General features: G+C 47.7%; 3 pseudogenes; all 3 read left to right on the top strand.

Annotated features, from left to right (window-relative positions):
• The first annotated feature begins 14,237 nt into the window (after positions 1–14,237).
• On the top strand, positions 14,238–15,046 carry LOC148162940 (histo-blood group ABO system transferase pseudogene; annotated as a pseudogene).
• An 11,071-nt stretch (positions 15,047–26,117) lies between these two features.
• Positions 26,118–137,424, top strand: LOC148162938 (acrosin-like; annotated as a pseudogene).
• Positions 117,259–118,425, top strand: LOC148162939 (histo-blood group ABO system transferase 2 pseudogene; annotated as a pseudogene).
• Positions 137,425–144,179: the final 6,755 nt, after the last annotated feature.

The following is a 144,179-nucleotide window of genomic DNA, read 5'->3' as shown; positions in this document are numbered from 1 at the left end:
AGGGCTTCCTCTAATCAAGTCTGGGTCAACCTGGGCATCAAAATAAGTAATGACAGCAGTGGATTATGATTCATTAAGCAATAAAGGAATATATGAATTTACACTTTCTCCCCATCTGTTAACCATTATAATAATAATTGATCCAGGCAAAAAAACATTGATGATGCCAATTAATAAATGTAAAAGTAATGACAGAATCAAAAAACCCCATTTGTTAACCATAATAATAACATTACTATTATATTAATAATTATAATTAATATTAATATTAATATATGATAACATTATTAATTAATAATAATCAATAATAATTGATCCAGGCAAAAAAACATTGATGACTTCTAAGTTTCAGGTCTCATTAGTCTCTTGTGCTCTGTGATAGTTGCTCAGTGTTGCTTTGCATTTATATGGCCTTGACAGTTTTGAGGAATACTGGTTAGATGTTTTGCAGAATGTCCCTCAATTTGAATTGTCTTATGTTTTTCTCATGGTTATTGGGATTATGAGTTTTTCAAAGAATTCCGTGGAGATGAAGTACCCTTCTCCTCACTCCTATGGGGGAGTCCATGGTGTACACGTGACATCAGGGCTGAAACTAAACCTTGGTCCCTTGGGCAGGGTAGTGTTTTCCAGGTTTATTCACAGTTCCCTCTCCATCCTTTATGCTTTGAAATTGAGTTGCTCTGTCTAGAGCACACTTGGGGGTGGTGTTGATGAAGTGTCAGCTCCTGCGAAGTGTAGTATCTACATATACTACTTAGAATTCTTCTGGGGCGCCTGGGTGGTGCAGTTGGTTGGGCGTCCGACTCTTGTTTTGGGCTCAGTTCGTGATCTCAGGGTCGTGGATTCGAGCACCTTGTCAGGCTCTGTGCTCAGAGGTGAGTCTGCTTGAGGATTCTCTCCCTCTGCCCCTCACACTTGTGCTCTCTCTGTCTCTAAAATAAATAGATAAATCTTAAAAAAAATAGAATTCTTCTGTAGGGAGTATTTGCCTCTTTCCCCCATTTATTATTTTTGCAGTATAGACCCACATACATTTATTTTATACTTTGGATGATACTCCAATACTGTATTATTTAATTTGCTGTTTTTTTCTAGCTTTGGCCATTGGGAGTGCTTTCACATGGCTACTGTGTCTGTTTCATGTGACCCTACCTTTTTTTTTAAAATATATCTTTACTTTCATATTATAAAATGCTCCAGGCTTATCTTATATTTTCCCTAGCTCAGTCCTGCATTTCTCGAAGATGACCTGGTTCCTTTAATCGGAGAATGTTAATTGGAAACCAAGATCTAGACACAAGGCATGCTTGTTGCTCCTGAGATGTCATCGCTTTTAGGCCCCCTGAGGTAGGTAACACAAAACGAGGCAATGCAGGCATGTATCCTAACCCACGTGGACATGCATGCCTGTACTGATTCTGTATCTATCCATCTGCATATATATTAAACAGGAGTTCATACTGCTGTTTCCAACCCATATCCAGTACCACAGGGTTCATTTTATCCTTCACTTCTTGCTTATACTGAATAATTTTTGAATGTTTAACTCTTTTCTTAATTTTCAGATTTTATTGACTGATTTGAGAGAGAGAGCACAAGCAGGGGAAGGGGGAGAGGGAGAAGCAGGCTCCCCACTGAGCAGGGAGCCCCACGTGGGGCTCGATTCCAGGACCCTGGGCTCATGACTTGAGGCAGATGCTTAACTGACTGAGCCACCCAGGCGCCCCAATTCTTGAATGTTTAATAAACATTGCATTCCTGGAATAAACTCCACTACTATTATAGTGTATTACCCTTTCCCTATCTTACTGGATTTCATTTGCTAAAATTAAAAATAAACCGGTGCATTTATATTCATGAAGAATATTGGTCTGTAGTTTCCTTTTCATGCAACATCTCTGTGTTAATCTCACTATCAGGATAATGCTGGCTACATAAAATAAGTTGGGAAGTGTGTTCCATGTTTCAGCTTTTGGGAAGAGTTAGTGTAAAATTCCTATTATTTCTTCCTTGCATGGTAGGCTTTGCCAGTAAAGCTATCTGGACCTTGAGTTCACTTTGTGGAAGGGCATGGGATTGGGAATTCAGTTTCTTTCATAGGTATTTAGTAAGCAATTCGGGCCATCTGTCTTCTTGAATGAGCTTTGGTAGGTTTTATCTTTCAAAGAATTTATCCCTTTCATCTAGCTAGTCAGATTTATAGGCACAAGATTGTTCATAGTTTTCCCTTATTATCTTTCTAATGACTGCCTGTCTGCTGCATTTGTGCTGATGCCATCGTTCTAATCCCTAATATTGGTAATTTTTAATTTTTTCTCCTTTCCCCCCTTGGTTAGTCTGACTAAAGTCAGCTGTACTGGTTCTTAAGGAACCAGTTTTACTTTCATTAACTTTCTCTATTTGTTTTTGCTGTTTTCTATTTCATTGATTTCTTCTCTGTTATTTCTTCTACTTTGGGCTTAATTCATTCTTTTACCAGTTCCTTAAAGTGGGAGCTGAGGTCATTGATTTGAAATCTTCTTTTTCTTCTAATATATTGAACACTATAAATTTCTCCCCAAGTAGTGACATCCCACATTTTATGTTAGTTATACATTTTTTAGTTAGTTCAAAATAATTTCTAATTTCCGCTTTGATTTCATATTTGATGCATCAATTATTGAGAAGCATGTCATTTAGTTACCAAATAGTTGGGAATATTTCGGTTATTGAGTTATAATTTAATTGCATATTATGGTCAGAGTACATATTTTGAATAGCTTGATTCATTTTAAACTTTCTTAGACTTGTTTTATGGCCTAGGATGTATTCTATCTTCATCAATGTTCTGGGTATACCTGAAAAAGTTGTATGTTCTTCTGTTTGTGGTGGAATATTCTATAAATGCCAATTAGTTCAGGACAGTTGATAGTGTTCACATTTTCTATATCCTTACCGATCTTCTGTACATTTGTTCTATAAATTATTGAGAAAGGTTATTGAAATCTCTGAATATAATTGTAAATTTGTCTACTTCTTGTAGATTATATATATTTTATCAGTTATATTGATAAAATAATTCACATACCATACAGTTTACCTGTTTAAACTGTGTAATTCAATGGCTTTCAGTAGATGCAGAGAGTTCTGCAACCATTACCACAACCAGTTTTAGAACATTCTTATTCCCCAGGGCTCCTGGGTGGCTCAGTCATTAAGCGTCTGCCTTCGACTCAGGTCATGATCCCGGGGTCCTGGGATCCAGGCCGACATCGGGCTCCCTGCTTGTCAGGAAGCCTGCTTCTCCCTGTCTCACTCCCCCTGCTTGTGTTCCCTCTCTCGCTGTCTCTCTCTCTGTCAAATAAATAAATAAATTCTTTAAGAAAAAAAAAGAACAAATCATTGTACCACTGTCCATGTTGGTATAGATCTACATCAATTCTAAATAGTCTAGGTTCCCTCATTCTTCCAAGTTTTGTCCATATATATTTTTTTAAAGATTTTATTTATTTGCCAGAGAGAGACAAAGCAAGAGAAGGAACACAAGCTGGGGGAGTGGGAGAGGGAGAAGCAGGCTTCCCGCGGAGCAGGGAGCCAGATGTGGGGCTCAATCCCAGGACTCTGGGACCATGACCTGAGCTGGAGGCAGACGATTAACAACCAAGCCACCCAGGCAACCCTCCATTTTTTTAAGACAAAGTAAAATGACTTTTTCATTCCATAGTTCTCATTTTTGTGTTAATACTTCTCACTCCTTTGTCAGAGTACATATTCTTTAACATTTTCTTGACTTAGGTTCTTCTTTCCTTGAAATGACTGTCAGGGTCAGTCATTGTCCATTTAGATTATTTTGCAACCATAGTTATGAGAGATTGACTGTTTATACCATTTCATCCTTTCACTGTATTAATGATGATGATCATGTATATCTGTATTGATTAGAAAAAATAACTTTTGTCTTTAGGTTTCTTCAGGATTTAAATGAATAAATAGCAGTTCACTTATATATCCAACTCAAAGAACACAGAATGCTTGTTTTCCCCCTGGGAAAATTATTTAAGAGCCAATTAAATTATGAAATATTTAGAAGGTTATTTATTTTCATGTAATGATTTGCTCCTAAGCAAGTCTAAGCTGTTATAGGTGTGTATGCACTGTAATTTGATGTCATTTTAAAGAGAGCTTGTAGCTTGAAAGAAAGGCATAATAAAATTGTAGTTAAAAAATCTTCATACTGATACATTTTTCTTCAACTATGTGATTTTTATTTAAATATTTTATTTATTTATTTGAGAGAAAGAGAGAGCACAAGCAGGGGGAGCAGCAGAGGCAGAGGGAGAAGCAGGCTCCCCGCTGAGTGGGGAGACCGACATGGGGCTCTTGATCCCAGGACCCTGGGATCACGACCTGAGCCGAAGGCAGACGCTTAATGGATTAAGCCGCCCAGGTGCCACAACGATGTGATTTTTGATCACTTGAATCTTTTTGTTTACACTGGTAGAAGTTTGAGATCACTGCATATTTAGAAGCTAAGATTACTGATTGCTTTGGGCTCCTGAAACAGTTGATTGTATCATCGTTCACCTGAGCAACAGATCTGGTGGGCATCTTGGGGCAGGGGGAAGAAGTGTATAGAAGATACCTTTAAAGGTGATGATATTATAAATCAGTTTCCCTAATTTGCATAAATTAATGAGCTGTTTGCACTAAAGACATTTACAAAGTATATAGGAAAATATCTAAAACTGATGTTGAGGTGCCAGGACATGGATAAATGCAACTGGGTCGTGTTTTCCTTTTTGGTGTAGGAATTTGTGGCAAACAGAATAGCTTGTGGCTTTTTCATTTCTTCTTTAGTAAAATATTGGTTCATCTCCCCCTCCGATTTACTCCCCTTCATCCTTCCCCTCCTGCTATCTTCTTCTTTTTTTTTTTCTTAACATATATTGCATTATTTGTTTCAGAGGTACAGATCTGTGATTCAACAGTCTTGTACAATTCACAGCGCTCACCATAGCACATACCTTCCCCAATGTCTATCACCCAGCCACCCCATCCCTCCCACACCGCCACCACTCCAGCAACACTCAATTTGTTTCCTGAGATTAAGAATTCCTCATATCAGTGAGATCATATGACACATGTCTTTCTCTGATTGACTTATTTCACTCAGCATAACAGCATTCCCTTCCATCCACGTCATTGCAAATGGCAAGATCTCATCCCTTTTGATGGCTGTATAATATTCTATTGTGTATATATACCACATCTTCTTTATCCATTCATCTGTCGATGGACATCTTGGATCTTTCCACAGGTTGGCTATTGTGGACATTGCTGCACATACCCCTTCGGATTCCTACATTTGTATCTTTGGCGTAAATACCCAGTAGTGCAATTGCTGGATCGTATGGTAGCTGTATTTTCAATTGTTTGAGGAACCTCCATACAGTTTTCCAGACTGGTTGCACCAGCTTGCATCCCCACTGACAGTGTAGGAGGGTTCCCCTTTCTCCACATCCCTGCCAACATCTGTCGTTTCCTGACTTCTTAATTTTAGCCATTCTGATGGGTGTGAGGTGGTATCTCATGGAGGTTTTGATTTGGATTTCCCTGATGCCGGTGATGTTGAGCACTTTTTCATGTGTCTGTTGGCCATTTGGATGTCTTCTTTGGAAAAATGTCTGTTCATGTCTTCTGCCCATTTCTTGATTGGATTATTTGTTCTTTGGGTGTTGAGTTGGATAAGTTCTTTATAGATTTTGGATACTAGCCCTTTATCTGATATGTCATTTGCAAATATTTTCTCCCATTCTGTCGGTTTTCTTTTGGTTTTGTGGACTGTTTCTTTTGCTCTGCAAAAGCTTTTTATTTCGATGAAATCCCAATAGTTCATTTTTGCCCTGGCTTCCCTTGCCTTTGGCGATGTTTCTAGGAAGAAGTTGCTGTGGCTGAGTTCGAAGAGGTTGCTGTCTGTCTTCTCCATTAGGATTTTGAGGGACTCCTGTCTCATGCTTAGGTATTCCAACCATTTGGAGTCTATTTTTGTGTGTGGTGTAAGCAAAAGGTCCAGTTTCATTCTTCTGCATGTGGCTGTCCAATTTTCCCAACACCATTTGTTGAAGAGACTGTCTTTTTTCCATTGGACATTCTTTCCTGCTTTGTCAAAGATGAGTTGACCATAGAGTTGAGGGTCCATTTCTGGGCTCTCGATTCTGTTCCATTGATCTATGTGTCAGTTTTTGTGCCAGTACCATACTGTCTTGTTGATGACAGCTTTGTAATGGAGCTGGAAGTCCGGAATCATGATGCCGAGGGAGTGGGAATTTTTTACGTCACTGTAATAGTTGGTCCCTTGGGGGTGGGCAATTCCTGTTCTACTGTTGACGTTGTCTCTAGCAGTTTGAGTATGCATTACAATCCCATAGGGAAATGGCAGGGGGGTTACAGTGGTCGGCAGGCTATTGTTGTTGATGATATTTATGAGTGGGTTCCATATGATGAGATGTGAGTTCCTATGGATAGGGATCCTCATTAAGTGCCCATAAAGAGTGCTTTTTCTGAGTTTAATAGTAGATATAGTTTAATTACTTTTAATAGCCCTCCTTCTTCTTGGTCCCCCAATGACCAGTGCATTACAATGTTGCCTGCATTTTATCCGTGTGTGGATGAGTGTTTGAGAACGGAAAATGTTGGCAATGCCTCTACAAATTGCACACTGGAACATCGAAAGAATAAAATTGTATTTTTGAGAACAAAATAGGAAGTATCCTCCTGTGATTCTTAGTTTAAACCAGGGGAGGGGGCCTTTTTGTGGTATTGGTAATGAGTATCATAGTCCTTCTTAGGGAACATTATCAGACTGTATTGGGAACTTGGTCTTTGTTATTGTGGAAGAATCAGGAGTGGACAAATTATTTGTCTCCTGTTTCATTATCCATGAACATTTCCACAATATTTGATTTCACACCTCTGCCATTGTGAAATCATCCCAGATTTGGCACCAGCTCACCCTCCTGTGCAAAGGGTATGTTTCAACCAAGAAAAAAACAGCTTCTGGGTGACTGGGAGACTCTAGGATCAGAATGCTGTTGGTAAGCACTCTTACTGTGATCCTAAATTCTGAACAAGCTCCTGACACCCAGACTAAATAGAGTTCAGATTTAGAAACTTCAGATAGAAATTTTGTGTCCATGGTGACAACTAAAGAACACGTGTGATCCTTAAACCGAACTCTAACCCTTAACTTTAACCCTAAAAGCTAACGTGACCCTAAGCCCCAAACTGGAACCCTGAATCTCAAACCTGAAACTGAACCCCACACCCAAACTCTGGACCCAAGCCCTGAATCCAAGCCCTGAACCACGAACCCAAACCCTGAACCAGAACTCTGAGTCATGAGCCCTGAACCCAAACCCCAGCAAGAACCCAAACACAAATGTGACCTTAAACTTTATCCCCTAAGCCCTAAGTCTTAAACCCTAAATCATAAGCCTAAAGCCCTAAACTGTAACTCCAACCATTACCCTCACGCTCACCCAAAACCCTCACCCTCACCCTGATCCTAAACCCAAACCTTGATCTAGAACTCTGACCCAAACCTGAACCTGAACCCAGACCCAAGCCCTTGACCACACTTTGTTTATGCATTCACCATGGATGGACAGTTGCATGGTTTCTGCCTTGTGATTATCGTGAACATTGTTCGGGTTTGGGGGCTAGGGTTAGGGTCTTGGGCTTGGGTCAGGACCAGGCTTGAGATCAAGTTTGGGTCGGAATCATGTTCAGTCAGGACCAGGGCAATTTTTGAGTCAGGACTGTTGTCATTCCGTATTGTTTCCAATTAATTGTTTCTTAGCTATTTTTGGAGAAGTTGGGGGGATATTGGGCTCCATTCAGCTTGAATTTTCAGAATTTAATGGCTTCAGCTGGACCCAGGGAGCGAGCAGGTGCTTCCATTGAGCGGAGAGCTCACCTTGTCCTGCACTGCCTCCCCCGCCTGCAGAGGGCGCACGACCCCAGCTCCCGCCCGGAGCCCAGAGCCCGGCCTGCGCAGCCGCAGTGACAGGAGCCGGACCTCCTCAGAACCTGAGGTGGAGGCTTCTGGGGGCCGTGGGGCGCGTCCACGCTGACAGGAGCCCGTCCTCCTCAGGCCCCGCTCTGGAGGCTTCTAGAGGACACGGGGCGGTGTCCGCAAGGACAGGAGCCCGGCCTCCTCAGGACCCGCTCTGGAGGACGTGGGGCGCGTCCACGCTGACAGGAGCTCGTCCTCCTCAGGACCCGCTCTGGAGGACGTGGGGTCCCGTCCACGCTGACAGGAGCCCGGCCTCCTCAGGCCCCGCTCTGGAGGACGTGGGGCGCGTCCACGTTGACAGGAGCCCGGCCTCCTCAGGACTCGCTGTGGAGGCTTCTAGAGAACACGGGGCGGTGTCCGCAAGGACAGGAGCCCGGCCTCCTCAGGCCCCGCTCTGGAGGACGTGGGGTCGCGTCCACGCTGACAGGAGCCCGGCCTCCTCAGGACTCGCTGTGGAGGCTTCTAGAGAACACGGGGCGGCGTCCGCAAGGACAGGAGCCCGGCCTCCTCAGGCCCCGCTCTGGAGGACGTGGGTCCGCGTCCACACCGACAGGACCCGCTGAGGAGGACGTGGGTCCGCGTCCACACCGACAGCACCCGCTGTGGAGGACGTGGGTCCGGGTCCACACCGACAGGACCCGCTGAGGAGGACGTGGGTCCGCGTCCACACCGACAGGACCCGCTGAGGAGGACGTGGGTCCGCGTCCACACCGACAGGACCCGCTGCGGAGGATGTGGGGCCGTATCCACGCTGACAGGAGCCCGTCCTCCTCAGGCCCCGCTCTGGAGGCTTCTGGGGGCCGTGGGGTCCCGTCCACGCTGACAGGAGCCCGGCCTCCTCAGAACCTGAGGTGGAGGCTTCTGGGGGCCGTGGGGCGCGTCCACGCTGACAGGAGCCCGGCCTCCTCAGGCCCCGCCGCGGGAGGACAAGGTGAGGAGAAGCCGTCTGAGCGGGGACCGCGGAGGGGGCCCGAGCTCACGGGACGCAGCGGAGGAAGGGCGGGTGCGCAGACCGCGGGGTGTCCGTGGCTCTGTGTGCGGTGACGTGGGGTCCCCGCGGTGCCGTGCGCGGGGCTGTCGGGGCTCCGCTCTCCGGCCTCGGATCCGCTCGGCGGCCCCCGCGGCCGTGTCCACGCGCACCCGGAGTCGGTTCCTGGGCTGCTCCCGCGGTCTGCGGTCCGGGCCGGCCGCCCGCCGCTGTGCTCCGGCTCCCCCGCCTCGGCCCCGCGGCTCCTCCCCGCGTCCACACCCGCGTCAGGGCTGTGGGTTCCGTGTCTGCGAAGACCCCGCTGGAGGCCCGTAGCGGCGGCGCGGACTCGGCGGACGGCGGGGGGAGAGTAGACGTGTCCGCAGCGTGCGCTCTGCCCTGAGCGCGGGGCGTCTTCCCGGCGAGTCTCCCTCGACGTCCGCGGTCCGTGTCTCACGGGGTCGGAGGGCAGGTGTGTCGCTCCTGGGGACGTGTGCTCCTCGGTGTGTGGTTCTTCTCGATGCGGCTGTGAAGGAGCCTGTGCTCCGCGGGTCTCGTCCCGACGGTGTGTGAGGAGCGCCTGGAAATGCACCGGATTTTTGTCTCTCGGGTTTGCTCCTGGCCAACTTACCGAGTTTATCCGTCCTGTTGACCTTAAACTGAAAGTGCCGGTCGTTTTACCGGCAAAATGGGCTTCTTTGGGAGGAGCAGAGACTTGCCGTCCGGGACAAGCCAGCTCCGGCCACATCGCGGACGAGAAAGGACGGAGAGGAACAGCGTGTCGTGGGGAAGGAGGAGGCAGCGGGGGGCGCTGTTCCGACGGGAAGTCCGCCGGAGAGAAGCCGGCTTCGCGGTGACGGCGGCTCGCCCCCCTGAGCTGCGGGGAGCGTGGGCTTCCTGGAGGAGCGGACACCTGCGTCCTCCGCTCCGGGGCCTGCGACTGACGGGTGTCTCCCGTGGAGGCTTCCGACCCCGGGCCTGTGACTGACGGCCGTTCCCGTCCCTGACCCTGAGCGCCGGGCTCCCCGCTCCGGCCTCCCCGCTGGCGTCCCCAGTCCCCTCTCCTGAGGTGCCCGTCTTGCATTTTCACAGTTCTAACCAGGTTTTGGGGGAGGGTTGTGGAAAATGGGAATTCCAGATCCCACTGCTTCTGCTGCACCCGAGACACGGGGGCTGCTGATTGAATCCTCCCGCGAGTCTCTCGCTACCACGTGGCCTCCTTCAAGGGCCGGTGGGCTCTCCGCGGTGGGGGAACCGGGTCTGGGAGGGCGCGGCCTCCGTCACAGTCTGGTGTCGTCTCTGCTTCCGTGACCTGGTGCCGCCGTGGCGGTTTGAAGAGTCGTGGACTCTGCGGTGATTTCAGAGTGCGGTCAACCTGTCACCGCAGCACAAATACGCTTTATCTCCACACTCAGACCCCAGCTGTCGTCTCCTTACCACATTTACCACACGGGGTGCTTCAGGGCGTGTTACCCCAAAGAGGGACACTGTCCCGCGGAACCACCACATACCCGTAAATGAGGAAACCATTACACTCTCCACATTATAACCCAGACCACAGACCCACTTCCACTGCTACCACCTGCCCCACATCCGAAATGGCCTTTTCCATTCAGATCCAGTTTTCTTTTTCTGGAACTGCTCCGAGACTTTCCCTTATTTTCACAACCCTGATGGGTTTAAGGATTTAAGGATGAATTTTGAGCCATTTACAGACGGCGCTAATCTGAGTGGTATTTTCTCTCTGGCTTCTGTCACTTGGGCTGTTTTCAGTGTCCATCCACGTGGTGACATGCATCAGTCCTTCGTCCACTTTTCCACCGTGACTAAACATAAATAACCTTTACCACCTAAAACATTTCAGGTACACAATGCTCTGGCCTTAGCTGAGTTCCCACGGTTGTACCTCATTCTCCAGAACATGTTCATTCTCCCCGAGGGAGACTCTCTATGCATTAAACACCCAACTCCCCGTGATTTCTCTGGAGAAGGGTCATCCAAGTCCTTTGTCTATTTTAAAATTAGGTGGTCTTTTTGTTGAGGAGTTGTAAAAGCTCTTTACATCTTCTGGACAACAGACGCTTACTAGATACATAATGTACAAATATTTCCTTCTGGGGGCTGTCTTTTCACTTTCAGGATAGTCACTTCTGATGTACCAAGATTTTTAATTTTTTCCAACATTTGTTTTAATAGTGAGGGAGAGAGAGTGTGCGAGCGGTCGGGGGCAGAGGGAGAGGGAGAGAGACTTTCAAGCAGGCCCTACCCTGACATGGGGCTTGATATCATGACCCTGAGATCATGATCTGAGCCAGAATTAAGTTAGATACTTAACTGACTGAGCCACCCAGGCGTGCTGAAGAGATTTTTAATTTTGAGGATATTATTTTATCTATTTTTTCTTTCTTTTCTTATGCTTTGGTGTCAGAGCTAAAAGCATTGCTAAATCCAAGGTTATGAAGATTTATCCCCATTTATTTCTTCTAGAGTTTATAATTTTACCTCTTACATTTAAGCCTTTACTTATTTTGAGCTAACGTTTCTATGTGGAATGACGTAAGGGTCCAGTTTCATTCCTCTGCACATGGATAACCAATTGTCCCCCAATGTAATGTTGTCCACCCTTGTCAAAATTCAGTGGACCATAGAAGAAGGGGTTTATTTCTGGTCTCACTTAAATCCCACTGATCTGTATGCATACCTTTTTAAAAGGGTATGCAGAACAATAAAAATTGTTATTTTATTTATTTATTTAAAACATTTAATTCAATTAATTAACATATAATGTATTATTTGCTTCAGGGTGAATGCATACCTTTACAACAGTATCACAACGTTTTCTTGACTATTGCTTTTTTATTAGATTTGAACTTTGGAAGTATGACCTTTCACCTTTGATTATCTTTTTCAAGATTGTTCTGGCTAACTTGTGGTCCCTTGAAATTCCATATGACTGTTAGGATTAGCTTGTGCATTTCTTCCCAAAGGCCTTTGTGAATTTTGTTGGGAACACATTGAATTTCCACATCGCCTTGTGTTCTACTGCCATCTTATCAATAGCATGTTTTTTCCTCACCATGGGGTGTCTTCAGAATTATTTAGGTTTCCCTTACTTTCTTTCAGCAATTTTTGTAACATTCAGTGTACAAGATGTGCACCTTGATTACTTCTATACCTAAAAATTTGTTAATGTTGATGTTCCCTAAAATGGAATTGTTTTCTTAAATTCCTTTTTGGATGATTCATTGCTAGTGTATAAAATAAGAGAGATTTTTGTGTATTGATATTTTGTCCTGTAACTGTGCTGAATTAGGTAACTGGCTGTAATCATTTTTGTTGATTATTTAGGAAGCTCTATGCAAGATGATGTTATCCCTGGTCTCTGATTAGACAGAGTTCTAGTGTTTCCTTTCACATGTGGATGCCTTCTTTCTTGGCTTATCCTTCTGGGTAGAATTTTCAGTACAACATTGAGCAACAGGTGAAAACCAACAACCTGTCATTGTTCCTGATTTCAGAGTAGAGCTGTCCATCTTCAGACTTAAGCATGGTGTTTGCTAGAGATTTAATGAGAAAATTACTCCTTACTCCTGCTTTCGTGAGTATTTATATCAGCAACAGACTTTGGACTTTGGTTAGAACATTTTCTGCATCAATTAATATGACCACATGATTTATTAAAAATTCATTGTGCTGTATAACATTGCTTGTTTCACTCTATTGAATAACCTTTGAGGTGTTTGTGCAGAGCCACTTGCTTAGGGTGCACAGTCTATGAGCTCTTGGTTTTGCAATTCTTCTGATCTAGCTTCTTACATCTCTTTTAAGAAAGGTACAGGAATGTATTTTGCTGATTTTGTGGGGTTGGTAATAGTGGTTAGGGTTAGGAGTTAGGGATTAGGTTTAGGGTTAGGTTCTCCCTCTCCTCTGCTGCACAGAACCCATTCTCCTCTGTAACTAGAGTGATATTTTCGGAACATAACCTTTGGGCCTTTCTGTGGTCTGCTCCCCTCCTGCCCATCCTCTCCAGCCTCACCTCTTCCACCACAGCCACCCTTCTGTGGGCCACCCAAGTGTGTGGTCGTCCCACATGTGCCCTGGGCCTGACTACAAGCCTTTGCTTTTGCTCTGCCCTCTGCCGGGATCCCTCTTCTATCCCCCTGCTTCATATCTGGCTTGTTCCCCCATTGGCTGGGTCTGGGCTTGCCCTCTGGTGACCTGACTCATGTCTGCTGGTTGAGTGTGCTTATCCCCTATTTAAATGTAGTGCCCGCCTTCCCTGTGTGAGTGATTTACTAACCTGCTGGGTGTGGGGCATGCACAGGGAAGTAGCCTTAGCACCTATGCAAAAACATCAGTCTCAGAGGGGCTCACAACGCTTGCCTATAATGGGGGACCTGCTGTCCTCACAGGGGGGAGCAGGTAGTACCCTTAAAGGGTGACCAGCCATGGAACGTGGTTGGACAAGACTTCCAACCTTTTGGGGCCGGGGAGATGTAGCCTGGACCTGGAAACTTACACCCTTGGATTCAAGCCTGGGACCAAAGCAAGCCCCCTCTTCTTCCTGGTGTCGTCTTTTGCCTTCCCTGTCCACGGGCTGGACCTGATTCCTGATGTGGCAGAGTTTGAGGGTGACCCCTCCTAGGAATACCAGTGGCTTACTGAGCACCTTGTCAGCAGGATGCCCAGTAGCCTTCCAGGGAGGACCCTACAGGAAGTGGAGACATGTCTGCGGGGGCCAGCGGCAGCCCACTCAAAGCAAAGTGGGACTGGTGTCCGGCCCTGCTGATCCTAGCTGCTCTGTAAGACATAGAAATGAGGGCTGTGCCCAAAGGTGTTTCCTTCCTGGAAGGTGGGGATGGGATTTGCAGGGGGGTGGCCAGTGGAGGGCACCTGCAGGGTTTGCCCAGGAGCTCAGCACAGGCGGAGTGTTCCTGGCTCCAGCATGCTGACTGTGGGGCTGCATGGGTTTCCAGCCTCCAAAGCCTCAGGCTCCCCTTTGGAAGACAGGCTGCTGATGACCCCCATCTCGGGGAACAGATATTAGGGAGGTACTGCTGGCAGATTCCATCAGGAAGGTCAGGAGTTGGCTGTTGCTTAAAGCAGCCCAGGGCCCACCCCCTTGAAGAAGGTGCACATGTCCATGGCCCCCAACTCTGGTGTCCTGCTGCCAGCCTCTTGCAGTGACCCTCTTCCTGCCCTGTCCACTGCCCCTGTGGATACGTGGTCTTCCTGGAGCTGTTCCTGCAGACACCAGAGAAGGACCTCATGGTAGGGCACGGGGTCAACTACTAGGTTTTCACCAATCAGCCGGCTGCCGGGCCCCGTGTGCCCCTCCAGGTAGGCCGAAGGGTGGTGTTCCTCATGGTGGACACAGGGTCACTTACTACGTCTTCACCGACCAGCTGGTTGCTGTGCCCCGTGGGCCACTCTGGGAGGGCCGGAGAGTAGTGGTCCTCGAGGTACACGGCATCCTGCTCTGGCAGGATGTGTCCATGCAGCACAGAGCAATGATCAGCCGCTTCCACGAGCAGCGCTTCTTCTGTGACGTGGAAGACCAGGTGTGCGTGGACGTGGATGCGGGAATGAAGTTCTGGGACCATGTGGGCATGGAGATCCTATCCCCCCTCTTTGGCACCCCACACCCCGTTTTCTACTGGGCAGCCCATGAGGACTTGAGCTACGAGCGCTGGACACAGTCCCAGAGCCACATCCCCAGGGACCAGGGCAACTTTTACTACATGGGGGCCTTTTTTGGGATTTGGTGGTGGAGGTTCCCCGACTGACCTCAGCCTGTCACCAGGTGATGGGGGTCAACTGGCCCAATGGCATTGAGGCCGTGTGGTCCGATAAGTGCCACCTCAAGAGGTACCTGCCAGGCCACAGGCCCACCAAGGTGCTGTCCCTGGAGGACCTGTGAGACCCACGGCTGTTGGGCTGGCCGCCCCATCATTCCCCGGGTCATGAAGAAGCTGAGATCCATGGCTGTGCCCAAGAATCACCAGGACACCCAGAACTCATGAGGAGCTGTCCCCAGAGGAGCTGTGGGACCTGCGGTATTGGGCTGTCCCCTGAAGGACCTGTGGGACCTGCGGCTGATAGGCTGGCCCCTGTCATGAAGAAGCTGAGATTCAGGCCAAGCCCAAGAATCACCAGGACAAACAGAACTCATGAGGGGCTGCCCCCAGAGACCATGCAGGACCCATGGCTGCTGGGCTGGCCCCAGAGGACCTGCGGGACCCGAGCCTGCTGGGCTGGCCCCCCATCATTCCCTGGGTCATGAAGAAGCTGAGATTTGGGCCATGCCCAAGAATCACTAAGATACCCGGAACTCATGAGGGGCTGCCCCCGTCTCCATCAGGAGGTGCTGCCTTGAGCGGAGCCATCAGAGCAGATTCCTACTTCTGTCCCCTTGAGGGAAACAGTGGAACCCAGCACTGCTTGCACGGGCACGCCAGCGCCCCAACCACTCCTGCGCACAGGAGGCCTGCTTGGGGGCATAAGTTCCTCTCTTTGTGGTCACTACATTTTGATCATTTCTGTGTCCTTTACAGCTGTGAACGGCTCCAGTTTTATATCAGATGTTTTTCTGTGTCAATGCTGAGCAACCATCTTAAAAAGAACAATTGAGGGAAAAGGTTTTCTCCGTGGTTCTAAACAGAAATCTCCTGTTGGGGCTGGGAGCAGTCCTGTAGCAGCCATGGACCAGAACAGGTGCTGGCCGGGTCTTCCCTCCCAGTCCTTACACCTCACCGCGGCCATGGGGCTTCAGGGTCAGGGTGCGCCGAGCCACCTCTCAGACCCCCCAGTGCCCTCGCCACCAGAGTCCTTGGCCGTGGCCACTAGCACGGCTTCCAAGAGCGTGGAGTCCCCTGGGCAATATAAGGTTCCCGCCTTGGTTTAAATGGCTATTTCTGTGCTGGTGTTTGTGAAATGTGGGCACTCGCTCCGTCTGGATGTGCGTCCCCTTGGGATTCCTCAGTGCCCACCAGTGGGTTTGCACTTGTGCACTTTCTCTGGACCAGCTGCCTGCACTGTGTCTTAGCAAGCATTTACTGAGCTCAGTCACCCAACAAGGGGCAGAGCGTGAGAGCGAGAACTAAGATACAGGCTCCCTGCTCCTGGGCCCTCCAGGGACTCGCGATGGCCTCGACTTCCTGACTCCTTTTGTATTGTGGTATAATGGACATACAGCTGATACCATGAAGCATGTTTCAGTGGCAATAAGTATATTCCCTGTTCTGCACTGGCTACCTCTGTCCATCGCCACAATGTTTTCATCATCCCAAACTGAACCTCTACCCACGAAAGCCTAAACCCCATTCTCCTTCCCCAGCCCCAGCACCCAGCAGCTCCTTCCACCTCTGTGAATGGGAGTGCTCTCCATCCCTCCCAAGTGGGGTCCTCCGGTGTCGGTCCTTTAGGGACTGGCTTATTTCACGTAGCATAATGGCCTCAAGGTCTGTCTCTCTGAGCCTGAACCTGACCCACTTTCCCCCAAAAATTGTGGCTCAGCCCTCTCCTGTCTGAGCCGAACCTCCTCAGTCCCCTCTGCTCCCCTCACTTTCCTCCTCAGCCTGAAGATGATCCCAGCCAGTCTGCAGCTCTGAAGACCTGTTCAGTCCAGATGCCAGGCACATAACCCGGGGGCCCCGGTCCTCACCTATACCCCATCTGTCTATGTCAGGTGCCTGCCCCCCTCCCCCAGCTGACCACCTGCACCTCCCACAGGTGTCCCCATCTCAGGAGAGGGAAACACCAAGTCCAGACCCTTGGAGTCCTCTGGGACTTCTTGCTTGCTACCAACTCTCCCAGTAGTGAAGTGGCTACTGGAGGACATTCAATGTCAAAAAGATTTAAAGGCATACGTGAGTCTCTGCTGCCTAAGGCAATGGATAACAGTTGGGGCAAATAGAAACCAAGCATAATCACAGGAAGAAAGGCTGAGGAATGAGGAGCTTTAGGGAAGAAGGGTCTGGAAGCTCTGACGGCCCCTACCTGAACTTCAGATGCTCTTCAGTTACTCCGGTGCCTCTGGTATCTTCCTGGAAACCTGACATGCCTGTTTTCAGACAGCTCGTCCAGCAGTACCCTCAGTTTCTGGGAGGTGAATTTGCTGGAATCCGCAGGGTGTCCTGCTGCCCCACCGGGATCGCGTTTTGAAGGTGCTTTGTCCGGGCATCTGAGGATGCTACAATGCCCAGAGGCAGGTTTCCAGAAAGCGCACTGGGGTCCGTGGCATCCTACTGTTTTCGAATCAAAGCCCTGAGATCTTTAAAATGCCAGCAATGTTACAGCATGGGCCAGAAAAGCAAATGTCCCTGTGCACCCAACACCACCTAAACTATTGGGCATTTCTTGTCACTTGAGCTGAGCACAAAGGATTGGGAGTCGGGGCTTGAGGAGGGTCCTGGGCCAGACTTTGTATTTGGGAGACAAAGACCATCCAGACAAGCTTATGCTGAGCCTGAGGAGGGGGGTCTGTTTGGAGACCCCAGTTGCAGGCACTGCTGTCCACGGATTATCCCTCAGCCTGCCCCAGTGCACCTGCTGCTGGGGGAGAGCCTGCCCCCTCCTCTCTGCCTGAGGGCTCTCTCCTGTACCAGGTGCCTCTTTCCCTGCGAGCCACTGCCATCCTGCAGCCTGGGAGGGTGGACACCCTGAGTTCCTCCAGCTACTGGGGGAGCACCTGCCCCCTCCTCTCTGCTTGAGGGCTCTCTCCTGCATCAGATGCACCTCCTCTCCTGCCAGTCACTGTCAGCCTACAGCCTCGGTGGGTGGATACCCTGACAACCCCCAGCCCGGTGGCCAGAGCCAGTGTGACATTGTTTCCCAGCAGGCTTTTATGCCATGTCGCCACAGTGCTCACTCTCCTCCTGCAGGCTCACTGTGCCACATCCTCCCTCGGTCTCCCTGGGCCCAAGTCTTCTGCTCGCGGACCATCCTTGACCCAGGCTCCACACGCTGGGACTGGGAGCAGGTTTCTGGACCTTCTGGAATCTCGCTTCCGTGCCCGTGACATGGGCACAGTCCATCCTCACAGACTGCGCAGAGGAGACCCAGCACAGGAAAAGGCAGGCCACTACAAGGGAGATGGCAAGTGACCCCAGAGGGAGCACACAGTCCTTGCAAAAAGCACCAGGCTCACAGGACCCAGCATAGGATGTGGGCGTCAGGCCAGGGGGCACAGGGAATCCTGGAGGGGGTGACCCTGTTGGGGAGGCCATGGAAGGGTCCCAGAAGAAGCAGGAGACAAGGAAGACGACAGGACACAGCTTCCCAAGGAGTTTGATGGAAGGATCAGAGAATTGCAGAGACCCTTGGGAAAACTCAGACCCTGGAGATGTTGGCTGAAATGCTGGCATTTGGTCCGAAATGTTGGGTCACAACACCGCAGTCGACACTGGATGATTTAGTCTTTGTTGGTTCTAGGAATCAGTAGGTATCTGCCAGTGGAACTCACATTGCATGAAGTCTAAGATATACTTACCTTTCATTACTTTTCAGGACTAGATTTTTCTAGAGGAAGTGCTAAGTTTGGGTCTTCCATTCTTTTCTTTGTGCAACTGGCCTGTGTTTTCAGGAGCACATTCCTTGTGCTCATCACCACTCCTAGCCCTGAGAATTGCCCCTGTCTCCATCTCAATGTTCCCAGGGGCAGGGTGGCAGGAGGGGTGGGTCTCAGGAGGGGCTTCCCAGATCCTGTGTCCCGGATGACACCGGGACAGTAGCTGCAGGGCATTCTATCATGAGGACTGGGACCATGCATCCCATCCATCTCCTTGGGCATTAGTGTTGGTCCATTCCCTGCTCTCTCCACCACCGCTGTGATGAACACTCCTGACAATACGTGTGTGAAAAACCGAACCAGAGTTTCCGAGGTTGAGTCCGAGGCTGAGGATGGGTGCACCTGTGGCCTGGGATGGGTGCTGCTCACTGTTCTCCCAGACAGGGGTGCCTGTCACCGTTCTCTCTGGGGGACCTCTACTTCCTCACGTTCTCCCCAGGGCTGCTGGTCCCCAGACCAGACACCTGCCAGTCTGAGGGTGACCAGCGCTGCCTCCATAGGGTTTCCTTTGCCGGAGTCCTTCCGCAGGAGCTCCCGCATCTCTGACACATATTCCCTGCGTGCCTATCCTTCCGCCTTGGACTTGCATGTGTTTGGTCTCCGTCCCTGTGGAACCTAGTGACTGGGAGCGTGGTTTGGGTCAGAGTCAGGTGAAACCTTTCTCTGGCCTTGGGTTGTGAGCAATACTTTTGCCCTTTGTGGTGTGCTGTCCAGCTTTCTGCATTTCCCTGGTTTCTGTGTGGGTCTCAGGAGGAACCAGCACTGTCCTGTCTGGGGTCAGGCTGTGGTGTCCCAGCAGCACCAGGGGTCTCGGCCCTGAGATTGTTCCCACCATTCCCTTTAGGAATTGTAATCAATGTAATCTATGATTACATCTGATATGTAATCCATCGGAGATGTCAATATCAAATGAGGGAAATTTTATGACAAATAAACACAGAAGAAAATGAGTCCCGTTTGAAAATAGGGGGGCAGACACAAAGGCCACTATTGTGTGATTCCACTTACAGAAACATCAGGAATAGGTAAAAGAACAGAGAGAGAAAGCAGCTTAGGGGTTGCCATGGTCTGGGCTGTAGGAGAAATGGGCAAGGAGGGCTTCTGGTTCGGGGACTCCTTTGGGGAATGAGATATTCTGCGGCAATATTCTGGGGTGTGGTGGCACAGCGTTGGGCATGTACTTAATGCTTATGACGTGTTCAATTGAAAACAAGTAATTTTAGGGGCGCCTGGGTGGCTCAGATGGTTAAGCGTCTGCCTTCGGCTCAGGTCATGATCCCAGGGTCCTGGGATCGAGTCCCGCATCGGGCTCCCTGCTCCTTGGGAGCCTGCTTCTCCCTCTGCTTCTCTCTCTCTCCCTCTGTCTCTCATGAATAGATAAATAAAATCTTAAAAAAAAATAAGAAAACAAGTAATTTTATTTAAAACAAATAATACACAGTATATAGGACATGGAAGGATAAAATAACAGTTAATATGTACCAGAGAGAAAGAACATAGGGGGAGGGGATGAGACAATCGGGCGGGGTCTCGTGTTCCAGCGATGGAAATAAGGGTAATTGTACAAGGAGCTCTCCCTGCAGGGCTGTGGGCTCTGGATGTGGCCGTGTGAGCCCTGCAGGAGCAGGAGTAGGGGCAGGGGTTAGTATAGGGGCAGGAGCAGGGGCAGGATCTGGGTCCGAGGCAGGAGCAGTGGCTAGGGTGGGGGAAGGGGGAGTGGCAGGAACTGTAGCAGGGGCAGGGGCAGGGGCAGGGGCTGGGGCAGGATCAGGTGCCAGTTCTTCCGGGACAGCGCCAGGCTCTCCGTGGGCAGGTGCCGGGTCACCTGCCGGCTCCTGGTCTCCTACTGAAGTCACTGCAGGCACCAGCCCTCCCCCCAGATCCGGCTCTAGCTCCTCAGGTGGTGGAGCAGCTGTGAGAGGAGAAAAGCTCACCCCTGTGCCTGCTCTCCGTGGGCCTTTGCAGAGACAGAGCCTAGCCCAGGGTCTCCCAGAGAAGCCACAGCCGTGAAGGACCCCTCACGGGGACGTCTCCCCAACTGCAGTCCACCCGTTGTGTGCTCTGTGCCCAGTCGTTGCTCCTGGCCCCACACCAGCCTCTGGGGGCTCCTCCCTGTGGGGCCAGCACCAACCCGTCCCCACACACCACAAACACCCAGCCCCAGGCTTCTCACCCTCGGCCTCGGCCTCCGTGGGCTCCTGCTCCTGGACCACTGTCCGGTGAACAACCACCTGGGACAGTGGTCCATGTGGTGTCGGAAGTCTTGCCTGGCAATTCCCCAGCACCATTCTCGGGATGCCTGTGGGGTCAACCCCTCTGTCACTCTGTCAGGGAGGAGGGCATGTCTGCCAGCTGCCTCTCCATGTCCTCCGTGGCCTTCTGCAAAGACAGGGACCGGTAGCCGGCCCCGAGGCGTCACAGCCCTGCCCGGCCATCCGCACTGTCCTCCTGCCCAGTCCCCTGCTGCTCCCAGATCAGACACACACCTGTGCACGCACAGCCCTGCACCCGGGATGCAGTGACCCATCCCTGCAGGGCTATCGGGATAAACCTCGGGCAGAAGGGTCAGCGCCCACACACCCCATCCCACACAGCCAGCCTTGACCTTGAACATGAAGTGCCCACCGGGTATCTGACCCCTCATCAGCCTGCTCCTGCTCGGGGTAGCCCCACACCCATGACCCCCCTTTACACACAAACTCACACACAGGCGCACACACTCACACACAGACACACAAACACGCACACACACCCCCATCCACATACGTGCACACACACACACACACACACACACACTCACACACACACACACACACAGGGAGGGCACCTGGGTCTACACAGGTCATCAGAGCGAGTGGGGCTGAGTGGCTGGCCTTGGGCCTCCTGGTGTCACCTCTGTCCTTCTGGCCAAATGGCCAGAGGTGGTGGGGAGCCCTGACATGAAATCCCCAGCGGAGGACAGTGTATGCAGGGCGCGCTTTCTTCTGCCTACAGCCTCTGGACCTCAGAAAGCAGCATGTGAGCGTCTTGGTTTGAGGATTTCCAACGAAATGAGCTGGGCAGGGGGCTGCCTGTGGAATGTGGGTGCCTGGTTACTGGGGTTCCAAATTCTGTTGGGCTCTGTTGTCAGGGAAGTGAGGTCACCACTGCCTGGGGTCCCCTTACCCAAATTTCTCCTCACACAGGAGCCCCCCGAGGGCCCCCCTCCCCCGCTGCGGAATGCTCACCCTCCCCCCATGCCCCATCCATACAGTGACACCCTCACAGCCCACCCACAGCCCCTGGAGGCCTGGGTGCAGCCAGTGTCCCAGCTGTGAGGGCACAGAGCTGGATTCAGACCTGGCTCCTGCGTGTGCCCACGGTTATGACCTTGGACAGACCCTGTGCCTCTCAGGGCCTCCCCAGGCTCCCCATCTGCACATCGGGGTATTCTGGCTTCTACTTCTAGGTTCGCCATCAGGGGTAGGACCTCTACACATGTTCCATACCTACTATCACAGGAGGCTGGTGCACATGTGGCAATGCAAGGATGATCCAGGAGCTGGGCTTGGCATGGAACACAGCTCATAGGGGCCTGGCTCTGCTCTGGGGTCCAGGCAAAGCCACCCCCCTCCTGCCTATGTCACAGCCCCCGTGTGAAGGTAGTAATGTACTGATTCTGACCTTGTCCCCTGGTGACGCAGATTTCCAGGGGCTCCCATTAAGGTTAGGCTCAGGTCCCAGGGCCTCGTCTGTGCCCGTGTGCTGGGCAGTCCCCACAGTGGCTCCTGGCACCCCTGAATCCTGGTCACACATCCCTGTGGAATCCCCTCCCGTCCAGGGTGGATGGCCTGTGTGACGCGCTCTCAGGAATGGAATGGCACAAAATGCCTGGATGTCATTTCCAAGCTGGTGGAGGAAAGTCTATGACTTCTCCTGGTTACCTCTGTCCTGTGTTCATTCTCTGTCTCCTTCTCTGTCTCTGTGTCTGTGTCTCTCACAGGAGCAGGATCTGTGGGTTCCATGGGCGATGTGAGAAACCTCAGAAGCCTCCCTTGTCGCTGTTTGCCTCTCCGGTCCTGGTGCTCCATTCCTTCCCAAGGCCTCCTCCCCCTGACCAGAGCAGTGATCCTGGATCCTCTTCCACATGGGGACCCTGAGGCTGCAACAAGGAGGGCCCTGACCTTGGTCTTCAGACTGGTGGCCCTGTGCTCTTCCACCTTCTGCGTAGCCAGGTCCTAAGGCCCCCAAGCCCCGAGTCTGTCCTCTGCTGAGAAGGACCTCGAGGGGTTAGAAAACATTTTCCCCAGACTGGGATCACAGGGGGTCGGGGATGGAGATCCAAGGCCAACAGGCTCTTCGACAAGCCTGTGGGACCCTTGGGACACTGCATCTCTGCAGCCCAAGTGACAGAAGAGTAAGCTGAGGCCTTTTGTGCTATAGCCCTCCGGACTTGGGGGTGGGTATCTCTTCCTACTCCCAAGTGCCCAGGGTGGTGGTGGACACCGGAACCCAGACCCTGTCTTCTCCCAGTTCCCTGGCAACCCCCTGGGTCCCTTGGGGACCCCTGACCATCAGCCTGGCCTGTCTCCCCTCCCCATGCTCTGGATCTGGGTCCTTGCCAGGAGTCCTGATGCCCTGCCCCATGGCCCAGCTGTCTCCAACCTCTTTCTTCTTTCCCCCTTGTCCCCCACCTCGTTCCCAGGGTGCCCTCCCCTTCTGACCCCAGCTGGGCAGTCAGAGTGGTATGTGTGTGTGGGTGGGTTTGCAGGTGCACATGCCTCTACATGCCTGGGGATGCCAAGGTCATGTCCCCACATGGGACGGGGTGGGTAGCTATCCCCAAGGATCTGAGGGGCTCTCACCCCCAAAGCGAACCTCATGGGAGGGTTGGGTCTGGCCTAGGACTGGAGAGCAGCCTTGCTTCTTGGGCTCTGCATCCCTCAGTTGTCCTGGGTCAGTCCCTGCCTCTCTTGACCCAGGTTCCCAACTGTCCCTGAGGGTTGGACATGGAAACGCTTGAACGTGGCCACTCCTCCAGGGGTAGGTGGGGGACAGGTGCACCAGGCACCCAGGCCTCCCCACCGAGAGGGCCAGCCAGGTGTGTCATGTCCAGGTATGCAAAGGAGACCTGCACACAGCACCTGTACGGTGAACCAGCCCTGCAGCGGATGTACATGAGCCCCATGGCTCTGCACCTGACCGTTCCCCCACATCCCCTCACCACAGCCGACTGCTCTGTGGCCCCAAAGTCCACTGGGCCCCGCAATCACACCCACCCTGGGCGGCAGGCCTTAGGGTGCAAGGCCAGGTGGGTAGGACATCTGGGGACGCACAGGTCATTGAATACCCCCCACCCAGCTGGCCTGGAATGCAGACTCCCTCTCAGGGTCCAGCTAAGTGCAGGGCTGGGCCAGAGGACCTGGAGGCATCAGTGGAGGCCGGCTCAGGACACGAGAAGATCAGTCCGCCCCTTCCCCTTCTCCTCTCCTCCTTCTGCCTTGTCTTCCTGGCAGGAGCCGGGACAGAGGTCCAGCCTGTCCCTGGCGGCAGCCCCAGCTGGAGTCAGAGGGGCGGGAAGGAGGCCGGGGAGGAGGGGCCCCCCAGCAGGATGCCCGAGTGTGAAGGGGGTCGTTACTGTAATGAGGGACCCCATGGGCATTTAGGGATTTCAGCCCTTTGTAGACATGAGCAGTGGCCCCAGGACTCGGCCCCTGCCCCATCCTTCACTCTCCAGAAGGCCCTGCATCCTCCCCAGCCCAGTCCTTGTCCACAGCCAGTCCTCCCTCCAGCCCCAGGGGCTCCACGGGCTGCGAAATCATTACAAGCTGGAACCGAGCCGTCCCTATGGGGCCTGGTTCCGGGTCCTGCAGCCCCAAAGTGAGGAGAGGTGAGGCCAGGCAGGAGTGGGGAGAGGGCAGAATGGAGTCTCCCTGGGTGCCATGGATCCCTGGTCAGTGCAGACCCTGTTGTGTGCTGGCCCCTAGGGCACCGAGATTCCAGCTCCTGGTCTGACTCCGGGAGGGATACCAGAGTGTGGCTCCTGCTAGCTCAGATGTGTCACTCTGTCCTGTAGCTACAGCCTGTCCCACCAGCTGACCTCCACCTCCTAGTCGGCCAGCTCACCTTCACGGTCAAGAACAGGCCATCATGAAGCTCAGGGGCAGGTGCTTGGCTGGGCAGGCAGGGGAGGGCTCGCTCTGGGCTCATGGAGTCTCTGGCTGGTCTAGCAGGGGCTCTGGAGGGCTGGCCTTCCAGATTCTCTGCTGACTAGCCCTGGGTTAGGGTGAGGGTTAGGGTTAGGTTGAGGGTGAGGGTGAGTTTTAGGTTTAGGTTTAGGGTTTATGGTGAGGGTGAGGGTGAGGGGTGAGGGTTAGGGTTAGGGCTAGGGTTAGGGGTAGGGGTTAGGGGTAGGGGTTAGGGTTAGCGTTAGGAGATGATGGCTCCTGATACTCAGGTAAAGATATATAAGACCTACTGGATATTCAGTTGAAGGGCATGTGACCTCCTGAAAGTTATGTGAGCTGAGAAAGTGCGACATTCAGTTAGAAAGTTAGTAGGAGAATAAAGCTCATTTGACAATCTGAAAACTCATAACACTCAGGAAGAAGCTATGAGGTGTCCTGACACACAGGTAGGCGAGGGACAACCTGTTGATGCTCAGATGGTCTGGTGGAGAACTTACACTCAGGGAGAGGAGGGCACACTGCCCTTCATGCAGGTGGAGGTGTGACCTCCTCACACTCCTACGGGAAGGTGAAACTTCTTAACATGCAGGTATGTGAGGTGAGAATTTGTCATGCTCCCGTCGGTGAGATGCCGTCCCCTGACAATCAGAAAATTGAAACCTCAGGATATTCAGGTTATTGTGGTGAGAATTCCTGACCCTCAGGTATAGGAGACACATCTTCCTGCATGTAGGTCCCAGAGAGGAGACCTGGAGACACTCAGGTAGGAAACCCCAGACCCTGTGATACTCAGCAGTGAATAGAAAGGTGGACTTTGTAGTCCTAAATTAGAGAAATTCAAAGTGGCTCTTTGAAAAATGTGCTGATAGTATGTACTTGGAAGAGGGAAAGACAATTTGCCCTACACAGGGTCAAGGATCGATTAATCTGGTGATCCCGACACCCTGTGACCTTGACATGCTGCATCATCTTGACACAGATGTACAGAACTGCCCCTCAACCCATGATTTGGAACAGGAACTCTGGTTGCAGCTTGCATGAGGGGCAGACCCTGACACTGCACAAAACTGGATCCTAAGATGATACGGAGCCTTCAAAGGGTAACTGGGAATGAAGATCCTGGCCTTGGGACAGAGGGAGGGGGCTGCACATGAGCCCCCATCACCCGAGGGTTGCAGAGGAGCCTGTACAGAAAGCTGGCATCTTGTTTCAGCCTGGACCGGTTAAGCTAAACGGCTCCTGCCTGGCCTGACTATTGGGGTGGGGGAGGGTGGTAGCCATGCTGACTGGTCAGGAGGCCACAGAGGTTTGTGAGGTCACTGGGCTTCCAGGCCAGGCTGGGGCAGGAGTATGGTAGAGATGCTGCCAACTGCCGTTCTGCTGGCCTTGGCAGTGTCTGTGGTTGCCAAAGATAACGCCACGTGTGAGTATGTGTCAGGGACACGTCCGGGGGTGGAAAGGGTGTTTTCTGAATAGCAAGCCCCACCCAGACTCCCTCTGTCCAGGACTAGGAAGGAGGCCAAGCTTGGGACTTAGTAGTCCCCTGGGTCTCACGGGTGTGACCCACATCCCCAACTCAGACCATTCGTGCTCCCAGCTTCATCAGCCGAGAGACCCCAGGGCTGTCCTCGGGCTCCTATGCCTCCCGTAGCACAGACGCTGGGGTCCTTCCCTCACCTAGAGACTGACCTCACTGCCTCTTGCACATCAAGTCCCAATTTTTAGAAACCCCTTTCTTCCCACGGATAGTGAGGTGCTCCTCCTGTGGCTGACCCCAAAGACCCCAGGGTGTTGTCATGGCATTCTTCTAGGGTTGGGCCTCCACCTTAGACTCTGACAGACCCCAAGTTACACCCAAACTCTTGTGGCCTCTCCCCAGTTCCCAGAACTTCCACCCCAGGACGCCGCTGCTCCCCACACCTGGGATCACTGGACCTGCCGTGGCTACTCTCCCTCCTCCTGCCACCATCCAACCCCACATCGCAGCCCCAACACCCCTGTGGCTGTTTCCTGAGTTTCCCGCCCAGAATTGGCTCTAAAGACCTCAAGCCATTACACCTCTCTCTCACCTCCTCTAGCCTCCCCCCTGCCTCGGGATCTCTCATATTTCTAGGGCCCTTATCATCCATCTTGCTTCCTACGGCGCCTTCTTTCCTTGCCTTGGGGCTTCACCCACAAGACCCCAGAACTCATACTCCTCAAAACCAGTTCCGAAGTCTGCAGCTTCTGGCTTCCCTACCACCCTGACAGCACCTCTCCTCAGCAGCTCCCCCTCGGACCCTCCACACTCCCGGTTGCCCCATTTTGCCCAGCCCCCTAGCCCTGATTCCCCCATCGTGCAGCTGCGAGTACAGGCTGTGCCTATTCTTGGTTTGAACTGTGCCCCTGGTCTCTCCCCAGTGCCCCCTGTGGGTTATGGTTCAGGCAGAACCCACCGGGAAGTGGCCGTATCATCAGGGGGCAGGATGCAACAATCGGGGCCTGGCCCTGGATGGTCAGCCTCCAGGTAATCATGTCCCATAATAACCGAATGTACCATGCGTGCGGAGGCACCTTGCTGAACTCCCATTGGCTGCTTACGGCTGCCCACTGCTTCCTCTCCAAAAAGTACGTGTGGGAGCATGTGGAGGGGGGTCTTCAGAAAGGCTCTTCCCAGAAAGGGACATTCTCCAGGGCTCTCTGTGCGCAGTCTCCCCGGGGCTCTGGGCTTTGTGGCAACCAGACCATGAGTGGGTGGTCCCAGGCCCTTGCTGAGGAGGGCTCTGAGGATCATGATCACCAGAGGTTTCTGTCAAGTCCGTCCTTTCTGAGGATGACCTGGCTTGCCTCTGTGCCCACAGAAAAGTATATGACTGGAGACTGATTTTTGGAACAAGGGAAATTGTGTATGGGAATGAAAAGCCAGTGAAGCTGCCTCAACAGGAGAGAGATGTCGAGAAAATCATCATTCATGAGAAATACATCCCCAGTTTAGAGCACAATGACATCGCTCTCATGAAGATCACCCCTCCCGTTCCCTGTGGGCAATTCATCGGAAGGGGCTGCCTGCCCCAATTTAGCGCAGGCCCACCTCGAGTTCCCTAGGCCTGCTGGGTGGCTGGCTGGGGATTCTTGAAAGAGAAAGGTGAGTATGGGACGGGCTCTCACAGTGGTAGGGACACTGCAGGTCATTTCCTCAGTGGTCTCTGAAGTGCAGGGCACATATGTGGTGCCTAGTGGTAATGTCCACCAGAATGCGGGACACTGTCCCCTTTTAGAGCGGGAGAAACTGGCAGCCGAGTCCCCTGTCCACAACCTCACCACTGATGGCTCGTGTGGTCGCTGGGTGGAAGGGTGCATGCAGCCCCAGGAGAACCTGGACGTTTTTTGAATGGGGTATGGGCTGTGGCTCTATCTGGGGCCTGGAACCCCAGTTGCTACCTTCTGGAAATGGGGGATTGTCCCCTGAAACGGCACTTGGAGAAGAGCTCGAGATGGGGTTTTGAGGTTGCGGGCCAACTCCTCCCCTCTCTGGACATCCATTTCCCCATCTGTGAGTGGAAGGGACATGTCACGTGCTCTCTGAGCTCTGAGACCCCAGAACCCAGCCCTCTAGACCTCAGTGAACCTCAGCTTCACACCCTCGCTCGTCACAATGCGAGAATCCCCCCCCCCAATCCGAGTGACTTCGTTTTCTCTGGAGAGAGGGGACAGGGTTCTTGGCAGGACAGCAGTGGTCAGCAAGGGTTTGACGAGTAGGTTAGGGCTTTCAGCTTTCCACAGGTGACCACATGGACTTTTTACCCAGTCACATTGGGGATGAGAAACCTGAAAATTATTATAAATACATATTAATGGGCCCACACATACAAAAATCTCATCTATGATATCAGTAACGTAATGTATTGTAGAAATCATTTTTTTGTAATCCACATGTGTTGTGGACCGAATTGGGTCCCCTCTTAATTCATATGTTGAAATCCTAACCTCCATTATTTTATAGTGTCTGTATTTGGAAATAGTACTTCCAATAGGCAATTAAGTCAACATGGATCATATGGGTCACCTTCATCCAATATACGTGATTTCATATAAGTGGAGTTTAAGATACAGACACTTTTAGACTTACAGCCGTGTAAAGACAGACAGAGAAGATGGATGTCTACAAGCCAAGGAAAGGGTTCCCAACAAAATTCAACTCTGCCAACCCCTTGACGTCCATCTTGTAGCCTCCAGAAAAGTGAGAAAATTACCTATTATTAATTACAACCCAGGTTGCGATACTTTGATATGGCAGCCCCAGCAAACAAATACACTATGGTAATGACAAATAAAGTATCAATAAACTACAGACAAAAGGAAATAGGAGGTAAATAAAAGCATCCCATTATTAAAAAAATCAACAAAATGAAGGCATTAAAAAAGGTAATGAGGGACAGCAATAGCTATAACAAGAAAACACTTAACAAAAAGGCATTGAGTTATTTTCCCACCAGTAATCCTATTAAATGTCCCATTCAAAAGATACAGATTGACAGAATGGAATGGATTTAAAAAGAGAAAATAACTATGCTGCCTACAGGATACTCTCCTTAGTTCTAAGGACAGACGTTGATAGATTGTTAATGAAACAATAAAAAAAAAAAAGACTGTGCTGAAGTAGTAACCGATTGAGATCAGTGGCATTTATACTAAATTCACACAAACATGAAACTGTAAGAAAGGAAAAGGACACATAACAATAATAATGACACTTCACAATTATAAATATATGTATACCAAAACCCAGAGATATTAAATATATATAGAAATTTTGGCATGATTTCTAGGGGAACATGGAACGTTTTCCAAGATAGACCTTATATAAGACCAATAAACATTTATTAACATTTTAAGAAGTGTAAAGTCATACAAACTAGCTTTCCTTATCATAATGAGATAGAATTAAAAATTGGGGCAAGGGCAGCCATAGCAGGTATGACTGCTATTACTGCCCACTTTGGGAGCCTCAAGGCACACGGCAAGGATATCATCCTTCAAGTAGCCCCTGCACATGAGCTTAAGGCAGGCATTTTCCTGACTGCTGTCACCTTCCAACTTCTAGCACATGTTGGAGCAGGCTGGTCCCTTCACAGCACAGGGTCAAAAACCTTCTTGGTGTAACAAGCACAGTTGTCAATTGCAGCCAAATGGACTGAAGGAAACTCTAGTCAGTCATGATAGTAAAGTGCACACAATCCACATAGAGACCTCCTTAGAGTACCTGGTTCTGGTGAACCGGGGCATTGTGCTGCTGGACAACACAGGACCTCTTCTTCAAAAAGCCATGACTGTTAAGGTCAAGAAATGTAGCTTATTTTCCAAATACATAGGAAACAAGCACAGAGGGTTACACATAATAATGAGATGGAGGAATATATCCCAAAAGAACAAGGGCAAAACTGCATCAAATTGCTAAATGAAGAGAAATAATCGATATGACTGTTATAAATTCAAAGTAATGGCTGTAAGATATTCATGGGATTTGAGAAAAGACTGTAGGCTCTCAGTCATACAAAGACAGAACATATTGAAAAGAGACCCAGACTTAGATAAAGAACTCAGGAACTGAAATAAAATACAGTAGAGGGAAGCAATAGCATATAAGATGAGGCAGAGGAATGGATCAGGGAGCTAAAGGAGGATTAATGGAAAACAACAAAGATGAACAGCAAAAAAGAAAGAAAATAAGAATAATAAAGTATGTGACAAGGTGAAGGGAACTCAGCGTATCATCAAGATTGATAACATTCACTTTATAAAGAATCCTGAAGGAGAGAGAGAAAGAGGGGCAGAAAATTTATTTGAAGAAATAATAGCTGAGAATTTCATTAATTTGGGGAAGGAAAGAGGTATCCAGATCCAGGAGGCACAAAGAAACCCTCCCCCCAAAAAATCAAAGCAAGGAGGTGCAAACAAAGACACCTCATGGCAAAATAGTATTGATAAAGTGAGAATTATCTTAAAAAGCACTAGAAAAGAAAACTTACATATAAGGGAAATGACATAAAACTATCAATAAATTTCTTAGAAACTTTGCAGGCCAGAGAGGTGTGGCATGTTACATTAAAAGTGCTGAAAGATACAAGAAAACGTAAAACAATATATTGATGCACACAATATAGGAGCACTGAAATACACAAAGCAACTCTTAAGAGCCATAAAGGAAGGTAATCACAGTAATACAATAGAGGACTTCAAGACCTCACTCACATCAATGGATAGATTATCTAGCCAGAAAATCAACAAGGAAACAATGACTTTGAATAACACGATGTACCAGATGGACCTACCGGATATATTCAGAACATTTCATTTAAAAAATATTGGAATACACAATCTTTTCCAGTACATGAGGCATTCTCCAAAATGGATCCTATGTTAGGCCACAAAAAAGTCTCAAATGCAAAAAGATTGAAATTGTATCATGCATTTTTCTCACCACAATGGTATGAAACTAGGAAGCAATTGCAAGAAAAAAAGATGGAAAGAGCACAAATACATGGAGGCTAAATAACATTCTACCAAATATTGAATAGATGAAACAAGAAGTAAAAAAGGAAATCAAAAAATATATGGAGAAAAATGAAAATAAACTACAATGATCCAAAATCTTTGGAATGCAGCAAAACTATTCTAAGAGGAGACATTATAACTGTACAGGAATACATCACAGAGCAAGACAAATATCAAATAAAAAACATAACATTACACTTAAAGGAACTAGGAAAACAAAATAAAAACCAAGCCAGTAGAAACAAAAAAAAATAAAGATTAATCAAAAACAAATGAAATTTAAACTATAAAACAAAACCCAAGAAGACCAAATTAATGAATCCAGGAGCTGTTTTTGTTTTGTTTTTTAAAATTTTTTTATTGTTATGTGAATCACCATACATTATATCATTAGTTTTTAATGCAGTGTTCCATGATTCACTGTTTGTGCATAACACCCAGTGCTCCACGCAGAACGTGCCCTCTTTAATAGCCATCACCAGGCTACCCATCCCCCCACCCCGGTCCCCTCCAGAACCCTCAGTTTTTTTTCGGAGTACACCCTCTCTCATGCTTGGTCTCCCCCTCCGATATCCCCCCTTTCATTCTTCCCCTCCTGCTATCTTCTTTTTATTTTTTCTTAACTTAAATTGCATTATTTGTTTCAGAAGTACCGATCTGTGATTCAACAGTCTTACACAATTCACAGTGCTCACCATAGCACATACCCTCCCCAATGTCTATCACCCAGCCACCCCATCCCTCCCACCCCACCCCCACTCCAATAACCCTCAGTATCCTGAGATTAAGAATTCCTCATATCAGTGAGGTCATATGATACATGTCTTTCTCTGATTGACTTATTTCACTCAGCATAACACCCTCCAGTTCCATCCACGTCGTTGCAAAAGGCAAGATCGCATTCCTTTTGATGGCTGCATAATATTCCATTGTGTATATATACCACATCTTCTTTATCCATTCATCTGTCGATGGTCATCTTCGCTCTTTCCACAGTTTGGCTATTGTGGACATTGCTGCTATAAACATTGGGGTGCACACCCCTTCAGATCCCTACATTTCTATCTTTGTGGTAAATACCCAGTAGTGTAATTGCTGGTTCTCCCTTGGGTGGGCAGAGGGGCGAGCCCTGGTCCTGCTGGGCTTTACGCTGAGGATGCAGAGGGAGGACTGAGGGACTTTGGACCCCCGCCCAGCCTCAGTCTGGGAAGGTCCGTGGCGGGGTGGGGGTGATGGGAACACGTGGTGAGTCCTGACTTCCGCTTCCGGGTCTCAAAGATGCTGGATGCCTTGGCAGAAGGAGAAGGGCCTCCCTCGTTGGGCAGAGAGGAGGCCTCAGGTCCTGCTGGGCTTTACGGTGAGTATGCAGAGGGAGGATTGAGGGACCCTGGACCCCAGCACAGCGTCAGTCAGGGAAGGTCCATTGGGGGGAGGGGGGCTGATTGGAACAAGTGGTGAGTTTGGACTTCTGAGTCCGGGTCTCAGAGAGAATGAGGTGAGGCCCTGATGAAAGGAGCAGATGCTCAGGTGGGCAGAGGGGAGGGCCTTAGTCACCCCATGGCGGGGGGTGGCTTGCGGAGGCCAGGGTTAAACCCTGAGGGAGGACAGAGGGGAGCCCCGCAGAAGCCCACCCATGATGTCAGTCTAGGGAGCCCCCTCTGGGCGGGATGGGGACACGTGGCCAGTTCGGCGGACTTCTGCATCTGGGTCTCCCGAGAACCTGGGGTCCTTGGTGGATCGAAGGAGCAGGGCCTCCCTCAGGGGGGCAGAGGGGCAAGCCCAGGTCCTGTTGGGCTTTACACTGAAGTTGCAGAGGGAGGACTGAGAGACCCTGGACCCCAGCCCAGAGTCAGTCCCTAGAGGCCTGAGTGGAGGACGGGGACACCCCGATTGTGTTCATGCGTGCGCTTGTGTGTCCCCCACTCACCCATCCGGGTGTCCCAGACACGGGATGCCCCGGCGCCCAGGAGCCGATCCACAGGCAGTAGGGACAGGCGGAGGCATAGGCACCCAGGGAGTCCTGGTGGAGATCAGAAGAAGGCCCGAGAGACCTGGATGCCCCATCTCAGCCTTGGGAAGCCCTGGGCTTCGTGGCCACACGTGTTAGCCACAGACTTACCCTGGTGGGGTCAGGGCAGGGAGGGCCTTGGTGATGGCAGACCAGCTTCGGGACAGCAGCCGGAGGGGCCTAGGACCTGCCAGGGCTCGAAGCGAGGACCCCCAAGGGACTCCCCAGGGAGCCCGCAGGACCGCGGCCCTGATTCAGCCACGGGAGACTCCTGGGATGGAAGAGCCCACACAGTGCGTGGCCACTTTGGCCTCAGGGCCTCCGAGAACCCCTGGCCCTTTGGATGGAGCACTGCCTCGAGTATGCTGGTGGGGGGCCGTGGCCCACGTGTTGCTGGGTGGAAAGGTGAGGACCGGAAGGAGGACTGCGGGATTGGGGACAGTGAACAGATTCGGTCCCGGGAGACCCCGGGGCCAGATGGTCACCTAGGGTGTGCCCTGACTTCCCAGCCACGTCTCCTAGAGCCTGGGGTCTGGGTGGAAGGAGCAGGCTTCAGGGCCCCCCAGGCTGAGCCCGGTCCTGCCAGGATGGAAGGGGAGGACCAGAGGGAGGACTGACTGGGCCGCAGTACGGACAGGCCATGGAGGAGGCCCCTTGTGGAGGAGGAGCCCATGCCTCCTGTCCGGGGGTCCACATCTGGCTGTTAGAGCCTGAGGGCCTGTGGTGAGAAGGAGCGGGCCTGGGGTGGGGCGGGCCTGTGTGCGTGTGAGGGTGGAGTGCGGGGTCGGGGGGCGGGGCACGGGTCCGGTTGGGACTCAGGGTGAGGACCCTGGGGGAGGACTGGCCATACCCCCTCCACCCCATCTCAGCAAAGAAGCCAGGGCACAGGAGTCTGGCCGTGCCCGATCCAGGGAGGATCGTTCAGCGGGGGCCCAACCTGGCACGCATGCTTACTTGTCTCATGGGCCAGAAGGCGGGAGTCCTCGGGGAGCTGAGGTCTTGGTCTGAGGGGCACATGCCTTCTGTCTCACGTTGGGGACCTGGAAGAAGCGCAGGCCCTGGCAGGAAGAAAGAAGATTAGCGTCCTGAGGGCCTGAGGGCATCCCCACCCCAGGACAGAGTGGCCCGTCCCTACTACCAGCCCTTTGGGATCTTGCCAGGGCCTGAGGGGGTGGATGGAGACGTGGCCGTGGACGAGGACGTGCTGGCTCCTCACCCTCTTCTCGGAGCTCTCAGGGAGGTGAGGACCATGCTGGGAGAGGTCGGGGTCAGGTCATCTGGGGAAGCGCACCTGGGAGACACACAGGAGTCCCTGCTCCTGCCAAGAATCAGTGTGGGGACACCCGAGGGAGGAGTGAGTGACTCCCCACCAACCCCTCGGGACCAGGAAGGGATGGCCCAGAAGTGTGTGCAGCCCCTACCTGGAGGCCCTGGGAACCCTGGGTGGGGCCTGTCAGGCTGAGTCCCTCCTCCTCTCCAGATCCTTCCTCTCAGGATGGAGAGGGCCCGGGCCTGAGGTTCTGGACTCGGGTAGCAGAGGAGGCAGGTGCCCTGGCTCTGGGTCTGGCCCTGATGGTGGGGGGCAGATGAGAAATGAGGGGATGCCTCCCACAGCAAGATCCATAGGGCCCAGGCCTACCCTGACGCTGCTGCCAGCCATGGGGAGACGGGTGATCGGTGGGCCAAGTTATTTCTCCTGACTTTTCCTTCTGGCGTCTCCCAGAGATGAGGCCTTGGCACCAGGAGGGTGGCCTCCGGTCAACACAGGGAGTTTTCCCAGGCCTTCCGTGGGGTCAAGGTATAGACGGAGAGGTGCGCCCATCCCAGCAAAGACGGCAGCCGAGCTTGGCCGTCCCTGGGATCCCGAGACGAGCCCTTAGACCTCTGGCAGGCGTGGGCAGAGGTGGGCCCCCTCGCTTACCTTCTGTGGGGTCCCAGGGCTCCGTGGTCTTCTGTGACCCTGTGGCCTCAGGCTGCGGGGGTGCGGCCCAGGCCCTGCCAGGGGAAATAGCAGTCCCCTGAGGGGCCGAGGGGACCATCCAGCTTGGACAGATGGGGACCTCACAGAGTCCGCCCCAGCCCTCCTGCCCCACTGGGGGCCGTGGGCCGTGCTCTGTGTCTGCACCCTGAAGTGACTCCTCCTTTTCTCCTCCAGGGGCTTCCAGAATTCAGAGTCGAGGCCTAGGTCTGAGGCAGGAGCCTCTAAGGTCCCAGAGCAGGGGAGGTGCTGGTGAGTGCCAGTGGTCAAGGTGAGGTACTTGCTCTGAGCATGGAGCTAGGGGCTCGCCCGTCCCACCGCAGAGGGGACCCCTCAGCACCCAAGTCCGATGCAGTGCACTGTCAGCTCCAGGACTTCAGGCCTCTGCTGCCGGGGCTGCACCCTGAGGAGCCATCCCACCTCTTTCTTCAGGTTCAGCCCGACACAAACACCATGCCCCTGGGTCAGAGGAGTGAGCTCTGGAAGCTGGAGGAAGACCCAGGCCCGGCCCAGGGCCTGGTGGAGGCACAGCTATCGGGGGCTGGGGAAGAGGAGGTCCCAGCAGCTTAGATGAGGAGGGTTTGAGCACCTGGGAGGAGCCGGAAGTCACGCAACCCTCTCTCCAGGACAAACTCCACGTGAAAGTGGCTGCCCTGGTGGAGTTCCTGCTCCTCAAATACCGCAACAAGCAGCCGACCCGCCAGGCAGAGATGCTCGAAATCGTCAGCAAAGATTACCAGGATGACTTCCCAGTGATCTTGGGCCAAGCCTCTGAGTGCATGTGGCTGGTCTTTGGCGTGGACGTGAAGGAATTGGAGCACAGTGACCACTCCTACATCCTGGTCAATGTCCTGGGTCTCACCTGTGATGGGATGCTGAGCGGTGAGCATGGCATGCCCAAGACCGGCCTCCTCGTTTTGGTCCTGGGGGTGAGCCCCCTGCATGGCGACCGTGCCCCCGAGGAGGAGGTGTGGGAAATGCTGGGGGTCATGGGGGTGTATGCCGGCCAGGAGCACATCATCTATGGGGAGCCCAGGGAGCTCTTCACCAAAGTCTGGGTGCTGGAAGGGTACCTGGAGTACCGGCAGGTGCCTGGCAGCGACCCTGACCGCTACGAGTTCCCGTGGGGTCGCAGGGCCCATGCTGAACCAGCAAGTTTCAAGTGCTGGAGTATTTGCTCCGGGTCAGGTGTGGGCAGCTGGCTTCCTCCCTGGCCCTGTCTGAAGGAGCTGTGAGAGATGAGGGAGAGGAGGCCTGAGTCCCAGTGGCGGCCAGGCCCTTTCCAGGCTTTGGTGGGGTCGGCAGCTTCTCCTGCGGGGTGCTGGGCATGAAGTGAGGCCACATTTTGGTTCTTCCGTGTGTGTGTGTGAAAAGAGAGAGCCCCGGGAGTTCTAAGTAAGGCAGGGCCAGGGAGGGTTGGGGGAAGAAAGCAGGGTGAAGAGCCAGCATCTCTGGGGGCCTGTTCTCTGCGATGACTCTGACATCCAGAGCTTGGGTTTCTTGAGGAAGCTCTCAAATGTTGTTCCTTGGAGTACAAGTTTTAACCAGCTTTGGCAGGTAAATGTGTGCATGACATCCACCCCAGAGCATTTGGACTTACCCAGTTCAAGAGTTTTAAGAGTTTTGTCATATTCTGGAAATAAGGTGGGAGATCTTCCCTCCTTGTTTGGGTTCTGGAATGAAATAATGGGGCATTGGCATAGGAATTTGTTGGAAAGGTGGAAAAATGGAGCAGTCAAGTGACGGGGTCAGGAAATACGGAAATAAAAGATTATTCATTTTTGCTTCTTACTCCTTCTCCTCTGTCATTCTGCAAAAGTAACATAGATGCGTGCGCCTTCACTCACTTAGTTCTTCAAGAAAGGAGGAGAAATGACATCTCAGCACAGAGGGAGCCCTGCTCACTGGCTCCTTGATTCCCAGACATGGGCTGAGCTCTGCTCTCTGGAAGGCCCTGTGTGTGAGCAGTGGGGACATTAGGAGAAGCAGGACACGTCCCACCCTTAGGGGACTGTCTAGCAGCTGCACTCATGGCAGGAAAGTGGGGAGAGTTGCCCTGAGACCTGCAGAAGAAGTGGAAGAAGGGTGAGGGAGTGCATCTCCCGGGGCAAGCACTGCAGTGGAAGTGCCCCTGGCCTGGGTGGCTCAGGGTGTCAGGTCACCGTGCTTCCTTCTGTGCAGCTGATCACCGTGAACCTGGGGGGTGACAGTGGCCCTACTTGGAGACAGCGTACCTTAGAGGTGGGAGCAAAGTCTGAAATGGATAATTGCTCTGAGAAGTTCCTTCTGGATTATGGACAAACCAGGGAGAAATCTCCTCCTGGGGCAGGAAAAGAAGGTATCCTGCACTCTCATCCCAAGGCCGTTGAACACAGTGCACAGACTAGGTGTTTTATATCCGTCATCTGCAAGTATTTCTGGAGAAATACAGTGATATTCCTTTGGAGTGGAGCCCAGAAGACTCTAGACTGGCACTCTTGTCCTGACCATGCAAAGCCAGAACCCACTGCTTAAAAAGTCATTTTAGTTTGATTATCTGGAGTGTAATTTGGACAGCTATAAGTAAGCAAGGTCTAGGTTTTGGTCAGGGGAGAAATGAGTGAAAGGAGTGGTTTGGTGGAAGAGCAGCTGGGAGGGAGGGAAGGAGCTGGTCTTTGACTCACATTCCAGGAGCTCTGTATTGTGTCCAGCTGGGACAATTCCCTCACACCTGAATGCCACACATATTCCCATATATCTCACATATATCCTCTGATTTAGAAAATGGATTGAGTTTTACTTATGAAGCACCCTCTTTGGCTGATTAGCTATTCCATGTCCTATTGAGCTGCACATTCTCTAACATGACCTCGGTAACAAAAAAAATAAATAAATAAAATAATACCCCAGAGGAGAGAGTGGAAGGCCCTGGGATCAAAACAACACTTGAAATCACTGCCATTCATCAAAGTTCCAATATGTGCCAGGCACTGTGCAAGGTGCTTTCCATATATCACATGCATTCCTGCAGTCCTGCAAGACGGGGCTTATCAAACTCACTCACGTAACTCACTCACTTCCGAAAGAACCTGAGGCTCCTGGGACTTAGTCATTTTCCCAGGATCACGTGGCTAGTGAGTGACAGGGCAGCGACTAGAACCCGGGTCTGAATTCGTGTAGAGTCCACGCTGTTCCCACCCACTGCAGCTTGTGTTCAACCTTCCGAGTCCTACATCATTCCTGAGGAGAGCATGGGGTCTTCCAGGTGACAAAAAGAAGGATGCTGTGGCTCAGGCACTAAAAAACCTGTTGCTAAGGAAGGAAGGTGACAATGAGAATCAAACAGGTTTTGAGTACTGTCTGTGGGCTTTATTAACCTAGAGTTCTTCTGCCTGAACCTCAGAGTTCTTTGAAAACTGACTGCCCAGGCGCTGGCATTGTTTCCAGACCTGGCACTTTCCCAAATTACAGCAGCCTTTCCCTGGTATTCCCCTGTGTGCTCTTCTGTCTCACTCTTGAACCTGGCCTGCTAACGAGCTCAGCACTGGTCCCCATGGAACAGCTAGGAATCACCTTCTCTCCCCCAACATAGAACCTTACTCTCTGTAGTAATCCTCTGGTCACTAAATGAAGAAGTGAATCCTCCCTGCTGGGATCACAGAATCGTTTGAAAATTAGATGTCATCCTGTACTTGAAAGTATCTGTCACACAGGAGGTGCTTGAAAAGTTCAAAGAATTCCAAGGCAAACTGACCTCAAAAACTCCTCCCCTGGGATGCCTGGGTGGCTCAGTCGGTTAAGCATCTGCCTTTGGCTCAGGTCATGATCCCAGGGTCCTGGGCTCGAGTCCCACATCAGGCTCCCTGCTCAATGGGGAGCCTGCTTCTCCCTCTGCCCGCTGCTCCCCCTGCTTGTGCAATCTCTTTCTCTCTCTCTCTCACTGACAAATAAAAAAAACTTAAAAAAAGAAACTCCTCCCAGCAATAAAGTCAGTCATAACAAATTATAATAGTTGCATTTGGTTAAGCCCCTACTGTGTAACAATACATGGGAGAAACTTTAATGTTCATCCATAGTGTGTCTTGCTTTCCTTCCAGGATACAGGGGACACCACCTTGCCAGTCCCCTTGTAGTTAGGGAGGGTTGTGTGATGACCCTTGGCCATGGAGATGTGAGCAGAAGCATTGTTTCTCACGTCCAGGCGTTTGCGAGCCAGTGTGTCCACTCCATGCTGTCTCCCTTGATTCACCAGCAAGCATGGTGACCCCGTGTTGAGATAGGGGAACCACAAGATGAAAGCAACCTGGACCCAGGGTCTAGGAAAAGCAGAGGGCCCCTGCCAAACTGTATCAGAATTTGTGTGCACAAAGATGCACTTCTGTTGTGTTAGCCCTTCAAATGTCACAGTTTGTTGCATCAGTTAGCAGTTACTTTCATGCAGCCGCTTTTTTTGTTAGGCTTCTCTAGCAATTTTACTTAAGAAGGTAGTAGTGCATATCTTCCTATTGCAAAAAAACTTCTAAAAATACAGATGAGTCACAATATTCCCTTTTCAAAGTTCCTCCACAATTCAGCCTCCTCCTCAGAAGTCACCATGAATAACAATCTAGTGTGTGTTATTTTTATTTTTTTAATTTAAAACATTTTCTTTTCTTTGAGAGAGAGAAAGAGTGTGTGATGGAGGGAGGGTCAAATAGAGAGAGAGAGAGAGAGAGACCCTCAAGCCGGCTCCATGCAGAGCCTGATTCGGAGCTCGGTCTCAGGACCCTGAGATCGTGACTTGAACCGAAATCAAGAGTCGGATGCTTAACCAGCTGAGCCACCCAGGCGCCCCTAGTGTGTGTTATTCTAAAGGTCACTATTGCTTTTTCATAGATATGCTCTACACATATATTGTTTTTATTCAACCTAACCCGTAATACTGTGCATATTGATCTGCCACTAGCTTTTGTCAATAAAATGGATGCAGGATCTTCCCATAACAGCACATATAGACGTATCTCACTTTTGAAAGTATTCCCTGGAATGTTAAATTTGTATATACCATAATTAATCACATAAACAATTTTTTTCCTGGTGGAAACAAGTTGTTTTCCCTTTATCGTATGACTAATAAAATGAAAACAACATCTTTGACTATGAATCCTTGGGTAGATATGAATGTTTTCTAATAAGATATACATACTAACACAGACATTGGGTTAGAGTGGAGAGGGTGTGAATTGTTTAACATTTCATAAATGCGTCTGAAATTTTATTCCACAAGTGCTATACCAGTTTGCATTCTCATAAAAATTGGAAATGATTTAAGATTCTGCAGTATCAACAAGACATTTCCCCCTCTACTTTGAGAAAGAGGGATTTGGCCAGAATGACCAGCAGCCAGGGGAGGAGACCAGCCAGGACACCCTCAGCTAGTGAGGGGCACTGAGAGCATCCTGGGGAAAGTGATGGCCAGAGTCCATGAGAGAAAACGAGTATGAAACCAAGTCCAGAGAGCCCCAGGCAGGCTGGCAGTCAGGGCTCTGAATCTAGAGTTCAACTTATGGGGAAAGGGGCCAAAAGGAGAGACGGTGGAGAGGCGGAGGGATTCAGGAGAAGGAACGTGGATGGGCTGGATGGGCTGGATGGGCTGGGGAAGCCTCTGAATCCTTATCACCAGCTGGAAGTTGTGGGGTGGTCTGACAGGGCAGGTCTGTTGGATGAATGGATCGGCAGCATGCCAGACACCCCACTCCTGTAGAGTCCCCCTAACTCTGTCAGGAAGAGTACACTTGTCTCCCTGCCCCTGAATTCAGGTGAGCGACATCTCTTGACTACTCTAGTGTTCCAGGGCATCCTTGCCGGGGTCCCAGGGCTGGGAGCTGTCATGATGCCTCCTGGAGGAAGGGGGCTTTCCCCCTGGGTGGAGTGCAACCCCACATAGAGGGTGGGGCTATGTGAGTGAGGGGTGGGTGACCGAGGAAGGGCAGCTGAGATAGGCCAGGAATACCCAGGAGCAGTGGAAGGGAGCGTGCTGCTAGCTGCAGGGAGGGTGAAATTGGAAGGAGAAAGCCCTGGGGCCAATCACCTCAGACTCTGCAGATAAAGGCCGGGGCATGGACATGCTTCAAAGCTGTCCAAATGGTATCCATGGCTCAGACTCCCTTCCCGGGCTCCTGAGGTCGTGGCATAGCAGGGCTGGGGGTCCTGTCCTGTGGCTAGGACGGCTGGCCTGTGTTGCCAACAGTCTGCAGGGTGGGCGGAAAACCTGTGGAGATGGCTTTTTCTTATCCAACTGATAAGAAAGTGTGGGCGCCAGTGCAGGGCAAGGAGCATAAATGGGCTGGGGAAATCTGATAGACCATGTTTCCTAGGAAGGGAGCACCACGGACCATCCTGTTGAGAGCAACCCCACCTCCAAGATGGTGTTTGGACCTGGGGAGGAGACGTCCATGGTGACACCCTCAATAATAGTTTCCATAGGAATTCTGAAGTTCCGTGAGCAGTTGGAGAACTGTGGGTTTCATCCATGGAGGTGGAAGGCCCAGGCAGGGGGCAGGCTCCACATTTTGAATCAGCGAATGGCACCCTCCAGCAACTTGATTCATCCAGCAAACATTTATTGAATGTATGCTGAGAAAGAATATCAAGTAAACAAAACAAAATAACATGACAAAGCACTTAATTCAGCCTGAATGGGAGGATGGTGAGAGATGTGATGTACAAGAGTTTTAGGAAGTTAGGAACTTTGAGATGGCAGGTAAAGTCTATAATGACCCTGAATTCCGAGATTTCTCCATTGGCAGAAGCTTTTCCTCTCATCTGAGATTGAGTATCAGGGAGGAAGAAGTGGTAGTAAGTTAATGAGCAAAGGTGTGGAGGATGCAGTCAGTGTGAGCCATGTAAGCAGTGAGCTTCTGCCAGCTGTCCAGGTGGGGCTGTCCAGTGGGTAGGAGGAAACATGGGTCTAACAGGAGGGGAGCTTGGGCTGGGCATTTTTAGGTTGCATCAGTAGGGGTAATTTGAGACCTTAGGTTTAGGTTTAAAAAAGCGTTGCATGGATAGTGGCCTACATGCTATAGTAGGCCATCTTCTCTCCAGCAAAAACAGTTGGAAACTAAAGGCACATATTAAATTTAGGAAAGACTTTAATGGGAGAAAATATTCAACCAGAAAATCAATTACAGGAAATTTTTATAAAATATATATTCTGTGTATTTGTGGCTCCTATGTATAGTTTTACAATAATGACCTTTCAGTTTCACAACTGCTGTGTCAGATCACTTTTAAGGAATTTACTCTTGACAGCCTTTGGCAAAACTGAGCTTACTCTTTGCCTCCCCCAATATCCAGACACTACCTTTTCAAGTCTGGTGTGTGAGTTTTAGGCAGTTGGCAGCTCTTCAGTAACAAAAGTTGCTCATAAAAATCAGATCAGGGGTCTGGAAGTACCCTTCGACTCAGATATCTAGAGGCTGGGATTCCATGATGTGTCATTTATCTAGTGGACAGTCGTCATCAAAATTTTAGGTGTAGGACCTCTTATTTCCTTCCACAGAAGAATCGCTTCCACAGAAATCCACTTCATGAACATGAGCAAGGTAGAGCACTCTTGAATGGTTGAAATGAGGGCGATAATCCTAAAGTCCTTTCTAAACCCTCAAAGAAGTGGACCCTGCCACCCAGACACAGAATGCTGGGGTCCTCCTGATCACAGATGGGAAAGCTGTGTGCCAGAAGACGCTTCTTCAGACATGGACTCCCTCATGCTCCTGCAAAGACACCTATCTGTGTGGACTCCAATTAGCCCAATGCACCAACGGTACTTTTGCTGTCTCGGTTTCCAGCGCTGCCAACAGTAAATGGTGCCCTAACCACTATGCTCTCAGCATAACTTATCATCCCATTTTCCAAACTCCTCATTGGCCACTGCTCCCCTACTCCCACTCCAATCCAGACGCACACTGGCACACATTATCTTTCTACCCACTTGACTATTCTTTATTCTCAGCACGGAATTAGCTGCCCTCCCTCTAACTCATCAAACCTTCTTTCCAAACCTGCCTTAAATTCTCATTTGAAAAGAGGCCCTTACTAGTGTTTTACCTGGTAGCTCTCCACTCCAAGAAACACAGTGGGCCTTCTTTACCTTCTTTTTCATGCTTCCTTCTTTTAAACGTATCCTCAGATCACATTCATGCACCCTCAACAAGAGTATGGAACTTGGCTCATTTTATTTACACCTATTCCTTCTGCTTCCCCAGAACACTGCAAAGATGTTTTGTTTATTTCTGTCATTTATCCAGAGAGGACCATTGAGTCTCCAAATGTAATTGTTGATGAAACTATTTCTTCTTTCAGCTCAATCAGATTCTATTTCTTGTATTTTGAAGCTCTGTTTTTATGTGTACACACTTAAGATTGTTGTATTTTCTTGGTGAATTGACTTTTTTTTAAGATTTATTTATTTTGAGAGAGTGAGAATGATATATAGAGAGAGTACACGAGAGCGGGGAAGGTTAGAGGGAGAAGCAGACTCCCCGCTGCGCAGGGACGCAGGGAGCCCGATGCGGGACTCGATCCCGGGACTCCAGGACCATGACCTGAGCTGAAGGCAGTCGCTCAACCAACTGAGCCACCCAGGCGCCCCGAATTGACTCTTTTATCATTATGTGATGTTCCTTTCTATCCATGGTAAATTTCCTTCTTATAAAGTCAACTTTTTCTGATATTTCATTTATAGTCCTACTTTCCCCTGATACCTAACCTTGACAACCACTCATGTGTTTTCTATCACTGTAGTTTTGTCTTTTTCAAAAATGCTATAGAAATAGAAGAACAGAGCATGTAATTTATCGAGACTCGTTTCTTTCACTCAGGAAATTGCATTTGAAGCTCATCCAAGTTGTATGTATCAATAGTTTATTACTTTTCTGTTGCTGAGTAGTAACCCATTGTACAGGTGTACCACAGTTTATCCATTCATCCATAGAAGGACATTTGGGCCAAAACAAACAGATTTTAGCAAATATGAATAGCTGCTATAAACATTCACAAGTATGTTTTTGTGTGAACATAGGTTCTTATTTCTTCCAGGAATGGCATTGGTGAATCATATAGTGTCTATATGTTTAGAAGAAATGACCAAATTATTTTCCAGAGAGGCTGTACCATTTTACATTCTGACCAGTAATATATGAGAGTTCAAGTTGCTCTTTATCCTTGTTAACATTTAGTAATGTCAGTAATTTTTAAAATTTCAGTCACTCTCAAGTGTGTGTTGTGTTACCTCATCTTATTTTTAATTTGCATTTCTCTTCATTGATGTAGAACAATTTCCATGTGCATATTTGTCATCCATATGCCCACTTTGGTGATGTGTCTATCAAGATCATTTACCCATTTTTAAAAGCCAAATGTCCATTGACAAATGAATAAATAAAGAAGATGTGGTATATAAATATACAATGGAATATTACTCAGTCATCAGAAAGGATGAATACCTACCATTTACATCAGTGTGGATGGAACTGGAGGGTATTATGCTAAGTGGAATAAGTCAATCAGAGAAAGATAATTATATTATGGTTTCACTCATATGCGGAATATAAGAAACAGTGCAGAGGATCATAGGGGAAGGGAGGGAAAAACAGAATGGAAAGAAATCAGAGAGAGAGACAAACCATGAGAGACTCTTAACTATAGGAAACAAACTAAGGGTTGCTGGAGGGGAGGTGGGGGGCATGGGGTAATTGGGTGATGGGCATTAAGGAGGGCACATGATGTGATGAGCACTGGGTGTTATATGCAACTGATGAATTATTGAACTCTACATCTGAAACTAATGATGTACTGTATGTTGGTTAATTGAATTTTTTTAAAAAAGACAATTAAAAAGCCATGAAAAAAATTTAAAAATGCGTCATTTGTTTGCTAATTTTTGTGTTTTGAAAAACTTTGATGTATTCTGGATACAAGTCTCTTGTTGGATATATGATTTGCAAATACTTTCTAACAGTCCGTAGCTTGACTTTTTATTCTGTTTTTCTCAGAGCAAATTTTTTAATTTTGAGGAAGTCTAACTGCAGGTCATGAGATTTTCTCTTAGGTTTTCTTTAAAAATTTTATAGTTTTCACTTAGCATTTGGATCGATGATACATTTTAACTTGATTTTGTACTATAAAGTGTTAGGTTTAAGTAGAGGTTCTTTTTTGTTTCTTTTTTTGTTGTTTCTTTTTTTAAAAATATGGGTGTCTAATTGTTCTATTACCATTTATTGAAAAGACCAACATTTCTCAATTGAATTGTCTTACTCCTTCATAAAAAACTCTACCGGTCCTCTTTGTGTGGGTCTATTTCTGGACTCTAATCAATTCTACCGATCTATGTGTATATCCTTTAGCTAATACCACACCATCTTGATTATTATAGCTTTATCTTAAAATCAAGTAGTGTGATTCTTCTGACTTTATTCTACTTTTTCATAGTTGTTTTAGCTATTCTATTTCCTTTGCCTTTCCATATTCTTGTTGAATCAGCTAGTTTATATCCAAAAACATCCTGCTGGAATTTTGATTGGATTGTTTTGAATGTATAGATTAATGTAATGAGAACTGACATCTTCACTATGTGAGTCTACCAGTCCATGAACACAGTATATCTTTGTACTTACTATTTAAGTCTTGATTTCTTTTATCAGCATTCTGTGTTTTCAGCATACAGATCCTGTGCATATCTTATTAGATTTATACCTAAGTATTGCATTTTTGGAGCTATTGGAAGTAAGATTTTAATTTTGGGTCTCCAGTTTTTTAATTTTAGTTTTATGTAAATACAATTAATTTTTGTGTATTATCTTGTATCCTGCAACCTTGCTGAACTTATCGTTTCCTTGTGATATTCCCTAAGTGCCTCCCAGGCTAACTGATATGAAAAGATCCACTGAGTGCCAATTCAGCAAATGTGCTCCATGCCTTCCTAAGCTGACTAGAGGTTCTTACTACTCACTACTAGCAGTTCTTCCAGGTGCCACAATGCCAAGTGCCTCACCCTCTGAAAAGACCATGGACTGGGACGTCTGGGTGGCTCAGTTGGTTAAGCATCTGCCTTTGGCTTAGGTCATGATTCCAGGGTCCTGGTATCGAGTCCCACATCGGACTCCCTGCTCCATGGCGATCCTGCTTCTCCCTCTGCCTGCTGCTCCGCCTGCTTGTGCACTCACTCATGCTCTCTCTCTCTCTCTCTGATAAATAAATAATAATAATAAAAAGACCATGGACTGGCCAGAGACCTACCTGCCCACTCAGCCTAAGCCCTTGGACCCCAGGAGGTAGAGGTGAGAGTCATGATACATTGTTTGCACCAGAGAGGTGACTTAGTGCAGCTGTGTCCAGTACCCACTGTGTGCTAAACTCTGGTGCCCAAGAAGGCTGCTAGAAGTTGGGGGAAGGCAGAGTCAGGCCTGCCCTTTCACTAAGGCAAAGTCCTGGGGTATTCCATTCCCACCCATTCTGGACCCACTGCAGCCACAGCCTCCACTTTAGTCAGCTTCCATGCAAAATAGTGGGAAGAGAAAAGTGGCAAAAGAAAAGAGGAAGGAAGAGTAGACCTGATCTCTAGGCTGCAGAAATAGACCAAACATACAGAAGCATTAGGGAAGGAAATGAAAAGCAATCCCTTTGTATGTAAGAGGGGAGCTGATAGTCTCTGCTGTGGTTGTATTTCAAATACAGAAAACTGATTTAATAGCATTCTGAAGGTGCTGCAAAGGTGAAAGTAAGGATCTCTGAAAATCAGAGAGACAGCAGGAAAGCCAGACCTGGACAGTTAGCCCAGACCTGGTTCTCTAAAAAGATCACATGCCCCCAAGTTGGGGAAAACATTACTGTTGGGGCAATATCATCCTTCAGGGCACCCACTTGCCTAAGGCCCCGTTTGCCTTCTTAGGACTATCTGCAATGCAGCAAGACTTCAGGCATTAATGGATGATTTTCTCCACACCCCCTACCCACATCACGTGCTCCTGAAGTTTTCTTCTCTCCCTTCATCCAACAGCTAGACACGAGTCACCCTCTAAATAATCAGAAACAAAGACTGCAAATACAAGATAGACTATTAAGGAGAAAAAAACAAACACACAAGCAGTGGTCTTTGATCCAAGCACCAGACAGAATGATTTAAATGCATTCTTCCCACTTTGAATGTAAAGACACTCAACTCTGAGGAGAGGAGGAAATAAGATTTAGAAACCAAGACACTCAGTTAGAAGGTGCAGAGCCTCAGACCTGTGTGGAATAGCAATTGCCTAACCCTCTCCTATTCCCATTCTTGCCTTTCTCCTATCTCCTGCCAAGTCTGCAATCCTCACTGCCTATGATGCTTGTAAAGCAAACCCCAGAGGATGAACTTGAGACTTTAAGGAATGATGAGGATTAAAGGGAGAGTCAGGCCTTGATTACAGTAGACTATAAAGAACTGGTTGAAATCACTCCCTGAGAAAAACCTTGTTTTTTTAAACAGGAAGGAAGGGGAGGGAGGAAAGAAGAAAGGGAGGTAAGGAGGAAGAAGAAAAGGGAGGAAAGAAGGGAGGGAAGGAAAGTGCAACGCAGTAAATTGGCTCAGTAGGACAATGTAGATAACAGAGGAAAGAGTCAGTACCTTGAAGGTAGAACAACAGAAAGTATCTCATATGAACAATGGAGAGAAAAAAATAATCTACAAAAACGAAAATCTATTCATGTCACAAGAATCCCAGAATGAGAAAAAAAGAAAAGTAGGGATTAAAACGTATTTGAAAGAAACGTAAAGGAAAAAAAGAATATTTTGAGAAAACATGGCTGATCATCTCCCAAAGTTGACAAAAGACATGAGCCTAAAATTTTAAAAAATGAAGAAAACCCAAACAGAGGGAACCCAAGACAGTCATCAAGACACACGGTATAGACTAAATTCGGTCCCCCATCCCATTCACATGTTTCAGTTCTAACCCCTATGAAACTGGACCTGGCACCTTGGGAGGAACATAGGTTGAGTTAGGTCACAAGGTTAGGACTCTCATGATGGGGTTAGCATGCTTATGAGAAGAGACACAGAGAGCTTGCACTCTCCATGCACACCTACAAAGAAAGGTTATGTGAGCACAAAGCCAGAAGGTGGTTATCAACAAACCTCCAGGAGGATGGGCTTCCTCAGAACCTGACCACATTGGCGCCTTATGTTGGACTTCTACCCAGCAGAATTGTGAGAAAATACATTATGGATGTTTAGCCATTTTCTAAACTTAGCATTTGGTGCATTTTTACACAAGACAAGAAAGGAGGATTCATAAGGTATAATACTGGACTTTATCAAGATTAAAACCTTCTGTTGTTGTAAAGATCTTGTTAGGAGGATGAAAAGACAAGCTATAGACTAGGTGAATATATTTTCAAACCACTTATCTACAAAGAAATTCTATCTATAATATATAAAAAAATTAAAACACAACCGGGGGAGAGAGAAAAAAAAAAAACTATCCAAATAGCAAATGGGCAAGTCATGAACAGACATTTCAGCAAAGAAAACATGCAGATGGCAAATAAGCACAAGAAAAACTATACATTATTTGCCATGAGGGAAATGTAAAGCAAAACCTGATTGAGTAATCACTACTACCTACACTGTTAGGAAAGCTCGTTAATATAAAACAGAGTAAAAACATCAAATGTTGGAAAGAGCCAGATCTCCTACATTGCTGGTGGGAATGTAAATGGAACACTCTGGTAAGACAGTTTGACTGGTTATGCAAAAGCAAAATATAAATGCAACAACCCAGGAATCACTGTCCTGGACCTTTATCCTCGAGAATGAAAATTTAAGATCCCACAAAACAATATGCCAAATATTCACTGTGGGATTATTTGTAGTCTCTAAATCCTGGAAACAAAAATATCCCTCAAAAGGGGAGCAGATGAACAAACTGTGGCATTTCCAAACTAGGGAGCCCAACTCAGTGATAAAAAGTCATAAAGTTAGGATAACACAAAACGTAAATGGATTCCAGGCGTATTATCCCGAATGAAACCAAACAACATCACCAGTCACAGCTGTAGGAGTTCCCTCATGTAACAAAATGCCAATATATCCAAAATGTAAAACACAGGGGTGAATGCCATGGGCAGGGATGGGTAGCATGAAGGAGATCTTTGGGCTGACAGAGTAGTTCCATACCTGGATTATGCTGTTGAATCTATAAATGTCCATGACAAAGTGACAGACCTAGACATGTCCATCATACCACACTGTCAGTTTCCTGGTGCGAATAGTGTTCTGCAGTGATGTAGGATGTTACCTTGGGGCAAAACGAGCCAAGAGTGCCTCTGCGATGGGACATTTCTGTACTATCTGAATCTCTAAATGGACCTAAATCCCTCCCTACCTATCGGATCGCTCTACCTGTCAACACACCTCAGCATAGTTCCCTAAAGCTATCAGTCCCACCCTGGCTCCTGGAAGCTCCAAGCTTCCCCAGGACCCCAATGTGTGGGTGTCAAGCAGCAGTGTAGGAGGCAGGAGGAACCTGGTGCTGGTCTGTGACTGGGCAGGTGCTGGGCTGTGATGTGCTGTACCTAAGGGGCCGAGAAGGCCAGGTGTGGGACAGGACAGAGGCAGGACACAGACTGCTCTCCTGAATCTGCTGTTCTGAGTTTGGGAAGGAACTGGCGGGGCAAGGACTTGGCTCACAGCCTGCCCTCCCTCCTCTGGACAGCATCCGTCCCCTGGCCTTAGAGATCCCCTCCCCAACCCTGCCGTCTCCTGCATCCTGCTCACACAGCCACCCCCCCAAAGTTGCCGGCATTTTACAGGTGAAGGAATGGTGGCTCAAGGAGTGAATTGCTCTGCTACACACCCCCAAAGTGGGGTCCCAGCACCTCCAAGATCCTGCTGTGTCCAGAAACATGTGTCTGGTAAGTGGGGTCTGAGCAGGTGGCCACTAGAGGTTAGCAGCTCTGGGATCACACTGTGATCCACTTCCCCGTCAAATCCAAGTGACCCAGACTGCACCAGCCTCCCCACTGGCTCCTGAAAGCAGCAGCCCTCCTATAATTTCAGACACCATCCATCTTAGAGATACTAACCTCTCTCATCCCAAGTCCCCCTTGTTTTGACCTTCCCTAAGAGACAGCTTTTTCATGGCTCTAATCAGCTTTCGCCCTGGTGCTATGAGCAGAGTGCCTTGAGCTCCCCCAAGGAACCATGGCTCTAGGCTCTCTTCCACCTCCACTACAGCCACAGGCAGACCCCAGCTCATTGATATCCACAAGGCACTTGAGCTCCCACATCCTACCTTGAGGTAAGGGGACAAACTCTAGGGAGAAGACAAACCTGGAACCTTACTCTCCTCCTTCCTTCTGTCCAATGCATGGCAGAATCTCAGCTCTGCATATTAGAGGTAGACACCTTCCTCCATATCCACAGACACCCGAGTATTCCATATGCACCTGTTCCTGTCTCCTTCTCTTCTTTACTCTGTCCATCCACCCCTCCACATGGAGCAGCAAGTAGTAATCTGTGTCTCCCCCAACTTCTGCAGTGCTTCTGTGGCTCAGAGCAGAGAGCCCACACTCCAAGCTCCTTACTCCAGTCTATACCTACCTCACCCACAGGAGGAAATCATCCAGAGGCAGGGAATGGTCCCCTGCTTCTGGTCGCCCTCCAGCCTGGTTCCCTCATCTTGTCACATTACTCTGCAGAGGTCTGCATCACACAGGGACACGCAGTCAAGAAATAGTAGTTCTGGTGACCAGAGTTTGGAACCTTTATGCCAGGGTCCAAACACAAATTTGCCACATCATGTGTGATGGGGCTAGGGACAAAAATCATTTTTGCAGAAATACCTACATATGGACATTACAGCTTATTTTTTCCTTCCTTCAGAATGTGGATGACCTCAGCAGCTGATCTTGATTTCCAGAAACCAGGATGTCTAAAAGTGTTGATGGGGATAGGAAGGATGCGTTCAGGGTCAGCTCTGCATAATTCACTGACACTTTCTCAGAGCTGTGGAGGCTACTGCCCACCAACTGGAGAATGTGATGTCTTATAAGGCACAGTAGTGAGAGTAACCCCAGCTATACATCACAGTCACCCAGGGGTTGTTCCCTGTACTTGTTCTGAAATAATATTTTTAAGTTATTTAAGCCTCTGAAAAATATTAAAACTCTCACTCCTGGAGATGACCAAACTTTTCCAAGCTCTGCATTTATGGCATCTTTGATGGGAGTGTGCAGGGACATCACCACTTGGATGCCGTTGCCTGGGAGGCAAAAGCTTCCAGCAAGTCCTTGATGTACCCAAACAATGTCTCTACCTCATAGACCTGAGCCTGCTTCTCACCCCACGACTTGATTTGTTTTTCTATGGTCTCCACCACTCATTCCAGAATGGAGCACCTCTCCTTCATCTGGAGGACCTTTGCCAATGAGTCCTCTGTATTCAGGGCCTGGGGTCTCTTCTAGAATTCCCTCCAGTCCCCATCTCATCTCCTGATATGAGTTATGTTTCAACCCCCCACCTCATCTCCTGCTATGAGATCTATTTCAAACTCTCCAAACTTTTGGTTTGACTCCGCTTTTTGGCTTGGTATCCTTTCCTCTTGAGGGGAATTCCCAAAAAGACGGGGGCTACCCAGGTGACAAGCCACAATGACCTTAAGCTGAAGTCTATCCCAGGGCACTGGTGACTCACTTGTCCTGGGGTCGCCTTAGTTAAAGGGCTTCCAGTCAGTTTAGTGTTCTAGGGACTTCTTGGCCCAGTGCAGAGCTGAGATGGAGGAGTCGTGACCAGAGGGCTCCCAGGCAACCTGTGTTCTGGGGACCCAATTGTCCTGTGCTCTATGGGGTGGAGGGTTTGGGTCAGAGGTCTGCTGCTCAGCCTGATGTCTGAGAGACTTGGCCCAGTGTCAAGCTGAATCAGAAGGCTTGGTGACCCAGATCTCCCAGTTGGCCTGGTGTTCTAGCGACTCAGTTGCCAGCTGTCTCCTCAGTTGAAGGGCCCCCACTTGGAGGGAGTCCAGTCATCCTGTTGTCCAAGTGAGTCCTTTGCCCACTGCCAACCTGAGTTGGAGTGTCTGAAGTTTCCTGTTTGGCCCAGTGTTGTGAGGACTCAATTGCCCTGTGCTTTGTTGGGCTGAAGAGCTCCCAGAGAGAGGACTCCCACTCAGCCCAGTGTCCAGGGCACTCCTTTGCCCAGTGTGCTACTAGCTTGGTGGTGTCATAGTCTCAGGGCATCTATTGGGCCTGGTGTTCTGGGGAATTTGTTGCCATTTTCTCAACAGCAGTAGAAGACTCCCCTTCTTTGTCCTAGGTTCTAGGTGGCTCCTTTCTCTGGTGCTGAGTTGGGTAGGGGGGCTTTTGGACTTAAGGCTCCTGCCGGGTCCACTGTCCAGATAACATATTTGTCCGCCTCCGGGTCTGGTTGGAGGGGTTTTGGTCAGAGGGCTCCACAAAATCCTGTGTTTGAGAACCTGATTGCCTTATGCTTTTCTGGGTTGGAGAGCTTTTCTTCTGAGGGCTCCTTTGCAGTCTAGAGTCCAGGTGATTCATTTGCCTGTGCCAGACTGTGTTGGAGATCTCCTAGCCTAAGTGCTCCTGGTGTTCTGGGGACCTGATTACCCTGTGCTTGGCAGGGATGGTGTCCTCATGATCTCAGGGTGCTTGTGTTCAGCCTGGTGTCCAAGCGATTCTTGTGCCCAGTGCTTGGCTATGTTGTAGGGCTCCTCTTCAGAGGACTCTCCCTCAGCCTGGTTTCAAGGGTCCTCATTTGGGCAGTGCAGAGCTCGGTTGGAGGTTTCATATTCTCGAGACTCCCAGGAGGCCTGATTTTCTGAAGGATTCAGTTGTGCTGTTCTTTGTTGCATTGGTGGGCATGCACTTGGCCCAGGGTCTTGGTGATTCCTTTGCCTTGTACAAAGCTGAGATGGAGGGCCCATGGTCCTAAGGCTCCTGGTCACCCTTCTGTGCAGATGACTTGATTGCCTTGCGCCAAGCTTGGTCGGAGGGGCTTTGGTCAAAAGGCACTTGCAAGTCTGGTTTTCTGGGGACATGACTGCCCTATGTCTCTCCCACAAGTAGACAACAAAAAGAAATAAAAGGCATCCAAACAAGGAAGAAGTAAAATTTTCACTGTTTGCAGATGACATGGTACTCTATACAGAAAACACTGATGATCCCAGCAAATGACTACTAGAACTGATCAAGGAATTCAGGAAAGTCCCAGGGTACAATATCAAGGTGCAGAAATCTGTTGCATTTGTATACACTACAAATGATGCAAGAGAAAGAAAAAATAAGAAAACAATGCTATTTGCAATTGCACTCACAATAATAAGATACCTAAGAATAAACCTAACCGAAGAAGTGAAAGACTTGTACTCTGAGATTTGATGAGCACCCACATCCACCCTCTATTAGCTGTTGCACTTTGGCTTTGTAGTTCAGCCTCTCTGAGCTTCAATCTGCTCATTAACAGGAATAATGCATGGCCCACCTACCTCAGAGCACAATATGGGTTCATGTTAAAGACGCATGTGTAAATGCTTCCTGAAAGGTAACCCAGCTTATCATTCAGTTCAAGGCTCCTACACTGAAGGCTTCTTCTGTCCTGAGAGCTGGTATATCTTTCCAGGTGTTTCTGGGCACCTCAGTTCACACCTGGGCCCAAGTTCTCAGCTTTCAGATACCATCTGACCTTACAAAATTTTCCCCAACATTGAGAAAATCAGATTGTGCAAAAGCTACTTTGTGGTAAATTTCTTTTATATGACTTTAAAACATCTTATGTTTCTAAGACCTGAGACAGGGATTAAATCTAATACCTACAGCAGTTTGGGACACGAATTAAGTTTAAATTTGGAAGTAGAGTTGTTCAGGTCAGCAGGTATGTGCACTTCCTCCAAAGAAAGATCACCTGTGTGTGGCTCCCAGACCCACAGACCCCCAACGCTGGCAGGCATTACCCTCAGAAAGCTCCCCTGGTCATCCTGCCTACACCCCGCCACAGCCACACACCCCCAGCCCCTTTCCTGCTTGGCTTTGCCATAGGAGGGCCTCCATGGGAGAGTCTGAGCTAACATCCTCTTGTGCCTGATCTTTGTTGACTGCCTGTCTCCCCAGGCAGCGCCCGCTTTGCGTTATTTCCCTGTTTTCCCATGCATCATAATGCGTGGCATAAAGTAGGTGCTCAACAAATATTTGTCACATGGTGGTCACCCTCCCCTCTCATAAAGCACATTTTTATTCCCCTGCCCAGCCCAGCCTTCTGTGGGCCACACAGATGCAGTACATGCCCTGTGGGATGCCTGTCTATGGCTTCCCACCTGCCCAAGCTAAGAGCACTGCCTGTGACTTTCAAGAATAAAAACAACATCCTCAGAAGGGAGCAGCTGGATTACAGCTGAGTCTGGGAAACCTTGTTTGTCTCAGTGTGAAATAGTCCAAGCAGGTCCAAGACAGCTCTAGAGAAAGACTTGAGAAGACCCTGTGTGAAGTAATGGATGTGCTCTGTGTATGTGTTTTGGGGTGGGGACAATGGTGCGCAGAGCAGAAGAGAAGAAATGCCTGAATTCTAAATGAATGGGAAGGACAGTCAGAAGGGTGACCCGTCTCTTTACTGTCAAGTAGAGGAATCGTGGTTTGGTAGGCAGCTTTGACCCAGGCCATGCATGGCTGCAGGCCATAAGGTGCGTTCGTCTGCAGAGTGAAGAGTCTCTTTGGCTCTGTCCCTTGCTAGGATGAGACACAGGGCAGGGTGGCACCGTGTGGTTGGGGATGCATGCTGTGCACCCAGAGTTCTAACCCTGGTTTCCCCACTGAGTGAGTGGGCAGAGAAGCCCGTCAAGCTTACCATCTTTAGAATGGGGGTGATCATAGCATTATAATGTGCTTAAACAGTGTCTGGTAGGGGCACATGGGTGGCTCCGTTGGTTAAGTGTCTGCCTTTGGCCCAGGTCATAATCCCAGGATTCTGGGATCGAGTCCCACATCAGGCTCCCTGCTCTGCAGGGAGTCTGCTTCTCCCTCTGCCTCTGCCCCTCCCCCCACCCCCGCTCATGCACTTGTGCACTCTCTCTCTCAAGTAAATGAAGTCTTAAAAAAAATGCATCTGGTGTATAGTAAGTGCTCAATAAATGTTAGCTATTATTCTGTGATTCTGTGACAGAGAGAGAGGGATTTTCCTATAAGTAAGAGATAGAAAGGATTAAGTTTTAATTTTTTCGAAATCATTTAAGGAAAACTATCCAATGAAGTTATCTTCAGGGTACTTTGGCACTCAAAAGATATCACCAGAAAGAAGAATTACAATTATAATTCTGTACTATTTTAACAGTATAATTGTGTACTTTTTTTTGAAGAAATGTTTTGTGGAAGTGCCAAGTCAATAGGCCATGAACTCAACTTGAGTTCAAGGGTCCCCTAGATTTCCTTATGGGTTCCTCAGAAAAACTACAGAAAACGTCATTGGGGTTCAGTCCCCTAGGGCACCACGCTGGGTAATAGAGTGAGCATTTAGTTCTCAAACTGGTATTCGTGTGTCCAGAGACTGTGATCTCCTGAGACCCTGGCCCAGAGGGTCTTGGTGGCCAGAGATGTGGGCAGAATACAACCTCTCCCCAAAGCACAATGTTTAAGTAAGCGTTGGTGGGGTGGGGTGACGGCAACGAACAAAGGAAACAGATACTATCAGAGTTTCTGAAAAGCTCTGGAAATTTTTTTTTGAGTTATTCTTTTGAGAGAGAGAGAGAGTGTAAGAGCTCAAGCAGAGGGAGGGACGGAGAGAGAATCTCCAGCAGACCCTCCCTGGGGCACGGAGCTCCACGCGGGGCTTGGCTCCATCCCACAGCCCCAAGAACGTGACCTAAGCCAAAACCAAGAGTTGGACGCTCAGCCAACTGAGCCACCCAGGAGCCCCTGGAACTAATTTTTTAAAATAATATTTTGAGGCGAAATTCACATACAATCAACAGTTTCAGAGCAAACAATTCAGTGGCATTTAGTACAATTCCCAGTGTTGTGCAACCAGCAGCTCTGCGTAGTTCCAGAACCTCTCTGTGCCCCACAGTAAAATCCCACACCCATGTAACAGCTTCTCCCCATCCCACCCCCTCTCAGCCCCTGGAACCACCAGTCTGTTGTCTTTATGGATTTGTGTGCTCTGAATATTCCACGTACGTGGAACCACACGGTGTGTGACTGTTTTATTGTGCTGAAATACATACAACACACAGTATACGTTCAAAGCATCCATCCTTACAGCCCCTTCCATCCTGTGACTCTGAAACTCTGTCGCTATTACACAGTGACTCCGACTCTCCCCCAGCCCCTGACTGCCAACACTTTACGTCCTGTCCTCATGTTTGTGACTACACCAAGGGCCTCATATAGTTAGAATCACACAGTATTTGTCTTTTTGGGATTGGCTTATTTAACTTACCGTAAAGTCCTCAAGACTTTATCTATGTTGTAGTATGTGTCAAAAATTTCTTCCTTTTTAAGGCCAAATATTATTCCATTGCATGGATATACCACCATTTGTGTATCCATTTTAAGTTGATGGACATTTGTACTGTTTCCATCTTTTGCCTTTTGCAAATAGTGCTGCTATGAGCATGTGTTTACACGTTTTTGTGTGTGCAATATTTTCATTTCTTTGAGTATATACCTAAGAGTAGAATTTCAGGTTCATATGGTAATTCTATGTTTAACTGTTTAATGAGCCACCAAACTGTTTTCCACAGAAGCTGAACCATTTTACATTCCCACCGGTAATGTATGAGGGTTCCAATTTTTCCACACCCTTACCAACAGTTGTTATTTTCTTTTTTTAAATTATTATCGTCATTCTAATGAGTATGAAGTGATATTTCATTGTAGTTTTGATGTGCATTTCCCTAATGACTACTGATGTTGAGAATCTTTTTGCATATTTGTTGAAAAAAAAAGTCTATTCAAGTTCTTTGCCCAATTTTAAATTGGGCTGTTTATATTTTTGTTGTTGTGTCCTAAGAGTTCTTTATATATTCTGGATATTAGACTCCTCAGATATATGATTTGCAAATATTTTGTTCCTTTTGCTTTCTTGATAGTGTCCTTTGATGCACAAAATTTTTATTTTTAATGAAGTTAAATTTATATATTTTTTGTTGTTCATGCTTTTGGTATCATATCTAAGAAATTGTTGCCATCTGCAAGATCGTGAAGGTTTACCTTTATGTTTTCTTCTAAGAGTTTTATTATTTTAGTACTTATATTCAGATCATTGATCCATTGTAGTTAATTTTTGTGTATGATGTGAGATAGGGAGCCAACTTTCTTCTTTTGTATGGGGATATCCACTTTTCCCAGCACCATTTGTTGAAGAAATCATTTTTTCCTTATTGAATAGTCTTGGAACCCAGGTTGAAAGCCAATTGGCTGTAGTTGTATAGGTTTATTTCCGGATCTTCAATCCTTTTCTGTTGGTCTGTATGTCTGTCTTTGTGCTAGAATCACACGGTTTTAATTACTGTAGTTTTTTTTTAAGATTTTATTTATTTATTTGAGAGAGAATGAGAGATAGAGAGCACGAGAGGGAAGAGGGTCAGAGGGAGAAGCAGACTCCCTGCTGAGCAGGGAGCCCGTTACTGTAGTTTTGTAGTGGGTTTTGAAATCAGGACGTGTGAGTCCTCCAACTTTGTTCTTCTTCTTTAAATTTTTTTGTTATCTTAGTCACCACACATTACATCATTAGCTTTTTTTACTTTAAATTTTTTGTTATGTTAATCACCATACATTATTAGTTGGATGTAGTGTTCCATGATTCATTGTTTGTGCATAACACCCAGTGCTCCACGCAGAGCATGCCCTCTTTAATACCCATCACCAGGCTAACCCATCCCCCTACCCCCTCCCCTCTAGAACCCTCAGTTTGTTTTTCAGAGTCCATCGTCTCTCATGGTTCATCTCCCCCTCCAATTTACTGCCCTTCATCCTTCCCTCCTGCTATCTTCTTTTTTTTCCTTAACATATATTGCATTATTTGTTTCAGAGGTACAGATCTGTTGATTGCTTTGGGAATTATGGGCATTTTCACAGTATTAATTATTCCAGTCCATGAACATAGTATGTCTTTCCATTTGCTTGTGTCATCTTTAGTTTGTTTGTTTGTTTGTTTGTTTGTTTTTAATCAAGGTCTGATAGTTTTCAGAGTACAAGTCTTTCATTTCCTTGGTTAAATTTATCCCTAAGGTATTTTATTATTTTTGGTACATTCGTAAATGGGATTTTTTTTTTTCCTAAATTTCTCTTGCTGCCACTTTGTTATGGGTGTTCATATTCTTTAACTACTTCTTGCTTCAGTTTTGGAATGTTGGGTGTTTTGAGTATTTTGTCTATTTCATATAAGTTGTCCCATTTATTGGTGTAAAGTTGGGTATGATATCCCCTAGAAGGCTTTCCAGGGCTAAAAGGATCTATGGTGATGCCTCCCTTTTTATTCCTGATCTTGGTAATGTGCATTTTCTTTGTTTTATTCTTTTTTTTTTTAAGATTTTATTTATTTATTTGACAGAGAGCGAGAGAACACAAGCAGGGGGAGCAGCAGAGGGAGAGGGAGAAGCAGCCTCCCCACAGAGCAGGGAGCCTGATGCGGGGGATCCCAGGACCGTGGGATCATGACCTGAGCCAAAGGCAGACGCTTAACCGACTGAACCACCCAGGCACCCTTCTTTGTTTTATTCTTGTTCATGTCTTGTAAGGGTTTAGTATTTAACAATTACTTCAAAGAACCAACTTTTGGCTTTGTTAATATTTTCTTTTTTTTTTTCTGTTTTCAGTTTCATTGATTTCTGCTTTTCCGTTCTTCTACTCTGGGTTTAATTTATAACTTTTCACAACAGAAGCTTAAATCACTGATTATAAACCTTTCTGAGAAGTTTTCAGATACATGCGTTGAGAACTATAAATTTTCCTCGTGACTGCTCTATTTGCATCCTGCCATTTCCTGCATATTGTTTTGTTTCATTCACTTCAGATATTGTCCAATTCCCTTTATTTAGAATTGTTATTTAGAATTGTGCTTAATCTCCAAATATTTCAGGACTTTCTATTAGTCTTTTGTCATTAATTTCAGATTTCATTTCTTTGGGGACAGATGGTATACTTGAAATTTATTCAGATGTGTTATACTCTTTTCTTAAAGTTCTAAATATACTTTAAAAGAGTGTGCATTCAGTGGTTGGATGATGTTTCCATAAATATCAGTCAGGTTGAGTGGATTAAATAGTGTTTATATTCTTACTCATCATTTTTGTCTTCTTGCTGTGTTAATTATGGAGAGAAATTTGTTGAAATCTACAACTGTGATTGTCTATTTCTCCTTTTAGTTTTGTTAATTTTTGCTTAATGAATTTTGAAATTGTGTTAGATATACATGTTTAGTATTAAGTCTTTTTGTCAAACTGACTCTCTTATTATTATGTATTGTCTGTCTTTATCCCTGGTAACACCCCCTGTCTTAGAGTTTATTTTCGGCACAATATGTCTTTTTTCCAGTCCCTTTCCTTTTGATGTTTCTGTGTCCTTATATTTCAGTGTCTCTTATAAATAAGACATAGCTTTGTCTTGGTGGTTTTTTCTTTAATCCAGGCTGACAGTCTGCCTTTATTTTTTTTATTTATTTATTTTTAAAGATTTTATTTATTTGAGAGAGAGAGAATGAGAGACAGAGAGCACCAGAGGGAAGAGTGTCAGAGGGAGAAGCAGACCCCCTGCTGAGCAGGGAGCCCGATGCGGGACTCGATCCCGGGACGCCAGGATCATGACCTGAGCCGAAGGCAGTCGCTTAACCAACTGAGCCACCCAGGCGCCCGACAGTCTGCCTTTAAATTAGAGGATTTAGTCTATTTACATTTAGTATAATTACTAATATGGTTGAGTCTAACTCCACCATCTTGATATTTATTTTCTTTTTTAAAAGATTTTATTTATTTATTAGAGAGAGAGAATGAGGGATAGAAAGCACGAGAGGGAAGCTGGTCAGAGGGAGAAGCAGACTCCCTGCTGAGCAGGAAGCCCGATGTGGAATTCGATCCCGGGACTCCAGGATCATGACCTGAGCCGAAGGCAGTTGCTTAACCAACTGAGCTACCCAGGTGCCCTTGATATTTATTTTCTGTTGATACCATTTGATCTTTGTTCCTTTGCTTTTCTTTTCCTGCTTTTTTTTTTTTTTTTTTTTTTTTGCTACAAAGTAGATCTCTTTGTATCCGTGGGTATTTTACAGTGGTGCCATCCACTGTGGTAGCCACTAGACACATGTACTAAAGTTGAAAATTGAGTCCCTCGTTATATCAGCCACACTCTGGATGCCCAGTAGCCACACATGCTTGTTACCACATTGGAAAGGAGAGATTACTGCAGAAAGTTCCAGATTGAGGTCAGGATTTATTTTGAGTCAGAATTACCCAGGGTCCAATGTGAAAAGGGCAACGTTCTAGTCAGAAGACGTGTGTTCATGTTTTGTGTTTACTACTGATGGGCTTTGTGTCCGTAGGCCTACGAGATCCTGCTCTTAGCCTCCGTTTTCAGCACCAGGGCTGATTCTCCCAACTCTCCTGGAACCTAGTCTTTGTTACTCATGTATTCTAAGACGGTTGCCGCCGATGGTAAGTGTCTCCAGGTGTGTGTGTGCGTGTGTCTGTGTGTGTGTGCGCAGCAGTACTGCCCATGTTAAATTCCTGACTCCTCAGGATAAAGAGCAACTGTGCTGATACCATTTATGATTGTGGGGCTAAAAAGGGAAGATCAAACTGAACATACCTGACCTTGCTCCAAAACTTCTTTAAAATGACTAAAATGCTATAGATGACACTTTATACTCTTCAATAGACTTGCCTTTAGAAAACTATACATAGGGTGCCCTGAGCACTTACGCCTACCTAAGTGACTTGTTGAGGGATGGCAGTGACTTAATTCTACATGAAGTACTTACCTCAGTCAAAATTAGTTAATGATGAGGACTGTTGTGGGATCACTGGGTGAGGCCTTTAAGTTAGGGGCCATTTGGGAATTTCCCCCACTCGAAGAAAGGTAACAGTCATCCCAAAGAGAAACACCTGGTAGGAAGGTACACGTTAATACAAGGGTTTAAATTATTTTGCTCTTATACTCCCTAAAAGAATTCTGGAAACATGTGACGTACCTTTTCCCTCATTTTTAGATAGACCATACCTAAAAAATTTGATCTGATTTAAATAGTTGCAAAAGATGCAAATTGTTCGATAGTTAATTGACAGTTTTAAAATAAAACTGCTACATAACCCTTCTAAATGTAGCCAGTGTGAACCTAAATACCAGGCAATTTGATATCCTTCATCAATTTTTATAACTACATGAATAAGCTTTTCTTTAATACAAAATTTTGCATCCTTCCTTTTCTTCCTGAACCTGTATTTCCATAGTTCTTCATGAAAACTTATCCCAATATAATATTTCTTTATTCTGGAAAGCCTTTTCTTGATCACCTATCGAACTTCTTTGCATCATAGGTACATAAATTTAAATCTAATTTTAAAATTTTGCAGTAGCCATAAAAGTTAAAGTGTTTAAAAACTTGAAATTTCTAAATACAAGGTCATTATATATAGAAAACCGTAGAATTTACTACAAAGCTACTAAGTACATCAAAGTTGCAGGATAAAGGATCAACATACAAAAACCGATAGTATTTCTAAACACTAGCAATGAACGCTCCAAAAATGAAATTAAGAATTTCATGAGAATACTATCAAGAACAAAACACTTGGGAATAAATTTAACAAAATAAGTGCAAGACTTGCTGACAGTGTTTATAGAAGACCTAATGAACGGAAAGATATTCCATACTCGCAGACAGATTTAATATTGTTATAATGGCAATATTCCCCCAAATTGATCTACAGATGGAGCATAATCCCTAAGAAAATCCCAGACAACTATTTTGCAGAAATCGGCAAGCTAATCCTAAACTCATATGGAAATGCAAGGGAGCCAGAATAGCCAAAACAATCTTGAAAAAGAACAAAGGGGAAGGACATTTTGTTTGTTTGTTTTGTTTCTTTTGTGTTTTGAGTTTTTATTTGAATACAATATGTCTTTAGGTCTAAAATGAGTCTTACAGGCAGCATATAGGTGGGTCTTGTTTTTTTCCATTCTGACACCCTATGTCTTTTGATTGGAGCATTTAGCCATTTACATTTAGAGTAATTATTGATTGATATATATTTAGTGCCATTTTATTATTTGTTTTGTCATGGTTTTTGGAGATTTTCTCTGTTCCTTTCTAGTCTTTGTCACTTTTGGTCTCTCCTTCCCACTCAAAGTGTCCCTTTTAATATTTTTTTGCAGGGCTGGTTTAGTGGTCACGAACTGCTTCAGTTTTTGTTTGTCTGGGAGACTCTTTATTTCTTCTTCTGTTCTGAAGGATAGCCTTGCTGGATAGAGTATTTCTGGCTGCATATTTTTCCCATTCAGCAGGTTGAATATATCATGTCACTCCCTCTGGCTTGCCGGGTTTCTGTTGAGAGATCTGCCAGTAGATTATGGGTTTTCCCTTGCAAGTTAGGGAAATGTCTTGCTGCTTTTAGGATTTCTTTTCTTTATCAGTATATTTTGCAAATTTAACTGCAGTGTCTTAATGTTGGCCTGCTTTTCTTGATTCTGATGGGAGTTCTCTGTGCCTTGTGGTTTTGGATCTCTATTTCCTTCCCCTGATTAAGGTGAGTTTTTGGCTATTACTTCCTCAAATAAACCTTCAGCTCCCTTTTGTCTCTCTTATTCTTCTGGGACTACTATGATACAAATGTTACTACATTTGATATGGTCACTGAGTTCTCTAAGTCTGCTCTTGTGATCCTTAGCTTTTCTTTCTGTCTTTTGTTCAGCTTCATTATTTTCCATAATTCTATCTTCTATTTCACTTTTGTGTTCCTCTGCTTCGTCCATCCTTTAGGTCATTATATCCAGTTGGTTTCAAATTTCAGTTATTGCATTTTTAATTTCTGTCTAATTTTTTTAGCTCCTTTATCTCTGTGGTAAGGGTCTTTCCAGCTTTTCTCAAGTCCAGTGAATGTCTTTATGATTGTTGCTTTAAGTTCTCCATCAGGCTTATTACTTATATCTGTTTCCATTAGATCTCTGGCTGTGATCTTATTCTTTCTTTTGAAATGAATTCCTCTGTCTTGGCATTTTGTCTAGGTCTCTGTCTTCGTCTGTGCTTTAGAAAAGCCTGTTATGTCTCCTGTTCCTGAGAGTAACGGCTTTAAAAAGGGGAGGCCATATAGTGTTCAGGGCCTGGTGCTCCAAGGAGCGTGTCTGGTATGTGCTGTTTATACTCTGCTGCTATGTTTTGGCTTTGGAGCAAAGCAGGCTAAAGCTCCAGTATTTGGGTTGGCCACCCTCCGCAGGTATCTCTGTGCCTATGCTGAGGGGTGGGGGAGGGAGATGCTGTCCACTGGATCTTTCGTCACCTGAGAGGCAACTCTGCAAATGTCACTTCTCACAGATGGACTCTAAGAAGAGTGAACGGTCTCTCACCATGAGCCTTTGGTGATGCTCAGATTGTGCCATGCACCCCAGGATTGCTTGCATGCCTTCTCTCCTGGAGTAGGGGAGTGCTGTCAGGACTCAATCTTAGGCAGGCCTGTGGACCTCTAAAACTCCAGTTTTTGAGCCCCACTAGTTGCGAAAATTCATGAAAATCAGCCCCTCTTGTTTCCCCAGCCAATGGCTTTGAGGAAGTGTTCCACTTGTGCATATCCCTGTGTGCTCCACTCTGCCTTGCCTGTTTCCGCAACCATGGCCCCCTCCCCTCTGCAGCACCCATGATCCATTTCTCCCCTAAAGCCCATCTCCACACTTCCTACCTTCCTGTATGTGGCCTCTTCTTTCCCTCTAGTTGTGCAGTTTGTCAGGCCACAGGTCAATTTCTTGGCTATTCAGAAGAATAGATTTTTAACTATCAAATAGATTTGATAGTTATCTAGCTGTGTTTGAGGGGCGAGGTAAGCCTAGGGTCTTCCCACTATGCCACCATCTTAGCTCCCCCCACACTTTATGATATCAAAATTTACTACAGAGCTTCAGTAATCAATTCAGTTTGGTACTAGCACAGGACAAACCTACGTAGGATAGAATTGAAAAATGGAACAGAATTAAGAACCCATAAATAAGCCCATTTACAGTGAACTGGTTTTCAACAAAAGTGCCAAGAAAATCTGATGGGAAAGAAATATTCTTTTCAACAAATAGAACAATTGCAAATTCATCCAAAAAAGGTGAATTTGGACCCTTATCTCATACCATACTAAAAATTTAACACAAAATGGATCAAAGACTTAACTGTAAGAACTAAAAGTACAAAACCCTTAGAAGAAAACATGAGTAAATCTTCATAAACTTGGGTGAAGCAATGATTTCTTAGTTACCACCCTAAGAATTTAGGCAATAAAAGAAAAATTGTTAAATTGTACATCATCAAAATTAAAACCTTTTGCTCTTCAAAAGACACCATCAAAAAATTGAAAATAAGGGACGCCTGTGTGGCTCAGTCATTAAGCGTCTGCCTTCAGCTCAGGTCATGATCCCAGAGTCCTGGGATCGAGCCCCACATCGGGCTCCCTGCTCGGCGGGAAACCTGCTGCTCCCTCTCCGACTCCCCCTGCTTGTGTTCCTGCTCTCATTCTCTCTCTCTCTGTCAAATAAATAAATAAAATCTTAAAAGAAAAGAAATTGAAAATAAAACCCACAGACTATGATAAGTTATTTGCAAATTATTATATCTGAGTTGTATTTAGAATATATAAAGAACTATTATAACTTAATAACTAAAAAGTATGTGATATAATTTAAAAATGGGCCAAGGATTTGAATAGACATTTGTCCAAAGATATACAAATGGCCAGAAAGCATATGAAAATATGTTCAATGTAATTGGTCTTTAGAAAAATGGAAATAAGGAACACAATATGTCATTATTTACCCACTAGAATATCTGTAATAAAAAAAGATAGATACTAACAAGTGTGGACAAGGATGTGGAGAAATTCAAACCATCATGTATTACTGGTACAATGTTAAATGACGCAGCCATATTTTGGTAATCAGTTTGTTTCTTAAAAAGTTATATGTAGACTTACTTCATGACCTGCAATTCCCATTAGAGGTGAAGTTGTGTACATGTTTTCATCTCTTGGTTCAAAAAAAACAAGTGATGCTGCTGTTATAAAATTCCTTCCACTTTTCTTTATTTAGTTTAGGTGAATACTGTTTCTCAGCTTTCTCATCGATAAATGTTAAAATTGAGATAGAATTGGTGCTGAATCCTGTCTTATTCTGGAAATAGAACACCTATAATACATACAATACAAACAATACAAATACTGGTACACATATACAAAGTATCCAGGTATACTTGACAGAAATGTTCATAGCATTTTAAAAGGCCAAAAAGTAAAAATAACCCAAACAAGTATCAATCAACTGATGAATGGATTTTTGAAATTGTAATAAATCCATATAGTTGGTATTATTTGGTCCCAAAAATACTGCAACATGGATAGAACTCAGTGAAAGAATCCAGACATGAACATATATTATATGGTTCTATTTTTGTAAATTTTTTAATGGCAAATAGAAAGTAGAGTAGTAGTTGCCTATGGCTGTGGTTGGTAATTGGAATTGACTGTAAATGGACATGGATTTTTTTTTTTTTAGGTTGATAGAAATGTTCTAACATTAGGTTGTGATGATGGTTTTATAATTCTGTAAACATAAAATTCATTGAATTGTACATTAAAATGAGTGAACTTTATGGTATATGTATTATATTTAAAGCAGTTTGAAAAATATCTCCTGGGTAGAGGGATTATTATAATTATTTGTATTTATATGTATTTTATGTTTGGATAAATATTTATTGAACAAGAAGTATATATTTATTGGAAATATATCTTGAAGAGGTGACAAGGACTTTTTTCCAATGCATATATATCTAGATGATTATCATTTATTTCTAGAATGGGACAGAATTCAGCTTCAATTCTATTCTAATTTTAATATTTATAAATGTAAAGGCAGAGAAATTCTGTCCACATAAAATGAACTGATTTAGGTTATCACTGGTGATATTACCTTTGCTCCCAGCTCATGTTAAACTCAATAGAATGACTCGGTGTAAAATAAAACTCCTGGTAAGTACAATATGTTGAAGACTAATGTGATGATAATATTCTAAGAGTTCCACATGAGGCTAGGTCTTCAATGTATGGAAAATAGGGAGTTGTTGTTTAACGGATGTAGTTTCAGTTTTGCAAGATGAAAAAGTTCTAACAACCGGTTGCACACAACGATGTAAATATAATTAACACTAATTGTACACTTAAAAATGGTTGAGATGGTAAATTTTACTTGTGTATTTTCCTACAATTAAAAAATAATCTGAGAATCAGCTTTACACTGATTCTTTGAAGCAATAATGTAACATTAGTCTGTCTTGTGGCAAAATGCAAGCTCCTTAAGAGCAGAAATACTGTTTCATCTATTTTATTTATCTTTGCATCCCCTACAGCTTCACTGCTCAAAGTGTGGTCCATGGGTCACAACATCAGGCATTGTCTGGGTGCTTGTTAGAAATGTACCAGCACCCCACATTTTGTGAGTCTACACATACTTTTAATAACACACCTGGGTGATTCACATGCACTTTATAAAGTTTGAGAAGCACTGTTCTACAGCACCTAACTCAGAAATATCAGAGAATATTAAAGTTTGGCTGTTGTTCATGGATTAGAATCTTCTATTGATAGCTGCATTTAACTTCTTTGCTCTAGGACTGCTGTGAACTTTAGATTTCACCAATACACATATGCTAGAAATAAACAGTGAGCCAAGATTTACATAAATTTAAAGTGGGATTTTTAATCACCTTCTATCTGAATCTCCGTCCTGCACTTGGAACAAAACATAACTTGAAGATGGAACCATCTCTGCCACCCTCCCATTTTCTGTGACCACGTAATGACCTCTATGTGGCAGTATAACTCTGAGAAAGGTGCAGAAAAGTCCGCATTTAGACTCCAGTTACCATTTCTCAGCTCTGATGTGTCTGTCCCACACCCACCTCGGGGGAAAAGACCATGGGTGAGACCTTTGATTACAGTTGGCAGAGACCCTCAAAGCTTTTCAGTCCTCCTCCCTTCTTCTTCTCTCATCATTCAACTTCACAGGCCAAGCTTTTGCCAGATCTGTCCATATCACAGTCCTATGTACCCAACCAACTCCTCTACCTCAACCTAGGATGCTTAACTAGAAAGGAACCAAGTTCACATCCAGGACTCTTAGCTCCTCCTCCTAGGATAGCACCTGGCTCGGGTCTGAGGGAGATGGTGGATGAATAGCCCTCACATGGAATCCTTCAGCAAGACTTCTCTTGAGCAGCCCCCTCGTGGTGTTTCCTGAGACTCATATACGCTCCAGATATCACAATATTGAGAGTGGAGGATCTAGGCAGGAATGGTGTGTATCCATGGATACGTGTCCCATGGTTGGAGAAGTCAACAATTAGTACATCCTCTGCATGTTAAACATGCTCTACTATCACACAGAGCTTTTGTAGCTCTGGGCTGGGGAAAATAGTCATTGCATGTGCTGACAGGACAACAGGACATGGTAATTCAATGCCACAGTGGCTGGAAAAAGAATCAGTATCTTGTATGTTATTGGACCTACACTTGTCAAAGCATTTTACATTATCTCATTTGATCCTCAAAAGACTTTGCAACATCAAATAAGACAGGCGTGATTAGCCCCATTTTAAAGAAAACTAACCCAAGTCTTGACAAGGTTAGAGTTTGTAGCAGTAGTTGACAGCTGTGGCTTAAATTCACTCACTTCACTCATTCCTTGACCATGAGCAAGTAACCTAATGTCTCTGGGATGCAGTTTCCTCATCTGCAAATGGGAAGGAAAATAATTGTGTCTCGCCCACGAGGTAGATGGTGCATGTGAAGACTAGAGCATAGTGGCTTCCTGAACACAATAAGAGGTGACACCTTCTAGTTACTATGATTACTGACAGATCACACAGCTAATGGGTGATCACAATAGACCTAAGACTCAAACCATCTTCTTCAGGTTCTAAGTCCAATGGTCTTTTCACTTTGCAGCAGTGTGTGTGATTTTAGACACATTTCCAGCATCATCTCCTTCAGGAAGCATTTTCTGATCCCATCCTATTCCTGGCCGAGTGCCCCAACACTCTTCCTAGTTGCATTCCGTACATCATTAGCTCTCCACACTGTGTATGAATCCACTGATTATAAGCTCCCTCAGAGCTGGGATCATGCCTCCTTATTGGTCTTGGTATCACCAGAGCTAGATCATCGCCAGCACAGAGTAAGCACAGTGTTTGTTAACCTGGACTCCAGTATGGCTTAGTGATGTGGATTTTGACCGGAAGCCGTCTTGCATTCAATCTTTGCAGGCGAGATCACACTGTATCCCACTCTGCTTGTGTTTCTTTGCCCTTTTGTCTTTTTTAGCTCTTCTGCTAGAGGCCTATTTATTATCTCTGTCTATAATTCTCCAATTCTCATGCAGAGTTTGAATAAAATCACAGTTTAGCACCAGCTGTGTAGATTTCTACAACACAATATGAAGCTTCCACTTGCTGCTGAGAAAACACACAGATGCAATTTATAATCAGATTTCAAAGGAATGTGGCATGTTGTTAAGGTTTCATTTCTGGCCACATAGGAGGGAGGAACTAAAAATGGGACTGCTAGAACAAAATGAAAATGTCAGGTGCTTAAAAGGAATCGTGAAACTCAGACTTCAAACAACTAGATGATGCCACAATGGCCTTTTATTTATTTTTGCTTTGTCTGTCTAATTTGGGGGAAGTGAATTATGTTTGAGCAAATCAAATTCACTACAGATTATATGTATATGAATACACAAAGATATACACACACATATGGCTATGGATGTACATATGCCTTTGTTTTCTGGAATTAGAAATGTTCATCCTATGTAGCAAAGCCTCGACATACAAGCCCGTCGTGTCATTCAATCAGTGTTATTACTACAAATAAATTACTCAAATTTCTTACTGTGATATAGTAAAGGTCATAATCACAGCCCATCGTCAAGCATTAGCTACTGCTGTTGTGTACAACACATTGAAGGATGTGACCATTAGTCATTTATGAAATGGATCTCCATTCTAATAAATTAAGCAGTTTTAAGGAGGAATTTTGTAAGTTTAGGGCAGTATTTCAGGGCAACAATTCATTAAACAGGTATCAGCAATCTTTATCTTCCATACTAGAAATCTTGTTGCTTTGGACAATATATTGAAAAAATAGCTTCTACTATTTTTGCAAGTCATCCATGAGAAGAAAAAACAAACAAACAAACAAACAGTGATTGCTCAATTTGAAACTTCTAAAAGGATGGAATATAATATTTAGAGCTAAATTAATATATGAAATACAAATAAAGGCTTTCTGGATTGGTACAACTGTTTTTAAGTTCTTCTATCCTTATGAGAATGATAATCCTGCTTAATTTAAAACATCACACCCCCTGCATTTCCTTAGTTTGAGAAAAGATAAGCAGTTTGACTTCACATTATTTGGCAAAAGCATGGTTAGCTGATGAAAGGTGGGATGTGACATGTTAGTCAATGACAGCCCAAGATAACCATGAGATCATCAGAGTAGTTTTAAAATCAATGGGTAACACAGTCCCATGGTGAAGTCAAGGGATAATTTTCTCAGACACCTAATGTTTCAAAAAATGTTACGCTATTAATTTTGATTATGGTCGTAATTTAAACTGGCCTCCAATTTAAAAATGATTACATAAAAGCATTGATTTGGTGTCTGAGACACATTTCCTCAGAAAGCACACTGAGGTGAAATGAGCAGTTTTTAAATGTACAGTGTACATTGTCTTCACTTTAGAAAACAAGTAGGTAATACATTCTTCTCTTATGGATGCTAGCAACCCAAAGCTTTATTACGTTTGTCTTTACATTACTATTATTATCACCTAATTTCTGATACTGGATTACTGCAGTATGATAAAAAAGAAAAGAAAGTTGTCTATTTTCTGTGAGTGACCCCAACAACCCTCAGTCTCAAGAAGAGAAATGCTGAAAACTTTAACACCCGAGTTCTGCCATCGGGCCTTGAACATGCCCTTCTTTGACTGTGTCGTTAGACAAATTTTCAATGAGAACAAGAACTGCTTGACATCCTTCTGGTGGTCTTTTACCTAATGTTTGCCCAGAGGCCAGATTTAATTTGAGTGATAGCTTCTGGGGTCTCAGTTTATGTAATTTTGATTGAGGTAAGAGCAAGATGGAGGAAGCACTCCAGGTTTAAGAGATGTCCAAGCTTTTAAGTCACGTGGGAGACTATCAAAAGAGTTCCATGTTTCAGGGGTTCTGGAAGGCAGGGTTCTAGTCCAATTTGGAGAAAGGAGAACAAAGAATGAAAAAAAAAATTCCAAATGAAAATAATCGAAGCTAAAACTCTGTTGGGAATTCAACAGTACAGTTCAGGAAATCTGCTTGAAGTATGAATAATAGGTTGTTGTTATGCGTAGTCTGAAAGACTCTCAGCGGAGCCCCGATCCAAGCTTCATTTTAGACTCGACTTGTCCCTGGACTCCTAACTTGTTGTCACTGTAGATTACCAGACTGATAATTGCTGGGATTTTCCCACTATTTCTTAGGAGAGGTAAGAATGTGAGGAGGTGATAAAAGGACCTTAGTCAGTGATGTACTACTAAGTGTTTAACAACTGGCTCCGTGAGGTGGGGTTAGGGGGTGGGGGAGTATGCCTCTATTTACAGACATAAGTTTATTATAAACCATACTGGTGTAAAGGATATGTAGCACACAATTTATTAATAATAATAAAATACATAATATTCTTTGTTGTAAATCAATTGATTCTTACAGAATGTTTTTGTTAATTTGTGCCAAACTCTTATACCTATAGCCAATCTACAGTTGCCACTGAGAACCAGATGTGGTTCTTACATGAATGTTAGTGAATGTTTTCCTTTAAGTCAGTGAGTAAGACTAAGTAAAACAAGAAAGACATATATCTCGGAACTTACTTGTCAATGATTTGAGTACTGGAGGAAAACTGGAAGAATATCTCCTCAATTTTTTATTCACAATGCAATAACCAGACACGACATGTTTAAAAAATTTAATCTGTATTAGTTAAATTTCCTCTACCACTTTCTGAAGTCCAAACCAGGGACTGGCCAACGTTTTCTGCAAAGGGCCAGATAGTAACATTTTCGGTTTTTTCGTTCATAAGGTCTCTATCTTAACTATCTCTATTTGTACAACCCGGCCATCACAGTATGAAAGCAGCCAGAAGCTGCATGTAAGCAGATAAGCGTGGCTGTATTCCAGCCAAACTTTATTTGTGGATGCTAAACTTTGAATTCAATGTAATTTTTATATATCCGGAAATATTTTTCTTCTTTTGTTTTTTTTCAACAATCAAAAATATAAAAAACATTTTTAGCTCATAAGCCATACAAAAACAGGCAGTGGGCTAGATTTGGTTTATGAGCTGTAGTTTGTCATTCCCTTAATTTTGTCTGGCCACAGAATAGTAAATTAAGCTCTGATTTGCAGCATTTGCCAATCCTGTGGTATAAAGATTACCACTATGGCTGATTTCAAGCTACCAATGTGACACCACTGAATGTTGGGAAGAGATGAGGAGTAGCACAACATTATATTGTATTTCCACCCCATAGATACAACAGGTAAGAATAACCTCAGAGCATACATAATAGTAAAATAATTTGAAATGCTGAGTTTTAAGTATTTATTACCTTACTTTTATATTATTCACTTTGTATGATTATATGATTTCATTTTTAATAATGGCAACAACCAACTTGCAAAATTCTCAAAAACTTAGCAATCGGCTTCTGCAAGTTGGTACAAGCTGGTTTCCCAAGCACTTATTCTAGCGATACTGCAACTCTTGACTCTGATATTCCCCCACCAACACTGATTCTTCTTCTTCTTTTTTAAAAGATTTTATTTGAGAGGGATGGACAGACAGAGAGAGACAACAAGCAGGGAGAGGAGCAGAGGGACAAGCAGACTCCCTCCTGAGCAGGGAGCCTGATGTGGGACTCAATCCCAGGACCCTGAGATCAGGACCTGAGCCGGGGGCAGACGCTTAACCAACTGAGCCACTCAGGCGCCTCAACACTGATTCCTCTTCCATAGAAGCAGAATTACCTCTTAGAAGTGTCCACAAACTAGAGAGAGTGCAAGGAATCCTAGGCCGTGAGTCCATCTAAGAAGCTCTTGCTGATTCTGCCTTCCACTGAGAAATGAAATGATGGAAACCTTCACCGCCACAGGTGCAGTGGGTCTTGACTTATCTCCCAAATGGAAGAATTGTTATAATAGTCATAATAGTTGACATTTCTTGAGTATTTACTGTGGACCACGCACTGTTCTCAACTTTTACCTGTCCCAACTCATTGTGTTGTCACTCAAACCCAAGACGGAGTTTCCATCATCATCTTTTACATTCGAGGATAATGAGACACACAAACGTGAGGCTCCTTGCGGAGGTTACAGATGTGGAAAATTAAAAGTTCCAACTTCCCTAAACGCTAGCTCATTTCCTCTCTAAGTTGTGCTTGCAGAGATCAAGTATCTGTTTTTTATTATTTACTTATTTATCAATCCAATAAAAGGTTATCAGTAAAATTCAGTAGGTCCCAGCCTGGACCATCATCTTTCCTCCCCAAATCTGTTTTCTCTGTTCTCTTTTCCACGTGCTTGCTGTTCCTGGTACTGACACGACACTAGGCACCCTGGCATCTTGGACTCTTTCCTCCTCATTCTACACAGCTGCCAATCCAGTCCATGGAAACTCCAATATTACTTATTGGGCCTTCTCCTTTTTATTTCCATTCTCCTTCTCATTGAGGACTTCGGGACCTCTCACTCAGATGACTACAGAAGGCCCCTCACCATCTCCAAGTATTTGTTCCAAATGGCATACCGTGCTGCCAGAACATGGAACCAGTCTCTTGCTCATAAGCGATAATGATTGCCCACCGCCTACTCCTCAAAGCTCTCCCCTTCCTCCTCCTCTTGACTCCTTTTAAGCTGCAAGCTTACAGAACTTTTCACCATTTTTCGCAGACACTCCATGCTTGACCCACCTCCACGCCTTTGCTCAAGCTGCTGCTTTTGCTTGCAGTGCCCTTCTCCAGAACTCTGTCTGCCTGCTCTCTAGTCTTTTTTTTTCATTTTAAATGACCCAGAATTTCCTTGGTCTCCCAGCCAGAAGCAGCCTCTCCCTCTGCTGAAGTCCCATAGCATTTTTTCTACCTGTGCTTGTCTTGGGGCACTTTTTGCCCTCCCCACCCTAATTATTCTTTTTGTTTAAGATTGTATTTATTTATGTATTTTAGAGGGGGTGGAGGGAGGAGTGGATGGAGAAGGTTAAGCAGACTCCACACTGAGCTCGGAGCCCAACACAGGACTCAATCCCACGACCCCGAGATCATGACCCGAGTTGAAATCAAACCGACTAAGCCACCCAGGCGCCCCCATTTATTCTTCTTTGTTGTTTCTCTTCTCTCTCCTGCTTGACTCTGAATCCCCTGAAAGCATGATTAGTTTTCCACGTATCCCCTACGGTTGCTTGTGCACTGCGTGCTTAGCCAAGATCAGATGGGTGAATGAATAAAATCCAGCAAAGGCAACCTCTCCCACCTACTATTAATGTTGTTTAATATTCCTTTTGTGAAACATACCGTGCACGATATAGAGCTGCCTTGTCCAACATGGTAACCACCAACCGCATGTGTCTGTGGAGCACTTGAAATGTGGTCTAAGTCCAAAATGTACACTGGTCCAAATTGAAATGTGCAATCAGTATAAAATATATACTGTACTTTGAAGTCTTAGGATGAAAAAAAATCTCAGTAGTTGTTTTACATGTGCAAATTATCATGCCTGCAATACACTGGGTTAAATAAAATATAAAAATTACCACCCATTTATGTTTGCTTTTAAAAATGTGACTACTGGAAAGTTTACAATTACATACATGGCTTGCATTATATCTCCACTGGAAGCTCTGTTATAGAGTGTACTCATGATCCCCTTGAAATGTCTCTGTTTTCTAGACTGACAGTGTGTTGTCATGGAAAGGGTTCTCAGAACTTGTCCCAGTTCCTTAAACTTTTGGAAGCTTTGTTTCCTTGATTTTAATTTAGGGGTAACTGTACCTTCCTGACAGGTGGTTTAATAAGGTAATATACATTAAGGTGCCTGACACCTTGTAGGTACTGGGTAAGTATGGGTTTTTTCAACTTTCTGGGCCAGCACAAACATACCACATGCATCATTCACACCCATCATTGCCAGTATATTAGTATCACTGCACTGACCAGTACTCACCATTTTTGTAGGCCAGCTCTATATAATCTTTCTATTATCTCTTACTGTTGCTTTAAGTCTCATACCCCTAGCAAGAATACATGGGAAATGCAATTGTTAACCTGAAACCAAGGAGAATTTGGAGACCTTATCCTGCTTACATTTTCAGGGTCTGGTTCCAAATTACAATGTAAGCAGCCTGAGGCTCACCTCTCTGGAGGAAAGAGATGTCCACATCTGACACGTTGCTCAATTTGAGGGGGTCGATTCACATCATACAGTATCCTGTGTTTTACACAAACAGTACAGTGTGAAGGGTCCTTTGAATGACTTGCTGTTCTCATTGATATTATATGACTGATGGTGGGGGGAGTAGGGACATATGTACAAATTGTTCTTCATTTTAGGCAAGACCACGAACCTAGGTTTTGAGGTCCTTAAAGATTACAGGGTAATTATCAAAAAAAATGAAAGAATTATCAGTGCTATATATGTGTCAACATTATTTTCAGAACAGATATTACCATCATAATATACTTATATTAACACTAACCAAGGATTTCTGGGAAAATTTTCCTTCATCATTAAAGGTTAGAGTTGTCGGGGGTGGGGCGGAGCAAGATGGCAGAGGAGTAGGAGACCTAGATTTCGTCTGGTCTCAGGAATTCAGCTGAATAGGGATCAAACCATTCTAAACACCTACGAACTCAACAGGAGATCAAAGAGGAGAGTAGCAACAACTATCTGAACAGAGAAGCGACCACTCTGTGGAAGGTAGGATGTGCGGAGAAGTGAATCCAAGGCGATATTCGGGAGGATAGACGGCGGGGAGGGGGCCTCCGCCGGCCGCTTCTGGCAAGTGATAGAGCCGCAGAGCACAAAATCGGAACTGTTAGAAGTCGGCTCCGCTGAGGGACGTCGCTGCAGTGGCTAAGCAGGGGGTGGAATCCTCCCGGGACAGTGTGGTCTCAGGACCCTCGGGGTCACAGAAAGACTGGGGGAGCCTGAGTGCGCCAGAGCTCCCAGGTATCAGAGCGGGGAAGCCGGCTGCAGAGACGGAGCTGAGGCGCAGGCTCTCAGCTTGGGGTTGCCCTAAACTGTGATCCACGGCCCAGTCGGGCCACTGCTCCTCCAGCAGGGACCCAACAAGCGGCAGAGCCGGGGAGACTCCCCTTCCTTCCTGGGGAGGAGCGGCGCGGGAACGCACCACAGGGATCTGCTGGGTTTGGAGACTCCACACAAGGTCGGGTGCCAGAGATAGCAACGCTCGGTCACAGGCCGGGTGAGCGCGGAGAGCGGCTGGAGTCCGGGGACAAGGGAGTGATTGCTACTCTTTGGGGGCACACTGAGGAGCGGGGCCCCGAGTTCTCGGCTCCTCCGGGTGGAGAATGGGAGACCACCATTTTTGCCCTGGTCCTCCAAGGCTGTACGGAGAGCTTGCAGGGAACAAAAGCTCCTGAGATCAAACCCGAGCAGCTTGCTTAGCCCGGACCGACAAGGGCGGGGCAATTCATCCTCCGGCAAAGACATTTGGAAACCACAGCAACAGGCCCCTCCCCCAGAAGATCAGCACGAACAGCCAGCAAGCCAAGACCAAGTTTACCGATCAAGGAGAACGGGAGAATTCCAGCGATAGGGGAATACTGCACATAGAATTCATGGCTTTTTTTTTACCATGATTCATTAGTTCATCAAAGTTAATTTTTGTTAACTGTTTTTTTTTCTTTTTCCCTTTTTCAACCAACATCTTATCAATCTCTTTTTAAAAAAAAAAACATTTTTTATTTTTCATTTTTAGAGTCATATTTTATCCCTTCATAGTAGTTACCCTTATTTTTGGCATATATATATATATAAGTTGTTCTCTCTTTAAAATTTTGAGATACAGTTTCTTCTAACAGATAAAAATATACCCTAAATCACTAGTGTATAGCTCTGTTCTAGTCTCCTGCCTGATCACATTCTCTCCCTTTTTTCTTTTTTTTAAACTTTCTTTTTTCAAACAACTTCTTATCTTATCAAGTCCTTTTATAAAATCTTTTATAATTTTCATCTTTACAGTCATCTTCTATCCCTTCATTGTATCAACCCTTATTTTGTACATATATGTCTTTCTTCCCTTAAAATTTTAGGAGGCACTTTTTTCTAACAGACCAAAATACGCCCAAAATCTATTATGTGGCACTGATCTATGCACTAGCCTGATCATATTTGATCACATTCTCCTTTTTTTGTATTGTTCTGATTTTGTTTTTATCTTTTTTCTTTTTTTTTCTCTTTCTTTTTTCTTTCTTTCCCTTCCCTTTCCCCTGGTTTCAGGTCTTTTCTTATTTGTATACAGTATATTTGCTGGGGACGTTGTAAACCTGTTAGCATTTTGTTCTCACATTCATCTATTCTCCTCTGGACAAAATGACAAGACGAAAAAAATCACCTCAGCAAAAAGAACAAGAGGTAGTGCCGTCAGCCAGGGACCTACTCAATACAGACATTAGTACGATGTCGGACCTAGAGTTCAGAATCATGACTTTAAAGATACTAGCTGGGCCTGAAAAAAGCGTGGAAGTTATTAGAGAAACCCTTTCTGTAGAAATAAAAGAACTAAAATCTAACCAAGTCGAAATCAAAAAGGCTATTGATGAGGTGCAATCAAAAATGGGGGCACTAACTGCTAGGATAAATGAGGCAGAAGAGAGAATCAGTGATATAGAAGACCAAATGATGGAAAATAAAGAGGTTGAGAAAAAGAGAGAGAAACAACTGCAGGATCATGAGGGCAGAATTCGAGAGATAAGTGATACGATAAGATGAAACAACATTAGAATAATTGGGATCCCAGAAGAAGAAGAAAGAAAGAGAGGGGCAGAAGGTATATTGGAGCAAATAATAGTAGAGAAATTCCCTAATGTGAGGAAGAAAACAGGCATCAAAATCCAGGAGGCCCAGAGAACCCCTCTCAAAATCAATAATAGGTCAACACCCCGACACCTAATAGTACAACTTACGAGTCTCAGAGACAAAGAGAAAATCCTGAAAGCAGCTCGGGAGAAGAGATATGTAACCTACAATGGTAAAAATATTAGATTGGCAACAGACCTATCCACAGAGACCTGGCAGGCCAGAAAGGACTGGCAAGATATCCTCAGAGCACTAAACAAGAAAAATATGCAGCCAAGAATACTATATCCAGCTAGGCTATTATTGAAAATAGAAGGAGAGATAAAAAGCTTCCAGAACAAACAAAAACTAAAGGAATTTGCAAACACGAAACCAGCCCTCCAAGAAATATTGAAAGGTGTCCTCTAAGCAAAGAGAGAGCCTAAAAGCAGCAAAGATCAGAAAGGAACACAGACAACATACAGTAACAGTCACCTTACAGGCAATACAATGGCACTAAATTCATACCTTTCAATAGTTATCCTGAATGTAAATGGGCTCAATGCCCCAATCAAAAGACACAGGCGATCAGATTGGATTAAAAAACAAGACCCATCAATATGCTGTCTGCAAGAGACTCATTTTAGACCCAAAGACACCCCCACATTGAAAGTGAGGGGGGTGGGAAACCATTTACCATGCTAATGGACACCAAAAGAAAGCTGGGGTGGCAATCCTTATATCAGACAAACTAGATTTTAAAACAAAGACTGAAATGAGGAAGGACACAATATCCTACTTAAAGGGTCTATCCAACAAGAAGATCTAACAATTGTAAATATCTGTGCCCCGAACATGGGAGCAGGAAATTATATAAGGCAATTAATAACAAAAGCAAAGAAACACATTGACAAAAATACAATAATAGTGGGGGACTTTAACACCCCCCTTACTGAAATGGACAGTTCATCTAAACAAAAGATCAACAAGGAAATAAAGACTTTAAATGACACACTGGACCAAATGGACTTCACCGACATATTCAGAACATTCCATCCCAAAGCAACGGAATACACATTCTTCTCTAGTGCCCATGGAACATTCTCCAGAATTGATCACATCCTAGGTCACAAATCAGGTCTCAACCGGTACCAAAAGATTGGGATCATTCCGTGCATATTTTCAGACCATAATGATTTGAAACTAGAACTCAATCACAAGAGGAAAGTCGTAAAGAACTCAAATACATGGAGGCTAAAGAGCATCCTACTAAAGAATGAATGGGTCAACCAGGAAATTAAAGAAGAATTAAAAAAATTCATGGAAACCAATGAAAATGAAAACACAACTGTCCAAAATCTTTGGGATACAGCAAAGGTAGTCCTGAGAGGAAAGTATATAGCAATACAAGCCTTTCTCAAGAAACAAGAAAGGTCTCAAATACACAACCTAACCCTACACCTAAAGGAGCTGGAGAAAGAACAGCAAAGAAAGCCTAAACCCAGCAGGAGAAGAGAAATCATAAAGATCAGAGCAGAAATCAATGAACTAGAAACCAAAAGAACAGTAGAACAGATTAACAAAACTAGGAGCTGGTTCTTTGAAAGAATTAACAAGATTGATAAACCCCTGGCCAGACTGATCAAAAAGAAAAAGAGAAATGACCCAAATCAACAAAATCATGAATGAGAGAGGAGAGATCACAACCAACACCAAAGAAATACAAACAATTATAAGAACATATTATGAGCAACTCTATGCCAGCAGATTAGATAACCTGGAAGAAATGGGTGCATTCCTAGAGATGTATCAACTACCAAAACTGAACCAGGAAGAAATAGAAAACCTGAACAGACCTATAACCACTAAGGAAATTGAAGCAGTCATAAAAAATCTCCCAAGAAACAAAAGCCCAGGGCCAGATGGCTTCCCAGGGGAATTCTATCAGACATTTGAAGAAGAATTAATATATATTCTTCTGAAACTGTTCCAAAAAATAGAAATGGAAGGAAAACTTCCAAATTCATTTTATGAGGCCACCATTACCTTGATCCCAAAACCAGTCAAAGACCCCATCAAAAAGGAGAATTACAGACCAATATCCTTGATGAACATGGATGCAAAAATTCTCACCAAAATACTAGCCAATAGGATCCAACAGTACATTAAAAAGATTATTCACCATGACCAAGTGGGATTTATCCCTGGGCTGCAGGGCTGGTTCAACATCCGCAAATCAATCAACGTGATACAATACATTAACAAAAGAAAGAACAAGAATCATATGATCCTCTCAATAGTTGCAGAAAAAGCATTTGACAAAGTACAGCATCCTTTCTTGATCAAAACTCTTCAGAGTATAGGGATAGAGGGTACATACCTCAATATCATAAAAGCCATCTACGAAAAACCTACAGCGAATATCATTCTCAATGGGGAAAAGCTGAGAGCTTTTCCCATAAGGTCAGGAACGCGGCAGGGATGTCCACTCTCACCACTGCTATTCAACATAGTATTAGAAGTCCTAGCCACAGCAATCAGACAACAAAAAGAAATCAAAGGCATCCAAATTGGCAAAGAGGAAGTCAAACTCTCACTCTTTGCAGATGATATGATACTTTATGTGGAAAACCCAAAAGACTCCACCCCAAAACTGCTAGAACTCATACAGGAATTCAGTCAAGTAGGAGGCTATAAAATCAATGCACAGAAATCAGTGGCATTCCTATACACCAACAACAGGAGAGAAGAGAGACAAATCAAGGAGTCGATCCCATTTACAATTGCACCCAAAACCATTAGACACCTAGGAATAAATTTAACCAAAGAGGCAAAGGATCTGTATTCAGAAAACTATGAAATACTCATGAAAGAAATTGAAGAAGACACAAAGAAATGGAAAAATGTTCCATGCTCATGGATTGGGAGAACCAAAATTGTGAAGATGTCAATGCTACCTAGAGCAATCTACACATTCAATGCAATCCCCATCAAACTACCATCCACTTTTTTCAAAGAAATGGAACAAATAATCCTAAAATTTGTATGGAACCAGAAGAGACCCCGAATAGCCAGAGGAATATTGAAAAAGAAAAGCAAAGCTGGCGGCATCACAATTCCGGACGTCCAGCTCTATTACAAACCTGTCATCATCAAGACAGTATGGTACTGGCACAAAAACAGACACATAGATCAATGGAACAGAATCGAGAGCCCAGAAATGGACCCTCAACTCTATGGTCAACTTATCTTTGACAAAGCAGGAAAGAATGTTCAATGGCAAAAAGACAGTCTCTTCAACAAATGGTGTTGGGAAAATTGAACAGCCACATGCAGAAGAATGAAACTGGACCATTTCCTTATACCACACGCAAAAATAGACTCCAAATGGTTGAAAGACCTAAACGTGAGACAGGAGTCCATCCAAATCCTAAAGGAGAACACAGGTAGCAACCTCTTCGACCTCAGCCGCAGCAACTTCTTCCTAGAAACATCACCAAAGGCACGGGAAGCCAGGGCAAAAATGAACTATTGGGATTTCATCAAGATAAAAAGCTTTTGCACAGCAAAAGAAACAGTCCACAAAACCAAAAGACAACCGACAGAATGGGAGAAAATATTTGCAAATGACATATCAGATAAAGGGCTAGTATCCAAAATCTATAAATAACTTATCAAACTCAACACCCAAAGAACAAATAATCCAATCAAGAAATGGGCAGAAGACATGAACAGACATTTTTCCAAAGAAGACATCCAAATGGCCAACAGGCACATGAAAATTGCTCAACATCGCTTGGCATCATGGAAATCCAAATCAAAACCTCAGTGAGATACCACCTCACACCCGTCAGAATGGCTAAAATGAACAAGTCAGGGAACGCCAGATTTTGGCGGGGATGTGGAGAAAGGGGTACCCTCCTACACTGTTGGTGGGAATGCAAGCTGGTGCAACCCCTCTGGAAAACAGTATGGAGGTTCCTCAAACAGTTGAAATTAGAGCTACCATTCGAACCAGCAATTGCACTACTGGGTATTTACCCCAAAGATACAAATGTAGGGATCCGAAGGGGTACGTGCACCCCAATGTTTTTAGCAGCAATGTCCACAATAGCCAAACTGTGGAAAGAGCCAAGATGTCCATCGACAGACGAATGGATAAAGAAGAAGTGGTATATATACACAATGGAATATTATGCAGCCATCAAAAGGAATGAGATCTTGCCATTTGCAACGACGTGGTTGGAACTGGAGGATGTTATGCTTATTGAAATAAGTCAATCAGAGAAAGACATGTATCATATGACCTCACTCGTATGAGGAATTCTTAATCTCAGGAACAAACTCAGTGTTACTGGAGTGGTTGGGGGTGGGAGGGATGGGGTGGCTGGTTGATAGACATTGGGGAGGGTATGTGCTACGGTGAGCGCTGTGAATTGTGTAAGACTGTTGAATCACCGATCTGTACTTCTGAAACAAATAACGCAACATATTTTAAGAAAAAAGAAAAAGAAGAAGATAGCAGGAGAGGAAGAATGAAGGGGAGGAATTCAGAGGGGGAGACGAACCAGGAGAGATGATGGACTCTGAAAAACAAACTGAGGTTTCTAGGGGGGAGGAGGGTAGGGGATGTGTTAGCCCGGTGATGGGTATTGGAGAGGGCACGTTCTGCATGGAGCACTGGGTGTTATGAACATACAATGAATCATGGAACACTACACCAAAACAAATGATCTAATATATGGTGATTAACATAACAATAAAAATTTTTAAAAAAAGAAAGAAAAGTGTACTCTTAATCCCCTTCATCTGTTTCACATCCCTCCATCCACCTCCCCTCTGGTCACCGTCATTTGTTTATTGTTAAGAGTCTGCACTTTGGTTTGTCTCTTTTCTCCTTTATTTATTTATGTTTGTTTTTAAAATTCCACATAAGAGTGACATCATATGGTATTTGTCTTTCTCTGACGGACTGATTTCACTTAGGATAACACCCTCTAGTTCCATCCATGTGGCTGTAAATGGCAAGATTTCATTCTTTTTTTATGGATGCGTAGTATTCCACTGTGTGTGTGTGTGTGTGTGTGTGTGTGTACACATCTATCATCTCATTTATCAGTTTATCAACAGTTTATCATTTATCAGTTTATCAACAGTATTCCACTGTGTGTGTGTGTGTGTGTATACACACATCTATCATCTCATTTATAAGTTTATCAACAGTATTCCACTGTGTGTGTGTGTGTGTGTGTGTATACACATCTATCATCTCATTTATCAGTTTATCAACAGTATTCCACTGTGTGTGTGTGTATATATATACACACATCTATCATCTCATTTATCAGTTTATCAACAGTTTATCATCAGACACTTGGTTGCTTCCATATTGTGATATTGTAAGTAATGTTGCAAGAAGCACAGGGGTGCATGTATCCTTTTGAGTTATCATTTTCATATTGTTTGGGTGAACACCCAGTAGTGTGATTGCCGGATTGTAGAGTAGTTCTAGATTTAATTTTTTGAGGAACCTCCATCCTGTTTTCCACGGTGGCTGCAACAGTTTGCATTCGCACCCACAGTGCACGAGGGTTCCCCTTTCTCCACATCCTTCCAACACCTGTTGTTTCTTGTGCTGCTGCTGTTAGCCATTCTGACATTGGGAGGTAATATCTCATTGTAGTTTTGATTTGCATTTTCCTGACGATGGGTGATGATGAGCATCTTTTCATGTGACTGTTGGCCATCTGTAGTTCTTCTGTGGAGAAATGTCTGTTCATGTCTTCTGCCTGTTGTTTAACTGGATTATTTGTTTTTTGGATGTTGAGTTGTATCAGTTCTATACATTTTGAGCACTGTCCCTTTATTGCATATGATATTTGCAAATATCTTCTCCCATTCAGTAGGTTGTCTTTTTATTATTATTTTCATTGTTCTTGTGCTGTGTGGAAACTTTTTATTTGGATGCAGTCCCAGTAGCTTATTTTTGCTCTTGTTTCCTTTGCCTCAGGAGATACGTCTAGGAAAATGTTGGTGTGGTCTATGTCAGAGAAGTTAGTGTTTGCGCCCTCTTGTAGGATTTTTATGGTTTCAGGACTCACATTTAGGTCTTGAAACTATTTTGAGTTTGTGTGTATGGTGTAAGAATGCGGTCTAATTTCATTCTTCTGTGCATAGGTGTCCAGTTTTCCCAACACCATTTGTTGTAGAGACTGTCCTTTGTCTTTTCGATATTCTTGCCTGCCTTTTGGGTTTATGTCTGAGCTTCTGTCCTGTTCCCTTGGTCACTGTGTCTATTTTTGTGCCAGTACCATACTGTTAGGATGACTACAGCTTGTAGTATAATTTGAAATCTGGAATGGTGACTCTTCCAGCTTTGTTTTTTTCTCAACATTGCATTATCTGTTCATTATCTTTTGTGGTTTCATATAAAATGTTAGGATTGTTGGAGTTTTTTTCTTTTTAAAGTTTAAATTCAGTGAGCCAACTTGCAGTACATCATTAGTTTCAGTTGTGGTGTTCAATAAGTTAACAGTTGTGTATAACACCCATTGCTCGTTGCATCACGTGCCATCCTTCATGCCTGTCACCCAGTTATTGCATCCCCCCCACCTCCCCTCCAGCAACCCTCCTTCTGTTGCTAGAGTTAAGAGTCCCTCATGGTTTTTCTTCCTCTCTGATGATTTCCCATTGAGCTATTTCTCCCTTCCTGTATGGTCCTCTGTGCTGTTTCTTTTATTTCCCATATGAGTGAAACCATATGACAGTTGTCTTTCTCTGATAGACTTACTTCACTCAGCATAGTACCGTCCAGTTGCATCCAGGTCGATGGGATGGTAAGTATTCATCCTTTCTGATGGCTGGATGATATTCCATTGTATGTATGTAACACATCTCCTTATGCATTCATCTGTCCATGGACATCTGGGCTCTTTCCACAGTTTGGCTATAGTGGATGTTGCTGCTGTGAACATTGCAGGGCATGTGCCCCTTCTTTTCACTATAGATATGTATCTTTTGGGGAAATACCCAGTAGTGCAATTGGTGGTTCGTAGGGTAGCTCGATTTTTAATTTCTTGAGGAATGTCAATGTTGTTTTCTGGAGTTGCTGTACTAGTTTGCATTCCCACCAACAGTGTAAGAGTGTTCCCCTTCCTCCACACCCCACCAACATTTGTTGTTTCTTGGTTTGTTAATTTTAGCTATTCTACCTGGCGTGTTGGGGTACCGTATTGTGGTTTAGATTTGTATTTCCCTGAAGCTAAGTGATATGGAGCACTATACAAGTGTTAGTCAGCTGTATGTCATCCTTGGAGAAATGTCTGTCCATGTTTTCACCCATGTGTATATCTGAGGTTGGGTTAAGGTCCGGAAGCTTGGAAGATGCGATCGGCCAGAAGGGTGATCTTCACAGGTGAGCCTGGGTGAGGGGCGAGGGGCGAGGGGTTCAGGCTAGGGTGAGGGGATTTGGGCTAAGGGTTGGGGTTCAGGCTAGGGCTTAGGGCTTAGGGGTTAGGGGTTAGGGTTAGGGTTTGGGGTGGGGCTAGGGCTTAGGGCTTAGAGGTTAGGGTTTGGGTTCGGGTTGAGGGTTCGGGTTCGGGGTTTGAGTTAGGATTTTGGATTTAGGGGTTCGAGTTCAGGTTCGCTTTCGGGGTTCAGGTTTGGGTTCAGCATTTGGGGTTTGAGTTAAGGGTTCAGGTTTAGGGTTTAGGGATTTGAGTTCAAGTTTGGGTTCGGGGTTATGGACCTGGGGGAGGGGTTCGGGTTAGGCTTTGGGTTCAGGTTGGGATTGGGGTTGCGGTTTAGGGTTTAGGGTATGGGTTAGGGTACGGGTTTGGGTATGGGTTAGGGTACGTGTTAGGGTTAGGGTATGGGTTAGGGTTAGGGTACAGGTTTGGGTACAGGTATGGGTATGGGTTAGGGTACAGGTTAGGGTTCGGGTTAGGATTAGGGTTCAGGTTAGGGTTCAGTTTAGGGTTAGGGTACGGGTTAGGGTTATGGTATGGGTTAGGGTTAGGGTTAGGGTATGGGTTAGGGGTTAGGGTTAGGGTACGGGTTAGGGTTAGGGTACGGGTTAAGGTACAGGTTAGGGTTAGTGTATGTGTTAGGGTATGACTCATGTTAGGTTTAGGGATTAGGGTCTCCCTGTCCTCTGCTGCACAGAACCCGTTCTCCTCTGGTAATAGAGTGATATTTTCATAACATAAACTTTGGGCCTCTCTGTGGTCTGCTCCCCTCCTGCCCGACCTCTCCAGCCTCACCTCTTCCACCATGGCCCCCCTTTTGTGGGCCACCCAAATATGTGGTCGTCCCACATGTGCCCTGGGCCTGACTACAAGCCTTTGCTTTTGCTCTGCCCTCTGCCAGGATCACTCTTCTATCCCCCTGCTTCATATCTGGCTTGTTGCCCCATTGTCTGGGTCTGGACTTGCCCTCTGGTGACCTGACTCATGTCTGCTGGTTGAGTGTGCTTATCCCCTATTTAAATGTAGTGCCTGCCTTCCCTGTGTGAGTGATTTACTAACCTGCCGGGTATGGGGCAGGCACAGGAAAGTAGCCTTAGTGCCTACGCAAAATATCAGTCTCAGCGGGGCTCACCACACTTGCCTATAATGGGGGAGCTGCTGTCCTCACAGGGGGGAGCAGGTAGTACCCTTAAAGGGGGACCAGCCATGGGACGTGTTTGGATAAGACTTTGAACCCTTTGGGGCTGGGGAGATGTAGACCTGGACCTGGAAGCTTACACCCTTGGATTCAAGCTTGGGGCCTAAGCAAGCCCCTCTTCCTCCTGGTGTCATCTTTTGCCTTCCCTGTCCACGGGCTGGACCTGATTCCTGATGTGGCAGAGTTTGAGGATGACCCCTCCTAGGAATACCAGTGGCTTACTGAGCACCTTGTCAGCAGGATGCCCAGCAGCCTTCCAGGGAGGACACTACAGGAAGTGGAGACAGTTCTGTGGGGGCTAGCAGCAGCACACTCAAAGCAAAGTGAGACGGATGGCCGGCCCTGCTGATTCTAGCCACTCTGTAAGACATAGAAATGAAGGCTGTGCCCAAAGGTACTTCCTTCCTGGAAGGTGGGGATGTAATCTGCAGGGGAGCTGCCAGTAGAGGGCACCTGCAGGGTTTGCCCAGGAGCTCAGCACAGCGGGAGTGTTCCTGGCTCCAGCATGCTGGCTGTGGGGCTGCATGGGTTTCTAGCCTCCGAAGCCTCAGGCTCCCCTTTGTAAGATGGAGTGCTGATGGCCTCCATCTCTGGGAACAGATATTAGGGAGGTCCTGCTGGCTGATTCCCTCAGGAAGATCTGGAGGTGGCTGTTGCTTAAAGCAGCCCAGGGCCCGCCCCCTTGAAGAAGGTGCACATGTCCATGGCCCCCAACTCTGGGGTCCTGCTGCCAACCTCTGGCAGTGACCCTCTTCCTGCCCTGTCCACTGCCCCTGTGGATGCATGGTCTTCCCTGGAGCTGTTCCTGCAGACAGCAGAGAAGCACTACATGTTGGGGCATGGGGTCACCTACTAGGTTTTCACCAATCAGCCAGCTGCCAGGCCCCGTGTGCCCCTCCATGTGGGCCAGAGGGTGGTGGTCCTCATGGTGGACACAGGGTCACTTACTACGTCTTCAACGACCCGCTGGTTGCTGTGCCCCGTGTGCCACTCTGGGAGGGCTGGAGGGTGGTGATCCTCGAGGTACGCGGCGTCCTGCACTGGCAGGATATGTCCATGCGGCACAGAGTGATGTTAAGCCACTTCCGCGAGCAGCGCTTCCTCTGTGACGTGGAAGACCTGGTGTGCGTGGACGTGGATGCGGGAATGAAGTTTTGGGACCATGTGGGCATGGAGATCCTGTCCCCCCTCTTTGGCACCCACACCCTGGTTTGTACTGGGCAGCCCATGAGGACTTTAGCTGTGAGCCCTGGCCACAGTCCCAGACCTACATCCCCAGGGACCAGGGCAACTTTTATTACATGGGGGCCTTTCTGGGGGATTTGTGGTTCCCCGACTGACCTCGGCCTGTTACCAGGCGATGGTGGTCAGCTGGGCCAATGGGATTGAGGCTGTGTGGCCCGATGAGAGCCACCTGAACAGGTACCTGTTGGACCATGGGCCCACGAAGGTGCTGTCCCCGGAGGACCTGTGGGACCCACAACTGCTGCCTGACCCCCATCATTCCCCGGGTCATGAAGAAGCTGAGATCCATGGCTGTGCCCAAGAATCACCAGGACACCCAGAACTCATGAGGCGCTGTCCCCAGAGGAGCTGTGGGACTCGCGGCTATTGGGCTGTCCCCTGAAGGACCTGTGGGACCCGCAGCTGCTGGGCTGGCCCCTGTCATGAAGAAGCTGAGATTCAGGCCAATGCCAAGAATCACCAGGACACACAGAACTCATGAGGAGCTGCCCCCAGAGGCCATACAGGACCCGCGGAAGCTGGGCTGTCCTCTGGAGGATCTGCAGGACCTGAGGCTGCTGGGCTGGCCGCCCATCATTCCCTGGGTCATGAAGAAGCTGAGATTTGTCGCTGTGCCCAAGAGTCACCAGGACATCTGGAACTCACGCAGGGCTGCCTCCATCTCCATCAGGGGGTGCTTCCTTGAGCAGAGCCGTCAGACCAGATTCCTACTTCTGTCCCCTTGAGGGAAACTGTGGAGCCCAGCACTGCTTGCATGGGCATGCCAACGCCCCAGCTACCCCTGTGTACAGGAGGCCTGTCTGGGGGCACAAGTTCCTCTCTTTGTGGTCAGTCACTACATTTTGATCATTTCAGGGTCATTTGCACCTGTGAACGGCTCCAGTTTTATGTTGGATGTTTTTCTATGTCAATGCTGAGCAACCATTTTTAAAAAGAACAATTGAGGGAAAAGGTTTTCTCCGTGGTTCTAAACAGACATCACCTGTTGGAGCTGGGAGCAGCCCTGTAGCACCCATGGAGCCAGAAAGGGCGCTGGCCGGGTCTTCCCTCCCAGTCCTTACACCTCACTGAAGCCATGGGGCTTCAGGGTCATGGTGCGCCGAGCCACCTCTCAGACCTCCCAGTGCCCTCACCACCAGAGCCCTTGGCCATGGCCACTAGCTTGGCCTCCAGGAGCGTGGAGCCCTCTGGGCTATATAAGGTTCCTGCCTTGGTTTTAAATGGCTATTTCTGTGCTGGTGTTTGTGAAATGTGGGCACTTGCTCCGTCTGGATGCACGTCCCATTGGGATTCCTAAGTGCCCACCAGTGGGTTTGCACTTGTGCACTTTCTCTGGACCAGCTGCCTGCACTGTGTCTTAGCAAGCACTTACTGAGCTCAGTCACCCAACAAGGGGCAGAGCGTGAGAGCGAGAACTAAGAGACAGGCTCCCTGCTCCTGGGCCCTCCAGGGACTTGCGATGGCCCCAACTTCCTGACTCACTTCTTTTGTATTGTGGTATAATGGACATACAGCTGATACCATGAGGCGCGTTTCAGTGGCAATAAGTGTATTCCCTGTTCTGAACCGGCTACTTCCGTCCATCACCACAATGTTTTCATCATCCCAAACTGAACCTCTGCCCATGAGACCCTACCCCCCATTCCACTTCCCCAGCCCCCGCACCCAGCAGCTCCTTCCACCTCCGTGAATGGGAGTGCTCTCCATCCCTCCCAAGTGGGGTCCTCTGGTGTTGGTCCTTTAGGGACTGGCTTATTTCATATGGCATAATGGCCTCAAGGTCTGTCCCTGTGAGCCTGAACCTGACCCACTTTCCCCCCAAAAGTGTGGCTCAGCCCTCTCCTGTCTGAGCCGAACCTCCTCAGTCCCCTCTGCTCCCCTCACCTTCCTCCTCAGCCCGAAGATGATCCCAGCCAGTCTGCAGCTTTGAAGACCTGTTCAGTCCGGGTGCCAGGCACATACCCCGGGGGCCTCGGGCCTCACCTATACCCCATCTGTCTATGTCAGGTGCCTACCTCCCTCCCCCAGCTGACCACCTGCACCTCCCACAGGTGTCCCCATCTCAGGAGAGGGAAACACCAAGTCCAGACCCTTGGAGTCCTCTGGGACTTCTTGCTTGCTACCAACCCTCCCAGCAGTGAAGTGGCTACTGGAGGACATTCAATGTCCAAAACATTTAAAGGCAAAAGTGCGTCTCTGCTGCCTAAGGCAATGGATAACAGTTGGGGCAAATAGAAACCAGGCAGAATCACCGGAAGAAAGGCTGAGGAATGAGGAGCTTTAGGGAAGAAAGGTCTGGAAGCTCTGACTGCCGCTACCTGACATTCAGGTGCTCCTCAGTTACTCCTGTGCCTCTGGTATCTTCCTGGAACCCTGACATGGCTGTTTTCAGACAGCTCCTCCAGCAGTACCCTCAGTTTCTGGGAGGCGGATTTGCTGGAATCCGCGGTGTGTCCTGCTGCACCACCGGGATCGCTTTTTGAAGGTGCATCGTCCAGGCCATCTGAGGAGGCAAGACTGTGGGTCTGTGACCTGGAGGGATTCTGAGCACAACTGGTGGGATGGGAGGGCTGCAATGCCAAGAGGCAGGTTTCCAGAAAGCCGACTGTGGTCCCCGGCATCCTACCGATTTTGAACCAAAGCCCTGAGATCTTTAAAATGCCAGCAATGTTACAGCATGGGCCAGAAAAACAAATGCCCCGGTGCACCCAACACCACCTAAACTATTGGCCATTTCTTGTCACTTGAGCTGAGGTCAAAGGATTGGGAGTCGGGGCTTGAGGAGGGTCCTGGGCCAGACTTTGTATTTGGGGGACAAAGGCCATCCAGACAAGCTTGTGCTGAGCCCGAGGAGGGGGTCTGTGTGGAGACCCCAGCTGCAGGCACTGTTGTCCACGGATGCCCCCTCAGCCTGCCCCAGTGCACCTGCTGCTGGGGGAAGGCCTGCCCCCTCCTCTCTGCCTGAGGGCTCTCTCCTGCACCAGGTGCCTCCTTTCCTGCCAGTCACTGTCTGCCTGCAGCCTGGGAGGGTGGCTACCCCGAGTTCCTCCAGCTGCTGGGGGAGCACCTGCCCCCTCCTCTCTGCTTGAGGGCTCTCTCCTGCATCAGGTGCACCTCCTCTCCTGCCAGTCATTGCCAGACTGCAGGGTGGGGGGGTGGCTAACCTGAGTACCTCCAGCTGTTGGGGGAGCACCTGCCCCCTCCTCTCTTCCTGAGGGCTCTCTCCTGCATCCGGTGCACCTCCTCTCCTGCCAGTCACTGTCAGCCTACAGCCTCGGAGGGTTAGGGTTATGGTTAGATAGGGGTGCCTGTCACCATTCTCTCTAGGGGACCTCTACTTCCTCACGATCTCCCCAGGGCTGCTAGTCCCCAGACCAGACACCTGCCAGTCTGAGGGTGACCAGAGCTGCCTCCTTAGGGTTTCCTTTGCCGGAGTCCTTCCCCAGGAGCTCCTGCATCTCTGACACATATTCCCTGCGTGCCTATCCTTCCGCTTTGGACTTGCATGTGTTTGGTCTCCGTCCCTGTGGAACCCAGTGACTTGGAGCATGGTTGGACCAAAGTCATGTGACAACCTTCTCTGGCCTTGGGTTGTGAGCAATGCTTTTGCCCTTTGAGGTGTGTCTTCCAGCTTTCTGCATTTCCCTGGTTTCTGTGTGGGTCACAGGAGGAACCAGCCCTGTCCTGTCTGGGGTCAGGCTGTGGTGTCCCAGCAGGACCAGGGGTCTCAGCCCCGAGATTGTGCCCATAATTCCTAAAGTGGCCTCTATGATTACATCTGATGTGTAATCCATCGGGGATTTCAATATCAAATAAGGGAAATTTTATAACAAACACGGAAGAAAATGAGTCCCCTTTGAAAATAGGGGGGGCAGACACAAAGGCCACTATTGTTTGATTCCACTTAGAGAAACATCAGGAATAAGTAAAGGAACAGAGAGAGAAAGCAGCTTAGGGGTCTCCAGGGTCTGGGCTGGAGGAGAAATAGGCAGGGAGCGTTTCTGGTTTGGGGACTCCTTTGGGGAATGAGATATTCTGCAGCAATGTTCTGGGGTGTGGTGGCACAGCGTTGGGCATGTACTTAATGCTCATGACGTGTTCAATTCAAAACAAGGAATTTTGTTTAAAACAAATAATAAACAGTACATAGGACATGGAAGGATAAAATAACAGTTAATATGTACCAGAGAGAAAGAACATAGGGGGAGGGGATGAAACAATGGGGCGGAGTCTTGGGTTCTGGCGATGGAACTAAGGGTAATTGTACAAGGAGCTCTCCCTGCAGGGCTGTGGGCTCTGGATGTGGCTGTGGGAGCCCTGCAGGAGCAGGAGTAGGGGCAGGGCTCAGGATAGGGCCAGGGCCAGGGGCAGGATCTGGGTCAGGGACAGTGGCTTTGGCAGGGGCAGGAGCAGGAGAAGCGGCAGGGGCAGAAATAAGAGCAGAGGCAGGGGCAGGGGCTGGGGCACGGGCAGAGGCTGGGGTAAGGGAAGGGGCAGGAGCCGGGTCAGGATCTGGGTCCGAGGCAGGGGCAGGGCAGGGGCTGGGGCAGGAGCAGGTGCCAGTTCTTCCTGGACAGTGCCAGGCTCTCCGTGGGCAGGTGCCGGGTCACCTGCCCGCTCCTGGTCTCCTCCTGAAGTCACTGCAGGCACCAGCCCTCCCTCCAGATCCAGCTCTAGCTCCTCAGGTGGTGGAGCAGCTGTGAGAGGAGAAAAGCTCACCCACGTGCTTACTCTCCATGGGCCTTTGCAGAGACAGAGCCAGCCCAGGGCCTCCCAGAGAAGCCACAGCCAGGAAGGAACCTTCACGGGGACGTCTCCCCAAATGCAGTCCACCTGCTGGGTCCTCTGTGCCCCCAGTGTGTCCTCTGCTGAGAAGGACCTCGAGGGAGTACAAAGCATTTTCCCAGCACTGGGAGCACAGTGGGTCAGGGATGGAGAGTCAAGGCCAACAGGCTCTTCTACAAGCCTGTGCGACCCTTGGGACACTGCATCTCTGCAGCCCAAGTGACTGCAGAGTAAGCTGAGGCCTTTTGTGCTGTAGCCCCTCTGGACTTGGGGGTGGGTATGTCTTCCTACTCCCAAGTGCCCAGGGTGGTGGTGGACACCGGAACCCAGACCGTGTCATCTCCCAGTTCCCTGGCAACCCCCTGGGCCCCTTGGGGACCCCTACCATCAGCCTGGCCTGTCTCCCCTCCCCATGCTCTGGATCTGGGTCCTTGCCAGGAGTCCTGATGCCCTGCCCCATGGCCCAGCTGTCTCCAACCTCTTTCTTCTTTCCCCCTTGTCCCCCACCTCGCTCCCAGGGTGTCCTCCCCTTCTGACCCCCAGCTGGGCAGTCAGAGTGGTGTGTGTGGGTGCGTTTGCAGGTGCACATGCCTCTACATGCCTGGGGATGCCAAGGTCATGTCCCCACATGGGACGGGGTGGGTAGCTATCCCCGAGGATCTGAGGGGCTCTCCCCCCCAAAGCGACCCTCATGGGAGGGTTGGGGCTGGTCTAGGACTGGAGAGCAGCCTTGCTCCTTGGGCTCTGCACCCCTCATTTATCCTGAGCCAGTCCCTGTCTCTCTTGACCCAGGTTCCCAACTGTCCCTGAGGTTTGGACATGGAAACGCTTGAACGTGGCCGCTCCTCCAGGGGTAGGTGGGGGACAGGTGCACCAGGCACACAGGCCTCCGCACGGAGAGGGCCAGCCAGGTGTGTCATGGCCTGGTGTGCAAAGGGGACCTGCACACAGCACCTGTACAGTGACCCAGCCCTGCAGCGGATGTACATGAGACCCATGGATCTGCACCTGACCAGTCCCCCACATCCCCTCACCACAGCCGACTGCTCTGTGGCCCCAAAGTCTGCTGGGCCCCGCAATCACACCCACCCTGGGCGGCAGGCCTTAGCGTGCAAGGACAGGTGGGTAGGATATCTGGGGACGCACAGGTCATTGAATAGTCCCCACCCACTTGCCCTGGAATGCAGACTCCTTCTCAGGGTCCATCTAAGTGCAGGGCTGGGCCAGTGGACCTGGAGGCATCAGTGGAGGCCGACTCAGGACACGAGATCAGTCTGCCCCTTCCCCTTCTCCTCTCCTCCTTCTGCCTTGTCTTTCTGGCAGGAGCCGGGACAGAGGTCCAGCCTGTCCCTGGTGGCAGCCCTGGCTGGAGTCAGAGGGGCGGGAAGGAGGCCGGGGTGGAGGGGCCCACCAGCAGGATGCCCGAGTGTGAAGGGGGTCGTTACTGTAATGAGGGACCCTGTGGACATTCAGGGATTTCAGCCCTTTGTGGACATGAGCAGTGTCCCCAGGACTTGGCCCCTGCCCCATCCTTCACTCTCCACAAGGCCCTGCATCCCCCTCAGCCCAGTCCTTGTCCACAGCCAGTCCTCCCTCCGGCCCCAGGAAATCCAGGGGCTCCGGGAGCTGCAAAATCATTACAAGCTGGAACCGAGCCATTCCTATGGGGCCTGGTTCCGGGTCCTGCAGCCCCAAAGTGAGGAGAGGTGAGGCCAGGCAGGAGCGGGAAGAGGGCAGAGTGGACTCTCCCTGGTGGCCATGGCTCCCTGGTCAGTGCAGACCCTGTTGTGTGCTGGCCCCTAAGGCACCCAGATTCCAGCTCCCAGGCAGGCTCCGGGAGGGAGGCCAGAGTGTGGCTTATGCTAGCTCAGACATGTCACTCTGTCCTCTAGCTACAGCCTGTCCCACCAGCTGAACTCCCCCTCCTAGTCAGCCAGCTCACCTTCACGGTCAAGAACAGGCCATCATGAAGGTTACGGGCCAGTGCATGGCTGGTCAGGCAGGGGAGGGCTCGCTTTCCACTCAGGGAGTCTCTGGCTGGTCTAGCAGGGGCTCTGGACAGCTGGCTTTCCAGCTTCTCTGCTGACCAGCTCTGGGACTGGAGCCATTTACCTCCCCTCTCTGGGCCTCGCTCTCCTCCTCTGTGCAATGGGGTGATGCTGAATGATCCCTCCCATGGCAGGAACATGTGGAGTGCTGGTGATCAACGTAAGCTGGGCACAGAGCCTGGATTGCAGAGTGCAGAGGGGGATGGTGAGCGGTGTCACCAGTGAGCACTCCTTTCCCCAAAAGCAATTTAGCTTTTTGATGCAGCCGCCAGGCCCATGGCCAGGAGCCCAGGAGCAGTGGCCGACCAGACTCCTGACACCAGGCCCCTGTGTGTGGCTCTTCCTCAGCAGTGGGACATGGTGGGGACCCCGTGACACAGGGCCAGCTCCTCTCGGAGGGAAGGAGAACAAAGAAGACTTTCCTTGGGGTCCCCCAAGGCCATGTATAAGGGGAGGAGGCTGCCCCCAAACGGTACATTGAAATTCTGCTTCTGTTAGAACCTGAGCTTGGGGGTTTGGTTATTTCACTTGCTAGGCTGACGACACACACTTGTTCTCCATGACTCCTCCTCAGATGAAGATCTCTTGCAGGTCCCTGGAGTCCTGGACCTGGGGAGGGGAGAGGGACCAGTTCCCTCCCTGGCTCCTGCAGGAGACCTGTCCTCCCAAAGACAGGATGGTTTCATGTCCCCCGGGGATGGTGGTAATGGGCTGACAGGATGGTGCAGGAGGGTCTTCCAGGTGGGGGCCTGGAATCTGGAGTAAACCAGACCCCACTCAAGTTCCACGAGGAAGAGAAGAGTTGAGGTGTTCATTTGGAAGAGTAATTTCGCTTTTCCAAAAATGTCAAAGTCATTGGTCTACACTAGAATGAAGATAACTACTACTTAAAAACAAGCACGTGTTTCCCCTTCTCTCAGAAACCGAAGCAGGTGTGCAGGACAGAGGTGGGAGGTGCCTTCTCATCCCCACCTGACAGCACTTCTCTGCTCTGGCTCCAGGAGCCTCAATGTCTTGAACATCAGCCTGTGAGTCAGTGATGCAGCTTTTCACAGGATGTCAGTGTTCAGAGAAAGCAGTAGGCCCATTTGGCACAGTGTCATCTTCATGTCAGGACTGGAGGTAAAATTTCTTGTGAAACCCAAACCTCCTTGGCTTTCCTCTTTTCTCTAGTTGAGCCACAAAGTAAAACTTCAGTAGCTGTCAGCATTCTCCTTTTGATGCAGGAGTTACTTCATTTCCCTGCAGGTAGAAGATTGCAGGGGATCCCATTTTCTCTATTCACTTATTGCTTACAAAATAGATTCTGATCATCTGTTTCCTAGAAGTAACCTTTATTAGAAAGGGAAGGTGAAATTTACTCTTTGTGTGTTTTTAACATATCATTTGTTCCTTCATCTAACAGGGTTTATTCATTTGGGCCTAGGATATGGTTGAATGGCCAGCATCTAGATTTAGTTGGCTTTTTGTTGTCAGATACAGACTTGGATGATGTCTTGTCATTTGTCAAAGGTGATGTTTCATAATTGATTAGTCTTCTCATCAGAAGGTTTACAGTTAGGGTCGAGGGAAAAAATCAAAATAATTCAAAGCAGCCTTTTACTGTTTAAAAGTTGAGCTTGAGGGGCGCCTGGGTGGCTCAGTCATTAAGTGTCTGCCATCAGCTCAGGTCATGATCCTGGGGTCCTGGGATCGAGCCCCGCATCGGGCTCCCTGCTCCGCGGGGGGCCTGCTTCTCCCTCTCCCACTCCCTGCTTGTGTTTCCTCTCTCGCTGTGTCTCTCTCTGTGAAATAAATAAATAAAATCTTTAAAAAAAGATAAAAGTTGAGCTTGACTTTCTAGTTTTTCTATATGTGTCATCTAGATATTTTGACATGCCAATTTTCTCTGTAGCTTCTTTGGTGGTGGAGTCAGGAGGAGAGTCTTTGAGAATTCTGGATGCTGGTGGCATCAAGGGGCTTGGCGTCAGGAGCCCTGGGTTGAGTTCTGGAACTGCTTGCCTGAGCCTAGGTGAGTCAGGTTATCCCACAGAGCTTCCATTGACTCCTTATGAAATTGCTGGAATCTAATATCTATGGAAAGGCTTTTTCCGCAGAAACTGTTCTGCCTAATGAAAAGCAATTAAAAATGAGGTGATTTGGGCTGTGTTATTCTGTGAATAATAGTTTTAACCCCCCTCCCCCCGTCATAGGATATGGTGTTTTATTGTACAAGGAGTCCTCAGAAGGCTGCAATGAAAGAATCAGGTCTCAGAGCATGTCCATGTTCCATTGATACGTTACTTACATTTTGCCCAGGTAGGAAGGTAAGTGGAGAGAAATATGACAGAAGGGGAAAGTAGTGAACCATTCATTAGGTAGCCTTCCACCTTTCTCATGATAGCCTTGGGCCAGTGTCATTTTGGAAGAAGAAGGGGCATCCTGGAGCTCTGCAGTAGATGGGGGAGTTCCAGGTCTGGGTAAAGCTGACAGGGGTCTCAGAAGAGAGCTGAGTGCATTGAGCAGGAGGGTGTGGGGAGCGCGGGCTCCAGGTGTGGCTGTGGGTCTCCCGGGTGACAGTTGTGACAGGTGGGGACCATGAGAAGGTTCCTGGCTGAGGACAGGTGAGGCCCAGGGGGAGAGCTGGCCGAGCATCTTCTTCTGTGCCACCAGCCTCACCCAACATACACGACGTCATCATCTGTCCCTGTCACTCCAGTTCAGACGTCTCAGAGTTGCCAGGCCAATAAGTTTGTTTGAGCTTCTTTCTTTGTGTGTGTGAAGTTTCAAAACTTTGATTATGGAAATGAAGGGTCATTGGAACATCTGTTACCCTTTTATTTCCTGCTCTTCTTTCAATCACCAAAGTGAATCATACCTGCTAGTGGAAGGGGCTATCTGTGTGTTTTTATATCCTGATTTAATTAAACAGTGGGAAAATAATCTTCCGAAATATTATGAGAATCCTTGGTGAGTGTTCATGTTTTCCTCTTCCATGAACCACATTCCGATATTAGAAATTATGGTTTAAAGTGAAACACAGCTTCAGAGCTGTAACAGGGTGCCCTGCCCTTTGTAAGAGGGACACATGGAGGAGTGTAGGTTCTTTAGGAGCTCAGGGAGTGGTGCATCGTGCTCCCAAAGGAAATCGAGCCCCCTGTTAGCCTTCCCTGAGGGGGCTGTTTGCCTGGTGGCCCATCCTGGGCTCTGGAAGCTTGACCCGGTGAGTCACTTGCGACTTGAGCTAGGGAATTTATGAAGAAAATGGAAGGAATACTGGAGGGTGCCTGCATCCTTTGTACTCGGACAACTCCACGTAGCAAAGGAATTCATCACCCGTGAGGCGTGTCAGGATCCCTGAGGGAAAGGCCTTCGCTTCATGGGCTGAGGTAGTGTCTTCATCCTTAACTGGACCAGAGCCATGTTGTGTGGCTATGGAGATCCAGACCCTTATGTGACCATGTCATTATTATTATTATTATTATTATTATTATTTTAAGAAAACCATATAGACATTGACTTCGAGATACAAATATCAAAAGGAAAAACACAAGGTCAAATATATATATATATATATATATATATATATATATATATATATATATATATGATTGAACTCGTGGCTTCTCTCATTAGTATGGGTAAATGTAGGACTGCCTGTATGAGAAAGACCAAGGAATTATATTTCGATTAGAAGTGTGCTGTGCATAAAAAAATTAAATTAAAAAAAAAGTGTGCTGTGCACACGTAGTGTTTTATTCTGTCATTTGCCTTATTTCGCAGGAGGCAAAATGGAGTGGTGACTGGAGCTTGGTTTCTGATTTTAAGGAATGGGAGACAAGTGAATTGAAAGAGCAGTGTTGATGCTGACATGGTGCTCAATGCCCAGTGTGCGAAGGTTTGAAGCTTGGACTTGGAAGCGTTGGTGTTCAGCGAGGATGTTGTTTGAGTTTCCAGCACATCGAGTCACTTGGCTGGTGTGCCTAATCGGGCTAGTTCCTGCCTTTCTAAGGGCAGTTTGAAAGTGGCTTGAAACCCTAGGGTATTTGTGGAGTGGTCTGGATGGACACCTGTGTGGGCCAGTGTAGACACCACCCAGGGAATTCCAGAGCTAATGGTGAGCACATTTGTGAGGATGGAGCTTGCTTCTCTGTGAGAAGCATTGAGCTGGTGAAAAGAAGCCACTGGGTCTTATGACTCACTGTGTGAGCAGGTCTGAGCCTGGCAGGATAGTCGGATCAGATAGCTGGGAGGTTGTGATGCCGTGGTGGTGGACCGTCGCTCATGATGGGCAGGCCAGCTTGCTACAGGGACAGGGACTGGGTTCTACTCCATGGCCAGCCCTCCTGCTGCAGATGTGATAAGAGAGTTTCTTCCTGTTTGGTGCTCGAGCCCTCGGCTCAGCAAGGTTGTTGGTGGGAAGCAGCTCACAGGCAGCATTATCGATTCTTGCCCATTGTGCCCCTGCTTCCTCAGAAGAGGCACAGCAGATGTCCTCTGCCTGGTGTGTGTGAATTCAGTCAGCAGAAACAGTCCTTCCAGAGCCCCACCCCTGAGAAATCCTCTCCACATTCCTGTGCTGTGTGCAAGAGGTCACTTTTCATTTGGAACTGAAATCTCAGCTCCTGCCGTTAGGTTCCGAGGTCACACAGGACACCAGTATCCATGCAGTTCTACTTCTGCATTGGGCCTGATGTGCAAGACTGAGGCCGCGCCTTGTTGGCCTGTTGATGCTGCTCCAGGCTCCTTCCTGAGAAATGTGAAGCAAAGCCTGGTTTGCGATGATATCGCAGGAAAGAGGGACAGGTGCACCACTGCCTGACCACAGGAGGATTCCAGACGTCAATCCCGGGTGGTTGGTGCAGGGAGGAGAGATGTCTGTTTCCCAGGACCTTGGCCAGAGGGAGAGTTGGATCCTGGGATGGGTCTCCGCTCAGCTTTCTCAGATGAGCACCTCAGGCAAGGAGAGGAAGTGTGAGTGCTCACCTGTAATTGAGGAAGGTGTCTGGCTTCAGGTCTCATGGGCAGGTGGATTCCTCATGTGGCTCATTTTCCTGATAGTGTTCAGGGTGCAGTCAGTGGACCCCTGGTCCTTGGTTTCCTGGCTGTGCAAGAGCCCTGGGGCACCATTTCCCCCGGAGCTTTGGACCAGGAAATCGGAGGGAGTCAGTGGTGAAACCGTCACTGTAGGCCTTCGTTTCTGCCCTGCCGAGATGGACTGGTGACTCTGATAACTGCTACGGAAATACAGAGCAGGAGACAGGGCTGGGATGCTGCAGGGGAGGTAAGGGTGGTGGTTGCTATTCACTTCGAGCCAAGTGGGACTTCACTAGGAAGGTGATCCTTGAGTCAAGATCTAAAGAAGGTGAGTGATATCACATCAAGAGCATTCTAAACGGAATGAAAGCATGTGCAAAAGTCCTGAGGCAGGAGCATACCAGGTTTGTCCAGAAGTAGCAAGAAGGCCCTGTGGCCACGGGAGACAGCCTAGGACATGACCTCAGGGAGGTGACAGAGGGAGACAGAAAGCCATTTCAGTGCCGTGACCCCATGGGACCCTGTTTCAATGGGTCATCCTGGCTACAGTTTTGAGAACAGATGACAGAGCGTTGAGGATGCGCAGGGGAGGTCCATGATGAAGCTTTTCCAGGAACTCAGGCAAGAGATGGCCTCTAGTGTGGACCGGACAGATGGCCTTGGAAGGAGTGGTCAGTCCTATTCTGGGTACATTTAAGATGGAACTCACTGGATTTGCTGATGGGTTAGATACTGGGAATGGGAGAAAGGGGGAATCGGGGTAACTCCCAGCTGTGGCTGGTTGTCCTGAGCGAGGGGAAGGAGGAGGTTTCTGGGGGTAGGAGGTCGTCTGTGTTCCGCATGCTCAGGAAGGTGCCTTTCACGGTGGATCTGCTGATGTGCGTGTCCAGGAGAACATTAACATCTACTCCCTCAGCAACTTTCAAGTACAAGTATCCCCCACTTTTTAGAAGTTCACGGTACACGTGGCTTTTTTTTTTTTTTTTAAAGATCTATGTCATTACCCGGCTTCAATAACAGGAGGAATCCTGAAGAGGATTTCGCTCTTATGAAAAAAGTCGAAAAGTGAGCATCGCGTTCATCATCTGTTTTGCGGGGAGCCACTGCAGGGGCAGCGTGCACCTCAACCAGGTCTTTCCTGGGAACCGCTCTCCGCGTCCAGCCCCCAGCACTTTGAATTGTGTCTGTGAGCATCTGCTGTGCTTCATCTCCATTTATTTTGGGCATCCATTGGAAGTTGTGTCCCGAGGCCTAGGAAAAGCCAAAGAGAAGTCGTTTTTGGAGTCTGAGCACGCTATTTTTTTCTGTATGAATGAATGGTAATTCCTCCTTTGGTCTACACCATTCTTGCTGTGAGAGGTTTCCTTCCTAGGAAGGAAGGAAACTACTTTCAAATAGCGGGGGAACCTGTACGCCATCCTGCAGGGTTAGCTTTAGTCTCCATGCTGCACAGAACGTTCCAAGACTTATGCATTTTATCACTCAAACATTGTGCCATTTTTTTAAAAGATTTTATTTATTTATTTGAGAGAGATAGAGAATGAGAGATAGCACGAGAGGGAAGAGGGTCAGAGGGAGAAGCAAACTCCCCGCTGAGCAGGGACCCCGATGTGGGACTCGATCCCGGGACTCCAGGTTCATGACCTGAGCCGAAGGCAGTTGCTTAACCAACTGAGCCACCCAGGCGCCCAAACATTGTGCCTTTGACCACCTTCCCCCATTCCTCCCCCATCCCTGGATCTGGCAACCAGCAATCTGTTCTCAGTATCTGTGCATTCAGTATTTTTTTTTCCATGTGGAACGTCCATGAACGTCTGGTATTTGTCTTTCTGTGTCTGCGTTACTTAGCATAATGCTCCCAAGGTGTCTGTCTCTATGTCTGGCTACTGTGAGGAATGCTGCAGTGAACATGGGAGTGCATCTATCTTTTTGAGGTAGTGTTTTTGTGTTCTCCAAATAAATCCACCCAGAGCAATCACTGGGTCATGTGGTAGTTGTATTCATTTTTCCAGGAACCTCCATCCTTTTTGTCACAGGTGCTGCACCAATGTACATTCCCACCAACATTGCACAGGGTCCCCTTGTCTACACACCCTTGACCACACCTGGTGTGTGTCTCTGGGACAAATGCCATCCCGACAGGTGTGAGGAGATAGCGGATTATGGGTTTGACTTATGCTTCCCTGACGACAATTAGTGATGTTGAACAACTTTTTCTGTGTCTTTGGCCACCTGGGTGCCATCTTTGGACAGTATCTATTCACATATTCTCCCCATTTTTTATAGAGGTTTTTCTGTTTGTTTTGATTTGTATGAGTGTTTTTGTATATTTTGGATATTAGCCTCTTCTCACACATATGATTTGCAGATTTTTTTTTCTCATTGTGTAGGTTGCCTTTTAAGTTTTGATGGTTTCTTTTGCCATGTAGAAATTTCAGTTTGATGTCGTTCCACTTGTTTATTTTTGCATTTGTTGCCTTTGTCTTTGGTGTCCGATCTAAAAGACTCTTTGCCAAAACCAATGTCGAGAAACTCACTACCTTTGTTTTGTTCTCGGAGGTTTATGGATTCCGGTCTTATATTCAAGTCATTCATCCATTTAAAATTTTTGTGTGTGCTGTAAGAAAGCGATGTCCAGTTTTCCAGGACCGTTCACTGAAGAGACAGTCCTTTCCCCGTTGTATATTTTCTGCTCCTGTGTCGTAAGTTAAGGCCATGCATGTATGGGTTAGTTTCTCAGGTTTCTTCTTCTTCTTCTTCTTCTCCTCCTCCTCTTCCTCTTCCTTCTCCTCCTTCTTCATTTTTTTTTTTGTTTTACAATTTATTTTTTGGGAAAGTATTTTTCCTGTCGGAATACATGCAGTGTGGACTTTATTGATTCCATGTTCATACTATTTGTTAGGACATTTCTCTGACGTGTGTTTTTGCAAATGACTTGCCGGATTTATAGCTTTCAACCGGTTTAACATTTGGGCAGAACTACTCAAAATGTTATATTCTTATTCAGATAAGAGATTGTGTCTGATTGTCTTTTGTGATGCTATCAGTTGTGATGATTGATATCTCTGTTTCTTTTCCCTGATAGGTTTATTAAAGTGATTTTAATATTTCTTAAAAATGTGGATTCTAAATCACTTATTTAATAATATGTGTTTATATAAAACAAGTTGAAAGAAATGCATTTATTGGAATCAGCTGTTGAAACAGGATGTAAATATTAATTCCTGTTCAGAGTTAATAATAATTATGTCAGAGCTAAGTCAAAATATACCTTTAATGTACTGACTCTAATGAGTAAGCTTTGCCAAAAGTGCTATGATTATCATTTCCTGAGCTTTCTATTTCGTTCCATTGACCTGTGTGTCTGTTTCTATGTCAGTACCATACAGTTTTGATGAAAACAGCTTCGTAATCTAGCTTGAAATCCTGGCGTGTGGTGACTCCTGCTCTCTTCTTTCTCCAGGTGGCTCTGGGTATTTGGTGTCTTCTGTGATTCCATATGAATTCTAGGTCTGTCTTCTATTTCTGTGAATAATGGCAATGGAATTCAGATAGGGATTTCATCACATCTGTAGATTGCTTTGGTTGCTGTGGACATGTTAACATGATTAACTCTTCCGGTTAATGAGCAGGACGTATGCTTCCGTTTATTTGTGTCGTCCTGTGTTTCTTTGACCCATACACGCCCCCTCAACATACACGTGTTTTTCCTTCCTTTTCCAACATGTGTTCAGTGTACCAGGTCTTTCTCATTCTTGGTTACTTTTCTCCTAGTTTTTTTTTTTTTTCTTGATGCAATTGTAAATGGCATTGCTTTCTTATTTTCTCTTTGTGAAGTTTTGTCATCAGTATACAGAAATGCAACAAGTTGGGACACCTGTGTGGCTCAGTCGGCTAAGCATCTGTCTTTGGCTCAGGTCACCATCCCGGGGTGTTGTCATCGAGACCCGCAGTGGACTTCCTGCTCACTGGGGAGTCTGCATCTCCCTCTCCCTCTGCTGCTCACCCTGCTTGTGCTGTCTCTCTCTGTCAAATAAATAGTGTTTAAAAAAAGAAATGCAACAGGTCTCTGTATATTGACTTTGTATCCTGCAGCATTACTGAATTTGTTGATTCTAGCAGTTTTGTTGGAATCTCTATGGAATTCTATATATAGTATCATGTCATTTGAAAACACTGACAGTTTTCCTATTTGGATTTCATCTTTTCTTTCTTTCTTTTTTTCTTTTTGTCTGAATGCTTTGGCTAGGGCTTTCAATACTGTGTTGAATGAAAGTGATGAGAGTGGGCATCTTTCTCTTGTTCTTTTTTTTTTGTCTTTTTTATAATATGTTATATATTTATTCATGAGAGTCAGAGAGAGAGGGAGAGAGGCAGAGGCAGAGAGAGAAGGAGGCTCCCCTCCTAGCAGGAAGCCCGTTGCAGGACTCGATCCCAGGACCCTGGGATTGTGACCCGAGCCGAGGGCAGAGACTTAACCATCTGAGCCCCACCAGCGCCCTCTTTGTCTTGTTTTTGGTCTTAGTGGAAATGTTTTCAGCTTTTCACCCTTGGGTATGATGTCGGCTGTGAGCTTTTCATATATGGACTTTGTTATCTTGAGTCCATTGTATACGTACAGTACATTTTTTCTTTAATCTACAGATTCCATTCATTTCCAAAGTTACTTAGGTCAGCACCTTTTGTCATACAACCTACAGGGAGGGTTTTTTCCCCCATATGTTTCTAATACAGTTAGATCATGTGTCACGTTCTGTATTCCACTGAAGGGGAGGAAGAAATTTTCCTTGGTCCAAGGTTCTTACCACGGGATGAAGAAAGAAATTGACACGAGATAGATAAATAGGAGAAAAAAACCTAAAGTGCAATGATGTGCACATGGAGACCCAATAATGAACCTGAGGTCTAAAGAAATGACCAAGGAAGCCAGGTTTTATACTTTTTGGACAAAGAGAAACTACACCTGTGATGAAATCACAGGACAAAGAAAACTTAACCTTGGGAGCTTCAATTAGTAAGGAATTCTAAACAAAATTTGGGCTGGGGTCGTAAATTAGTAAAAAGTAACAAGGGTTGTTTATACAGCCTTATGGGCTCCAAATCTCCCATTTCTGGTGATGTCGAAATCTCTTTACCTCCCGGTACAGGGACATCTTCACACGGGAGATTGATTTCCTTTCCAGGGGGACAGAGGAGGGTCTAAGTGTCCTCATTACATAGGCTGTCTCTTAAGTAACTTTTAATTAAAATGATCTATATGTCAAAGTGGCAGATTTGGGGCAGCCTGCCCTTGGCCCCCACACCATCCTGTGACACTCCCACATCCTAAACAACTTACTTTCAGTAGATTATTATGTACTCTTTGGGATGTAGAAATGTTTGTGTTTTTAAAAGATTTTATTTTTAAGTAATCTCCACACCCAACATGGGGCCCGAATTCACAACCCCAAGATCAAGAGTTGCACGCTCCACCGACTGAGCCAGCCAGGTGCCCCAAAAGGTTTGGGTTTTGACAAATGCATAGTGGCAGGTATAAATCATGAAAATATCACGGAATTCACTCCCAGATCCTTATATCATCTCTAGTTTTGCCTTTTCCAGAATCTCCTACAAATCGGGTCACTCAGTGTGCAGCCTTTTCAGACTGGATTCTTTCACTTAGAAAAATACATGTCAAGTTCATCCGTGTGATTGTATGGGGTGATGGTTCATTTCTTTTTATTGCTGAAAAGATTAACAGGAGAAAAACAAGTCAAAGTTTAATATCATGCATATGTCCTGTATTCATGGGAGATACCCAGGAAAATGGAGTAATTCCTTGAAGTGGCCCAGCCCTCACCCTAAATGTTATCTTCAGCTAAAGACCAAAAGAGTTTGGGTGGTGGGAAGGCCAGTTAAGGGATGTTCTCAGGTGAGCACAGGAAACGAGGGTATGGTTGTTACACAGCTTTAAGTCTGTGCCTTCTCTTTTGGTAAGAGTTTCTTGAGATTTAGTAATTCTGTTCCTGATACAGAGGGAGACAGGCTTACAAATGGGGCGTTCCTTTATAAGCGTACATTTCACTCACCAAATGGCAACTTTTACCCAGTTTTCAGAGATTCTCCCATGTCTGCCATTTCTTAAAATTAATCAGCCCAAATATCCCTTGTGCCAAAGAGGTATATTTTGCATGGCATATTCTGCTTCCTTCACATGGATGCACTTAGTTTGCTTATGGATTCATTAATGGAAGGACATCCTGGTTTCTTTAAGTTTGTAACCATTATGAATAGAGCTACCGTGCATAACTGCATGCGAGTTTTTGTTCGGAAATAGGTTTTCAAAGCAGTTGTCTAAATACTAGAAGTGCAATTGTTGGATCTTAACATGAGACTTATTTAGGTTTGGAAAAAATGGCCAAAATGTCTTCTGAAGGGACAGTTGCTGCCATTCCTCACCTTCCAGCAATTGGTGTTCTTGTTTTTGGAGTTTAGTATTTGTGATAGGTGTGCAGTGCTGTCTCACTGTTGTTTAAATTTGTACTTTCCTAATGATGATGTTAAACATATTTTTGTATGCTTCTTTTGTATCTGTATATCTTCTTTGCCCAGGCATCTGTTCAGATCCTTACCCATTATCAATTAGGATGTTTGTTTCCTTATCATTGAGTTCTGATAGTCTTTTGTATTTTTTGAATACAAATCTTTTACCAGATTTGCGCTTTGCAAATATTTCCTCCCAGTTTGTGGCTTGTCTTTTAGTTTTCTGAGCAAGGTCTTTCACAGAGCAAAAGTTTTTTTTTTTTTAAGATTTTATTTATTTATTTGACAGAGAGAGACACAGCGAGAGAGGGAACACAAGCAGGGGGAGTGGGAGAGGGAGAAGCGGGCTCCCCGCTGAGCAGGGAGTCCGATGTAGGGCTCGATCCCAGGACCCTGAGATCATGACCTGAGCCGAAAGCAGACGCTTAACGACTGAACCACCCAGGCACCCCGCAAAAGTTTTAATTTTAGGAAGTTCATGTTATCAATTTTTTTCTTTTGTGGATTGGCTTTTGGTGTTGTGTGTTAAAGCTCATCACTGAACCCAAGACCATGTGGATTTTCTTTTTTTACTTTTTGTTTTTTGAGAGACTTTATTTATTTATTTGACAGAGAGAGAGAGAAAGAGAGAGCAAGCACAAGCAGGGGGAACAGCAGGCAGGGGAGAAGCAGGCTCCCTGCTGAGCAAGGAGCCCGACGCGGGGCTCGATCCCAGGACCCTGGGATCACGACCTGAGCCGCAGGCAGCCGCTTCACCGACTGAGCCACCCAGGCGCCCCTTTTATTTTGATAGTTTTACATTTTAAATTTATCTACAATTTTGGATGAATTTTGGTGTAAGTTGTAAAGCCTGTGTCTGCATTTCACTTAATTCCGTACGGTTTCTAATTAATTGTTTCTATTTCTGGAGAAGTCAGGGGATAATTGGACTCCATTTCAGTTCGAATTTCCCAAATGTAATGGATTCAGCTGGACCCCAGAAGGGTCAGGTGCCTCCACGGAACTGAGTGCACCGCATCCTGCACTGCCCCCACCTCCCGCAGGGGGCGCCCGAGTCCCGCCCCGCGACCCGTGCGGGGCATGCGCGCTCAGCCCTCTCCTCCTCCGGGGCGAGGACAGGTGTTCCAAGGCCTCAGGACCGACCCGCTGTGCTGACGCCCAGGCTTCGGGAGGACTTGGGGCCTCAGCCACGGTCAGGAGCCGGGCCCCTCAGGACCCGCTGTGGAGACTTCGGGAGGACGTGGGGCCGCGTCCACGCTGACGGGAGCCGGGCCTCCTCAGGACCCGCTGTGGGGACTTCGGGAGGACGTGGGTCCGCGTCTACGCTGACAGGGGCCGGGCCTCCTCTGGACCCGCTGTGGAGACTTCGGGAGGACGTGGGTCCGCGTCCACGCTGACGGGAGCCGGCCTCCTCAGGACCCGCTGTGGAGACTTCGGGAGAACGTGGGTCAGCGTCCACGCTGACGGGAGCCGGCCTCCTCAGGACCCGCTGTGGAGGATGTGGGTCCGCGTCCACGCTGACGGGAGCCGGCCTCCTCAGGACTCGCCGAGGGAGGAGGAGGTGAGGAGAAGCCGCCTGAGCGGGGACTGCGGAGGGGGTGCGAGCTCACAGGACCCCGCGGAGGAGGGGCGCGCTGTGTAGACGCCGGGGCTCTGTGCGCGGTGACGCGGGGTCCGCGCGGTGCTGTGCGCGGGGCTGTCGGTCTCCCCTTCCTGGGCTCGGATCCGCTCGGGGGCCCCGGGGTCTGTGTTCACGCGGCCCTCGGATGCGGTTCCGGGGCCCCGCAGCCGGGCTGCGGTCCGGCAGCGGCCCCCCGCCGCGGCGCTCGCGCTCCCCGGGCCTCGGCCCTGCGGGTCCTCCCCGCGGCCGCACCGTCGGGGTCGGGGCGGGGCTCCGCCTGCGGCACGAACGTCGGCGGCTCGGCTTCTCGGGGCCGCGCGGACGTGGTGGTTTGAAGAGGAGCCGACTCTGCGGGAAACCCGCCCGCGCAGCGCCGCCCCTCCCTCTCCGCACTCAGACCCCAGCCGCGTGTCCTCGCCGCCCGCGGGGTGCCTCAGGGCGTGTTACCCCCGACGGGGCGCCGTCCCGCGGACCCACCACCGAACCCTCAGAACGTGTCCGGTGCGCAGTTCCCGGCCGTAGCTGGGGTCCCGCGGGGGCACGTCGTTCTCCAGAACTTCTTCCTTCTCCCCGAGGGCGGCTCTGTCTGCGGGAGACGCCAGCTCCCCGTCCCCTTCCCCTCGGCCCCGGCAGCCACGTTGTACTGTGTGTCTCGGGACACTTCCGGTAAGTGGGACCACAGGGCGTCTGTCCTTCTGTGACTGGCTGATGTCGCTCAGCGTGATGACTTCCCGCTTCGTGCGTGGTGTCGCCTGTGTCAGAGCCCCCTTCGTTTTTAAGGCTGAATCGTGCTCCGTGGTGTGTACACCGCGTTTCGTTTATCCGTTCGGCTGTCAGTGGACACTTGGGTTGCTTCCCCCTTTTGGCTGCGGTGAAAAATGCTGCGCTGAATAAGGGTACTTCTCCTTTCGATTTTGGGGTATGTATCTGGGAGTATAATTGTTGAACCATACGGTCATTCTACTTTGACCTATTTGCCTAAATGCCAAAATATTTTATACGTAGACTGCACCATTTTTCACAAGCAAGGTGTAAGGATTTCCGTTTCTCAACATCCTTTCCAAAATTTGTTATTTTAGTTTCCTTGATTATAGAGATTCTCTTGTGTGTAAAAGGACATCTAACTGGTTTAAATCTTCATTTCCATAAAGACTAAGGATGTTTAACATCTACTCATGTGCTCTTCACCATTTGTATGATTTCTTTGGAGAAAGGTCTATCCAAGTCTTTTGTCTATTTTAAGAAATGGGTCGTCTTTTTGCTGAGGACTTGTAAACGCTCTTTACATGTTCTGGGCAACAGACTCTTACTAGATACATAATGTACAAATATTTTCTTCCATTCGGCGGGCTATCTGTTCACTTTCCACATAGTATCTTACGATGTACAAAGATTTTTAATTTTTTTTTTTTACATTTCTTTTTTAAGAGTGAGTGAGTGTGCGAGTGGTCAGGGGCAGAGGGAGAAGGAGAGAGAACCTTAAGCAGGCCCCACACTCAGTGTGGAGCCTGATGTGGGCTCGATCTCATGACGCTGAGATCATGATCTGAGCCAAAATTAAGAGTCGGACGCTTAACCAACTGAGCCACCCAGGCACCCAGAACAGGTTTTTAATTTTGAGGATATTATTTTATCTATGTTTTCCTTTCCTTTCTTACGCTTTGGTGTCAGATCTAATAACATTGCTAGATCCAAGTTTATGAAGATTTATCCCCATTTATTTCTTCTAGAGTTTATAGTGTTACCTCTTACATTTAAGCCTTTAATGTATTTTGAGTTAATGTTTATATGTGGTGTGAGGTAAGGGTCCAGTTTCATTCCTCTGTACACGGATAGCCAATTGTCTAGCACCCTTTGTTGAAAAGACCCTTCTCTCCCCCAGTGTAATGTTGTCCACCCTTGTCAAAATTCAGTGGACCATAGATGAAGGGGTTTATTTCTGGGCTCTCAGTTAAATCCCACTGATCTGTATGCATATGTTTTTTAAAAAAATTGTTTTATTTCTTTATTTTTAAAAATGGTTTAAATTTAGGGGGGCGGGGCAAGATAGCGGAGGAGTAGGAGACCTAGATTTCGTCTGGTCTCAGGAATTCAGCTGAATAGGGATCAAACCATTCTGAACACCTACGAACTCAACAGGAGATCAAACAGGAGAGTAGCAACAACTCTCTGAACAGAGAAGCGACCACTTTCTGGAAGGTAGGACGTGCGGAGAAGTGAATCCGAGGCGATATTCGGGAGGATGGGCGGCGGGGGAGGGGCCTCTGCCGGCCGCTTCTGGCAAGTAATAGAGCCGCGGAGCACAAAATCGGACCTTTTAGAAGTCGACTCCGCTGAGGGACGTCGCTCCAGTGGCTAAGCGGGGGTGGAACCCTCGCGGGACAGTGGGGTCTCAGGACCCTCGGGGTCACAGAAAGACCGGGGGGGCCTGAGTGCGCCAGAGCTCCCAGGTATCGGAGCGGGGAAGCCGGCTGCAGAGACGGAGCCGAGGCGCGGGCTCTCAGCTCGGGGTTGCCATAAACTGTGATCCGCGACCCAGTCGGGCCACTGCTCCTGCAGCAGGGACCCAAGAGGCGGCAGATCCGGGGAGACTCCCCTTCCTTCCCAGGGAAGAGGGGCGCGGGAACGCACCGCAGGGATCTGCTGGGTTTGGGGACTCCACACGGGGTCGGGTGCCACAGATACAAACGCTCGGTCACAGGCCGGGTGAGCACGGAGTGCTGCCGGAGACCAGGGACAAGGGAGTGACTGCTTTTCTCTGGGGGCGCACTGAGGAGCAGGGCCCCAAGTTCTCAGCTCCTCCGAGCGGAGATTGAGAGGCCACCATTTTTGCCCTGGTCCTCCAAGGTTGTACGGAGAGCTTGCAGGGAACAAAAGCTCTTGAGATCAAACCCGAGCAGCTTGCTTAGCCCAGACAAACAAGGGCGGGGCAATTCCGCCTCCGGCAAAGACATGTGGAAACCAAGGCAACAGGCCCCTCCCCCAGAAGATCAGCACGAACAGCCAGCAAGCCAAGACCAAGTTTACCAATCAAAGAGAACGGGAGAACTCCACTGCTATGGGAATACTGCACATAGATTTCATGGCTTTTTTTTTTACCATGATTCATTAGTTCATCAAAGTTAATTTTTGTTAACTGTTTTTTTTTCTTTATCTTTTTCCCTTTTTCAACCAACATCTTATCAATCTCTTTTAAAAAAAAAACAAAATATTTTTTATTTTTCATTTTTAGAGTCATATTTTATCCCTTCATAGGAGTTAGCCTTATTTTTGGCATATATATATAAGTTGTTCTCTCTTTAAAATTTTGAGATACAGTTTCTTCTAACAGATAAAAATATACCCTAAATCACTAGTATATGGCTCTGTTCTAGTCTCCTGCCTGATCACATTCTCTTCCTTTTTTCTTTCTTTTTTTTTTTTAAATCTTCTTTCTTTTTTCAAACAACTTCTTATCTTATCAAGTCCTTTTATAAAATCTATTATAATTTTCATCTTTACAGTCATCTTCTATCCCTTCATTGTATCAACCCTTATTTTGTACATATATGTCTTTCTTCGTTTAAAATTTTAGGAGGCACTTTTTTCTAACAGACCAAAATACGCCCAAAATCTAGTGTGTGGCACTGATCTATGCACTAGCCTGATCATATTTGATCACATTCGGCTTTTTTTGTATTGTTCTGTTTTTGTTTTTACCTTTTTTTTCTTTTTTTTTTCCTCTTTCTTTTTTCTTTCTTTCCCTTTCTTTTCCCCTGGTTTCAGGTCTTTTCGGATTTGTATACACTATATTTGCTGGGGATGTTGTAAACCTGTTAGCATTTTGTTCTCTCATTCATCTATTCTCCTCTGGACAAAATGACAAGACGAAAAAAATCACCTCAGCAAAAACAACAAGAGGTAGTACCGTCAGCCAGGGACCTACTCAATACGGACATTAGTACGATGTCGGACCTAGAGTTCAGAATCATGACTTTAAAGATACTAGCTGGGCTTGAAAAAAGCGTGGAAGTTATTAGAGAAACCCTTTCTGGAGAAATAAAAGAACTAAAATCTAACCAAGTTGAAGTCAAAAAGGCTATTGATGAGGTGCAATCAAAAATGGGGGCACTAACTGCTAGGATAAATGAGGCAGAAGAGAGAATCAGTGATATAGAAGACCAAATGATGGAAAGTAAAGAGGCTGAGAAAAAGAGGGAGAAAAACTACAGGATCATGAGGACAGAATTCGAGAGATAAGTGATTCGATAAGACGAAACAACATTAGAATAATTGGGATCCCAGAAGAAGAACAAAGAGAGAGAGGGGCAGAAGGTATATTGGAGCAAATAATAGCAGAGAACTTCCCTAATGTGAGGAAGGAAACAGGCATCAAAATCCAGGAGGCACAGAGAACCCCTCTCAAAATCAATAATAATAGGTCAACACCCCGACATCTAATAGTAAAACTTACGAGTCTCAGAGACAAAGAGAAAATCCTGAAAGCAGCTCGGGAGAAGAGATATGTAACCTACAATGGTAAAAATATTAGATTGGCAACAGACCTATCCACAGAGACCTGGCAGGCCAGAAAGGACTGGCAAGATATCTTCAGAGCACTAAACGAGAAAAATATGCAGCCAAGAATACTATATCCAGCTAGGCTGTCATTGAAAATAGAAGGAGAGATAAAAAGCTTCCAGAACAAACAAAAACTAAAGGAATTTGCAAACAGGAAACCAGCCCTCCAAGAAATATTGAAAGGGGTCCTCTAAGCAAAGAGAGAGCCTAAAAGCAGCAAAGATCAGAAAGGAACACAGACAACATACAGTAACAGTCACCTTACAGGCAATACAATGGCACTAAATTCATACCTTTCAATAGTTACCCTGAATGTAAATGGGCTCAATGCCCCAATCAAAAGACACAGGCTATCAGATTGGATTAAAAAACAAGACCCATCCATATGCTGTCTGCAAGAGACTCATTTTAGACCCAAAGACACCCCCAGATTGAAAGTGAGGGGGTGGAAAACCATTTACCATGCTAATGGACACCAAAAGAAAGCTGGGGTGGCAATCCTTATATCAGACAAACTAGATTTTAAAACAAAGACTGTAATAAGAGATGAGGAAGGACACTATATCCTACGTAAAGGGTCTATCCAACAAGAAGATCTAACAATTGTAAATATCTATGCCCCGAATATGGGAGCAGCCAATTATATAGGGCAATTAATAACAAAAGCAAAGAAACACATTGACAACAATACAATAATAGTGGGGGACTTTAACAACCTCCTGACTGAAATGGACAGATCATCTAAGCAAAAGATCATCAAGGATATAAAGACTTTAAATGACACACTGGACCAAATGGACTTCACAGACATATTCAGAACATTCCACCCCAAAGCAACGGAATACACATTCTTCTCTAGTGCCCATGGAACATTCTCCAGAATTGATCACATCCTAGGTCACAAATCAGGTCTCAACCGGTACCAAAAGATTGGGAGATTCCCTGCATATTTTCAGACCACAATGCTTTGAAACTAGAACTCAACCACAAGAGGAAAGTCGGAAAGAACTCAAATACATGGAGGCTAAAGAGCATCCTACTAAAGAATGAATGGGTCAACCAGGAAATTAAAGAAGAATTAAAAAAATTCATGGAAACCAATGAAAATGAAAACACAACTGTCCAAAATCTTTGGGATACAGCAAAGGCAGTCCTGAGAGGAAAGTATATAGCAATACAAGCCTTTCTCAAGAAACAAGAAAGGTCTCAAATACACAACCTAACCCTACACCTAAAGGAGCTGGAGAAAGAACAGCAAAGAAAGCCTAAACCCAGCAGGAGAAGAGAAATAAGAAAGATCAGAGCAGAAATCAATGAAATAGAAACCAAAAGAACAGTAGAACAGATCAACGAAACTAGGAGCTGGTTCTTTGAAAGAATTAACAAGATTGATAAACCCCTGGCCAGACTGATCAAAAAGAAAAGAGAAATGACCCAAATCAACAAAATCATGAATGAAAGAGGAGAGATCACAACCAACACCAAAGAAATACAAACAATTATAAGAACATATGATGAGCAACTCTATGCCAGCAAATTAGATAACCTGGAAGAAATGGGTGCATTCCTAGAGATGTATCAACTACCAAAACTGAACCAGGAAGAAATAGAAAACCTAAACAGACCTATAACCACTAAGGAAATTGAAGCAGTCATCAAAAATCTCCCAACAAACAAAAGCCCAGGGCCAGATGGCTTCCCAGGGGAATTCTATCAGACATTTAAAGAAGAATTAATACCTATTCTCCTGAAACTGTTCCAAAAAATAGAAATGGAAGGAAAACTTCCAAATTCATTTTATGAGGCCACCATTACCTTGATTCCAAAACCAGACAAAGATCCAATCAAAAAGGAGAATTACCAATATCCTTGATGAACATGGATGCAAAAATTCTCACCAAAATACTAGCCAATAGGATCCAACAGTACATTAAAAGGATTATTCACCAGGACCAATTGGGATTTATCCCTGGGCTGCAAGGCTGGTTCAACATCCGCAAATCAATGAACGTGATACAATACATTAACAAAAGAAAGAACAAGAATCATATGATCCTCTCAATAGATGCAGAAAAAGCATTTGACAAAGTACAGCATCCTTTCTTGATCAAAACTCTTCAGAGTATAGGGATAGAGGGTACATACCTCAATATCATAAAAGCCATCTATGAAAAACCTACAGCGAATATCATTCTCAATGGGGAAAAGCTGAGAGGTTTTCCCCTAAGGTCAGGAATGCGGCAGGGATGTCCACTCTCACCACTGCTGTTCAACATAGTATTAGAAGTCCTAGCCACAGCAATCAGACAACAAAAAGAAATCAAAGGCATGCAAATCGGCAAAGAGGAAGTCAAACTCTCACTCTTTGCAGATGATATGATACTTTATGTGGAAAACCCAAAAGACTCCACCCCAAAACTGCTAAAACTCATACAGGAATTCAGTCAAGTAGCAGGGTATAAAATCAATGCACAGAAATCAGTGGCATTCCTATACACCAACAACAAGACAGAAGAGAGACAAATCAAGGAGTCGATCCCATTCACAATTGCACCCAAAACCATAAGATACCTAGGAATAAATTTAACCAAAGAGGCAAAGGATCTGTACTCAGAAAACTATAAAATACTCAGGAAAGAAATTGAAGAAGACACAAAGAAATGGAAAAACGTTCCATGCTCATGGATTGGGAGAATCAACATTGTGAAGATGTCAATGCTACCTAGAGCAATCTACACATTCAATGCAATCCCCATCAAAATACCATCCACTTTTTTCAAGGAAATGGAACAAATAATCCTAAAATTTGTATGGAACCAGAAGAGACCCCGAATAGCCAGAGGAATATTGAAAAAGAAAAGCAAAGCTGGCGGCATCACAATTCCGGACTTCCAGCTCTATTACAAAGCTGTCATCATCAAGACAGTATGGTACTGGCACAAAAACAGACACATAGATCAATGGAACAGAATCGAGAGCCCAGAAATGGACCCTCAACTCTATGGTCAACTTATCTTTGACAAACCAGGAAAGAATGTCCAGTGGAAAAAAGACAGTCTCTTCAACAAATGGTGTTGGGAAAATTGGACAGCCACATGCAGAAGAATGAAACTGGACCATTTCCTTACACCACACACAAAAATTGATTCCAAATGGTTGAAAGACCTAACCGTGAGACAGGATTCCATCCAAATCCTAAAGGAGAACACAGGTAGCAACCTCTTCGACCTCAGCCGCAGCAACTTCTTCCTAGAAACATCACCAAAGGCACAGGAAGCCAGGGCAAAAATGAACTATTGGGATTTCATCCAGATAAAAAGCTTTTGCACAGCAAAGGAAACAGTCCACAAAACCAGAAGACAACCGACAGAATGGAAGAAAATATTTGCAAATGACAGATAAAGGGCTAGTATCCAAAATCTATAAAGAACTTATCAAACTCAACACCCAAAGAACAAATAATCCAATCAAGAAATGGGCAGAAGACATGAACAGACATTTTTCCAAAGAAGACATCCAAATGGCCAACAGGCACATGAAAAGGTGCTCAACATCGCTCGGCATCAGGGAAATCCAAATCAAAACCTCAATGAGATACCACCTCACACCCGTCAGAATGGCTAAAATTAACAAGTCAGGGAATGACAGATGTTGGCGGGGATGTGGAGAAAGGGGAACCCTCCTACACTGTTGGTGGGAATGCAAGCTGGTGCAACCCCTCTGGAAAACAGTATGGAGGTTCCTCAAACAGTTGAAATTAGAGCTACCATTCGATCCAGCAATTGCATTACTGGGTATTTACCCCAAAGATACAAATGTAGGGACCCGAAGGGGTACATGCACCCCAATGTTTATAGCAGCAATGTCCACAATAGCCGAACTGTGGAAAGAGCCAAGATGTCCATCGACAAATGAATGGATAAAGAAGAAGTGGTATATATACATAATGGAATATTATGCAGCCATCAAAAGGAATGAGATCTTGCCATTTGCAATGACGTGGATGGAACTGGAGGGTGTTATGCTGAGTGAAATAAGTCAATCAGAGAAAGACATGTATCATATGACCTCACTGATATGAGGAATTCGTAATCTCAGGAACAAACTGAGGGTTGCTGGAGTGGTCGGGGGTGGGAGGGATGGGGTGGCTGGGTGATGGACATTGGGGAAGATATGTACTACGGTGAGCACTGTGAATTGTGTAAGACTGTTGAATCACAGATCTGCACTTCTGAAACAAATAACGCAACATATTTTAAGAAAAAAGAAAAAGAAGAAGATAGCAGGAGAGGAAGAATGAAGGGGAGTAAGTCAGAGGGGGAGACGAACCAGGAGAGATGATGGACTCTGAAAAACAAACTGAGGTTTCTGGAGGGGAGGAGGGTGGGGGGATGGGTTAGCCTGGTGATGGGTATTGAGGAGGGCACGTTCTGCATGGAGCACTGGGTGTTATGAACAAACAATGAATCATGGAACAGTACACCAAAACAAATTATGTAATATATGGTGATTAACATAACAAAAAATTTAAAAAATATTTTAAATTTAAATTCAATTAGTGTATAATGTATTATTTGTTTCAGGGTGAATGCATACCTTTATGACAGTATCAAAATGTTTTATTTACTGTTGGTTTGTATTAATATTTGAACTTTGGAAGGATGACCTTTCACCTTTGATTTTCTTTTTCAAGATTGTTTTGGCAATCTTGAGGTCACAGGTGACCCTGTGACCCATGAAGCCCAACAGTCAGCATGCTGGAGCCAAGAACACTCCCCCTGTGCTGAGCTCCCTGGCAAACCCTGCACGTCCCCTCCCCTGGCTGACCCCCTGCAGGTTCTGTCCCCACCTGCCATGAGTTGAGCACCTTTGGGCACAGCCCTTGTTTCTGTGCCCTACAGACTGGGTAGAATCAGCTGCATGGGTTTCTAGCCTCTAAGCCTCAGGTTCTCCTTTGTAAGATGGGGTCCTGATGGCTCCCATCTCTGGGAGCCAAAGGTAGGGAGGCCCCACCAGCAGACGCGCTCAGGCCAGGCCAGGAGGTTGGCTGTTGCTTAAAGTAGCCGAGGGCCTGCCCCCTTGAAGAAAGTGCACACGTTCATGGCCCACGTTTTGGGGTCCTGCCGCCAGCCTCTGGCAGTGACCCTCCTCCAGCCCTGTCCGCTGTCCCTGTGGATACATGGTCTTCCTGGAGATGTTCCTGCAGACAGTTGAGAAGCTCTTCATGGTGGGACACAGGGTCACCTACTACGTCTTCACCAATCAGTTGCCCGCCGGGCCCCATGTTCCCCCCCGGGAAGGCCAGAGGGTGGTGGTCCTCGAGGTTCCCCGCACCCCGCGCTGGGAGGACGCGTCCACGCAGAGCACGTGATGATCCGCCGCTTCTGTAAGCAGCTCTTCCCGTCATCACGCGCTGAAATAAAGTTCTCAGACATCAATCTGAGCGGCCATGCAGGGCTGCCTCTGCAAGTAGGGCAGCAGCAGCTGGGTTCTGCACATCGCTTTTATGTCCCTTTTTATCAGAAAAGCAAGGGCACACGCCTCAAAGCATGGGAAAGGAGGACAAAGGGATGGCAAGTATCCCGAAGCTGTGAAGCAGGCCTGCACTCTCCCGTACGCGCAGGCACGCAGAGAGGCCGTCATGGGATCGGGGAAGAGCGGGATGTTTGTGCTAGCAAACGCCAGGTGCAGGAAGGGAGCACGGAGGGTTACATTCTTTCCTGGCTCCTAACCTAGGCCCTGCCCCTGGGGATCATGGGATCCTGCTCCTACCAGGCCATTGTGGTCAGTAGCCTGAGAACGGGAACGCTGCTGATGTTTCAGCTGCTTCCACAATCACTCCTTAGGGCTTACAATCTATTTTCTAAGATTAACTCCACAATTCCTCCGTGAGGTGGACTCCTGGTGTGCACAGAGGTGGACATGAAGTTCTGCGACCACGTGAGTATGGAGACCCTGTCCCCCCTCTTCGGCACCCTGCACCCCGGTTTCTACCAGGCGGCCCACAAGGACTTCAGCTACGAGCATTGGCCACAGTCCCAGGCACACATCCCCAGGGACAAGGGCGAGTTTGACTACAAGGGGGCCTTTTCTGGGGGGTGGTGGTAGAGGTTCACCAACTGACCTTGGCCTGTCACCAGACAATGGGGGTCAACCTGGCCAATGGGATCGAGGCTGTGTGGCACGACGAGAGCCACCCGAACAGGTACCTGCTAGATCATAAGCCCATTAAGGTGCTGTCCCCAGAGGACCTGAGGGACCCACAGCTGCTGGGCTGCCCCCCATCATGAAGAAGCTGAGATTCATGGCTGTGCCCAAGAATCACCAGGACGGCAGCAGTGGTTAGTACTTGAGGAGTCGTTTTGGTGCCCACCGGGTCTTTCACTTGAGTTAACAGATGAGTCCGAAGGAAGGACGTCATCGGTTAGGAAGTATAGACGAAGGTCAGAGTGGAGGTGGGCAAAGTCCTCTTTCAGAGAGCAGGGAAGCTCTGAGCTGCTTCTATACACCTTGCCCTGCTCATCGCTTCTGGCTGCCTGGCCCTGAGTTCTGTCCTTTCAATGAATTGGTCATCTAGTAAGTAACATGTTTCTCTGAGTTCCATGAGCCACTGGAGCAAATTATTCAAACCCGACAAGATTGTGGGGACCTCCAATCTGTAGCCCATAGCTCGGAAACAGGGGTGACTTCTCTGCCCAGCCACTGGCTGACCACTAAGTTAACAGCACAGGGATTCAATAGCCATACACACAGCAAAGAATACAAACTTGACTTAGTTCCGAAAAGTCACCAAACCAACAGTAGCAACTACAACGAGCAGCAATCATGAAGCCTGGCGTGGGGAAGGTCTGATGTTCGGGATGCTTCCATTATAATAGTCATAATCACACCCTGGACTTGTCACTGGGGCCAAGTCCCCTGGCTGGGGGCCCGGTAGCTCCTACGTGTTCCACGTGCCTCTCTCTGGCTCCTCCAGCCATGCACTGTCCTGTGCTGCTTCCCAGTAGAGGTCCGTTTTCACCAAAGCCAGGAAGATGGGATGGCGTTTTCTGACTCCCCACCCCCCACCCCACAGTGTTGCAAGAGAGGAAAAAGTTTTCCTCTACCCTCTTAAGGTCCCTGGCTGAGTCTGGAAATTGACAAAGACAGATGGACAGGAGAAAAGCAATCAAAATGTATTGATTGTTTTGGTGGGAACCTCACAAGACCATGATGACCAGCAGAGGTGACTGGAGCAGACAGCTCTTCTCCCTTTTAGACAAAGAAGCAGTAAGTGTGTGAAGAATTGACAGACACAGGGGTTTGGACTAGGGCTCATAAACGGTAAAGAAGTTAACTAGGAAGATAAGGGTTCGTTTATCCAGGTGTGTTCCTATAGACCCCGTGGTCCTAAATTCCTTGACTCTGGTGATAAGCACGTCATCCCTGTGGTCCAGGGAGAGAAAGTTCCACATGGGAGTATTCTGACCTGCTTAAGGGAAGAAGGGCTGATGGCTGGGTGTCAGAGAGACCTTCTTGCTTCTGCTCTATGCAAAAGTTCTTTTAGCTTCTATCTTTAATTTGCCAAGGTGCCATATTTGGGTTAGTGTGTCCTGACCCTCACTGGCCTGGTGCTGTACTCTGTCTCCTAGTATCCAGGATATTGGGTGTGCTGCTGTGGAGACCTCCCAGCCCTGGGGTAGCTCCTTGTCCAGGGAGGCACCTGCCTCAAGGGGAGGGTTGCTAAGCGTGGCCGCCCCTCCTCAGGGAGATTGGGTGGGAGAGTGCAGATCTTACTTCGAGAAACTGACTTCATTTCCTGAAAAGGTCTACCTGATAGTGGGATCATACAGGAGTTCTATGTTTAGTATTTTGGGGAAAATCCATCCTTTTCCCAGCATGGCTGTGCCAACCAAAGTCCCTTCCGGATGACTTTTACCTATAAACCAGAGATTTTTCAAGAACTTCTCCAACAGAGAACATGAGGAGAATATTTTCATGACCTGAGACAGGCAGAGATTTCCCAGGATGCAAAGTATACTGACCATAGGAACAAACCGGTGACTTAGAAACTATGAAATGAAGAACTTGTTCTCCTTCTTCCATTTCTGGCTAGTGTGCTCGTCTGTGGCTCGATCCCACCTCAGGCAGCTGGAAGGTTGACCTCCCAGGTCAGCTACCACTGAGATGGCTACTGTTTCTAGAAATTCTTCAGGGTGTGGCCAGGTTTCCCCAACCGTGCACTGATCAAGTCGGTGACCTCTAACAGTGGAGCCGTGGGTCTTCCAGGCGTGGTCCCCCACAATCCCCCAGGAAAGCCATCTCACTGAGGGTTTAGGGGGACGGGAGCTGCCCCTAGGCAAAACTGGAGATTCTCACTGTCCCTACCTGGCCTTCAGATGCTCCTCAGTTACTCCGGTGCCTCTGGTGTCTTCTTGGAACCCTGACCTGTCAGTTTTTGGACAGCTGGTCCAGTCGTACCCTCACTTTCTGGGAGGGGGATTTGGTGGAATCTGCAGTGTGTCCTGCAGCCGCACCAGGATCGCTTTTGGCGATCAAGACAAGGCACATTATCTGGGCCATCTGAGGACCCAAGACTGTGGGTCTGTGGCCTGGAGGGATTCTGAGCAGAACTGGTGGGATGGGAGGGCTGCGAGGCCCAGAGGCAGGTTTCCAGAAAGCTCTGGGGTCCCCGGCATCCTACCGTTTTCGAATCAAAGCCCTGAGATCTTTAAAATGCCAGTAACAGTACAGCATGGGCCACAAAAACAAATGTCCCTATGCACCCAACACCACCTAAACTATTGGCCATTTCTTGTCACTTGAGCTGAGTATAAAGGATTAGGAGTTGGGGCTTGAGGGGGGGCGTCCTGGGCCAGACTTTGTATTTGGGGGACAAAGGCCATCGGACAAGCTTGTGCTGAGCCTCAGGAGAGGGTCTGTGTGGAGACCCCAGCTGCAGGCACTGCTGTCCACTGATGCCCCCTCAGCCTGCCCAAGTGTCCCTGCTGCTGGGGGAGCACCTGCCCCCTCCTCTCTGCCTGAGGGCTCTCTCCTGCACCAGGTGCTTCCTCTCCTGCCAGCCTGCGGCCTGGGAGGGTGGCTACCTCGAGTTCCTCCAGCTGCTGGGGGAGCACCTGCCCCCTCCTCTCTGCAGAGGGCTCACTCCTGCGCCAGGTGCGCCTCCTCCTGCCAGTCCCTGCCAGCCTGCAGCCTGGGAGGGTGGCTACCCTGAGTTCCTCCAGCTGCTAGGGGAACACCTGCCCCCTCCTCTCTGCCTGAGAGCTCTGTCCCGCACCAGGTGCCTCCTCTCCTGCCAGTCCCTGCCAGCCTGCAGCCTGGGAGGGTGTATACCCTGACAACCTCCAGCCCTGAGGACAGAGCCAGTGCGATGTGGTCTCCCAGCAGGTCTGAGCACCAGGCCCGTACATTGCTCACTCTCCTCCTGTGGGCTCACTGTGCCACATCCTCCCTCAGGCTCCCTGGGCCCAAGTCCTCCTCTGCTCAGGGACCACTCTCTGCCCAGGCTCCACATGCTGAGACTGGGAGCAGGTCATCTGGACCTTCTGGACTCTCGCTTCTGTGCCCGTGACATGGGCACAGTGCAGCCTCATAGACTGCTCAGAGGAGACCCAGTGCAGGAAGACGCAGTCCGCTGCAAGGGAGATGCCAAGTGACCCCAGAGGGAGCACACGGGACTTGCACAAGGCACTGGGCTCATGGGGCCCAGTGTGGGATCCCGGCGCCCAGCCAAGGGGCATGGGGAATCCTGGTGAGGGCGGCCCTGGTGGGGGGAGGGGGAAGCCACAGAAGGGTCCCAGAAGAGGCAGGAGACAAGGAAGATGACAGGACAGAGCTTCCCAAGGAGGTCGATGGAAGGACCAAAGTATCACAGAGGCCCTTGGGAAAACTCAGAGGCCTTGGAGATGTTGGCTGAAAGGCTGTCATTTGGTCAGAAAAGTTGGGTCACAACACCCCAGTCGACACTGGATGATTTACTCTTTGTTGGTTCTAGGATTTAGTGCGTACCTGCCATTAGAACTCACATCGCATGAAGTCTAGGATATACTTACTTTTCATCACTTTTCAGGACTAGATTTTTCTAGAGGAAGTGCTAAGGATGGGTCTCTCCATTCTTTTCTTTGTGCAATTGACCTGTTTTCAGGAGCAGATTCCTGGTGCTCATCACCACTGCTAGCCCTGAGGACTGCCCCCGTCACCTCCCACAGTGGACGTGACCATGTGGTTTGGGGGGTGCTCACTGATGAAGCCCTAGTGCTCAGTACACAGCAGGGACCCCAGATCCTCTGCTGAATGAGGGAGGATGGGAGAGAGGGAAAGAGAGAGGGAGGAGGGAAGGGAGGTTGGAAGGGAGGCAGGATCTGGAGAGGGAGGGGAGAGAGGGAGGAGGGAAGGGAGGATGGGAGGGGTAGAAGGGAGGCAGGGAGGATGGGAGGGAGGGGTGGAGGGGAAGGAGAGAGAGGGGGGAATGAATGAGGGAGTGAATAAATGATGCAGGGAGGGAGGGAATAAAACCACAGAAGCTGGATCCATACCTTGGGAGCCATTATTTGGGGTAAGGTCCAAGGGCATCACAGCCCGGGCCCTGGATGGTGGCTCAGGACATGTCCGTCTGTCCTCCCAGTGCTGACCTTCCTTCTCCTTGGACCCGCTGTCATCCTGGATCCTCTCCCCCTCCTCCTCAAACAATTCTCAATGTTCCCAGGGGCAGGGTGGCAGGAGGGGGTCTCAGGAGGGGCTTCCCGGATCCTGTGCCCCAAACGACAATGTGACAGTAGCTGCAGGGCATTCTGTCATGAGGACTGGGACCGTGGATCCCATCCATCTCCTTGGGCATTAGTGCTGTTCCATTCCCTGCTCTCTCCAGCACCGCTGTGATGAACACTCCTGACAATACATCTGTGAAAAACCGAGCCAGAGTTTCCGGGGATGAGTCCGAGGCTGAGCATGCCAGGTGATGGGTGCACCTGTGGCCTGGGATGGGTGCTGCTCACTGTTCTCCCAGACAGGGGTGCCTGACACCGTTCTCTCCAGGGGACCTGCATTGGACCTCCGCTTCCTCACGTTCTCCCCAGACCAGACACCTGCCGGTCTGAGGGTGACCAGCGCTGCCTCCATAGGGTTTCCTTTGCCGGAGTCCTTACCCGGGAGCTCCACATCTCTCACACGTATTCCCGGCGTGCCTATCCTTCCGCCTTGCACTTACATGTGTTTGGTCTCCGTCCCTGTGGAACCCAGTGACCTGGAGCGTGGTTTGGACCAGAGTCAGGTGAAACCTTTCTCTGGCCTTGGGTTGTGAGCAGTGCCTTTGCCCTTTGTGGTGTGTCTTCCAGCTTTCTGCATTTCCCTGGTTTCTGTGTGGGCCACAGGAGGAACCAGCCGTTTCCTGTTTGGGGTCAGGCTGTGGTGTCCCAGCAGGAACAGGGGTCTCGGCCCCGAGATTGTGCCCATAATTCCTAAAGTGGCCTCTATGATTACATGTGATGTGTAATCCATCGGGGATTTCAATATCAAATAAGAGAAATTCTATGTCAAGTAAACACAGGAGAAATCAAGTCTCTTTTGAAAACAGGTGGGCAGACACAAAGGCCCTTACTGCGTGATTCCACTTATGGAATCATCCAGAACAGGTAAAAGAACAGAGAGAGAAAGCAGTGTAGGGGTTGCCAGGGTCTGAGCTGGGGGAGAAATGGGCAGGGAGGCCTTCTGGTTCGGGGACTCCTTTGGGGAATGAGATATTCTGTGGCAATGTTCTGGGGTGTGGTGGCACAGCATTGGGCATGTACTTAATGCTCATGACATGTTCAATTGAAAAGAAGTAATTTTATTTAAAACAAATAATAAACAGTATACAGAACATGAAAAGATAAAATAACAGTTAATATGAACCAGAGAGAAAGAACATCGGGGGAGGGGATGAAACACTGTGATGAGGCGTCAGGGTCCGGCAATGGAACTAAGGGGATGAAACACTCTGGCGAGGGGTCGGGGTCCGGTGATGGTACAAGGAGCTCTCCCTGCAGGGCTGTGGGCTCTGGATGTGGCTCTGGGAGCCCTGCAGGAGCAGGAGTACGGGCAGGGGTTAGGATAGGGGCAGGGATGGGTGTAAGAGCAGGGCCAGGGGCAGGGGCAGGGGCAGGGGCAGGGAGAGCGGCTCTGGCCGGGGCAGGAACTGTGGCAGGGGCTGGGGTAGGAGCAGGTGCCAGTTCTTCCTGGTCCATGCCAGGCTCTCCGTGGGCAGGTGCTTGGTTACCTGCCGGCTCCTGGTGTCCTCCTGAAGTCGCTGTAGGCACCACCCCTCCCCCCAGAGCTGCTGATGGAGTGGGAGCCAGCTCTAGCTCCTCAGAGGGTGGAGCAGCTGTGAAAAGAGAAAAGCTCACCTCTGTGCCTGCTCTCCATGGGCCTTTGCAGAGAGAGAGCCCAGCTCAGGGCCTCCCAGAGAAGCCACAGCCGGGAAGGAACCCTCACAGGGATGTCTCCCCGACTGCATTCCACCTGCTGTGTGCTCTGAGCCCAGTCTTGCTCCTGGCCCCAACCAGCCTCTGGGGACTCCTCCCTGTGGGGCCAGGAGCGACCCATTCCCACACACCACAAACACCCAGCCCCAGGCTTCTCACCCTCGGCCTTGGCCTCCGTGGGCTCTGGCTTCTGGACCACTGTCCGGTGGACAACCACCTGGGACAGTGGTCTGGGTGGTGTAGGAGGTCTTCCCTACAATCCCCAGCATCTGCTCCGGGGGACCCCTGTGGGGTCACCCCCTCTGTCGAGGAGATGGAGGGCGTGTCCAGCAGCCTCCTCTCCATGTCCTCCGTGGCCTTCTGCAAAGACAGGGACCGGTAGCCGGCCCCGAGGAATCACAGCCCTGCCCGGCCATTAGCACTGTCCTCCTGCCCAGTCCCCCTGCTGCTCCCAGATCAGACACACCTGTGTGTGCACAGCCCTGCACCCGGGATGCAGTGACCCATCCCTGCAGGGCTATCGGGATAAACTTTGGGCAGAAGGGGCAGCGCCCGCACACCCCATCCCACACAGCCAGCCTTGACCTTGAACATGACCTGCCCACTGGGTATCTGACCCTCATCAGCCTGCTCCTGCTCGGGGTGGCCCCACCCCGCATGACCCCTCTTTACACACACACTCACACACACACTCACATACAGACACACACCCCATCCACACACGTGCACTCATACACACACACACACACACAGGGAGGGCACCTGGGGCTACACAGGTCATCAGAGTGAGTGGGGCTGGGTGGCCGGCTCTGGGCCTCCTGGTGTCACCTTTCTGTGCTTCCGGCCAATGGCCAGAGGTGGTGGGGAGCCCTGACAGGAAATCCCCAGCGGGGGACAGCGTCTGCAGGGCGCGCTTTCTTCCGCCTGCAGCCTCCGGACCTCGGCAGGCAACATGCGAACATCTTGGTTTGAGGATCTCCAACAAAATGAGCTGGGCAGGGGGCTGTCTGTGGAATGTGGGTCCCTGGTTACCACGGTTCCAAATTCTGTTGGGCTCTGTTGTCAGGGAAGTGAAGTCACCACTGCCTGGGGTCCCCTTACCCAAATTCCTCCTCACACAAGAGCCCCCCGAGGGCCTCCCTCCCCCGCTGCTCAATGCTCACCCTCCCCCCATGCCCCATCCACACAGTGACACCCACACAGCCCACCCACAGCCCCCGGGAGGCCTGGGTGCAGCTGGTGTCTCTGCTGTGATGGCACAGAGCTGGGTTCAGACCTGGTTCCTGTGCGTGCCCAGAGCTGTGACCCTGGACAGACCCCGTGCCTCTCAGGGCCTCCCCAGGCTCCCCATCTGCACATCGGGGTATTCCAGCTTCTACTTCTAGGGACGCCATCAGGGGTAGGACCTCTACACATGTTCTGTGCCTGCTATCACAGGAGGCTGGGGCATACTTGGCAATGCAAGGATGAGCCAGGGGCTGGGCTTGGCATGGAACACAGCTCAGAGGGGCTTGAGTCTGCTCTGGGGACCAGGCAAAGCCACCCCCCTCCTGCCTGTGTCCCAGCCCCCGTGGGAAGGTAGTAATGAACTGATTCTGACCTTGTCCTCTCACAACACAGACTTCCAGGGGCTCCCGTTAGGGTTAGGCTCAGGTCCCTGGGCCTCATCTGTTCCCGTGTGCTGGGCCGTCCCCACAGTGGCCCCTGGCACCCCTGAGTCCTGGTCACACATCCCTGTGCAATCCACTCCCCTCCAGGGTGGATGGCCTGTGTGATGGCGCTCTCAGGAAAGGAATGGCACAAAATGCCGGGATGTCATTTCTAAGCGGATGGAGTCTGTGACTTCTACTGGTTCCCTCTGTCCTGTGTTCATTCTCTGTCTCCTTCTCTGTCTCTGTGTCTGTGTCTCTCACAGGAGCAGATCTGTGGGTTCCATGGGCGATGTGAGAAACCTCAGAAGCCTCCCTTGTCCCTGTTTCCCTCTCCGGTCCAGGTGCTCCATTCCTTCCTAAGGCCTCTTCACCCTGACCGGAGCAGTGATTCTGGATCCTCTTCCACATGGGGACCCTGAGGCTGCAACAAGTAGGGCCCTGATCTTGGTCTCCAGACTGGTGGCCCTGTGCTCTGCCACGTTCTGCGTACCCAGGTCCTCAGCCCCCCCAAGCCCCCAGTCTGTCCTCTGCTGAGAAGGACCTCGAGGGGGTAGAAAACATTTTCCCAAGACTGGGATCACAGGGGGTCGGGGATGGAGATCCAAGGCCAACAGGCTCTTCTACAAGCCTGTGGGACCCTTGGGACACTGCATCTCTGCAGCCCAAGTGACAGCAGAGGAGGCTGAGGCCTTTTGTGCCATAGCCCTCCGGACTTGGGGGAGGGTATCTCTTCCTACTCCCAAGTGCCCAGGGTGGTGGTGGACACCGGAACCCAGACCCTGTCTTTTCCCAGTTCCCTGGCAACCCCCTGGGCCCATTGGGGACCCCTGACCATCAGCCTGGCCTGTCTCCCCTCCCCATGCTCTGGATCTGGGTCCTTGCCAGGAGTCCTGATGCCCTGCCCCATGGCCCAGCTGTCTCCAACCTCTTTCTTCTTTCCCCCTCTTGTCACCTACCTCGCTGCCAGGGTGTCCTCCCCTTCTGACCCCAAGCTGGGCAGTCAGAGTGGTGTGTGGGGGTGGGTTTGCAGGTGCGCATGCCTCTACATGCCTGGGGATGCCAAGGTCATGTCCCCACATGGGACGGGGTGGGTAGCTATCCCCGAGGATCTGAGGGGCTCTCACCCCCAAAGCGAACCTCATGGGAGGGTTGGGGCTGGTCTAGGACTGGAGAGCAGCCCTGCTCCTTGGGCTCTGCAGCCCTCATTTGTCTTGGGCCAGTGCCTGCCTCTCTTGACCCAGGGTCCCAACTGTCCCTGAGGGTTGGACATGGAAACGCTTGAACGTGGCCCCTCCTCCAGGGGTAGGTGGGGGACAGGTGCACCAGCACACAAGCCTCCCCACCGAGAGGGCCAACCAGGTGTGTCATGGCCAGGTGTACAAAGGAGACCTGCAGGCAGCACCTGTACGGTGAACCAGCCCTGCAGCGCATGGACATGAGCCCCATGGCTCTGCACCTGACCGGTCCCCCACATCCCCTCACCACAGCCAACTGCTCTGTGGCCCCAAAGTCCACTGGGCCCCGCAATCACACCTACCCTGGGCGGCAGGCCTTAGGGTGCAAGGCCAGGTGGGTAGGACATCTGGGGACACACAGGTCATTGAATACCCCCCCCCACCCAGCTGGCCTGGAATGCAGACTCCCTCTCAGGGTCCAGCTAAGTGCAGGGCTGGGCCAGAGGACCTGGAGGCATCAGTGGAGGCCAACTCAGGACAGGGAGAAGATCAGTCTGCCCCTTCCCCTTCTCCTCTCCTCCTTCTGCCTTGTCTTCCTGGCAGGAGCTGGGACAGAGGTCCAGCCTCTCCCTGGCTGCAGCCCCGGCTGGAGTCAGAGGGGTGGGAAGGAGACCGGGGAGGAGGGCCCCACCAGCAGGATGCCCGAGTGTGAAGGGAGTCCTAACTGTAATGAGGGACCCCATGGGCATTCAGGGATTTCAGCCCTTTTTAGACATGCGCAGTGGCCCCAGGACTCGGCCCCTGCCCCATCCTTCACTCTCCACAAGGCGCTGCATCCTCCCCAGCCCAGTCCTGGTCCACAGCCAGTCCTCCCTCCAGACCCAGGGGCTCCACGGGCTGTGAAATCATTACAAGCTGGAACCGAACCATCCCTATGGGGCCTGGTTCCGGGTCCTACAGCCCCACAGTGAGTAGAGGTGAGGCCAGGCAGGAGCGGGGAGAGGGCAGAGTGGACTCTCCCTGGGTGCCATGGATCCCTGGTCAGTGCAGACCCTGTTGTGTGCTGGCCCCTAGGGCACCCAGATTCCAGCTCCCAGGCAGGCTCCGGGAGGGAGACCAGAGTGTGGCTCCTGCTAGCTCAGATGTGTCACTCTGTCCTGTAGCTACAGCCTGTCCCACCAGCTGAACTCCCCCTCCTAGTCAGCCAGCTCACCTTCAAGGTCAAGAACAGGCCATCATGAAGGTCAGGGGCCAGTGCGTGGCTGGTCAGGCAGGGGAGGGCTCACTTTCAACTCAGGGAGTCTCTGGCTGGTCTAGTAGGGGCTCTGGAGGGCTGGCTTTCCAGCTTCTCTGCTGACAAGCTCTAGGACTGGAGCCATTTACCTCCCCTCTCTGAGCCTCGCTCTCCTCCTCTGTGCAATGGGGTGATGCTGAATGATCCCTCCCATGGCAGGAACATGTGGAGTGCTGGTGATTGACGTAAGCTGGGCAGAGAGCCTGGATTGCAGAGTGCAGAGGGGGATGGTGAGCGGTGTCGGCAGTGAGCACTCCTTCCCCCAAAAGGATTCAGCTCTTCCATGCAGCAGCCAGGCCCCTGGCTGGGAGCCCAGGAGCAGTGGCCAACCACACTCCTGACACCAGGCCTCTGCGTGTGGCTCTTCCTCAGCACTGGGACACGGTGGGGACCCCGGGACATGGGGCCAGCTCCTCTCTCTGAGGGAAGGAGAACAAAGAAGACTTTCCTTGGGGTCCCCCAAGGCCACATAAGAGGGGAGGAGGTGACCCCAAACAGTACATTGAAATTCTGCTTCTGTTAGAACCTGAGACTTGGGCTTTGGTTATTTCACTTGCTGGGCTGACGAGATACACTTGTTCTCCATGACTCCTCCTCAGATGAAGAGCTCTTGCAGGTCCCGGGCATCCTGGACCTGGGGAGGGGAGAAGGGCCAGTCCCCTCCCTGGCTCCTGAAAGAGACCTGTCCTCCCAAAGGCAGGATGGTTTCGGGTCGTGATCCTGGGCTAGGGTTGGAGACAGCCTGTCACTGCTCCTGACTCTGGGGCTGAGTGGGCCTTTTTTAAGCATAGCAACACCCACCGAAGGTAGGGGCTTCAGAAAGAACACACTCCTGGACCCGGTCCTGCTCCAGGATGGTGGCTGCCTTCCCCAGCCCCAGAGAAAGAGGGATATCCTCTGCTTCTTTGGGCGTTGGTCCTCTGACCCATGAGCAAGCACTGAAAAGTTTCTAGCCCTCCTCTGGAAGTGCACCAGCCCTGAGTGGGCCAGTCACTGTCCACACACGAAGACGGACAACGTGCTAAGTAAGTGCAGGAGGTGATCCTGTTCAAATGGCCTGCGGGTCGGTGGGGCTTGCTGCTTCTGTGCCCTCCAGTGGGCCCCCTTTCCCTGGATGGAAATCCTCCTGGAGTCTCCTTTCTGCCCTTGGAGCTCCGTTCCTGCTGGTTTCAGGACCAAGGGACTCCAACTTAGCATTGTGCCCCCTGTCCTCAGGGATGGTGGTCATGGTCCATCAGGATCGTCTGGGAGGGTCCTCCAGATTCCTGTTCCCCCAGGCACAAGTGTGGTGGCAACAAGCCCCAGAGCCATCCTCCAACTTCAGCATTGTGCCCCATGTCCTCAGGGGGATGGTGGTAATGGTCCGTTATGATTGTCTGGGAGGGTCCTTCAGGTTCCTGCTCCCCTAGGCACAGATGCGGTAGCAAGAAGCCCCAGAGCCATCCCCCAATTTCAGCATTGTGCCCCATGTCCCCAGGGATGGTGCTAATGGTCCGTTGGGATTGTCTGAGAGGGCCCTCCAGGTTCCCGCTCCCCCCCAGGCACAGGTGTGGTGGCAAGAAACCCCAGAGCAGTCCTCCAACTTCAGCATTGTGCCCCATGTCCTCAGGGATGTTGGTAACGGTCCATCAGGATCATCTGGGAGGATCCTCCAGGTTCCTACTTCCCCAGGCACAGGTGCGGTGACAAGAAGCCCCAGAGTCATCCCCCAAATTCAGCATTGTGCCCCCGGGGATGCTGGTCATGGGCTGTCAAGATGGTACAGGAGGATCCTCCAGGTGGGGGCCTGGAGGCTGGAGTAAACCAGATCCCACTCAAGTTGCATGAGGAACAGATGAGTTGAGGTGTTCATTTGGAAGAGTAATTTCGCTTTTCCAAAAATGTCAAAGTCATTGGTCTACTTTAGAATGAAGATAATGACTACTTAAAAAACAAGTGTGTGTTTCCCCTTCTCCCAGAAATTGAGGCAGGTGTGCAGGCCATAGGTCGGAGGACCTACTTATCCCCACCTGACAGCACTTATCTGCTGTGGATCTAGGAGACTCAAGGTTTTGAACATCAGCCTGTGAGTCAGTGATGCAGCTTCACAGGATGTCAGTGTTCAGAGAAAGCAGCAGGTCCATTTGGCACAGTGTCATCTTCATGTCAGGACTGGAGGTCAAATTTCTCATGAACCCCAAACATCCTGGGGTTTCCTCTTTTCTCTAGTTGACCCATGGTTAGGGTTAGAGTTAGAGTACGGGTTAGGGTACGGGTTAGGGTATGGGTTAGGGTTAGGGTACGGGTTAGGGGTTAGGTTTAGGGTACGGGTTAGGGTACGGGTTAGGGTTAGGGTACGGGTTAGGGGTTAGGTTTAGGGTTAGGGTACGGGTTAGGGTACGGGTTAGGGTTAGGGTACGGGTTAGGGTACGGGTTAGGGTTAGGGTACGGGTTAGGGTTAGGGTACGATTTAGGGTTATGGTTTGGGTTAGGGTTAGGGAACACTGCCCTTCATGCAGGTGGAGGTGTGACCTCCTTTCACTCCTACAGGAAGGTGAAACCTCTTTTTTTTAAGATTGATTTATTTATTTGACAGAGAGAGAGACACAGCAAGAGAAGGAACACAAGCAGGGGGAGTGGGAGAGGGAGAAGCAGGCTTCCCGCAGAGCAGGGAGCCCGATGCGGGGCTCGATCCCAGGACCCTGGGACCATGAGCTGAGCCGAAGGCAGACACTTAACAACTGAGCCACCCAGGTGCCCCAGGAAGGTGAAACCTCTTAACATGCAGGGATGTGAGGTAAGCATTTGTCATCCTCCCGTCGTTGCGATGCCGTCCCCTGACAATCAGAAAAAATGAATCCTCAGGATATTCAGGTGTTTGTGGTGAGAAATCCTGACCCTCAGGTATAGGAGACACATCTTCCTGCATGTAGGTCCCAGAGAGGAGACCTGGAGACACTCAGGTAGGAGTGAGACCTGAGATCACAGACCCTGTGATACCTAGCAATGAATAGAAAGATGGGCTTTGTAGTCCTAAATTAGAGAAATTCAAAGTGGGTCTTTGAAAAGTGTGCTGATAAAATGTACTTGGAAAAGGGAAAGACAATTTGCCCTACACAGTGGTAATGATCGATTAATCTGGTGAGCCAGACACCCTGTGACCATTGACATGTTGCATCATCTTGACACAGAGGGACAGAACTGCCCCTCAACACATGATTTGGAACAGGAACTGTGGTTGCAGCTTGCATGAGGGGCAGACCCTGACACTGAACAAAACTGGATCCTCAGATGATACTGAACCTTCAAAGGGTAACTGGGAATGCAGATCCAGGCCTTAGGACAGAGGGAGGGCCTGCACATGAGCCCCCATCACCCGAGGGACGCAGAGGAGCCTGTACAGAAAGCTGGCATCTTGTTTCGGCCTGAACCGGTTAAGCTAATGGGCTCCTGCCTGGCCTGACTATTGGGGGGTTTGGGGGGATGTAGCCATGCTGATTGGTCCGGAGGTCACAGAGCTTTGTGAGGTCACTGGGCTTCCAGGCCAGGCTGGGGCAGGAGTATGATAGAGATGCTGCCAACTGCCATTCTGCTGGCCTTGGCAGTGTCTGTGGTTGCCAAAGATAACGCCACGTGTGAGTAAGTGTCAGGGACTCCTCCGGGGGGTGGAAAGAATGTCTTCTGAATAGCAAGCCCCACCCAGACTCCCTCTGTCCAGGGCTAGGCAGGAGGCCAAGCTTGGGCCTTAGTAGTCCCCGGGGTCTCACGGGTGTGACCCACATCCCCAACTCAGACCATCCTTGCTCCCAGCTTCATCAGCCGAGATACACCAGGGCTGACCTCTGGGCTCTTATGCCTCCTGTAGCACAGACGTTGGGGTCCTTCCATCACCTAGAGACTGACCTCACTGCCTCTTGCACATCAAGTCCCAATTTTTAGAAACCCCTTTCTTCCCACAGATACTGAGGTGCCCCACCTTTGGCTGACCCCAAAGACCCCAGGGTATTGTCATGGCATTCTTCTAAGGTCCCGCCTCCACCTTAGATTGTGACAGCACCCAAGGGACCCCCAAACTCTTGTTGCCTCTCCCCAGTTCCCAGAATTTCCACCCCTGGCCCCCGCTGTTCCCCACACCTGGGATCACTGGACCTGCCTTGGCTACTCTCCCTCGTCCTGCCACCATTTAACCCCACACTGCAGCCCCAAGACCCCTGTGGCTCTTTTCTTAGTCTCCCGCCCAAAATTGGCTCTAAAGACCTCAAGCCATTACACCTCTCTCTCTCCACCTCTAGCCTCCCCCTCTGCCTTGGGATCTCCCCTATTTCTAGGGCCCTTATCATCGGTCCTGCTTCCTTTGGCGCCTTCTTACTTCGCCTTGGGGCTACACCCACAAGACCCCAGAACCCATACTCCTCAAAACCAGTTCCTGAAGCCTGCAGCTTCCTGCTTCCCTACCGCCCTGACAGCGCCCCTCCTCAGCAGCTCCCCCTCGGACCCTCCACACTCCCGATTGCCCCACTTTGCTCAGCCCTCTAGCCCTGTTTCCCCATCGTGCAGGTGCGAGGACAGGCTGTGCCTCTTCTTGGTTTGAACTGTGCCCCTGGTCTATCCCCAGTACCCCCTGTGGGTTACGGTTCAGGCAGAACCCACCGGGAAGTGGCCATATCGCCAGAGGGCAGGATGCAAAATCGGGGCCTGGCCCTGGATGGTCAGCCTCCAGGTATTCATGTCCCATAATAACCGAAGGTACTATGCGTGCAGAGGCACCTTGCTGAACTCCCATTGGCTGCTTACGGCTGCCCACAGCTTATTCTCCAATAATTACATGTGGGAGCGTGTGGAGGGAGGTCTTCAGAAAGGCTCTTCCCAGAAATGGACATTCTCCAGGGCTCTCTGTGCGCAGTCTCCCTGGGGCTCTGGGCCTTGTGGCAACCAGACCGAGAGTGGGTGGGCCCAGGCCCTTGCTGAGGGAGGGCTCTGAGGATCATGGTCACCAGAGGTTTCTGTCAAGCCCGTCCTTTCTGAGGATGACCTGGCTTGCCTCTGTGACCACAGAAATGTATATGACTGGAGACTGATTTTTGGAGCAAGGGAATTTACGTATGGGAACGATAAGGCAGCGAAGCCACCTCAACAGGAGAGAGATGTCGAGAAAATCATCATTCATGAGAAATACATCCCCAGTTTATAGCAAAATGACATCGCTCTCATGAAGATCACCCCTCCCGTTCCCTGTGGGCAATTCATCGGAACGGGCTGCCTGACCCAATTTAGGGCAGGCCCACCTGGAGTTCCCCAGGCCTGCTGGGTGGCTGGCTGGGGATTCTTGAAAGAGAAAGGTGAGTACGGGAGGGGCTCTCACAGGGGTAGGGGCACTGCTGGTCATTCCCTCAGTGGTCTCTGAAGGGCAGGGCCATATGTGGTGCCTAGTGGTGATGTCCACCAGAATGCGGGATACTGTCCCATTTTAGATCAGGAGAAACTGGCAGCTGAGTCCCCTGTCCACAACCTCACCACTGATGGCTCGTGTGGTCGCTGGGTGGAAGGGTGCATGCAGCCCCAGGAGAACCTGGACATTTTTCGAATGGGGTATGGGCTGTGGCTCTATCTGGGGCCTGGAACCCCAGTTGCTAACTTCTGGAAATGGGGGACTGTCCCTTGACACGGCACTTGGAGAAGAGCTCGAGATGGGGTTTTGTGGTGGCGGGCCAACTCCTCTCCTCTCTGGACATCCATTTCCCCATCTGCGAGTGCAAGGGCCATGTCACGTGGTCTCTGAGCTCTGAGACCCCAGAGCCCAGCCCTCTAGACCTCAGTGAACCTCTGCTCCCCACCCTCACGGGAAACAATGCGAGAATCCACCCTCCCCATCCAAGTGACTTCGTATTCTCTGCAGAGAGGGGACAGGGTTCTTGGCAGGCCAGCAGTGGGCAGCAAGGTTTTGACGAGTAGGTTAGGCCTTTCAGCTTTCCACAGGTGACCACATGAACTTTATACCCAGTCACATTGGGGATGAGAAGAGAGACTGAAAGCTCTTTTGTCCCTTGATAATGGAAAACTGAGGGCTCCTAATTCAAGGCACTTCAGTCATTTGGGGTTCAAAACTCAGCATTTTCTGCTGACAAAACCCTGGTAGTTTCAGTATGCTTCCTGTAACTCTTCTTCCCTCTCTCAAGGCTGCCCCCCTTCTCTGATTGGGTTGCTTCTCCTCCCGGGCACCCCTGTTTTCTCTGGCCTCTGCTGGCCCTTCCCTCCCTGACCTGGGGTTTCAACCTCTGTCTGCCTATTGATGTCCATAGCTCTGCTGAGGCCTCTAGAGCATTCTTCTTCTCCCAACCTCCTGGCCTACCCTGCTCTGCCCACCCACCCAAACATGTGTGCAGTGTCCCAGGGTTCTTGGAGTCCCTGGGGGGGGGGGCTGATCTCAGGGTTCCCATCTACAAACCACCCCTGCCACCACCTTTGCTGTCCTATTTCTCAAAAGGATTATAGGCTCCCAGCTACACCCTGGACATCACACAGGCCTCTTTTTTTCTAGAATCCTCCTCAACTTAGTGGGATTTCTACCATCTTCTGGTGAATCCAACCCCACTGGTAAGACCACGTCTTAAAGAAATCCCCAGCCTCCAAATTTCTGTGACATTCTTGCAGACCTTCCTTTTTCTACCTCCTCCTTGAGGCCATATGTTTCTGGGGTAGTCCTCCTTTTCTATTGAATTTCAAGTTCTTGTGGACTTTTCAGCATTTAAAGCCAAGGTGTTGGGATTGAGAAAACCCTCTTCTCTTCCAGGTCATCTGGCTCTTCCATAGATCTAAAAGGTCACCGTAAGCGACCAAGCTTGTTGTGGTGGTCATTTCCATGTCACCCCTGCCGTGGGAACAGTGCAAGGACAAAACTAAGCCTGCTTGGGTGGTGTTCAAAGTTGACCTGAAGGGCCTGGAGACACAGTCCAAGACACACAAACACAGTCTGAATGCTGTGTGCCTAGCTCCATCCATTTGCTCCACTTGGTTCTGGCTTCCCACTTGGCCTCCACTGCCATGTTCCAAGTGTGATCCGCCACCTCTCCACCCGGATGCAGGCGATGTCAGACCCACCCACCTGGCTGTGGCTGGGCTGTGGGTGCGGCCGTGGTGGGGGGAGGCCACTTGATGAAGAGGGGATAGCTGCCCCTATAGCCAGGTGTGAGGTTGGCTGATGGAATCATAGCCTGGGCTGGGCCTTTCTTAACCCAAAGATCATGATGGAGCCTCTGGGGCTGTACAGGATGTTCTGACCTGCCTTCCGGTTATTCCAACCACCCATGCCCCTGACAGATCTGTGTGTGTGGAGGCCATCCTGCAGCTCCTCCTTCTCTGTAACTTCAAAACGGATGGGAGGCATGTGGGGAGGACTCATCTGCCCAGCTCCAGCAGATCCTGTCCAGAACTGCGCTGACGTGTTTAACGGGGGATAAGAAGCAATGAGGGGGACTTAGAGCCGTACTGTGGGGAAATGAAATGTGTGTCCTGGATTTGAGTGTAGAGAGGAAAACCTTGGTCTGAATCCAAGACACACCATATCCCTACCAGCATGTTTGGGCATGTGGTGCTCCAAGCTCTTGATTGGAGGCAAGGTCAGTCACAGCGCTTAACACAGGGGGTCACTGTGGGGTGTAAATGAGGTGACACATCCTGGCTGTAGCTGTGAATAATCATCTGGCATCAACACACATTCCTGCAGCCACATCTGCTCATCCTCCATGCACTGCCCATTCTCTTCACCTGCATATGCCTCCAACACCCCACATCCTTCACAAGTGTCTGAGGAGAGGCCAGGGGCATTGTCCTTCATGGATTTTAGGTTGAAGTAGAGCATTTCAGGATGATGGGGGTTCCGTGGAGGGAGGAGGCAGGTCTTTCCCAAAACATGTCTTCTGTGATCGCTGACCACCGAGCCGCCTGGCTGTAGCCTACAGGATCGCACCTACACTGCAGGAGGCCCATGGGAACCTCATCGACCTCGACTTTGTAACTCCACCCAGTGGTACAATGGGCGCATTTGTTCAACCAATGTGTGTGCAGGGTACCCTGAAGGCAAGATCGACACCTGCCAGGTATCTTCCCTCCAGGCGCCCCTTTCCCTGTCAACACATCTTTTGTGAATCCCTGAACTCCACTCACTCCAGCGCCCTGCTTCAGTGACCCTTTCCCTGGTCTCATCTTGTAGCAGTGAGGATGGGAGGTGATACCTGGGGCCCCTACAAAGAACCAGTCACCACCACACAGAGCGCTTTATCCCACCGTGACACAGAGATCATACCACCCGAACACCACCCTGGAAGAGAATGCTTACCTCTCCTCACGAGAATACAAAACCTTCAAATCCACTTGTACACACATGCCCATGCATGCATAAAGCCTCATACGTGGACTCATGGATCGCTGATCTTCCCTCCTCACTGCAAGAAGACCCATGACAATTCATCCTCTTCTCACATCCACCTGAAGCTGTTGATACCAACTCAAGGTTTACCACCACCACTTGTGTTCATGGCAGCAAGAAGCCATGTGACTGAAGAAACTGTCCTTCCAGAGCCTATGGCCCTTCTGGGCAGGGGAAATGTGGCTCAGACAGAGAGTGACTTCTGTGTCCTTCTGGGCAGGGGGACAGCAGCGGGCCTCTCATGTGCAGAGACAACGTGGCAAACACCTATGTGGTCGTGGGAGTCACAAGCTGGGGGTGGCTGTGCCTGAACTAAGCGCCCCGGAGTCTCCTGCCCATGTATATGCCCTTCCACAAAGTGAAATCAAGGTCCAGATAGCTTTACTGGCAAAGTCTACCATGCAAGGAAGAAATAATATGAATTTTACACTAAGTCTTCCCAATAGCTTAAACATGGAACACACTTCCCAATTAATTTTATGTAGCCAGCATTATCCTGATAGTGAGACTAACACAAAGATGTTGCAGGAAAATGAAACTACAGACCGATATTCTTCATGAACATAAACACACCGGTTTATTTTTAATTTTAGCAAATGAAATCCAGTAAGATATGAAAAGGGTAATACACTATAATAATAGTGGAGTTTATTCCAGGAATGTAATGTTTATTAAACATTCAAAAATTGGGGCGCCTGGGTGGCTCAGTCAGTTAAGCATCTGCCTCAAGTCATGATCCCAGGGTCCTGGAATCGAGCCCCACGTGGGGCTCCCTGCTCAATGGGGAGCCTGCTTCTCCCTCTTCCCCTTCCCCTGCTTGTGCTCTCTCTGTCAAATCAGTCAATAAAATCTTAAAAAAGAAAAGAGTTAAACATTCAAAAATTATTCAGTATATGCAAGAAGTGAAGGATAAAATGAACCCTGTGGTACTGGATATGGGTTGGAAACAGCAGTATGAACTCCTGTTTAATATATATGCAGATGGATAGATACAGAATCAGTACAGGCATGCATGTACACGTGGGTTAGGATACATGCCTGCATTGCCTCGTTTTGTCTTATCTACCTCAGGGGGCCTAAAATCAATCACATCTCAGGAGCAACAAGCATGCCTTGTGTCTAGATCTTGGTTTCCAATTAACATTCTCCAATGAAAGGAACTAGGTCATCTTAGAGAAATGCAGGACTGAGTTAGGGAAAATACAAGCCTGGAGCATTTTATAATATGAAAGTAAAGATATATTTAAATAAATGATAGGGTCACATGAAACAGACACAGTAGCCATGTGAAAGCACTCCCAATGGCCAAAGGTAGAACAATGTAAACAACAAATTAAATAATACAGTATTGGAATATCATCCAAAGTATCAAATATATGTGAGTCTATACTGCAAAAATAATAAATAGTGGGAAAGAGGCAAATACTCCCTACAGAAGAATTATAATTTTTTTAAGATTTATCTATTTATTTTAGAGAGAGAGAGCACAAGTGGGAGGGGCAGAGGGAGAGAATCCTCAGGCAGACTCCCCTCTGAGCACAGAGCCTGACAAGGTGCCCGAATCCACGACCCTGAGATCACGAACTGAGCCCATACCAAGAGTCGGACGCCCAACCAACTGCACCACCCAGGCGCCCCAGAAGAATTCTAAGTAGTATATGTAGATACTACACCTCACAGGAGCTGACACTTCATCAACACCACCCCCTAGTGTGCGCTAGACAGAGCAACTCAATTTCAAAGAATAAAGGATGGAGAGGGAACTGTGAATAAACCTGGAAAACACTACCCTGCCCAAGGGGCCAAGGTTTAGTTTCATCCCTGATGTCATGTGTACGCCATGGACTCCCCCATAGGAGTGAGGAGAAGGGTACTTCATCTCCATGGAATTCTTTGAAAAACTCATAATCTCAATAACCATGAGAAAACCATAAAACAATTCATATTAAGCGACATTCTACAACACATCTAATCAGTATTCCTCAAAACTGTCAAGGCCATATAAAGGCAAAGGAACACTGAGCAACTATCACAGACCACAAGAGATTAACGAGACTTGAAACATAGAAAGAATGTGGTACCCTGGATCGGACCTTGGAACAGGAAAATGACGATCATGGAAAAACTGGAAAAATATTAATAAACTCTGGAGTTTAGCTAATAATAATGTACAAATGTTGATTTATTAATTTTGACATACATACCTTGGTAATATAAGATTTAACGACAGGGGAACCTATCAACTGTCGAACCCAGGGGAACCTATCAACTGTTTCAACACAGTTGAAACTGGGTGAAGGGCATGTGGGAACTCTGTACAACTTTGCAACTTTACTGTAAATCTAAAATTCTGAAATAAAAGTTTATTTAGAAAAAGAGGTCAGTATAATTCACCAGATTAACAAAATAAAACAGAAAAACTCCCTGACCACTTCAATAGATGCAGAAAATTTTCTGACAAAATCCAACACTCATTCTTGATATTGAAAAGATAAATAAAAATATCCTAACAAAGTAGGGGTAGAAGGGAATATCCTCAACCTAATAAAGGATATCTGTGAAGAAAAATCATGCTCAACACTTAACTTCACTACTAACATCGTACTTAGGGATGAAAGGCTTAATTATATGCCCTTCAGATCAGACACAAGACAAGTATTCCACTCTCAACCCTGCAGTCAACATTGCTCTGAAGGTCTGGCCAATTGAAGAAGGCAGGAAGGAAAAGAGGAAGGATGAAGGCAGACGGGCATCCAGTTTGGGAAAAAATTATATAAAACCCTCTTATTCACAGATGACTTGCTTTTCTATATAGAAACCCAAAGGGATCTACAAAAAGCCTACTAGAGATGGAAAACAGACACATGAAAATATGCTCTATATCACTAATGACCAGGGAAATGCAAATCAAAACCATAATGAAATGTCACCTCACACCTGTCCGAATACTTAAAATCAGAAAGACAAGAAATAACAAGTTTTGGCAAGGATGTGGAGAAAAGGGAACCTTTGTGCACTGTGGGTGCGAATGTAAATTGGTATACTGTGGAAACTAGTACAGACATTCCTCAAAAAATTAGAAATAACATGTGATCCAGTAATTCCACTACTGGGTATTTACCTGAAGAAAACAAAAAGATATGCCCCCCCCCATGTTTATTGCAGCTTTATTTACAATAGCCAGGATATGGAAGCACCACAAGTGTCCACTGACTGATGAATGGATAAAGACATGGTGTATAAACACATTGGAATGTTATTCTGCCATAAAAAGTAATGGGATCTTGACATCTGCAACAACATGGATGGACGTAGAAGGTATTATGCTAAGTGAAATAAGTCAGAGAAAGACAAATAACATATGATGTCACTTACATGTGGAATCAAAAACAAAAGGCAGAAACAGACCCATAAATACAGAGAGCGAACTGATGGTTGCCAGAGGGGTGGGGGTAGGAGGCAGGGCAAAATGAGTGAAGAGAAGTGGGAGATACAGGCTTCCAGTTATGGGATAAGTAAGTCATGGGGATGAAAGGTACAGCACAGCGAATACAGTCAGTGATACTGTGATAGTATCACATGGCGAGAGGTGGCAGCTACACTTGTGATGAGCACAACATACAGACTTGTCGATTCACTTTGTTGTCCACCTGAAACTAATGTAACATTGTGTCAGCGATACTTCAATAATTAAAGGCTGTTAGAGGGACACCTGGAAGGCTCAGTTGGTTAAGCGTCCCACTCTTGATCTCAGCTCAGGTCTTGATCTCAGGGTCATGAGTTCAAGCCCCACATTGGGCTCCATGCTGGGCATGGAGCTTACTTAAAAAAAAAAAAGTCTGCTAGAATCAATAAGTGAGTTCACCAAGGTTTCAGGATGCATAATTAATACACAGAAAATAATTATATCTGTATATACTAGCAATGAATAGTTGAAAATTGAAATTAAATAACATTTATAATAATATCAAAAGATGAAATCCTTAGGAATAATTTTGACAAAATATTGAAAAATGACCTGCACACTTAGACTAAAACATTGCCAGGGGAAATTAAACAAGTCTTAAATAAATTTTTTTGGAAAGATACACTGCGTTAATAGTTCAGAGGACTCGATATTGTTGAGATGTCATGTCTCCTCAAATTGATCTATAGAATTGGGCCTCCTGTCTGGCTCAGTCAGTACAGCGTGTGACTCTTGACCTTGAGGTAGTAAGTTCGAGCCCCATGTTGATTACTTAAAATAAAAAATCTTTTTTTAAAAAAATTATCTATAGATTCAACACAATCACAATAAAAGTTCCAGCAGGATTTGTTTTATAAATCAATAAGGTGATTCTAAAATTCACATGGAAATGCTAAGGACCTAAAATAGCCGAAACGGCTTTGAAAAAACATTTGAAAGATGTACACTACCTAATTTCAAGACCTCTTGTAAGCTGTACATAGTAAGATAGTGTGGAAATAGTGTCAAGTAAACTCGTTCAAAGGAACAAAACAGAGCTCAAAAGTAGAACCATACATATGAGGACAACTGATTTTCTTCAGAGATATGAAGCCACAGTAGAGAAAGAAGAGTCTTTTCAACAACTAGATATACACATACAGAAAAACGAGCATCAATCCATAGTTTACCATAAATAAAAATTAACTCAAAGGGACCATAGACCTAAATGTAAAACCTAAGACTCTCAAACTTCTAGAAGTAAACATCAAAGAAAATCTTTGAGACCTTACGTTAAGCAAAAATTTCTTAGATACGACACCAAAAGAATGATCTACAAAAGAACACATTAATTGAACTTAATCAAAATGCAAAAAGACATTATTTAGAGAATTAAAAAAAGCCATAGACTGGGAGAAAATATTTACAAAGCATATATCTGATAGAGGACTTATTTTCGGTATATAAAAAGAACTCTCAAAACTCTAAAATAAAAAGACAATGAAAAATTTTAAAAAGGCAAAAGATTTAAACAGACCACCAGAGAAGATATGTCAATGGCAGTCGGCACATGAAAATATGCTTAACATCACTAGCCTTTAGGGAAATGCACATGGAAACCACAGGATTTCCAGGTTGGTGAGCTCATGGCAGTGCTGGGAGGGTGGGGGTCTTGAGAGAACGCGAAGCTCCACAGCCATTCCCCCACATACTTTGCCCTATTCATCTCTTCCATCTGTCTCTTCCTGGATTGTATCCTTTTAACTAAACAACTAAACAACCCCAAACAAAAGAGCAAATTGTCTACGGTTAAATGCCCAAAGCCTGAAGGAGGAGATTCAGTGCTGGAACTTTCTGTGAGCCTGGCAGAGACAACAATGCCCAGATAGTGCTAGCCACAGATCCTGATGGCAGCGACCACTTCGGGAGACTGGCCACGGGAACGCTGTCACATCAGCAGCTTGGCTAGGGGATGGACATTGGACGGGATGGTCAGGGAGGTCTCTGGTGCAACCTGATGACTGCAGCAAGATACAAGGAGGGAGTAAGCCCTAGGAGTTTTTATCCCACGGAAAACATGTCTCTCCTTTCTTTTCTTGTCTTTTCTTTTTGTTGTATCCATATTGAGAAGACGGATGTTGGCTGAATCTACTGTGGTGATCATTTCACAATCAATATAAATCAAACCACCCTGCTGCACACCTTAAACTTATACAGCAATGTATATCAATTATTTCTCAATAAAATTGGAGGGGAACAGGATGGGGCGCCTGGGTGGCTCAGTCAGTTAAACGTCTGCCTTTGACTCAGGTCATGATCCCAGGGTTCCGGGATCGAGCCCCGCATCGTCAGCTCCATCCTCTGGGGGGAGTCTGCTTCTCCCTCTCCTTCTGCCCCCCCCCCCTCAGCCCCATCATGCTCTCTCTGTCTCCCGCTCTCAAATAAAATCTTAAAAAAAAAAAACTAGCAGGGGGACAAAGGCCTCCTGGAAAATGGGAAAGAAGTCCTTTTGCATTTGAAGAGTTCGTTGGTTTTCTGTGTGGAACTTCCCTTTGCATAATGATGAGTTGAGTACTGCCGCTGTTGTTCTGAGATGGTCTTACTTAGAAACCATGAATGTAACATTGAAAGAGCAACTGATTACGATTCATGAAAAATATGGTTATCATATTTCAAAGATTTCTTATTTCTTGTGTTGTGATCCAACTAACATCAAAAGTGTATTTGAAAGGCTTCACAGGTTTTATTCTCCAAAAGAATATCCAAAATTTATGGGATACTTGTTGTGTTGCATATACAGGACATTACCACTGGATATGACGGCGGCAAGCCTAATCAGAAATCAGTGTTGCCTGTGAGTAAAAACAGCAGAGTGATTACATCCCCTTCTCAAAATGGCTGTGTTGGTGGTCCTTGGACGAGCAGCACGGAACCAAAGACAAAGTACTCTGCAGAGACGTGAGTACTCCCTGACCCGGAGATGGGAATCACAGAGCCTTATTGGAAGAAGAATTGAAGAAGCTCATTTAAGCTCGGATTTAAAATTGGTTTGGGCCCAGTTAAGGATGAAACAGAACAACCAAGAGAACTATGCATTGAATTCGTGTGAACATTCTCTACCTCATCTGGGCAAATATTTTCCTTTTATTTCCTTTCTTTCTGGTCAGCTGACTAAACTAGTTGTATAAATTTGAAATGAAATGGTCTTGAGAGAAGTTATTCAAATTTTTCATAATCTTGAACCAAAGTCATTACATTAAAAGTATTAGAGTAACACAGTTTTTCCTTTAACAGAAACATAATACAAACGTGATTTTTCTAATTAAAGTATGATTAAGCTTAGTTCTATAGTCTTATAACTGTGTACAGTACATTTTCTAAAAAGGCATGTAAGTGTTATGTCCTTGTACAGTTAAGGAAAGTATTCATAAAATTGGCAAAAAAGTGGACTGTTCTCCAATCACTGTGGTAAAGTGCCATTGTTACATCATAGATATTAATTCATAAATTAGAGTATTTGAAATAGGGTATTTAGCATTTGCAGTTTATTTTCTTAAGATTTATGTATTTGAGAGAGAGAGAGAGCACACATGTGAGCATGGGGGGCGGGCTGTGGGGGTAAGGGCAGAGGGAGGGAGAAAATCTCAAGCAGACTCCCCACTGAGTGCGGGA

This window comes from Eumetopias jubatus, unplaced genomic scaffold (genome assembly GCF_037043125.1).
Source record: "Eumetopias jubatus isolate StellerSeaLion01/CBP00866 unplaced genomic scaffold, mEumJub1_p1.0 scaffold_12, whole genome shotgun sequence".
Lineage (NCBI taxonomy): Eukaryota > Metazoa > Chordata > Mammalia > Carnivora > Otariidae > Eumetopias > Eumetopias jubatus.
Note: the sequence above shows the minus strand (reverse complement) of the source record. Positions and strands in the feature narration are given on the sequence as shown.